Source organism: Solanum pennellii, chromosome 1 (assembly GCF_001406875.1).
Source record: "Solanum pennellii chromosome 1, SPENNV200".
NCBI classification, from domain to species: Eukaryota; Viridiplantae; Streptophyta; class Magnoliopsida; order Solanales; family Solanaceae; genus Solanum; species Solanum pennellii.
The window spans coordinates 4147697-4262614 of record NC_028637.1 but is presented as its reverse complement, the minus strand read 5'-3'; the positions used below and the strand labels follow the sequence as shown (position 1 = coordinate 4262614).

At 30.9% G+C, this 114918-nt stretch overlaps 11 protein-coding genes and 1 non-coding gene across 15 annotated transcripts; 8 read left to right on the top strand and 4 right to left on the bottom strand.

The window, feature by feature from the left end:
* Positions 1 to 1054: 1054 nt before the first annotated feature.
* On the top strand, positions 1055 to 7476 carry LOC107009087 (poly(A) polymerase I-like). The gene is made up of 13 exons (XM_015208361.2): positions 1055 to 1271; positions 1369 to 1479; positions 3160 to 3257; positions 3915 to 3998; positions 4138 to 4271; positions 4355 to 4427; positions 4516 to 4561; positions 4693 to 4802; positions 4883 to 4990; positions 5072 to 5131; positions 5379 to 5440; positions 6380 to 6692; positions 7184 to 7476. The coding sequence occupies exons 1-13, from the start codon at positions 1109 to 1111 to the stop codon at positions 7382 to 7384; spliced, it is 1563 nt and encodes a 520-aa protein (XP_015063847.1). The 5' UTR covers positions 1055 to 1108; the 3' UTR covers positions 7385 to 7476.
* Positions 7477 to 23424: 15948 nt separating this feature from the next.
* TRNAC-GCA lies at positions 23425 to 23496 on the top strand. Its single transcript has one exon. It is a non-coding gene; the product is annotated as a tRNA-Cys (tRNA).
* A 5089-nt stretch (positions 23497 to 28585) lies between these two features.
* LOC107030839 (low-temperature-induced 65 kDa protein-like) lies at positions 28586 to 30776 on the top strand. Its single transcript, XM_015232077.2, has 3 exons — positions 28586 to 28756; positions 29523 to 29681; positions 30392 to 30776. Exons 1-3 carry the CDS (start codon positions 28591 to 28593, stop codon positions 30646 to 30648), a joined length of 582 nt encoding a protein of 193 aa, XP_015087563.1. The 5' UTR covers positions 28586 to 28590; the 3' UTR covers positions 30649 to 30776.
* Positions 30777 to 36493: 5717 nt separating this feature from the next.
* LOC107016677 lies at positions 36494 to 39805 on the top strand. The gene is made up of 3 exons (XM_015217078.1): positions 36494 to 36497; positions 38574 to 38710; positions 38783 to 39805. The coding sequence occupies exons 1-3, from the start codon at positions 36494 to 36496 to the stop codon at positions 39803 to 39805; spliced, it is 1164 nt and encodes a 387-aa protein (XP_015072564.1).
* Positions 39806 to 40489: 684 nt separating this feature from the next.
* LOC107016670 (transcription factor LAF1-like) lies at positions 40490 to 43438 on the bottom strand. The gene is made up of 3 exons (XM_015217072.1): positions 43297 to 43438; positions 41881 to 42010; positions 40490 to 41105 (listed from the first exon to the last, which is right to left on the bottom strand). The coding sequence occupies exons 1-3, from the start codon at positions 43436 to 43438 to the stop codon at positions 40490 to 40492; spliced, it is 888 nt and encodes a 295-aa protein (XP_015072558.1).
* Positions 43439 to 49109: 5671 nt separating this feature from the next.
* On the top strand, positions 49110 to 53633 carry LOC107016662 (polygalacturonase-like). Its single transcript, XM_015217068.2, has 5 exons — positions 49110 to 49116; positions 49981 to 50084; positions 50783 to 51073; positions 51828 to 52340; positions 53394 to 53633. Exons 1-5 carry the CDS (start codon positions 49110 to 49112, stop codon positions 53631 to 53633), a joined length of 1155 nt encoding a protein of 384 aa, XP_015072554.2.
* A 4163-nt stretch (positions 53634 to 57796) lies between these two features.
* On the bottom strand, positions 57797 to 69144 carry LOC107022361 (pre-mRNA cleavage factor Im 25 kDa subunit 2-like). Its single transcript, XM_015223015.2, has 7 exons — positions 68808 to 69144; positions 68358 to 68403; positions 62368 to 62461; positions 62139 to 62212; positions 58852 to 58938; positions 58625 to 58735; positions 57797 to 58436 (listed from the first exon to the last, which is right to left on the bottom strand). Exons 1-7 carry the CDS (start codon positions 68924 to 68926, stop codon positions 58365 to 58367), a joined length of 603 nt encoding a protein of 200 aa, XP_015078501.1. The 5' UTR covers positions 68927 to 69144; the 3' UTR covers positions 57797 to 58364.
* Positions 69145 to 71707: 2563 nt separating this feature from the next.
* LOC107010291 (pre-mRNA cleavage factor Im 25 kDa subunit 2-like) lies at positions 71708 to 81630 on the bottom strand. The gene is made up of 7 exons (XM_015209545.2): positions 81359 to 81630; positions 80819 to 80864; positions 76654 to 76747; positions 76421 to 76494; positions 72588 to 72674; positions 72361 to 72471; positions 71708 to 72177 (listed from the first exon to the last, which is right to left on the bottom strand). Exons 1-7 carry the CDS (start codon positions 81475 to 81477, stop codon positions 72106 to 72108), a joined length of 603 nt encoding a protein of 200 aa, XP_015065031.1. The 5' UTR covers positions 81478 to 81630; the 3' UTR covers positions 71708 to 72105.
* A 7977-nt stretch (positions 81631 to 89607) lies between these two features.
* On the top strand, positions 89608 to 94041 carry LOC107008961 (protein phosphatase inhibitor 2-like). Of its 4 annotated transcripts, none has more exons than XM_015208199.2 (5): positions 89608 to 89721; positions 90137 to 90191; positions 91196 to 91314; positions 92896 to 93030; positions 93572 to 94041. In XM_015208199.2, coding segments are annotated over exons 2-5 (486 nt in total). In that variant the 5' UTR covers positions 89608 to 89721; positions 90137 to 90189; the 3' UTR covers positions 93802 to 94041. The 4 variants fall into 4 exon arrangements, with proteins under 4 accessions (XP_015063685.1, XP_015063693.1, XP_027769894.1 ...); XM_015208207.2 differs by having other exon boundaries at positions 89714 to 89783; XM_027914093.1 differs by lacking the exon at positions 89608 to 89721 and adding an exon at positions 89806 to 90048.
* Positions 94042 to 100448: 6407 nt separating this feature from the next.
* On the top strand, positions 100449 to 106067 carry LOC107029459 (probable methyltransferase PMT15). Its single transcript, XM_015230879.2, has 6 exons — positions 100449 to 101237; positions 101317 to 101527; positions 101630 to 101915; positions 101994 to 102386; positions 103330 to 103407; positions 105475 to 106067. Exons 1-6 carry the CDS (start codon positions 100548 to 100550, stop codon positions 105710 to 105712), a joined length of 1896 nt encoding a protein of 631 aa, XP_015086365.1. The 5' UTR covers positions 100449 to 100547; the 3' UTR covers positions 105713 to 106067.
* Positions 106068 to 106954: 887 nt separating this feature from the next.
* Positions 106955 to 108233, top strand: LOC107030672 (protein 108). Its single transcript, XM_015231945.2, has 2 exons — positions 106955 to 107317; positions 108041 to 108233. The coding sequence occupies exons 1-2, from the start codon at positions 107020 to 107022 to the stop codon at positions 108046 to 108048; spliced, it is 306 nt and encodes a 101-aa protein (XP_015087431.1). The 5' UTR covers positions 106955 to 107019; the 3' UTR covers positions 108049 to 108233.
* Positions 108234 to 108738: 505 nt separating this feature from the next.
* On the bottom strand, positions 108739 to 110616 carry LOC107029987 (CEN-like protein 1). The gene is made up of 4 exons (XM_015231410.2): positions 110378 to 110616; positions 109925 to 109986; positions 109252 to 109292; positions 108739 to 109145 (listed from the first exon to the last, which is right to left on the bottom strand). Exons 1-4 carry the CDS (start codon positions 110579 to 110581, stop codon positions 108925 to 108927), a joined length of 528 nt encoding a protein of 175 aa, XP_015086896.1. The 5' UTR covers positions 110582 to 110616; the 3' UTR covers positions 108739 to 108924.
* Positions 110617 to 114918: the final 4302 nt, after the last annotated feature.

Sequence of the window (114918 nt, the reverse complement as noted above, 5' to 3'; positions counted from 1 at the left end):
TATATATATATATATATATATATATATATATATCCAATATGTGTTGTGTATGTAAATATATATTTTCATCTCTCATGCGGATATAAATTACAGTATACATATAATAATATATAAGTGTACATGGAGGAAACTTTTTTGTCATCCAAGTTCTCAACTAAATTGTGTAGCAAAAGACGAGATAATGCGATATACTGTCATAATATAGAAGGAAAATGTGTTGTAGTTTGAATATGTTTTACAAAAATTATTAGACACATTTTAAAATATAACAATATTATTAATTACGATACACTGTAATAATTTGTTTTTATTTATTTATTTTTCAGATGATGTATTCGATAATCGACCGATTGAAAATCAACTAATTCTAGATTTTGTATTTGAGGAAAGCACTCAATGAATTATTCGTTTGTATTTATCTGGTTATTTAATATTCATATTAGAGTTCAATTAATTTATCTTTTTCCTCAAATCAACACATTCGAGGGAAGCACTCTATGAAGTATATTGATTGTTTGTTTGATTTGTTTAATATTTATATTGGAGTTCAATTAGTTTAGATTTTGTTACCGAGCTTCACAATCTAAAGAAACACTTTATAAAGTATTTTATTTAATTTTTCACCTGTTGTATTCAATATTTTTATTAGAGTCCAAATAATTTAAATTTTGCCACGGAACAAAGCATTCAAGGGCTGTTTGTATTTTATTTGTTTTTTTCATCTACTGTGTTTGATATTTTTATTAAAGCCTAATTAATTTAGATTGTATCGGCTAGCAACACATTGTAGGAAGGAATCTATGAGATACTTCGTCCGTCCTATTTAAATATTTTTGGATTATCAATTATTGTGATTTATAATACTTTTTACATAGTTTACGAATATATAAATTTAATTTCAAAAAAAATTAAAGATTTCATACACAAATTTCCGATCAAACTTAAATAGTTTGACTCTAGAAAAACGAAAAGTGTCACCTAAATTAGAATATACGGAATATTTGTTTTGGTATATACCTAAATGAAATTAAAAATCATATCCATATATATCCTTTCCCTCCCAAAGATATTAAAATGGCTTAAACCAGAACTCCGGAAGGGGATAACAATGGCAGTTCCTCAAGTTCTTATCTTTAAAACCCAACTCAATATTCGTAGCCCTTTTATCTTCTGGCTTCGCAATGTCCGAAAGATCAGCTCTGTTGCAGCAGTAGCTGTTGAACCAGTAAAAGTATTAAAGAATCGATCTTATAATGCTTCAGATGGAAAAGGTAAAATTTTGATGATAAAGTTTCAATTTTTATGGGTTTTATTTGAGCTATATATTGTGAATTGGAAGTTTGGGGTGGTGATTTTTCATTAAAATAGGTGATGGGGATGCACCAAAATGGAAGAAATTGAGTTCAGAAGAACTTGGAATAAGTACATCAATGATTGCGAAACCTACAAGATTGGTTTTGAATGGGCTAAAGAAAAAGGGTATGTGTTCAAGATGATTATTTGATTATTTACTTGTTTTCTTTTGGGTTTTTATTTTGTTGTTGTTGATGTATAAAGTTATTCAGTCTTACAAGGTAGAAAAGTTGAGTTTTTTTTCTTGAAGTTTTACTTTTTGTGGATGTGTAATGAACCACAATTCAGAAATTAGCATATATATGTAGGAATTTGTTGTAAATTGCACTTTAGGGTGTGTTTGGTATGAAGGAAAATGTGAATGATTTTCTGGAAAATCTTTTTTTTGGGATATAAATGAGTTTCTTGTTTATTTTTTTTTTATGTTTGGTAGATAAGTAGAAAATATTGTACCAAAAATATTTGTATATAACTTATTCAAAGTTTCAAACACTTTGGGGATGGGAGTGGAGGTAGGGGTGGTGGGAATGGGGGTTGTGGGTGTGAGTGGAGTGTGTTGGAGGATAGGGAGGAGACAATTGATGTGCAATATTACTTGTTTTCCGTATTTTCATCATTTTTAACGAACTTGTTTTCCTAGAGAATACTTGTATTGCAATTTGCAAGTTTGGTGATGTAAAGCATTAGGCTGATGTGGAACTAAGGCTGAATTTCTAGGTCATCCCCAAGAAAGAAAGTTTCAAGCATCTTAGAAGAAGTTTCAAATATCTTGGATCTATAATCTAATGAAATGGGGGGAATTGGTGATGATGTCACACACCATATTGGTGCGGGGTGGATGAAATGCAGGCTTGCATTCGAAGTCTTGTGTGATAAGAAGGTGACCCCAAAACTTAAAGGTAAGTTCTATAGAATGGTGGTTAGACCAACTATGTTGTAAGGAGCGAAGTGTTGACCAGTTAAGAACTCCTATGTTCAGAAGATGCAAGTTGTGGAAATGAGGATGTTGAGATGGTTCAAACACGTGAAGAGAAAATTTACAAAGGACCTAGTGAGGAGGTGAGAGAGGTTGGCAACGGTGGGTTTATGGAGAGGTAGAAGTAGGTTGAAGAAGTATTGTAAAGAGGTAATTAGACAGGACAATGACACATCTTCGGCTTGCTAAGGACATGACATTAGATTGAGGGATTTAGAGGTCGGAGACTAGGGTAGATGTCTAGTAGGTAGAGTTCCACAGTATCTCACTTTCCAGTGGGATATGCCTGTTGGTAGTTTGGAGCATGTATTTGCTTTCTCTGTCATACCAGTAATATTAACATTATTCACGGTTTTTGTTCTCCGGTTTTTTTACTATTTGTTGTTCCTAGTAATTCGGTTAACGAACTATTTAGTTGTTGTTAATGTTCCTTTACTTCTGAATGTTATGTAATGCCTGCCACACTATCTTCCATGGCTTCTTCACTTTCATATTTTTTTTTCCTTACTGGTTTGAATTGTTCTTCTTGAGAGGGTCAATCAGAAACAACCTCTCTACCTCGACTAGGTAGGGATAAGGTTTGTGTATACTCTATCGTCTCCATACTCCACTGTGGACTACATTGGATTTGTTGTTATTGTTGTTGTTTACCTAATGAAAACGTTTTCAAAAAATTTTGATCAACCAAACATCGGAAAATTGAAAAAGAAGTTCTGGAAATGTTTTCCTTTGTACTAAACACATCCTTAGTCTTGCTCTTTGGAACATGATGATTCCTATTTCTCCTCCTTGTGGCCTCACCTTTCCTTTTTTTTATTTGTTTTTGGCAGGGTTTGAGGTCTACCTTGTTGGGGGTTGTGTTAGAGATCTTATACTGGACAGAACTCCAAAAGATTTTGATGTATTAACATCAGCTGAACTTAAAGAGGTTAGCTGCACTGCACTTTTTTATTGTTAAATGTAAGTTATATGATAACTAGCAACAAGAAAGTGCTGTGAGGTAATTACAGAGAAAGTATTACTGCATGAAGTACATGAATCGCACTGTTTTTTTTTTAATGTTTTTGTCTTCTTAAGATTGTTTTAACTTTTATAGATAGGATATGAATTAGAAGGGAAAAAACTGTCAATTTGGGGTAGCTAAAGATTTCCTGTTGGTTAAACCTAGTGCTCAAATGGTACCCTATCTTCTTAAATCTATAACCTTCTATCTTAATTTTTAGTTCTTCTATTAATAATGATATTCTCTTGTGTAGTCTTGAAAATTGAACCTTAGTTTCATCCTTTACTAACTTTTGTGGCAAGATGGACTTTTGATGTCCTCACAGACTTATTAGGAATTTATGAATATGGGGTTGTTAGCGAGTTTGTTTTATGGGTAGAGAGTAGCTATGGTATTTTTGAAGAGTCCGAGCAACATAACTAATAGCTGAGTAGGAGTAGCGAGTTTGCTTTTCTATATTTTTGAAGAGTCCGAGCAACATAGCTGAGTAGGAGTTATTTTGCACTCAGAAGGTTCGAACACGTGGTTATTTAATGATGAAGCTGAAATTTGGCTATCTGTGATGCAATTAATCATGTGCAGGTACTAAAAATATTTCAGCGTTGTGAAATTGTTGGAAGGAGGTTCCCTATATGCCATGTGCATATTGATGATACCATTGTGGAGGTTTTTCTCAAGCAACATCTTTTTCTTGGTTTGAAATTTTTTCCTTTTTTAGTAATCAAGTAAACCTCATTAAGAGTGTTAAAAGTTTCTGAGGTATCTTTTTGAGTATTTACCTCTTTCGATTCTCTGTCCAAAGCAGGTTTCGAGCTTTACTGCGACTAGGAGGAAGTTTAAGAGGAATGGCTATAATATTGTTCGAAGACCTCCTGCATGCAGTGAAGCCGATTTCATTCGTTGGAAAAATTGCTTGTCGAGAGATTTTACTATCAATGGGTACATAAAGTAGATATGTTAACCATAATCAATTTTTTCAGTATTTCAATCTAGAAAACTAAAGAAGGATTTTTGTATTGTAGATTGATGTTTGATCCATTTACAAAGATAGTCTATGATTACTTGGGCGGACTGGAAGATATTAGAAGGGCTAAAGTGTGCATGTACCTTTTACAGCTTTTTGTTCTCGTTGTTTAACGTCCTTTAATAGTGTAAATTGTGCTTAGCCTAACTGCATTTGCAGGTGAGATGTGTGATTCCTGCAAATGCTTCTTTCATTGAGGACTGCGGTAATCTAGACTATCCTTTGTCTTGTTAATATTTGTGTCATTCTTCTGGGATCTTATTTTTTAGGATCTGCCAATTGTGGTTGGTAATATCCAATTAATCTTTGCATTAATCTCGGGCTGACGTCTTTTAGCTCGCATTCTGCGTGGAGTAAGGATAGCAGGCCGTTTAAGATTTCGTTTTGCTCGAGAAACAGCCCATTCTATAAAAGAATTAGCATCTTCCATATCTAGACTTGATAAGGTAAGTTAGTTATATACTTCAACTTTTTCTTGTTAACATAAAATATTTTTTGAGCCTATTCTTTTAATCACATAATATAGGGAAGAATCTTGTTGGAAATGAATTACATGCTGGCATATGGTTCTGCAGAAGCTTCATTGAGATTATTATGGAAATTCGGACTTCTAGAAATTCTTCTACCAATCCAAGTATGGAAATCCAACCTTTTTGCATTTATGCTACTTATACTAATTATTACCAAGAATCTAATGTATCACTCTATTTGGCAGGCTTCCTACTTCATTTCCCAGGGTTTTCGAAGGCGTGATAAGAGATCGAATATGCTTCTGGTAAACAGGATTCTATGTTGCTATAGTTACATGCATCTTCTACACGTTCAGGAAATACGTTCTCTCGTTTAGAATGACTAATTTAGATAAAGAAAGGGGCAAAAAAATTGTCTCCCAGAAAATATAGTTCTCTTTAAATTTCTGTAGGTGCTGGAATTAAAGGTGGATTAAAATTGAATTTTCCAGTTGTGTGACGTGTGTTGTTGTTTGTAGCATGCAATCACATCTTCATGTTGACGTTATGCAGACTTTGTTTTTAACTCTGGACAACCTTCTAGCACCGAACAAGCCTTGCAACTCTAGTTTATGGTGAGAAACTATTTCTTCCTCCGACTTGTTACTTGCGTTTTCCATTTTCAAATTCCATAGATCATCTATGGCGCATAGACTCTCCTGCTTTGATGACACTTCTTTTTAACCAAGGGTCTATCAGAAATATCCTCGCTACCCCACAAGGTAGGGGTAAGGTCTGTCTACATCGTACCCTTCGACCCGACTTGTGGGATTACACTGTGTTTGTCTTCTTGTTATTATCTATAGTTCAAAGAATCTGAAGCAGCAATCTAGAACATAATCATTATGAAAGAATTTTAATGATGCTGCAAAATTTTCATGTTTGTTTGCATCCCTAAGATAATTTTAAACTTTTTTACGTCTAGACAGTGCAAGTATGATACTGGAAAGAGAAGAGCGAACTATAGTAAAACTAAAATAATTTGTTTAATATAATCGAGAATATGAAGCTTTCATGAAAAGCTGAATTGGAAAAACCAAAAGATATAATATTTGGAGAATTACTGATTAAAGCATTGATTTGCGCTATAGTATTTGATCAGATTCTGATGGTGGAGCCCGAGGCAACATGAGATAATTCGTTTGACCACTCGTAATATGAATGAGTTTTGTGAAATGTTACAGCTTTTGTAATGATGCTATCCTTGTATATACCGTCCAGCATTCTCGTGTTGCTGGTCATCAGTAAAATAGCTGTTTAACAATTAGAAAAATGACATGTGACAACTTTTAAATGCTAGACCTTTTATCTTGAGAAATAGAAATTGAAGTTAAAGTAGAGAATGTGTGAACTTATTTTCGAACTGCAGATATGAAAAGTTATATGCCCGTGTTATCAGTATTTGGCTGCACATACATGTTTGATCTACGGCATCTCATGGAAGTTATCTGCATCTGCTTATAGATTATAATTTTTTGTTTCCGACTCATCAGCTTAAATAATAATTCTTTTAGGATTGCCATCTTAGCATTCCATAAAGCACTGGTGGACAAACCGAGGGATCCTTTGGTTGTTGCTGCCTTTAGCATTGCTGTTCATTGTGGTGGATCGTTATCAGATGTGTTGGGAATAGTGAGAAAGATCTCCCAACCACACGATACAAGGTTTCCTGAGCTTGTAGACCAAAATATTGAGTCGGATGAAGCATTATTGGATGAGATGATGGATCTTGCCACTTATGTCGAAGCTGCATTGCAAGAGATGACCGATGAGCATGTTGTTTCCCGAGCTCTGATAGATTATCCTCAAGCACCGAAGTCAGATCTGGTGAGTAAGAAGTTTCTGCACGAAACCTTTTCTAAACAGCACATATTAACTCATTCCGACTTCCAGCTTCATGTACATGATCTGGCAGGAAGTCATCCCGGCATAAGTTATCCCACCATTTATACCTACAGTGATGAGATAAGTTATCCCATATACATGGTGGAATAACTTATGCTGGGATAAGTTGTTCCCAACCAAACGATCCCTAAATGGTGTGTTCGGTATGATGGAAATTGTTTTCCAATTTTTCTATGTTCGATTGGTCAATCATTTTTGGAATTCTTTAGGAAAACAAGTAGATTAAAGTGAAAAAAAAAAGACTTTTCCAGTGGAAATAGGGAAAACAAGTTCCACGAGTGGCATTCCTCAGTTATTTGTCCTCCCCACCGTCCAACACACCTCATCTTCATCCCCACCCTCGTAGCCTCCATTTTATGTCTTCATGCAGCTGTTATTGATGTTTTTTCTCACCTTCCCATTTCAATCTGCAGGTGTTTATCTCATGGACACTTTCACAAAAGGTTTCTGCAATATTTGAGTGTGTTAGAAAGGGAAAGGAGAAGGATTTTCGAAGAAAACGAGGCCGTAAAATCGAGTATGAATCCCTAGCATTAGGAAAATTGCGTGAAGTTAGACATATTTTTGCAATGGTTGTTTTTGATACTGTGTTTCCTCCTCATCTCAAAGACTAAGAATTATTTTAGATAGTTGTGCTACATAGATTCTCATTAACTTATTATCATAACATAACTTGCTTGTTAAAATTCAAATTTATTTTTTTGTATATGGGGTAAAGGTTTTCTATTTGGATAAAAGGCTCAAAATAATCCTTTATTTTGATTTCAAAATCAAACTCACGATGCAATGAGTTGATTTCTTTGCTTCAAATAAAAAATATAATATATCTAGAATATATGCTAATTGTTATGCGGAATTCGAGATAATACGAGAAAATATAAACGCGAAAAACAAGACAACAGATTTACGTGGTTCACCAACAAATTGGCTACGTCCACGGGAAGAGGGAGAGCAGTTTTATTAAGGAGAGGCAAGAACAGAATTACAGAATAGGGTTTGCCATAGCGTCTATATATAGTGCTAAGCTACGCCCTAACAGGCTTGGGCCCAACATACAGAATTAACAGATAATTAAGGGCCCAATACAATAACATTGTATACCGTCGCGCCGGGGGCGTCTCCGCCCCCCAGACCCCCAGGCCAGGGGGCGCGTCGCCCCCCTGGACCCCCCGACTCGCTGACCGGGCAGCGAGACCCCCGTCCTTTCTGTTTGTAACGGGTCCGATTCAAGGCATTCAACAAATCTCCACCTTGACTTGAATTCTCCGAACAGATTCTTCAGACGCACTATGATAGTGCCAGGCCTCCCCCTCTTCCTCAGAGTTGCCCCGCAGGGCAATTAACAGCTTCTGATGTTGAGCAAGTCCAAACAGTGTTGAAACTTGCTCTGTGGAACCGGCTTTGTGAACATATCAGCAGGATTATCAGCAGTTCCTACTTTCTTCACCTTGATTCTCTTCTCACTTCTCAGAAAATGATACCTCACGTCAATATGCTTGGTTCTCTCATGATGGACTTGATCCTTGGCTAGACAAATTGCGCTCAAACTGTCACAATACACCGTAGCCTGATCATGATGCAGACCAAGATCACTAACCAGCCCTTTCAGCCAAATCCCTTCTTTTGCAGCCTCTGTCAAGGCCATGTACTCCGCTTCCGTAGTAGACAAAGTCACTGTAGGTTGCAAAGTTGCCTTCCAACTGACGACAGATCCTCCAAGGGTAAACACATAGCCAGTCATCGATCTTCTTGTGTCAACATCTCCAGCATAGTCAGAATCAGAATAGCCAGTAACCAAGCACTGAGTATCACCTCCATAAATGAGACCAACGTCAGATGTACCTCTAAGGTACCGGAAAATTCTCTTCACAGCCTGCCAATGTTCTCTCCCTGGTTGTCCCATGAATCTGCTCACTACACTGACTGCATGTGCTAAATCTGGCCTTGTACAGACCATAGCATACATCAAACTTCCTACGGCACTGGCATAAGGGACTCGTGACATATACTCCTTCTCTTCTTCTGACTGTGGAGCGAACATGGCAGTGAGATGGATATTGGCAGCACTGGGGGTATCAATAGGCTTAGATGAAGACATGCCAAACCTCGCCAAGACCTTCTGAATGTAGCTTCTCTGTGACAAGACCCCCGTCCTTTCTGTTTGTAACGGGTCCGATTCAAGGCATTCAACACTAATTATGATATAATTATATCTAGTTATAGCATTACTACATGGATGAATTTGCATAAACAAAATTTTATCAAAAATATCGTTCCATATCAATTATACGTGAATAATATGTTTCTCTCCTTTTTTGGGAGTTTATGTATTTATATAGCCATCTTTTGTAATTTATGACTGCTAATTTTGCCTTTACCTCTATCAATTTGTAATAGTACTCTAACTAAATTGCATTTCACAATTCAATAATTTTGAAATTTTCAAATTTAACATCAAATGCAGCTATAACATATTTGTTATTGCTTCTAGCAAACTAATAGATAAATCCACTCACATGTATTGATAGATATTAAGTTATAGTATATCGTCTCATTTACCTAAAAAAAAAAAACTATATGACGGTTTTTATTTTGTTAATAAAAAACTGACAATTAATCAATATAAAAATTATATTATTTGGAAAAAGGTCTGAAATATATCAGAATTTTGATTGAAAAATTATTGTAACGATATCAAACTTTGGAAATGATTTTTTACCCTCTTTCCCCCCGCACTATTTAATAGTGGATTTTAAAGGTACATATATGTCCACGTGGACATAAAAAATACTGCATACTTATAAGTAACAATGTGTCCACGTGGGTACATATATACCTTTAAAATTTAGATTGTACAAGGAGTAAAAGATCATCTATAAAATTTGGTATCGTAATAGAAATTTCGGCCAAAATTGATGTATTTTCCAGACCATTTTTCTTATATTATTACTGACTTATTTATATGCTGTTGTGATAGCTTTTGTACACTGCAAGTGTGTCTTTATTTTGCATTTGGAGTTTTCTCTCTCTTTGTGCAATCAAAGTTTTGCAAGAAATAACATCTCTTACACACAAAGAGTTTTTCCAAAAAGCCCAAATTCTTTGTAATTTGATCCAAAAGAGTTTGCTTGATAAATTGAGAATGGAAGGATAAAGATAGTGGGTAAATATTCATGTACATTGCTTTTTTACAATTTTATCTTTGATCTAAATTTGATAATTTTTTAATTTTTTATTCTGTATTTGATATTTATTTTGTGACCAAATTAAATTCGAATGAGCATCGAATGAGTGATTAATTAAGTGTTAAAATTGTGTTGCCTCGTATCATCCGACCCCTTTCAATTAATTGCTAGAATGACAAGTAATATTAAGGCTTGCTTTAAGTGCTTGAGCAATTTCACCATCAAATAAAAATTTCGGTCATTTTGTTTTCGTATTTTCGGATCAAAAAAATTCATGGGTTATAGCACATGAAAATTGATAAAATCTGTCTTTGCCTATTTTGGGCTCGTTTGAACTTAAAAATGCATCATTTTTTCCCGTTGGACAAACTGGTTCCTTTATAAGGTCTTACCGGACGTCCATGATAAATTTTGACCATTTTATTTTGGGATTTCCAGATTAAATTCATTGGTTATAGAACACGAAAATCAGTAAAATCTGTATTTGTCTGCTTTGAGTCTCGTTAGAACTTGAAAAACACCATTTTCCCCTGCAATACGAACTAGTTCCATTTCTAAGGTCTTAACGGATGTCCATGAAATACTTCGGTCATTTTGTTTTAGAATATTCAAATAAAAAAATTCATGGTCTATAGTACACGCAAATCGGTAAAATATGTCTGCCTACTTTGAGGCTCATTTGAACTTGAAAATCCACTATTTTTACCCGCAGGACGAAAAGGTTCAATTTTTGAGGTCTTAATGGACGTCAAAGAAACGTTTCTACCATTTTGTTTCGGAATTTTCAGATTCAAAAAAATAGCACACGAAAATCGGTAAATTTGTCTTTCCCTGCTTTGGGACTCGTTTGAACTTGAAAATTCACAATTTTCCCCGTGGAACTAATTAGTTCCATTTCTAAGGTTTAAATGAATATCCATGAAAATTTTCTGCCATTTTATTTCAAGATTCTCGGATACAAAAATTCATGGACTATAACACGCGAAAATCAGTAAAATCTGCTTTTGTTTGCTTTGGGGCTCGTTTGAACTTGAAAATGCACCATTTTTTCCCGCGGGACAAACTGGTCCCATTTCTAAGGTCTAAACGGACGTTCATGAAAATTTTTGGCCATTTTATTTTGGAATTTCCGGACCAAAAAATGCATGTGCTATAGCACACAAAAATCGATAAAATATGCCTTTGTCTGCTATGTGGTTCGTTCTAACTTTAAAATGCATCATTTTTCCCGGCGGGACGAACTAGTTCAATTTAAGGTTTTAACAGTAATCCATGAAAAATTTCAACCATTTTATTTTGGAATTTTTGGATTAAAAAAAAATCATGGGTTATAGCACACTAAAATCGGTAAAATCTGTCTTTGCCTACTTTGGGACTCATTTGAACTTGAAAATGAACCATTTTTTCCCACGAGATGAACTGCTTCCATTTATAAGGTCTTAACGGACGTCGATAAAATATTTTGGTCATTTTATTTTGGGATTTTCGGATCAAAAATATTCATGGGCTATAGGACACAAAAATTGGTAAAATCATTTTTGCCTGCTTTAGGGCTCGTTTGAACTTTAAAATGCTCCATTTTTATCCGTGGTATAAACTGGTTCCATTTCTAAGGTCTTAACGGACGTCCATGAAAAATTTCGGCCATTTTGTTTCTGAATTTCTGGATTAAAAAAAATTCATGGCTATAGCATACAAAAATTGGTAAAATCTGTCTTTGCCGACTTTGGGGTTCATTTGAATTTGAAAATGCACCATTTTCCCTGAGGAGCGAACTGGTTCCATTTCTAAGGTATTAACGGAAGTGTATGAAAATGTTTGGTCATTTTGTCTCGAGATTCTCAAATTAAAAAAATCCATATGTATCGCACACGAAAATCGATAAAATCTGTTTTTGCCTGCTTTTGGGTTCATTTGAACTTTAAAATGCATCATTTTCCCCGCGGGACGAACTGGTTCCATTTCTAAGGTCTTAACGTATGTCCATGAAAAATTTCAGTCATTTTGTTTTGATATTTCTGGATAAGAAAACTCCATGGGCTATAACACATGAATATAAAATATGTATTTGCCTGCTTTGGGCTCGTTTGAACTTGAAAATAGACCATTTTTTCCCGCGAGATGAACTGTTTCCATTTCTAAAGTCTTAACAGACGTCCATGAATAATTTTGGCCATTTTATTTAGGGATTTTCGGATAAAAAAATTCATGGTTTATAGTACAAGAAAATCGATAAAATATATTTTTGTCTGCTTTGTGGCTCGTTTGAACCGGAAAATGCCCATTTTTTCTGGAAAAATGAACTAGTTCTATTTCTATGGTCTTAACGCACGTCCATGAAAAATTTTGATCATTTGTTTTGAGATTTCCGGATAAAAAATTCCTTGGGCTATAAAACATTAAAATCGGTAAAATTTGTCTTTGCCTACTATTGGGCTCGTTTGAACTTGAAGATGAATCATTTTCCCCGCGGGATTAACTAGTTTCATTTCTAAGGTCTTAACAGACGACGATGAAAATTTTTTGAAAATTTTGTTTTGGAAATTTTCGGATAAAAGAATTCATGGGATATAGCATACAAAAATTGGTAAAATAATTTTTTACCTGCTTTGGGGCTCGTTTGAACTTAAAAATGTATAATTTTACCCCGTCGGAATGAACTGGTTCCATTTATAAAGTCTTAACAAACTTCCATTAAAAATTTTGGCCATTTAATTTTTTTAGGATTTTTAGAGAAAAAATCCATAGGCTATAGCAGACGAAAATTGATAAAATCTATCTTTGTCTGCTTAAGGGCTCGTTTGAACTTGAAATTGGACCATTTTTCCCCGATCGATGAAGTAGTTCCATTTACAAGGTCTTAGCGGACGTCCATGAAAAACTTTGGTCATTTTATTTTGGGATTTTCGGATTAAAAAAATTCATGGGCTATAGCACATGAAAATTGGTAAAATATATCTTTGTCTGCTCTAAAGCTCGTTTGAACTTTAAAATGCGCCATTTTTCTCCACGAGATGAACTGGTTCCGTATCTAAGGTCTTAACAGACATTTATGAAAAAATTTCGATCATTTATTTTTGAGATTTCTCGATAAAAAATCAATTGGTTATAACACACGAAAATTGGTAAAATGTGTATTTGTCTGTTTTGAGGCTCACTTGAACTTTGAAATGCACTATTTTCCCCGCGGGACGAACTAATTTCATTTCTAAGGTCTTAACGGACATCCATTTAAAATTCAACCATTTTGTTTTGGAATTTTCAGATTAAAAAAATCATGGTCTATAGCAACAAAAATTGATAAAATCTGTCTTTGCCTACTTTGGGGCTCGTGTGAACTTGAAATGAATCATTTTCCCCGTGGGATGAACTGGTTCCATTTCTAAGGTCTTAAAGGACGTCCATAAAAAATTTCGATCATTTTATTTCGAAATTTACGTAAAAAAAATATTCATGAGCTATAGCACACGAAAATCGGTAAAATCTTCCTTTGTCCACTTTGGGGCTCGTTTGAATTTGAAATTGCATCATTTTTCTCCACAGGACAAACTTTTTTTCATTTCTAAGGTCTTTAACAGATGTCCATGATAATTTTCAGCTATTTTATTTCGGGATTTTTGAATTAAAAAAATTAATGAGCTATAGCACTCAAAAATCGATAAAATTTGTCTTTGCTTGCTTTGGGCTCGTTTGAATTTGAAAATGCAACATTTTTCTCCGTGGGATGAATTGATTCCATTTCTAAGGTCTTAAGGGACGTCTATGAAAAATTTCGTCCATTTTTTTTATTTCTTAATTAAAAAGACATGAGCAGCACATGAAAATCGTTAAAATCTGCGTTTGCTTGCTTTAAGTTCGTTTGAACTTAAAAATAAACCATTTTCTCCCGCTGCATGAACTGGTTCCATTTCTAAGGTCTTAACAAAAGTCCATGAAAATTTCTGCCATTTTATTTCATGATTTACGGATTAAAAATCAATGGGCTATAGCAAACGAAATTCGGTAAATCTGCCTTTGCTTACTTTCGACTCATTTAAACTTGAAAATGCACAAAGTGAAGTTTTTAAGGTCTTAAGGGACGTCCTATAAAAATTTTGGTCACTTTGTACGGAATTTCTGAATAAAAATTCATGGGCTAAAATCTTCCTTTGCCTGCTTTGCGACTCGTTTAAACTTAAAAAACATCATTTTTCTCACGGGACGAACTAGTTTCATTTCTAAGGTCTAAATGGACGTCAATGAAATTTTGGTCATTTTGTTTTAGGATTTCAAGATCAATAAAATTTATGGTATATAGCACATGAAAATTGGTAAAATTTATTTTTGCCTGTTTTCGGGCTCGTTTGAACTTGAAAATGCAATATTTTTTCCGCGGGACAAACTAGTTCTATTTCTAAGTTCTTAACACACATTCATGAAAAATTTTGGCCATTTTATATGGAATTTTTGGATGAAAAAAATTCATGGGCTATAGCACATGAAAATCAATAAAATTTGTCTTTGCCTGCTTTGGGGCTCGGTTAAACTTGAAAAATGAGCCATTTTTCCCACAAGACAAGCTGGTTCCATTTCTAAGGTCTTAATACGTCTATGAAAAAATTCGGTCATTTTATTTTGAAATTTCAGGATTAAAAAATCAATTAGCTATAGTACACGATAATCGACAAAATCTGCATTTGCTTTCTTTAGGGCTCGTTTGAACTTGAACATGTGTCATATTTCCTCGCGAGATGAACTTGTTCAATTTCTAAGGTCTTAACGGACGTTCATGGAAAATTTTGGTCATTTTTTTGAGGCTTTTCGAATTAAAAAAATACATGGGCTATAGCACAAGAAATTCGATAAAACATGTCTTTGCCTGCTTCGGTGCTCGTTTGAACTTTAAAATAATCCATTTTTCCCTGCGGGATGAACTAGTTTCATTTCTAAGGTCTTAATAGAGATCCTTGAATAGATTCATGTTAGGATCGAATTCACGCACACACACTTTATGAATGAAGAACACAAGAACTTTCAAGAGAAAGAGATGACAGATCTAGAGAGAGAAAGAGAAAACCCAATATTTCGTGGTAACACCCCGTGAGTAAACTTCCACGGCGGTGAGGTATATTTATATTAATAAATCAGAGTATTTTTGGTTACAGAGAATAAATAGTAAAGCCTAAAATTTATTAATCAGGCTCCACAACCTAACAATTCAGTCATTTTGTTTTGAGATTTTCGGATAAAACAATTTATGGGCTACAGCACACGAAAATCGGTTAAATATTTCTTTGCCTTCTTTGAAACTCCTTTGAACTTGAAAATGCATCATTTTCCCCGCGAGATGAACTTGTCCATTTATAAATTCTTAAGAGATGTTCATGGAAAAATTCTGTCTTTTTATTTTGGGATTTCTGGATCAAATAAAATTCATGGGATATCACATGAAAATCGGTTAAATATGTCATTATCTTTATTGGATCACGTTTGAACTTGAAAATGCATCATTTTTCTCCACAGGACAAATTGGTTCAATTTCTAAGGTATTAACGGGCATCCAAGAAAAATTTCATCAATTTATTTTGGAGTTTCTAGATAAAAAAAATTCATGTGATATAACACAAGAAAATTGATAAAATTTGACTTTGCCTGCTTTGGGCTCGTTTGAACTTGAAAATGCACTATTTTTCATAATCTAGTTCCATTTCTATGGTCTTAATGGACGTCAATGAAAATTTTCGGATATTTCATTTCAAGATTTTCCCATTAAAAAAGTCATGGGGTATAGCCTACAAAAGACGGTAAAATATGTCTTTGCCTTCTTTGAGGATGTTTGAACTTGAAAATACATCATTTTTCCCCGAGGGATGAAGTGGTTCCATTTCTATGGTCTAAATAAATGTCCATGAAAAATTTTAGCCTTGTTTCAGGATTTCAGGATAAAAACAAAATCGATCATATATGGCACACAAAAATTGGTAAAATCTGTCTTTCCCTATTTTTGGGCTCATTTGAACTTAATAATGCAACAATTTACCTCGCGGGACAAACTGATTCTACTTCTAAGTTCTTAAAACACATCCATGAGAACTTTCAGTCATTTTGTTTGGGATTTTCAAATCAAAAAAATCAATGGGCTATAGCACACGATAATTAGTAAAATATGCTTTTGCCTGCTATGAAACTCGTTTGAACTCGAAAATGAATCATTTTTCCCCGCGGGACAAACTGATTATATTTCTAAGGTCTAACAGACGTCCATACAAATTTTTGGTTATTTTGTTATGGAATTTCTAATTTAAAAAATCCATGAACTATAGGACAGATAATCGATAAAATCAGTTTTTGGGCTTGTTTGAACTTAAAAATGCACCATTTTTTCCCGCAAGATTAACTGATTCAATTTCTAATGTTTTAATATATGTCCATGAAAATTTTTGACCCTTTTGTTTCTAGATTTCCAGATAAAAAAAATTCATCGGCTATAGTTTATGTAAATCGGTAAAATATGCCTTTGTGTGCTTTGGGATTCATTTGAACTTTAAAATGCACCATTTTTCCTAATGATACGAACAAGTTCTATTTCTAAGGTTTTAACGGACGTCCATGAAAAATTACGGTCATTTTATTTAGAGATTTCTTGATTAAAGAAAATTCATTGGTTATAGCACAAGAAAATAGGTAAAATTTGTCTTTATTTGATTTGGGGCTCGTTTGAACTTGAAAATACACTATTTTTTCTACGGGATGAACAAGTTTCATTTCTAAGATCTTAACGGATGTCCACGAAAAATTTTGGCCATTTTTATCGAGAAATCTGAATCAAAAGAAATTCATGGGCAATAGCATATGAAAATCGGTAAAATCTGTCTTTGTCTGCTTCGAGACTCGTTTGAACTTGAAAATGCACCATTTTTTCCACGGCACGAATTGGTTTCATTCTAAGGTTTTATCAGATGTTCATGAAAATTTTTGGCTATTTTATTTTGGTATTTCTGGACTAAAAAAATCATGGGCTATAACACACGAAAATTAGTAAAATTTGTTTTTGTCTCCTTGGGGCTCGTTTGAACTTGAAAATGCACCATTATTACCCACGGGATGAAGTAGTTCCATTTATAAGGTCTTAATGGAAGTTCGTAAAAAATTTCGTCCATTTTATATCAAGATTTCAAGAGTAAAAAAATTCATGGGCTATAGCATACAAGAAACTGTAAAATCTGTCTTTGCCTGCTTCGGAGCTCGTTTGAACTTGAAAATGCACCATTTTCCCGTGGGATGAACTGGTTCCATTTCTAAGATCTTAACGAACGTCCATGAAAACTTTTGGCCAGTTTGTTTTGTGATATTCGAATAAAAAAATTCATGGGCTATATTACATAAAACTCGACAAAAATTGTCTTTGCTTGCTTTGAGGCTCATTTGAACTTGAAAATGCACCATTTTTCTCGTGGTATAAACTGGTTTCATTTCTAAGGTCTTAACCGATGTCCATGAAAAATTTTGGCCAGATTTTTTCGAGATATTCGAATGAAAAATAATCCATGGACTATATTACACAAAAATCGATAAAAACTTATCTTTGCTTGCTTTAATGCTCGTTTGAACTTGAAGCTGCACCATTTTTTTCGCGGGACGAACTGATTTCATTTCTAAGGTCTTAACGGACGTTCATAAAAAAATTTGGTCATTTCGTTTCAAGAATTCAGGATCAAAAAAATTCATGGGGCACACGAAAATTGATAAAATTTGTCTTTGCATACTTTGGGGATCGTTTGAACTTGAAGATGCACCATTTTTTCTCGACGGGATGCACTGGTTCAATATCTAAGGTCTTAAGGGACCTCCATTAAAAATTTCATTCATTTTATTTCAAGATTTTTGGATTAAAAAATACATGGGTTATAACACATGAAAATCGATAAAATCTACTTTTGCCTTCTTTGGAGCTCGTTTGAACTTGAAAATGCACCATTTTTTCTCGCGGGACGAACTGGTTTGATTTCTAATGTCTTAAAGAACGTCCATGAAAAATTCGGCCTTTTTATTTCAGGATTTCCGAGTCAAAGCAATCCATGGGCATTGTACACGAAAATCGATAAAATTTGTCTTTGCTTATTTTGGGCCTCGTTTGAAGTTGAAGATTGATCCATTTTTTTCAGCAGGAAGAACTGGTTTAATTTTTAAGATCTTAATAAACATCTTTGAATAAATTTGATCATTTTATTAAGAGATTTTCAAATAAAAAAATACATTGTCTATAGCACAGAAAAATCGGTTAAATCTGTCTTCACCTTCTTTGGAGCTCATTTGAACTTGAAAATCCACCATTTTTCTCAGCATGAGGAACCGGTTTCATTTCTAAGGTCTTAAGACACGTCCATGAAAAAATTCGGCCATTTTGTTTCAGAATTTTCAGATCGAATAAAATTCATGGGCTATAGCACATGAAAAATGGTAAAATATGTCATTGACTTCTTTGGAACTCGTTTGAACTTAAAATGCACCATTTTTTCCCGAAGAACGATCTGGTTCCATTTCTAAGGTCTTAGTGGACGTCCATGAAAAAATTTGGTCATTTTGTTTTGAGATTTCTGGATTAAAAAAATTATGGGATATAGCTCACAAAAATTGATAAAATCTGTCTTTGCCTGATTTGAACTCGTTTAAACTTGAAATTACACCATTTTTCACGAACTGATTCCATTTCTATAGTCTTAACGGACGTCCCTGAAAAACTTCAGCCATTTCATTTAAGGATTTCCACATTGAAAAAAATCCATAAGATATAACACACGAAAATCAGTAAAATCTGTCTTTACTTTCTTTGGGGTTCATTTGAATTTAAAATGATCCATTTTTCCATGTGGGACGAAATGACCCCATTTCTCAGGTCCAAATGCATATTCTTGAAAAAAGTTGGCATTTTATTTCGCGATTGTGGATAAAAATAAATTTATGGGCTACATCACATGAAGATCGATAAAATATCTTTTTGCCTTCTTTGGGGCTCGATTGAACTTGAAAATATACCATTTTCCTTGCGGGACAAACTGGTTCAAAAGGTTTTAAGGTACGTCCATAAAGAAATTCATTCATTTTGTTTTGAGATTTCTGGATCAAACTAAATTCATGGGATATAACACAAGAAAATCGATAAAATATGTCATTTTCTACTTTGGGGCTCGTTTGAACTTGAAAATGCACTATTATTTCATGCAGGACGAACAGATATATTTTTAAGGTCTTAAAGGATGTCCATGATTATTTTCGGCCATTTTGTTTTGAGATTAAAAAAATTCATGGCTATAGCACACGAAAATCGATAAAATTTATCTTTGCCTGCTTTGAGATTTGTTTGAACTTTAAAATACATCATTTTCCCCGTGGGACGAACTGATTCCATTTATATGGTCTTAACTGATTCCGTTTTCCCCGCAGAACGAACTGGTTTCATTTCTAAGGTCTTAAATGATGCCCCTGAAAAATTTAGGTCATCTTATTTTGAGATTTTTGGATTAAAAAAATTCATGGGCTAAAACACAGGAAAATCGATAAAATATGTCTTTGCCTGTTTTGGGGCTCGTTTGAAGTTGAAAATGCATCAATTTTCTCTGCTGGATGAACTGGTTCCATTTCTAAGGTCTCAAAGTACGTCCATGAAAAATTGTAACCATTTTATTTCGTGATTTTAGGATAAAAAATTCATGGGCTATAGCACACAAAAATTAATAAATCTATCTTTTCCTGCTTTGGGCTCATTTTAACTTGAAAATGAATCATTTTTTCCTGCGGAAAGAACAGGTTCCATTTCTAAGGTCATTTACGGTCGTGAATGAAATTTTTGATCATTTAGTTTCGTGAATTTCGGACAAAAAAAATTCATAACCTATAGCACACAAAAATCGCTAAAATCTGGCTTTGCCTGCTTTGGGGCTTGTTTGAACTTGAAAATGCACCATGTGTCTCCGCAAGACAAACTTGATCCATTTCTAAGGTCTTAACGGACGTCAATGAAAATTTTGGTCATTTTATTTCGGTGACATACAAAAATCGATAAAATTATGTCTTTGTTTGCTTTGAGACACGTTTTAACTTTAAAATGTATCATTTTTTCCCGTGGGAGCAACTGTTTCCATTTATAAGGTCCTAATTGACGTATATGAAATATTTCAACCATTTTTGTAACGGTATTTCTAGATCAAAAAAAAATTATGGGCTATAGCACACAAAAATCGATAAAATATATTTTTGCCTGCTTTGTGGCTCGTTTAAACTTGAAAATGCACCATTTTTTCCCCACGAGACAAACTAGTTCTATTTCTAAGCTTTTGACAGACGTCTACGTAAAATTTCAGCTATATTATTTTCGGATTTCCGAATAAAAAAAGTTCATGGGATATAACATACAAAAATTAATAAAATATGCATTTGCCTGGTCTGGGGCTCAATTGAAGTTGAAAATTCACCATTTTTACCCGCGGGACAAACTGGTTCCAATTCTAAGGTCTTAACAGATGTCCATGAAAATTTGTAGTCATTTTATTTTGGAATTTCCGGATTTAAAAATATCCATGGGCTATCGAACACAAAAATTAGTAAAAATCTATCTCTGTCTACTTTGGGGATCGTTTGAACTTGAAATACACCATTTTTTAAAGTGGGACAAACTGGTTCCATTTCTAATGTTTTAACGGACGTCCATTAAAAATTTCGTCCATTTTGTTTCGGGATTTTTGGATCAAAAAAATCCATGGACTGCAACACATGAAAATTGGTAAATCGGTCTTTGCCTACTTTGGACTCATTTGAACTTGAAAATGTACCATTTTCCTCTTGAGATGAACCGGTTCCATTTCTAAGGTCTAAACGAACATCAATTAAAAATTTTGGTCATTTTTTTGCGAGATTCGTGGAACAAAAAAAATTCATAGGTTATAACACATGAAAATTGGTAAAATCTATTTTTGCATACTTTAGGGCTCATTTGAACTTGAAAATGTGCACCATTTTTCCTCGGGGGACAAACTCATTTTATTTCTAAGGTATTAATGAATGTCTTAGAAAAAATTCGGCCATTTCATTTTGGAATTTTGGGATCAAAAAATTTCATGGCTATAGCACATGAAAATCGAAAAAAATCTACATTTGCCTACTTTGAGCTTGTTTGAACATGATAATGCATCATTTTTTCCCGCGGGACGAACTGATTCAATTTCTAAGGTCTTGGGGACGTCTATGAAAAATTTCAGCCATTTCATTTTGGGATTTTGGATTCAAAAACGTAAATGGGCTATAGCACATGGAAATTGGTAAATTCGTCTTTGCCTACTTTGAGTTCGTTTTAACTTGAAAATGCACCATTTTCCCTGTTGAACGAACTGGTTCCATTTTTAAGGTATTACCGAACGTCTTTGAAAAATTTCGGCCATCTTGTTTCGAAATTTCTAGATTATAAAATTCATGGGCTAATTCACACGAAAATCGATAAAATCTTTCTTTACTTTCTTTGGGGCTTGTTTGAACTTGAAAATGCATCATTTTTTACGAACTGGTTCCGTTTCTATTGTATAAATGGACGTCCTTGAAAAATTTCTATCATATCATTTTGACATTTTCGCATTTAAAAAATTTATGGGATATAGCACATGAAAATCGGTATAATCTGTCTTTACCTTCTTTGGAGTTCGTTTGAACTTTAAAATGATCCATGGATGAAATGGTTCAATTTCTAAGGTCTTAATGGACATCCTTGAAAAAATTGTCATTTTATATTAGGATTTCCGGGTAAAAATAAATTCATGGCTTATAACACACAAAAATTGGTAAATTTTATCTTTGCCTTCTAAGGGACTCGCTTGAACTTTAAAATGCACTCCTTGCCGGACGAACTGGTTCGATTCCTAAAGTCTTGAGGGACGTCCATGAAAATATTCGGCCATTTTATTTCAGGATTTTCGAATCAAATAATATCCATTGGCTATAGCACACGAAAATCAGTAAATCTATCATTGCTTACTTTGTGGCTTGTTTGAACTTGAAAATGCATCATTTTTTCTCCGTGGGACGAACTGGTTCTATTTCTAAGGTCTTAACAAACGTCCATGAAAAATTTCGGCCATTTTGTTTTGGGATTTCTGAATTAAAAAATTCATGGGATATAGCACATGAAAATTGGTAAAATCTGTCTTTGCCTGCTTTAGAATTCGTTTGAACTTTAAAATGCACAATTTTTTCCGTGGGACGAACTTGTTCCTATTCTAATTGTCTTAATGGACGTTCATTAAAATTTTGGTCATTTTGTTTTGGAATTTTTGGATAAAAAAAAAATCCATGGCCTATAGTACATGAAAATCTGTAAAATTTGCCTTTGCTTGTTTTAAAGCTCGTTTGAACTTGAAAATTCATCGTTTCTTCCCGCGGAACGAACTGGTTCTATTTCTAAGGTCTTAACGGATATCCATGAAAAAATTTCGGTTATTTTGTTTTGAGATTTTTGGATAAAAAAATCCATTTGCTATAACACATGAAAATCGATAAAATCTGTCTTTGCCTGCTTTGAAGCTCGTTTGAAAATGAAAATGCATATTTTTTTCCCGCGGGGTGAACTTATTTCATTTCTAAGGTCTTAATGGACGTTTATTAAAACTTTTGGCCATTTTGTTTTGAGATTTTCGGATTAAAAAAAATCATGTGCTATAGCACACGAAATTAGGTAAAATTTATCTTTACCTGCTTTTGGGCTCGTTTAAACTTGAAAATGCATCAGTTTACCCGCGGAAAGAACAAGTTCCATTTCTAAGGTCATTAACGAACGTGCATGAAAATTTTTGGCCATTTAATTTTGGGATTTTTTTATTAAAAAAATTCATTGGCTGCACATGAAAATGGATAAAATTTGTCTTTGTCTGTTTTGGTGTTCGTTTGTACTTGAAAATGCACAATATTTTCCCGCGAGACAAAGTTGTTACATTTCTAAGATCGTAACAGACGTCCATGAAAAATTTCAGCCATATGATTTCGGTATTTTTTGGATATAAAAACCCATGGTCTATATAGCACTTGAAAATCGGTAAAACATGCATTTGCCTTCTTTGGGGATCGTTTGAACTTGAAAATGCGTCATTTTTCCCCGCGAGACGAACTGGTTCCATTCCTAAGGTTTTATCGGACATCTATAAAAAATTTTGATCATTATATTTCGAAATTTCCGAATAAAAAAGTCGTATCGAAAATTAAGTCAAAACACTATTATTTTTCTTCTAATAGAATGGGGTGGAAAAAAGAAGAAGTAATTCTAATAACCAACTATGATCTTTAACCCCTTTTTTGGATTGTTTTTAACTATTGTATTGTGTTGTTAGTTTAAATATAATATCAATTTTGATTGTTACTTATACTTTATGGTACTGTATCATTATTATTTTATTTAAACAATTATTATTTTATTTAAACTTATAGTATAATTGAACTTGTAATCACAACTAGGGTCCATAGCTCAGTGGTAGAGCATTTGACTGCAGATCAAGAGGTCGCCGGTTCGAACCCGGTTGGGCCCTAAACCTTTTTTACTGCAAAATCATTTCTTTCGATTTTTGATTCTTAATCTTTAATTTTTATGGCCAATCTAATATAATATTATTATTATTATTATTAATCAGAACAACAATATATTTATTATATTTAGTAACGATATGGTATTACAATAAAAAAACTATATGATAATCGAAATATAAGAAAAAACAAATATTAATAGAAGTCGAAGCATACTACAAATACTAGTATGAACGAATAATAATACTTTTCTATATTCTTCACAACTTCCTATCTAAGGTCGTGTATCATTGGTAAGTTGGAACTGCTTCATGTTTTGTCTAACTATCTATCCTCAATTTGTTGGGTTTGTGTCTCTCCTGAAACAATAATATATTTATTCTATTTAGTAAAGATACGGTATTACAATAAAAAAACTATATGATAATCGAAATATAAGAAAAAACAAATATTAATAGAAGTCGAAGCATACTACAAATACTAGTATGGAGAATATTTTTATATTCTCCATAACTTTCTATCTAAGGTCGTGTATCATTGGTAAGTTGGAACTGCATCATGTTTTGTCTAACTATCTATCCTCAATTTGTTGGGTTTGTGTCTCTACTATCCATAGCTAGTTTGTCACACTCCTTTTACATGTCTAAATTATCTCAGTTTTGCTTCCCTCATTTTGTCCTCTATAAAAAGTCGGAATCACTCTGATTTGACCTTAATATCCTCATTTCTAATTTTATCTCCCTTAATATATCACACATTAGTCATTCTCATTTCTATTACTGAGTTCTTAACTGACCGACATTCCGCCCATTAGAATATTTCTTTTGTACAAAACACACCCTTGAGTTAGTTCCAACTTTACTAGCAAACTTTGACTTCCATTTAGAATTTAACTAATAACTAGAGATTTGTGTTAAGACTTGGTTAGTTAACGTGGTGGAACTTGATACGACAAGGTAATAGAGGCAAGGTTAGTAATTTAAATGGTAGAAATATATTGTGTTTCTTTTTATTTTTTAAAAAATGACTCGAGTATGAAAAAGGGATGTAAATAATTTGGTTATAATTAAATTAAATCAAATACATCATAAACATTTTTTCTTGGAATTGATTAAGCAACTTATTTTTGCTTCATTCATCCACACAAAATTTGTCAAATAGAAGTACTACGTCTCATTTGTTCCCTCTATATCGATTTATTAATTCATTTGATGACTCTTTCAAAGTCAACCTAAATTAAAACAAGAACTTAAAATAAGTATCTAGAAATTAATAGCATCGTCTATAAATTATAAATATAAAAGAATTTACGAAGGAGACTTTAAATTAAATTAGTTTTATTTTGGAAAAAAGTCAAATATACCTTTGAACTTTTTCTATGAATTTGAGTATATACGTTAATTTTTTTTAAAGGAAGCATCTTTGACCTCTTAAAAATTTAATCAAAGAGACTACACATCATGATAAACAAAATTAATAATTTCAATTGTGAAAATAAAATAAATATTAGACGAAAATGAATCAGACACCATTATTATATATAAAAACAAGTCCACTAATTTCACCAAACAATAAAGTTTGAATTGACTATAGATTTTATTAGTACGTTACGTAATTTACGAATCTTGTTTAGATTAGCTTAAAAGTTTGTTAGACATGCTTTTAAATTATTTTTAAGATTTTGAATATGTCTGATAATATTAAAAATAACTTAAAATAAGTTAAAATGACTTAAAATATGTTAAAAGTTAAATATTCTTGAAAATATAAATAATTCAAAGTAAAATATAAATATGAACTCTCTTAAAATTATCACCTAGAAGATGTAAATGAGGGGCAAAAATGAAAAACCCAACAACTCTCATGAACTTACATTTCACTTAATTTAAAAGGCTCAACAATTCACTTATTTTGAAATGAAGGAAGTAATAATTCTAATTGAGTACATCAAAGCAGTTTTATTGGTTTGTCGAATACCTTAATTTTTCAAGAAAATATTATTTTTCTCAAAATAAGTAATTTTAGTTTCCCTACAACAATGTCAAACATGCTCTTAGTTTTTCAACCAAGTATTAGTTGATCATTCTTTTAATTATGCATAGTGCTTAAGAATTACTCCCTCTATCACTCATAATTTTTTCACTTCTTTTTTTTATTGTTCCTATTACTTTTCCATTTTGACAAATCAAGAAATGATATTTTTTTTACCTGTTATATCCTCAATTAATTACTTTGGAAAATATGTAGCTTTTCGAAAATCTTAAGTTCTTTATTCATCAATTTCATAATTAATAAGGGTAAAATACTAAATTTATTATATCAATTATTGTTTGTTAATAAGGTGTGTCGATTCAAAAATGGGTAAGTAATTAGGAATCGAGTGAGTAATAAATAAGAAAATATTTTTACTAATTTACTCGTAAAAAGCTTCTTGGAAATTTTACAAACAAATGTGAACACTTAAAATAATCAATTTTGCGAGTATAATAAAGTAAAAAACTAATTAATGTATTCTTAATTTTGTTAGGTGATTAACTACTATGGAACAACTATATATTTACTCTCTTTTCAATTACGTGTAAGAGGTGTACGGTTCGATCCTCACTTGCAGCGTTTTTATTTTTTTAAACACACTAGCTGCCCTTTATCTTCTTTATATTTCTAGCCTTAAATTAATTAACCTAATAATTAAAATTTTATTGTTTTTCTATATACTTTCGATCTGTATTAAATATATACAAATTTTCAAGAATTTTTTTAAAGATAAAATTAAATATTATTATCACTATTATAATTTTAATTATTTCTAAACTATCTTTTTAGAAAATGTAAAATAGTTAAGAATCTTACTAAAACAAAAGGTAACTATGGAAAAAAATTTCGATAATTCTTTCGAACTTTGAACTATTCAGTTATTTGAATCACAAAAAAAGTCTCAAGAATTCATTTAATATAAACTAGAGGGAGTACATTCAAAGCAAAAATTGTTTTTGTGACTTTTGTCCATTAGTTTTGATTTATTCCATTGATAGTTTTATAATTTTAAGTTTCCGTATGATTTAGTTACTAAGTGATATGTAATTTAATTTCTCACTCATGAGCAAAAAAAAAAAATTGTGCACCCACTTCACTAAAAAATAAAATTATCGACTCTTTTAAAGTTTGAACAACTTTGGTGAAATTTCTGGCTCCGCCACTGTTTTTGCCTAAAGCTAAACTTCTTGCCTAAACACCCAACTTTCAACGTAAGGCATCAAAAACCTTGCCAACCGCTCTACCAAGTCAAACTCAATGTTCCGGATGCGATGAAAACGATGAAATTTCCCTCAGACGCTCGAAACTCAAAATGTTTAATGACGTGAATCCTATCAAGAATTCCCAATTCAAGAGGGGCGAAATCACTAAATAACACACGAGATCGCATCGACGACTATACCAAATATTTCTAAAACACAAACTAAGCATGAAATGCTATGATGAAGAGCAAAATGGTCATTTGACAATTAAAAGTAAAATCACAAGAAATGAGACATTACACTATCCGCCACTTTAAGACACGTTCTCGAATGAAAATAAAAATAAGGTAGCTGAAGGGTTGTAAAGTTGAGGGTATCTACCTCCCACATTGCCTTCTCAACAGGTTGGTGTATTCACTGCACCTTCACTGAGTCAATATGCTTGAATCTCAACTGTCTGTCTATCCAAGATAGGAATTTCGGCTCCTCCTCAAAGGACATATTTTAATCTAAAGCAACAAAATTCCACTGAATCACATGAGAACCATCGTGACGATATCGCTTAAACATTGAAACATGGAACACGACGTGAACAACTGAAAGGATCGAACGTAAGACCAACTTATAGGCCACCTCTCCAAACTTCCCCAAAATCTCAAAATATCAAATGAATCGCAAAATGAGATTTTCTTTCTTTTCAAACCTCATCACGCCCTTCTTTCATACAAAACTTCAAATGGTGTCATCTGAATGCTAGAATAATAATTATTGTTATAGAAAAAACTCCGCAAGAGATAGTGTTTGATCCCATTAACCACCAAAGTCCATAACACAAGCCCAAAGCATCCTCAAGCACCTTATTAGCCCGCTCAATTCGACTTGGGCCAGTGATTTTTTACATAAGTTCATTAACTTCACAAGTAAATAATCCTTTTTAAAAAATGGAAAAATTACTAAAGTACACGTTTTATGTTTTTCTTATTTCCAATATTCCCTTCTATTTCTAAAAACCCCAAGTCCTTCACTTCTCTCCTAATGTAATTAATCTATTCGAGATATAGTAATATATCTGAGTCATCCGAGCTACATACTATGTATCCGATTTATGTTAATGTATCTGAAACTCTTTAATGTATTCGGAAGGTACAAATTTTAAGGAATTATTTTAATTAGAAAAAAGGTAGGAAAAAAATGTAATTTATTTTTTACACTATGGGATTTATGTAAATTAGACTTAAAAAATTGTCTACCTAAATAACAAGTTTTAATTGATATTATTTGATTATTAAATTATTAAAATCTAAAATTATACAAATAGATAATATTTTAGAAAAATTATTATGAAATATATCTCTATTATTTATTACCTCCGTTAAGACGTACTTATTAAATTATTAGTCATTATTATTTTCAATTATATATATAAATATTAGAATTTTTATTATTATTATTATTAATAAAACTATTAAAAAATTTATTCTACTCTTATATTATTTTTTTTTATAAAATATCATTGGCTTACACACCTAATAAGTATTTTTTACTTTTCCTTTTGTCCAAGAAATAAAACTTCTTTAACTCAATTTAAAAATTTTAAATAATTATTTTGTAATTTATTTCATGATCCTGGCCACGATCCATTTTCCAAATTTTCGATAGTTTTATAAAAAGGCCACGTATACAATATAGTGTCCCCTAAATACATAACGTGTTTAGCTCACAAAGTGCCACTTCTTATACAACGCCAAATGGCTTCAATACAAATCATACTTTTAAACTTTATATAGTAAAAATTGAAAAGATTTTTTTGCTAGTAATAATTAACTAAGAAGTTTTTTTTTAAAAAAAATCATTTTGGATTTTATGGAGGCTCAACAATACCGTGCTAATGAAAAAGATGAAGATGAATTAGTGATGGAGGGGGATAAAATTGGATTAAAAATAAAATTAGAAGATGATCCAAATGCACCAAAAGAGGATAAGTCTGCTTCTAATTATCAGACTAAAGTTACTGATCCAACAGGCGCTAGTAAGTTACTCAATTTTGTATTTAACTATTTAAGTGTAACACATAAATATGCTCTTTATTTATTTTTAATTTGGGTTTTATTTTATTTCATAAGTAGATATATAAATTTATTCGAGCTGAGCACGTCCCTCCCCTATGTAAGTATATCATTTAAGTCGATTTTAGTTAAATTCTCTAGAGATGAAAATTGCGCGAATTGAGTTAAATTTTAATGGATTGAAATGGGTTGAACTCATGAATGAGTAGTCAATAACCCGCTCAAATTTGAACAGATTAGGCGAGTTTAGTTTTATTTTGCCACCCTGATGTCCTTGTGAATTTTAGTTTCGGAGTACAAAGTACTTGGAACTTTTATAAAAGAAACATCGAATCATACTTTTAGCTGCAATAAATAGGTACATTAATAAAGAGTGTTAAGTCTTTATGGAGATTTGTTAAATATTATTAGACTTTAGGGACAGAAATAAAGAACGTTAATTGTCACTAAAAATACATAGTTAGCAGTAATTGCTAATTAATTGTAGCTAAAGTTCATTTTTGACATAGTGAATCAATCGAGTTTTAACAATGTTAAAAAATTATCACGACAAATTTTCGTGTATATCATTGATTCACTTTGTTATAAAAAGATCACAAACTACGACCGGTTCATCAATCCACTTCATTTTTTAAAAAAGGTTATAAACCGGACATGTAATTTTATTTTCTTACTGACGATGTATATAACTAATTGAATGAAATTAATATTAACGTGAAATCACAACAGATAGCGAGGAGGTGGGAGCTACTCCGCTTGTAGAGTCATTCGAGAAAATGAGCGTAAAGGAAGAAACTAAGCCGGAGAAAGGAGCGTCAATGAAGAACTACTTGGCAGAGAAATTCAAGCCTCGAGATGAAGATAAGGCACTCTCTGAGATGATTTCAGGTACGTGTTAAATGAATCGAGGTAAATTTGTACGGATAAAAATGAATTGAGTTAAATTTGTATCGATTAAAATTGACTGAGTTAACGAATGAAAGAGGTTATGGACTTGGCAAAAAGTTGCTTAGGCATTAAATAGATGGACCCTTAAGTTAGTTGTCCATCGCATCACCTTTAGAAAAATACTTCCTTCGTTCATTTTTATTTGTCATATTGTGTTTTTTAAAAGTCAATTTGACTAATCTTCAAAATTATATTAGATTACATCAATTTGATATTATAAAAATTTTAGATATTCAAAAATTGTATAAAAAGTATTATAAATTGCAATTTTTTGCATATCAATATAATGAAAAGATACTTTCTTAAAATGTTAAAATGTCAGTCAAAGTTCTTTGAGTGACTCTTAGAGTAGAAACTATGACAAATAATAGTGGATGAAAACAATAGCGGATAGATAGAGTAGTTTAGTATCGTTAGTTGGTGCTTGGGAGTTTGCGAAGCAATTCTTCGTACGCCCCTATGAGATGAGGAATTTCTCACTCCTTGTTTAGACTATGGGTCATCTTTCTGAATCGCGACCTGGCCCGACTCACGTCGTTCCAACAACCAGTGGGGAGCACCTCGGTATGCGGTCACACTCCCCAAATGGGAGTCCTATTAGTATTGACCAATGACTTTCTTCGGACTAATTTTATCACCTCTAATTTCAGGCAAACTTTCGGGACGGAAGGATAAAACCGAGGGTTCTGAACAGGTCGAACCAACAGAAGAAGTGGAAAAACCGGAGGGCGTGGCGACACAAAAAGGTTCAACCGACGAACAGAGGGACGCGGCTGGCGTTGCAGCGACAACGCATGTTGAAGGTGCAGGAAAGAGTATGATAAATAGGCTTAAAGGTGTTGCTAGTTCATGGCTTCACAAAGCACCACCAGCACAGACTCCTACTAGTACCACACATGGTTCTTAATTAGTTAGTTATATAAATGTTTCTTTATATGTTGGTTTGTCTTGTGTTTGTTTTGCTAGGTGTATGGTTTGACCTAAAATTATAATGAGTTGTGTAAATAGACTATGAAGGTTCAATTTTGTTTCGAACTAAATGGTGTTTATTATTTTGTGTTGTATAACTCTTTGATTTCTATGTTGTAAACTCAATTACTTCATATTATGTATGGCTCTTAGTATATGAACTAATGGGGTCATAGGTTTATTGCTCCCTAACAATTTAAGAAATTAGGACAAAAAATGTGTACTATTCTAGTTATTCTAAAATACAGGTATGTAAATATTAATTATTTTTTTTAATAATAAAACCTAAACCTTTATGAGAGACACTTAAATTAAAAAAAAGTTGAAAAGCAATGGCAATCCTGCTAAGTCAAAAATGAAATTGATTGAAATGGATGAGATATTATTAACTATATATTGTGATTATTTTAGAAATAAAGGTTAAAGATCAATGTGAGAAAGTGGGTGATGTACTTTGGTGCTACGATATACATTTATATAAATAAAATTGATTTTTTGTCATATGTTTAAGTCGAGAAAAAATAAGAAATTATTTATTTTAGTGATTCATGAATAGCTAAAATTCTTAGAGATGGAAAAATTCTTCTTGAACTAACGTTCGATAAAATTCTAATATGGAGTAAAGTATTATATGTTTCTGATATTTGATTTTGGCCTAGTTATTAAAACTCTCATGAATATCAAGCACACGAAATACTGTGTTGAACAATAAAGATCAAGACGTAATTGATAAATATCTGATTTATTATAAAAATTTATACTTCATAAAAATTATTTATTCCATCAATAATTTTATAAATTTAAGTTGTATCAATGTAAATTTGATTGATAGTCTAAAGACACTAATACTTATTTGCATTTATAATCCAACATGTTCAAATCCTTCATCTATAAATTCTTTTGAAACATAAAAGGTCGTAAGTAAATTATTTATTTCACAAGAATAAAAAAGTGTTTTTGAAGTCTTCAAAGATGTATTAAAAAGATGAGAACTACTCCATCCGTTTGAAATTGTTTGTCATGTTACGTTTATCGAAATTTAATTTGACTAGTTTTCAAAGGTAAATTAGATTACATTAATTCGATATTTTAAACAAAAAAATTAGATATTCTAAAACTACATGAAAAGTATAATAAATTACAATTTTTTGCATATTAATATGATGAAAAAATACATCTAAAAATGTTAGTCAGAATTTTTATAATTTAACTCTAAAAATAAAAATTATAAAAAATAATATCGAACGAAAAAAATATTTCGTTAAAAAAAATATTTGCTAGAATAATCTATAAATTTTAATTAATATCTACATTATTAATTTCCACATCACTAATTATTTTCTTGGAGAAGTGATAAAAAATAAAAGGATGTGCTGGCTCTTTTTTGAAATCTTTGCTTCATGTGGCAAGTTAATGTCAAGTGTCAATGACACTTGTGTTATGATGAGCTTCTCCTTGGCCTATAAAAGATATGAAACCTATCACATTAAGTTAAAATGGTATGTAAAATGATTTATTTCAAAAGAATTTATTTTTAAAGTTTGCTTAAAAAGTCTTTAAAATGTATTTTTATAAAGCTTTGATAAAATGTGTTTTTGTAATAAAGCTTTGATGACAGATGAAAAAATACGTATTCAGTGTATAAGTGTTTAAAGATGTACTAATATTTGTCATGATTTCACCCTTTGTCTTCTAATTTACTCTTTTGTCTGTGTTTCAGCAATAAAAACAAAAACAAAAAAAAAGAAAAAAATTTAAAAGTAGAAAATGTTCATCCTTTACCTACTTTTATTCTTTTTTGTTTCTCTATTCTTTGTTGTTTATTTTCATAATTTCTCCTTAATAACTTGTTGATATTAATTAATCCGTTAATATCACAACAATAATAAAATTATCTGTTCTGGAATAGTAGCACTAATAGGATGAATATTATTATTATTATTATGATATTTTAAAGTAGTATATAATTGATACTTGAATCGTGTTTGACATTATCTTAAGAAATTATTTTAATATTGTGAAATATTTCTCTATAGTTAAATAAGTCTTTTCTAATTAAATAGAGGATACAGAAATTAAAAACTTAATTAATATCAACAAGTTATTATATTAAAGGAGAATTATAAAAAAAAGAGATGAGGATGATGCTGCTTTTAGGGCTCATTAAATATTTGTGCACTTCGGACATATTTTTTCACTTGTTATTAAAGCTTTATAATAACACATATTGAGGACTTTTCATACACACTTCAAAAATAATTCTTTTGAATCAAATCATTATTTACAGGGTGAGTTTTCATGGAAAATTTTTTAGAAAATGCTTTCCTGAAAAATGAGTAGATTTATGAGTTATTTTCTCATGTGTGGTTGGTGAGTAGAAATATTTTAGGAAATGATTTTTAGTATTTGATATATGAATGAAAAAATATTTTTGAGAAATAATATTAAAATTTTGACATTAAAAATATTTTTTAAAAATAAATTTAAATTATTATTTTTTTGAATTGATATTGAAGTTTTGAAGTTGAAAATATTTTTAAAAATTATTTTTTTTTTGGGGGGGGGGGGTTTAAAATATTGAAATTGAATATTTTTTAAAAATATAAATTTAATTTTTTTTAGGGGTGGAGGGATGATCGGCGTTGAGAGCACGAAAGTGAAAATATAAAATTTTGAAAATATTTAAAATTGATGTTTATAAAAAAAAATGTAATCTTGAGTTGGATGAGAGTTTTGAAAAATATTTTCCTGAACATTGAAGAGAATTTTTTTTTTTAATTTTGAAGAAAATAAATTGATTTGAAAAATATTTTTCAAAATTTTTGTCCCAACTAAACATGAGAAATTTAAAATATACTTTTCAAAAAATATTTTTCTTTGTACCAACACCCATAATCTCACGTAGTTTTCAAATGAATTTACACGCAAACAATTAACTTGCTGAATTTTTACATGGATAAAATCTAATAGTTGGTCTCTTGAACAATGAATCTTTTACATGGATAAAATCTAATAGTTTGTCTCTTGAACAATGAATCAAACTTAGAGATAAGATTTAACTTACAGAATTACTAATGAAATATAATATTCTAGTGATTAGGTCAAAGTCACATAAGAAATGTCATACTCAACTTCTCATATAGGTCAATTTATGAAGTGTGTATTATTTTCAATAATAAACCATAATTAAAAACTATCAATTCAATAAGAGTTAATATTGCTTCTCTCATAATCAGTAGTAGTTTAAGCACTCTCAGTTAGTGCTCAGTGTCAATATTAAATTGCTATTACTATGTATGATTTTATGTGATTTTCAATCATATAGGTTGAGTTACTATCATTATTGACAATTATATTGGCCTTAAACTCATCTCTTTTGAGGTTAAATGAATTAATTTTCTTCATACGATTTTAGTCAATGAATTGACTGAATTCAATTTTGAATTCACATAATTAATTGCAATTACTTCATCTCTCAATAACAACTCCTAGGTTAATTAGGGAGTGTCACGGCTCAAAAATGGACGTGATGGCACTCGTCTTATCCCACTAAGACAAGTCAGCCTAAAACTCAGTCATTGCAATAAAGTGCGGAAATAAAATGTAAGTAACTTATTAAAAAACCCAAAACCTGATAGTCACGTGTACAAGCCTCAAAAGTATTACAATTGATTCAAAAGAAAAACTCAAGTCTCAAATGAACTTGTTTCTAGAATAGAACAAGATCATAATTAAGGAGAATGAAGTCTGCTGAAATGGAAACATCTATCTCACAAATCTCCAAGAAGCCTCGGAAAAGAAGAGAATGACAAGTACAATAAAAATCCAGGCTCATAACCTACAAAAAAAATTGTAGAAGCAAGGGGTGAGCATCAAACCACACGGTACTCAGCAAGTAAACCTCCCAAACACAAGCTAAGGGGATGAAATACGGGTACTCCTACCACCCCTAATCGAACCTCCACAACTACAACCTGCATTCAACCCAACCTAATAGCTCACAGTTTACATAGCAGGTAGCTCAACAACAACACTTAGAAAAATTACATATCCTCAACAACAACACTTCAACAAATTACACATCCTCAACAACAATACTTCAACAAATTACATATCCTCAACAACAATACTTCAACAAATTATATATCCGCAATAACAAGCTCAATATTGATCAATCACAAGTTCCGCAAAAAGGCAATCAGAAGATCAGCAAAACACGATATCAAGTTCACTAATGATAAGTATGTGCAATGCAATGGAATGCAATGTCAAGTATAATGATGCATGTCTGACCTAGTGATACACACCCGCTGTCTCTCAGTCCGGGACCCATGGGGGACATATCTGTCCATGCATCTGTCGCGGCGCACGACACGACCCTCGATAATAGTAACCATCGCGGCGCGCGATACGTCCCTCGAAATATAGTATCCATCGCGGCGCGCGATACGTCCCTCGAAATGGTACATCCTCTTAAGTACTCATTCTTTCTCAATGCACATAACACTTGTCACAACCAAGGCCTCAGAATAACGCAGATGACAAGTTCACACAAATAATGAGGAGATGACCATTTTCATAACATCGCACAGTTCACAACCACACAAACATGAAGCTACATCAACAATGATTCACAAAGCCTTCAACCATTTTTCAACACATCACACATAAACAATTAATCACATTGCCTTTGTTATCCCTTTTTTTTCATCATTAGAATTAATCAATGTGGACAAGTCAAGCCATCACCAATTCCGTTACTCCCAAACATATACCACAAGAAAATACACGCATTTCATACACTTAACACGAGTTTAGAAATTCACTTGCCTCAAATAGTCGAACAATGACTCCAAAACTTGAGCCTTCCTCTTTTGGTTGACTTCCAAACCAATAAAATCTATTCAAATAAATAACCACGATATGATTCGAAACTAACAACATTCATATTGCTATATCTCTAGCTTAGACCCAAAATTCATCCGAATTTATAATAAAATTTCTAAATCTTTATTCCAACAAATTGATCAAATCTCATATTTTCTGAATTTCAAGTTTAGGGTTAAATCTTAATTCTCCAAATAACATAATTCTAATGATATTATTATAATATACTATACCTAATATTTAATTACCTATCTCAATATGCCAAAACTTAAATTATGATAGAATATCTATAAGAATAATTCCAACCCAACATGAATTCAACTAGCAGTAACCCAGTAATGATTCAATATACACAAACATACCCAGATTGTCCAAAACTTATCAAAATCTTAAGTTTCAAATGATTAGCTCATTATTGGAACTTTAAATTCATTAAATAATAATCATAATTAAATACAATAGGCTGCTATTATTTCTTTTGGCCGATATTTTTCTAAACAACCACATACATGATTCTTTCTTAAATAAATAATATTATATTAATGTGTACTGCTACTCTTAGCAATTACTTTATATTATAAGAATGTGATCTGAAATTTACCTGAAGCACGAAGTGTTTTTCTTGTTGCGCTGATTGTGCCTCTCTCGTACAATCTTTTTTTTTTCCTCTTTTATATTGTGGACTAAAATGTTAAATCCTACTAATTTATTTCCTTATTTTAATGTATTTGAGACAAGTAATATATTAAATAAATTATGAATTAAGATCATTAGCTACCAAATAACATTAATTATCTAAAATCACCCCTCTACTAAACTATCGTAATTACAAATAGCTCAAAATTTTTGAATCAACTTCACAATTTGATAAAAACTGACTCAAGACAACTATCGAGATGGGTAAAGATCAAAATTTTGAATAAATTTTTGAAAAATGACCTTCGGGTCATTACAGGGAGAAAATGTCGAATTTTCATGAACAAAAATAGCTGCTTAATAACATAATACCTTAATTTCATCAATCTGCTTTTACCTATAAAATTGATTCTTTGTAATATCAATTGTAGCTTGACAATCAAATTGGTTAAATATAGATGACAATTTACCCTTTATTAAATATTTTCTTAGAAATTTTTTAGCCTCACTAAGTCTCAGTGACTTCAGAGCTATAAATTCCGACTTCACAGTCGATCTAACTCATATGTTTAGCTAATTTTTAGTCTATTGCACCATCACTTAAGATAAACACATATCAACTAGTGAATTTCTTTTTATCTGAATCAGAAATCTAAATTGTATTACAATAACCTTCTAATGTAGAAGGAGATTCGCTATACATGATATTATAATTCATGATTCCTTTTAGATATTTTGTCCGTCTGATTAATGCAGATCACTGTTCTTTATTGGAATTGTGAGTATATCTATCCCGTTTACATATATCATATGTTATACTAGACCTTGTAAAATTCATTAAATGTATTAGATTCACAATAATCTTAACATATTTAGATTTAGCATTGGATTACCTTGTTCTTTTTCAATTGAAAGTTAGCATCATAAGGAGTCGGCGAGTGGCTACATATATCATCTCATAACATTTAACTTTTTCAAAAACTTTTTGCACATAATGTTCTTGTGACAACATTATATCATTTTAACTACTTATAACTATAACTTTCAAAATCTTTCAAAATCATACTTAGTTCACCTAGATCATCAGTATCAAAATTAGTAGACAAAAATAATTTGGTACTTTTCATAATATTTAAACTTATACCGAATAATAAGCAAATCATCAACATATAATTTATGTTATCATATAATTATTATCAGCCATTTAGTATAATACATTCATCCATTTCAACTGAAGAAAAATTATCTCTCAATAAGACTTGATCTAATATTTTTTGTCAATGTTTAAAACAAAAAATTTATATACAACACTACAATCAGTATTTTCATTAAATATGCAATCAGTGTAGAACCTATTTTTTTCTTGTTAGATTTAGCAAAAGAACTTAAGCAACAAATGTTAGGTTGTGGAGGCTGATTAATATTTGATGTACTGTCATATATTAATGTTCACGCGGTTCAATCAAATTTTAGGCTGTACTATTTATTCTCCATTTATTATCTATAACTGTTTATACTCTGAATTATTAATATATACCCCACCGCCGTAGAAGTTTATCCACGGGGTGTTACCACGAACTATTGGTTTCTCTCTTTCTCTCTCTAGATCTCTCATCTCTCTCTCGAAAGTTCTTGTGTTCTTCATTCATCAAGTGTGTGTGTGTGGATTCGATCCTAACGACAAACTCCCCCCCCCTCCCCCCCGCGCACACACACATTTTTATCCCTATTTACATAGTGAATATTTCAACGAATTGAACCCCCTTAGGCATTATGTAAGATTACTAACTTTTTAATTACAACATCAAACACTGAGGACATTTCAAGTGAACACACACATACAAATATTTTTATTCCTATTTACATAGTGAATATTTCAACGAATTGAACCCCTTGGACATTATGTAAGATTACTAACTTTTTAATTACAACACCAAACATTTCGGATATTTTAAGTGAAATATCAATCAATTAACACTAACAAACATTCGGAGAAAGTCAAAGGGGGCGGAGCAAAAGTATTAGTTACACCTTCTAATGAACCAAGTAATTTTTGTTTAATGAAATTCTTTATTTATATTAGAAAAATTTATTGAATATAAGTAATAGTTTAACCCAATAATTATATGAAATATGATTCCTACGATAAGTTCAAAGCTCATAAATTTTAAATATTCACTCAATCTAAACCAGCAATACCAAAAAAATAATTTAAAATAATATGATATCTTGAATTCATAGAATTTGGTGAACCTATCAGCTTTTATGGAATTGAGAGAGTATTGCAGTGAATTAGAGAATTTTATGGGATTAAGTAAAGGTCCACAATTGTTTTGTTAGTTTTGCCTGCTACTATAGTCTCTGAGGTTCAGGATATCAAGTTTGATCTTCAAAGTGTTGATTATCCTATTTGGCTCCCTGACCAGTCAGGCTCATTCTCTAGCAAGTCTGCGTGGCAAAATATCAGGAAGTCCAGGGTTAGTTTTTTTAACAAGCAGAATGATGTGGCACAACAAAATTCCTTTCAAAGTCTCATTCTTCATGCTTAGGTACTCGAAGGTAAATTAGCAACCGATGAAGCACTTTGCATATTTAAGGTTCATGGACCCTCAAAATGCTATTGTTGTACAGAGGGAGCCAATGAAACTATAAATCATTTGTTTGGAGACGGAAACATTGCATGTATTCTTTGGAAATATTTCTCTAATGCTTGTGGAATCCTTCACAACTCTAATGAGAATGTCAGGGCGAAGATTATTAGATGGTGGTTGATCAAACCTGTCAACAAAGTTCATGAACTCCTTCTCCAGAGTCTGCCATCTCTTATTTGCTGGGAAACTTGGAAGTATAGGTGCAATTTCAAACATGAAGGTGTTAGAATTCCTATTCCTAGAATCATTGATCAAATCTCCAACCTCCTCTATTTGATTATTAATTCTCAATTTCCAGAACTTCCACTTTCACCTTCTATTATCAGTATCTCTCATCTCATAGATCATATCACACCAAAGCTTGAAATTAAATTGGTGAAATGGAAGAGACCAAACTACAATGAGCTAAAATTGAATGTGGATGGTTGTAGTAAAGGAAATCCTGGAAGTGCTGGAGGTGGAGGAGTACTTAGGGATCATGCTGGACAAATGATTATGGCTTTCAGTGCCTATTTTGGTTTTTGCTCAAATAATTCAGCTGAGGCACTAGCTCTAAAGACTGGCCTAAGATGGTGTCTAGATCATGATTTTCACAGGGTTACTGTTGAATCTGACTCCCTATTGATTATTCAGATGGTTAAAGGTATGATCGATTCCCCTTGGCATATGAAAGATGATATTAAGCAAATTCAATCCATGAGTTCACTTGGTGACTTCTCTTTCATTCACACCTTCAGAGAAGGTAATACTACAGCTGATTTGCTCGCTAATATGGCTGAACATTGCAAAACAACTACCTTCTTCACCGAGGCCATAAATCTTCCTTCTAAGGTTACTTCCACCTTGAATAATGATGTAGTTGGCAAGCCCAACATTAGAATTCGAGTGAAGAAGGGAAACTTCATATTCGACCCTGGTTAAATTTTGTTTGGTTGCTTCTAGTTTATGAATTCTAGATTTTTTTGTAAGCTTATGTAACAAGGAGCAACCCTCCTCCTTTTTTTCTTTCCTTTTATTTTGATAAGTTAGAGAGTAAGGATGTCCCTCACTCCTAGTGTTGTAATGCGGAGGTCAGGTTTCACCCCCCTCCATGCTCCTTTGACTTATCTATTGAAGCCCCTTGAGGGAACCTTTGAAAAAAAATGTGATTTTATTATTAATCTAAACAATTTTCACATTTGAAAAAAAAAACTAGTTTAGTATACGTGTATTGCACACGCATCTCATATCAATCAATAAAACAATATACAAGAATGAATAAAATTATCAAATCACGGATGGTAATTTAAAAAACAATATGCAAATTAAGTAAAAATTTCTACAAATATTTCAATGTGAACCCAATTATTACTATATCGTTTAACTTAAAATTATGATGAGAATCAATAAATTTTAAATGTTAGATTCACATTAGCGAGAAAACGCATTTTTTTAGCATATTGTAAAGGAAAAAATGACAACAAATATACTAGCTAGCTTTATTTATTTTTTTACTTCAAGCTTCTTTTAACTAAAAGAGCAAAACAGGACATGATAACATTACTAGTTTTTCTTGTCCTGCATTATTAGTTACGAAAAATCTACTAACATTATTTGGTAAAACACTTAGAAAATATAATTTATATGTACATCATCGACGTTTCTATTAAATTCCCCAAATATAAATTCCTCAAAATCGTTGACAAACATTTGATCCTCAAACTTGAGTGGTTGTTGAATCATATTGTTAAAATCGCGATTTATGTCATTGGTAATAACTTCATTCATCGCTAGTATTGGATCATATTGCGCGAAAGTATCTAATTGGAACATTGAATTGTTGCATCCAATGTTATTCGTAGAAAGATCTTGATTGCTTGTGTTCATGATCTTGAAATTCTGACGGTTAAACCAATCTAATGAGAGCCATTCAGAAAATAATACTTTGGGTAAATTTTTTTTGTATTTTTCTTTTGCAAATTCGTTATTAGCAGATACAGATTGATCTGTATCTGCTAATAATGAACCTTCTATTTGCTCAATTGAGTCCATATTACTTGAATTTTGGGAAGTCAATTTCATTGAGGAAGGTGAAGATTCTCCATTTTCAATTGTATATGTTCTAGCATGCCCTTCTTCATTTTCAACCAATTTGGGCATCCTCTTCTTTAGATGAGAGTGCCAATGATTCTTTATTTCATTATCGGTTCTTCCAGGTAAATGTTGTGCTATTTGAGACCACCTACACATATATTAACAAAATTAGCAAATGAAAATATTTAATGTCTCATCATTTGATGTTTAAGTGTGAAATGATTCGCTCATTTATTAAATTAACTTATCTTGATTTGTATAAATTCTGCTCACCCAAAAATTGAATTGATTTGGATAAAGTATATAACTACGATAAAAAGAATATTTTTTATTAACTTTTTTAATATATATAAAAACAAATAAATTAATTAAACTTGATAAAATTGGGTGGTTGAATTGGGACCAATTATTTAGTCTATTTTAACTTAATCTATCTCGACTCAACTAATTATAACTTAGTAATACAAGACAATTCACTCAATAATTATTGACTTTAAAAAATAAAGTCTGAAATCAATAACATATAACTGTTTTTTAAATAGTTATATAATAACTTATTTATTGATTCAATTCATTTTAGCATATAAAATTTAATCTAAGCCACCAATTGGCCATTGTCAAAAGAAAGGAATCTTGACATATTCTGATATCTTATGAATTCCAATAAAATGAAAGACATAATTAAGATAAATAAATCATTGTCCAATTATATTAATTAACTTGTCACAATAATTTAACAAGTCTCTCACTACTTGAAAAAAAGTCAACTTCTACGATATTTGTCGATTGAAGCCAAGTAAGGTGGACTATTATAAAGTCAACTTATAAAAATCATTAATAATTAATTCTACGGCTCAAATTTATAACCTATAGATTACGTAAAAATATTTATTAAACTAAAAGTGTACTTATAGGATTCTTACTTGTTGCCTAACATGCCATGAAAGGTCAGGATAGTCTCTTCCTCATCAGTGCTAAATGTCCCTCTCTTTAAGCCTGGTCTTAAATAATTAATCCACCTCAATCTACAACTTTTTCCTGTCCTTTGCAACCCTAATTAAATAAAAAATAGAAAAATATTACAAGAGAAATTAATGTAAAATATTGCATTCATAATTAGTTTTAATATAAATAAGATATAAATAAAAATTACTGAGTTCTCGTAAATCATATCGTACAGTCTAGGTTCACACCCGATAGAAATACCAAAGGTTCATGTCAACTATATAATTTAAAGAGTGTTTCAATTGATAAATTTTTTTTGTATATTTATATTGAGTTGAATTTCTCTGTCATAACAGAAAATTCTATTATTTGTTGACTTCTGTTGCAATCCTATTTGTTCCTATAGATGTACCTTTGTCATAAGCCAAAGTTCCTCTATTTTAAAATATATTTTTTTTCCTTTCAATAATTTTAATAAAATAAATACCTTCAAATAATTTTAATTTTATTTTTATAACATGTCAAGTTGGGAGTTGATATATGTTTAAAATTAAAACTAAAATTTTCTAAAGTCTTTCTTTAAATTTTTTTCCTTGAACTTTTATAGCTCAAACATCGTCACCCCTAAAATGAAATGGATATGTAGGGAGTATGTGATGTATTATATTAAATAAAATAGTTGCCTTACCTCTTGAATGAAATATTTGTGAAAATGAAGCATTAAAAATAGACAAAGGGCTACCATTGATGCTAATTCTACTGGTAATTACAAGGATGTCAAAAAAAAAAAAAATTGTATATCTTGGTATTGGTACTTAATAGAAGTAGAAAAGTGTTTAGGGTTAAAAAAAATAGTCAACCATTCAATAAGAGAAAAAAAGACAAATACAATTTTGGTACAATATAATTATGAGCAAAATTTAACAATTGTAAATATATGGCATTTTCATGATAAATACAGTGACAAAACAAAATAGGGCTTAGCCCTAATCAACCTCCAAAAATTAGCTTTAGAGGCGAGAGTTGTCTAAATCTATATAAAGAGTCTCAGTTTCTTTCCCACAATCGATGCAGGACTAAACATCCTACACATTCAGTACTAAACATCTGAAACGTAAAAAATATAAAGACAGGGTCGCATATCGAGTAAACAATGAATACATAGTACGTACTCCATTCATTCGTTTTTACTTATTAATAATCGACTTGACAGATCCCGCCAAGAAATAATTAATAAAATGATAATCTTATTGTATTCACCTTTGAAATAAATTTAATGGATAAATTAGAAACTTACTGATACATGATATTTCGTTTTTTTCGAAAACTGAACAAGTAATAATGAACATCTATTTTTAGTATAAGAGACGAAGGAAGGGTAGTAATTAACTAACCAGCATTGATTGGCACAGATGCCCAGCAGACATGACCATGTTTGAGGATATAATCTTTGAGCTTTTGGTCTTCATATGGAGACCATAATCCCTTCTTATGCTTTTGCTTTGGCTTTGATTTGTCAATTTGCTTGCATCCCATTATTTTAGAAAAAAAATTTCTAAAATAAGAATTAAAGAGAATATATATGTTTTAAAAAAAAAAATCAAATAAATAAGAATTAAAGAGAATATATATGTTTTAGAAAAAAATTTTCTGAATATGGCCTTGTGAGAGAGTTTGATTGTGAGGATTTAAAGGGAGGATTAGTTGAGACTAATTACTCATTTTTATAAACAAATCAAACAAAAAAAAATAGTTTAAAAAGGGACTATTTGTCCCTGAAGAATGAAAGGGATTATTTGGCCAGGATTTTTCAAAAAATGAAATTCAAAATAATGTTTGATTATAGTTAGTATATACTTGATCAACTTTTGAAATGGTTTTGAAGATGAGTTTTAAATTTGAAAAATTGATTAAAAAAATCAAGTGATTTGTTCTTTGATAACTAAAAGAATTATGTTTCTTTCGATTTTAATTTATGTGATGTAATTTCACTTTGACACAAGATTAAAGAAATATGAGAAACTTAAATAAATGTGTTATAAAAAATATTTATCATTTATAGCGATAATATTTTTTTTTTCACTTGAACACTTTTTAATTCATTTATAATACAAGTTAAATACATATTACAAAGAACAATTTATTATTCACATATAATACAAGTTTTAATGATGGATAATACATTTTAATACACTTATAATACAATGTGACTTTTTTTTTACCAAACAAACACAATATATTTCAAAAACAATTATAATTCAAATATATTGCATAATAATTCACTTTTAATACATACTACAAATTTATCACAATATTGCTATAAATGATAATAAACAAAAAGTGTCGCTAAAATTAATAATTATTTTTTAAAATGTATTAATTCATGTAATTTTTCTATTAAAGAAATATGAAAAGACTTTAAAATGTTACAACACAACCTTTCAAATAAATGAGTTTTTAAATAAAATATTACAAGTTTTTGTTAAGTTAGTGAGACCCAACAACAACAAATATATATCGTGAAATTTCACAATATAACATAGCGTACACTATATATTAATCTTTTATCCTAATATCTATTCTCTCAAAAAAAAAAATTCTAAAATCATATCCTAGCTATCTGAAGATGCATCATACCATTGTCTTATCACCTCTATCAATTTCTTCTTCACTTACCTCTGCCTATAAATTGAAACAAAAAAAATATTTATTTTTTAGGTTAGATACATATTCCAACACAAATTTATTTTCGAGTGACTTAATTATAAATATATTTTTATATCAAGAGTACGAGTACATATGTAGATCTTAGGGTGGATTTTTGTACGGAGGAATTGTCTTTTTTAGAAGAAAAAAAATCATGTTTTATTAATTAAAAAAAATTGGAATCATATTTTTTTTTGAAGCATACACGTTTTTTAAAAATAAAAAAATAATATTTTATATGAAAAAAAAAAATAAATTTCATAAACAATATTATTTTCTACTGATCCTCAGGTCAATGACTGAGCTAGAAAGTGCAACTAGGTTCACTTTATATATACGGAAAAGGGCCTAAAATACCCTTAAAGTATTGAAAATGGTACAAAATTACCCTTCATCCACCTATTGGCTCCAAAATGCCCTTTTCATCCATCTATTGGCTCCAAAATACCCTTGTCATCCACCTTTAGGTTCAAAATTGACAACTTCTTTAATTGTTTTAAAATCAAACTCTATAAATATTTTTTAAAATACTTGGCGTTCAACTATTGGTTATAATTTAATTTATTAATATAATTTATAAACCAACCTACTAACTATTCATTACTAACTAAACCCCACCCAATTAATAATCCAATTTTAATATCAAAATCGTCATAAACACTACTAAAACACGACGAAATTATAGATTCCTGAAAATGACGTCCAAATTATTCGAGTCCGAATCGAAGCCCCAATTAAATTTAGGTTGAGCCGCTTATTTAGGAGGACACTTTTAATAGGATTGTCTTTCAAGATTGAATTAGAAATTTATGATTAAAGGTAAAGAAGTAATACATCCCGAATTAATTCATGCACTTTTTTAAAATATAATTTTATAAATATTTATGATTTGTTTTAAAACCTTGAATATATTATTTTGAAAAGAAGTTATCTATGAAGTAACATCACATAATTGAGATGTAAGAATAATTAAGATGAACATAGTTAGACTTTTAAGTTTATCGGTAATTTTTATTTAGACACTTGAAGGTATGAAATTTACTTCTATAGATATTTTTCGCCTCAAATTTTTAAAAACACTCAATTGGCAGTAGCTTTCTGTTGTTTCATTAATAATGTAACGAGTTTATAATTTGGAGGGGTTTAATTAGTAATGGGTGGGTATTGGATTAATTTATAAATTATATTTATAAGTTTAATTATAACAAATAGTTGAGCGCCACGTATTTAAAATAATATTTAAATAGTTTAAATATAAAACCGTTAAATAAGTGGTCAATTTTGAACCAAAAGGTGGATGACAAGGGTATTTTGGACCCAATAGGTGGGTGGGAAGGGTATTTTGGAGCCAATAGGTGGATGGAGGGTAATTTTGTACCATTTTCAATACTTTGAGGGTATTTTAGGCCCTTTTCCGTTATATATAATATTAAAATTATTTTTATGCATATATAATAAATATAAAAAATTAAATTTTTATATGTACTTTTTGTTTTTTTAAGTATTTTAGCAAAAATTCTAATTCAATGGCTATCTACCCCAATCAATCACTGTAGTATTTAACTAAGATTACCAAAGAATATTTTATGATACATAAGCAGATCCCTAAACTTGTTGGATTTTTCCTTCAGGTACCTCAACTACGTCATTTTCCTATTGAATTATTGAACCCCCATAATTTGTTCCTTTTAAACAAACACCGTTGTCTGATGTGGAACCAGATTTGTGAGGAGTATTGATAGAGGATATATATGTTGTTCCATAACTCATTAGTCCAATTGAAAGTAAAAATGTTCGAGAATAATTGTGTTTTACTTATGTCATTTGAACACATTAGAAAACAAATGAGACTAACACGGTTTGTCTTCATTCATTTAATCAAAATTATTACAATTCGAACAAAATTGAAGGCATTTACAATAGAAAAATCGATCAAAATCAACCAACAGTGTTTTAAAGGAACAAATTATGTGTGGTTCAATGATCAATAGAAAAATGACATAGTTAAGGTACCTGAAAAAAAAAGCCCAATAAATTTAGGGATCTGTTTATATATTTGGCCTAAAAAAATTAACCATGTTGAATAAATCTTAACCTAACCATATCTTAAACATAGTTATAAACCCAAGTTGAATAAATAAAAGTAATTTCTCAATCATTATTTTCACCACCCTCTTCTCTTCTAGAAAACAATACAGAAAGTAAATATTTTTTTTTCTTTTTTTCTCCAGTATGATTAAGTCCTTTAATTGACTTATTCTAAATATAAAATTAAGCGCGTTTTTGGTAGGATGGAGGATTTTTTTTTTATTTTTCTTTTGTAAAATTTCTATTTGAAAAATGAGTAATTTTTAATTTACTTTTTGAAGGGGTGTCAAAAATGAACCCAAACATAGGTATCCATTCAGAATTTTAAGAGTTGGGTTTAAGATAATTTGGATCGAGTTCAATCTCAACACATTCAAGTTTAACATATTTTAAGAGAATTTACAATTGAGCACAATTGGATCTCTAATTTCGATCCGTTTTAAAACTTTGTATTAAAATATGTTTCGATATTGAAGGTATGAATTATTATCTATTTAACATATTTTAGGATTTATCTATTAATTTGTTACTTTTTCTTTAAAAAAATCTTGAGTTGAAATTCAAATTGTGATTATAAAAGTTAAATATCACTATGCTAAAATTATTGAGATTAAGCGGATCATGACCCAATCCGTTTTTAGCCCATTTGAGCTCAACTCATTTGAGCCCAAAGTAAACTTGAGCGGGTCAAGACTCAATCCGATTTGTATATGTATATTGGTTAGATAATTGTATATTATACATATGTATTTGTATATATGGCAAGTGATATTGGGGGAGAGGGGAGACAAGCGAGCGAGATTGGGAGAGGAGGAGAGAGACGAATGATATTAGGAGAGAGGCGAGCGAGAGAGGGCAGAGAGTGGGATAGAAGTGAATTGTATATGTATATTGGTTAGATAATTGTATATTATACATATGAATGTGTATAAAAAGCAAGCGAGATTGGGAGAGGGAGAAGAGAGGTGAGCGAAAGAGGGCAAAGAGTGGGAGAGAGGTGAATTGTAAATGTATATTGATTAGATAATTGTATATTATACATATGTATTTGTATATTCTGGTGAATTATACATATAAAAATGTGGTTATTTATACGAACTCGAAGTATACCCACATAATTAAAGTATAAAGTTAGTCATGAGTGGTAATTATAGCAAATTATAGTTATGATGAGTAATTAGTAGTATAAGTTTGCTTAATCGCGTAATTTTCCCTAGATAAGTTCATCCTTTGCCAACATAGAAACATTTTAGAGAAATGTTTATTTAATAAAGAAATATTGTATATAATAGCAAACTATTAGTTTAAATTAAATGCTATAAATATAGTTTGATTAATTGTAGCACATAGCAAACTGTTGTTATTTCTCCTCTCTCCAGGTGAATCTCGTTCGTCACTCTTGTTCTCTCCCTCGCCTCTCTCGCTTTTTTATACAAACGCAAATGTATAATGCGTTTGTGTTTGTAGAAAGCGAGAGAAAATTGTATATATCCCTCTCCCAGATCTCATTCGCCACTCTCCCAATTCTCGCTCGCTCGCCTCTCTCACTTTATTACCAAAATGCAAATGTATAAAAATGCATTTGTGTTTTTATAAAGAGAAAGAAAATCGTATACATACATATATTTTCATTCCACCCTCTCCCTTCTCCCAAATCTCGCTTGTCACTCTCCTAGATCTCGCTCGCTCATTTTCATCTCTCACTTTATACAAAAACGCAAATGTATACTAAAGATGATTATACAACTGTTTTATGATATATGTATAGCGAAATTATACAACTGCTTTCTTTTGTATATCTATAGCAAAATATACATATTTATGTTTGCTATGAAGCACAATTATGCAAACTAGCTATAACATACAAATATGATTTTTGTGTTTGCTATATGTGAAAGTTATTTTTTAATAAATTCTTAGCGAGGCCATATACCCATGTGAATATATTAATAAATAAATATCTGAAAATTGTTTTTTCCCATCGAATTTCAAGTCAATTCAAGTATTTGAAATTATTTTCCATAGAATTTCATGTCAATTTAAGTACTTAAAACCATTTTCCTTTGGGTTTGATGTCAATTTTTTAGTGGATGATCATGACTATATAAACCATTATGATATTAAGGGATTTAATATAGATGAAATTCGTAAAAGCACGTGGATCATCATTAATATTTTTGTTTGCGATAATTGTGACCTCTCGGGGGAATTGATGACTGCATCAAAAAAGTGATGTTAGTACATCTGAGACTTTTTAATTGGCTAATTTCGTAAATAGCCCAAGGGCTATGAAACAAAGGAATATAAGGACCAAGACGGACATAATCAATTTTATTATCGTATATCACAATCAGCTCATAATCGCAATTTTTTTCACTCAATATTTATTTTTATTCTTTTTGATTTTGCGTATATGCAGTGTAATGAGAGATCATCTAATTTGATTGATAAAAACATATATATCTATAGTCACAACTCACAAATGATGTTAACAAAATATAATTTTGAGCTACTTAGTGAATATTCCCTATTCACAATGACACTAATTTTCAAAAAATTAAGTCTACTAAATAACAGAACAATCTAGGGGTGAGCATGATACGGTTTTTGAAAAGTTTGATACCGTTATTTGATTTATGATTTTAAAAAAATATTATTTTACTATCACATCAAATTAATTTGGTATGTTTTAATATTTTGTAGATCGATTTTGGTATTTCATGGTACTGTAAATAGTTTAATATAGTTTGGTCAACTTCAAGTTTTAAACTTACATATGTTTGTATAATAAAGAATTATGACTTTGACTTTTTAAGAAGCAGCTCAATTATATTTTTATACATGTAAAAATACTCAAAATAAAGTACAAACAACTCTCTTTATTAATCAATCACCCAAAGCGAACATTAAAATCAAGATATAGTAATCAAAATCTTTGACATTTAAATAATTAGTCACTATTTTATATAAGTTGACTGGTATTTCAGTCAACTTACCATGATATTCATTCAACATACCATGATATAATTTCATTTTTCTTTCTTTGCAACTCACTAAATCCAAACAAATATTTTGGGTGTGATAATTTAATGTAAATTGCCAAAAATAATACTTGTCAACACTAGTAAGGAAATAATTTAATCTGAAATAAGTATAATTGAGTCAACTGGAAAGTCAAAGGAAAAAAGAAGGTCTATATAAACACCAATTGAAAAAAAGAAAAAATAAAGAACAAAGAACAAAACAAAAAACACAAATGGCTTCAAAATTTTGTTTGAAAATAGTTTTTATATTAAGCCTTGTTTTTGTATGCACTAATGCTGATGACAAAATATTTAGTGTCATTTCTTATGGTGCCAAAGCAGATGGAGTGACAGATGATAGTGAGGTGAGAACCAATTCATATTACCTTTTAATGCATTTTTAATTAATTGTCATATATATATATATATATATATATATATATATACACACAAACACTATAATAAAAATAGTTTTTAGCAACAATTAATATGCATATTAACAAAAGGTGTTAACATCTTTATCAATATTAGTTAATTATTATTGCATCAAATGTTGCTATAAGTGCTAGCGACATGTACTAATTTCCATGAAAAAAACATATTCGGCGGTAATTAAATTATTATTGTTGATTAATTGTCGCTAAAAATTAATTTTTGACATAGTAAAAGTCTCATTTTACTTTTTAATGTATCTTTAATTTTATTCAAGTCTATATAGTGATGTCTTCTTCTTTTATTTATCGATTTTCATCCGATGTTCAATATCCAAAATAGAGCCCGATTAAATATGAATTTACACCGAAGGTCTCAGAGGAGTCTGACTAAATTTGGATTTGCACCAGAAGTCCCACATTGGTGGGTGTAAAAGCACTCCCTAAGAAAGGGGATTCCCCACATCCAAAGGGACTCAAACCCGAAACCTCTTAATTAAGAATAAAGTAATACTTACCACTCTACCACGACATTTATTGATAGTAAATATAGTTGTCATTATTAATGTAGATATAATAAATTTTGGTGACTAATTAAATATTCTTTTACTAATTTTTTTTATAAATAAAAGGTATTTTTGAAAGCTTGGATGGATGCATGCAAATGGAATGGAGAAGCTACATTTTTGATACCTCTAGGAACATATATGATATATGGTGTAACTTTTTTTGGACCATGCAAAGGATCCTTGATTGTTAAGATTCAAGGAGTTATTAAAGCTTCAACAAATCCTAATATATTTTGCAAGGGTTCTTGGATTTCTTTTGAACATATAAATAACTTAGAGATTGAAGGGGGTGGAACTTTAGATGGTCAAGGAGCTTCTGCTTGGGGACAACCTCAATGTGCAACTCGTCCTTATGTAAGTTTTCATTAGTTTTATTTTTTTCACTCGGTGTTTAGTATTCAAATTGGAGTCCCGATTAAATCGGAATTTGTGTTGGGAGGTCTTAAGGGGTAAAACACTCCCTTACAAAGGCGATTATGTCCTTTAGAATTCTCGACCAGAGACCTCTTGGTTAAGGATGAAGGAGTACTTACCAATTTTCATTAGTTACAATATATTTTTTTTGTCTAAATTACTTTGATTAAGATTAGTTATACTGAATTTCACGTTATATATATCTGTTTTATTTTATTTTTTTAAATGCTTATTTGATAAAGCATTAGATGAAAGTTGAAGTGAAAATAAATCATTATTTGACACAATTAAATTTTAATTTTGGTCTCTAAATTAATTTGTGTTCTTATTTTGTTGTATTCGTTTTGTGCCTCCTCTTGTGAAAGGTAAAGTAAAAATTAAAAAAAAAGGATTTTGTACTATTATAAGGTCACAAATTGAGGTACACTAGTGCGAGTTTTTCAAATATCAAATTAAATTATTTTTGTTGAATTTTTAAATTTGTAAATCAAATCAAACTAATTAAATTTGGATTTTATAAACTTGGTGCTCCAAATATTTCTTTAAGTCCTATCAGAATAAGCGATTTAATTCGATTTTCTGTTTAATTTAATAAAGCTTGTGTTATTTCCTTGATCTTTTTATGGTTTACAATTAATTTCTTTTATGTGCATGTGAAGTTACTAACTAAATATTATTTTCAATGTTTTTTTAGACTATTGGATTGAGTTCTATCCAAAATGCAATTGTGCATGGTATACACTCTATCAATAGCAAGATGTTCCATTTCGATATCTATAATTCCAATAACGTGACATTAAGTCATGTACATATAATTGCACCAAGTGATAGTCCCAACACTGATGGAATTCACATTAGTTTATCGTCGAATATTCGAGTTTTCGATTCAAATATTGGTACTGGAGATGATTGTATATCTATATTTGCTGGAAGTCAAAATGTTAATATTTCTAGAGTCACTTGTGGTCCTGGCCATGGAATAAGCATTGGAAGCTTAGGGAATAAACCAAATGAAGTTGTTAAAGATGTGCATGTGAAAAATTGTACTCTTATTGCTACTCAAAATGGAATGAGGATTAAGACTTGGGCATCATCAAATGTTGGTGAAGCTACAAATATATATTTTGAGGATATTATAATGGACAAGGTGGATAATCCTATTATTATTGATCAATATTATTGTCCTTCACATACTTGCAATATTAAGGTACTAATTTCTTTTTTCCTTCATTTCATCTTCAAATTTTATATATTATGTTTACTTGGGGGGAGGGGGGGTATGGGTTCAAATGAATCCGAAATCAGTAGCTTTTTCGTAGACTTCTTTTATTTGTATTAGAAAATTAAAAAAAATATGCATGTATATTAACTTGCAATTAAACCTCCCACTAAAATTGAATGATGAATGATGACTCTGTGGTACGGAATTAGTGGTGGAAATGCTTTCCATGCTAGTGTTGTGGGTTTGAACCCTACTATCGATAAAAGTTTTTCTGTATTTTTTGTAAAAAAATAAATATGTCTTGCAATATTTTTCTCTTCTGTCCTAAATTTAAAAACCCCAAGCATAATTTGTAATATTTTTCCTCGTCCGTCCTAAAATTTAGAACCCCTAAGCATACTCTGTAACATTTTTCTCTTCTGTCCTAAATTTTAAAAACCCCAAGCAAGCTTTGTAATATTTTCTCTTCCGTCCTAAAATTTAAACATTCAAACTCCCAATCCTGACTCTGCCACCGAACTCATAAGACATGTTCAATAAAAAATAAACTTTTTGGATAATACTTTTTCTTTTTTTTGGTGAAATTCTTGAATATGAAAGATATTTGAAAAAGATTGTTACTCCTTCCGTTTCAAAAAGAGTGACCTAGTTTGACTAAGCACGGACTTTAAGAAAATAAAGAAGACTTTTGAAGCTTGTAGCTTTAAATTAAAGTTTTGTCAAATGTACAAAATTATCTTTTAATTTTGTGATCTTAAACATGTCATGTGGAAAACAAAAAGTAAAATGTTTTCAAAAAAAAAACGTCATTCTTTTTTAAACAAACTAAAAAGGAAATGAGATCATTCTTTTCTAAAAAGGACGGAGTAATAAACAAGAAAATGAGTTTATTTTTTTTGTTTTGTTTTGTGAATTGAACATATTTTAGTATCCCAAACACAAATATGTCTATGTGAAATATGAAAATTTGTATAAGCTTTATACTTTGTATTAATTTATTGATTTCACTCTCATTTTATTTATTTTTTTAATTTGTAGAAAAGCTTAGTGCAAATCAAGGATGTGACATTCAACAACATAAGAGGAACTTCAAATTCATTGGTGGCAGTGAATTTTAATTGCAGTTCTTCATTATCTTGTCAAATAATTAATCTTAATGATATTGATTTGATTAATTATAATACTAAACCTACAATTGCATCGTGTGCTAATGCCATTGGACACGCCACCGGCATCGAGTTACCTCCGAGTTGCTTAAAGTCTGTTCTTGAATCTTGAACTTAGGGGTATTTGAATTTCAATAAAGTTAGAAAAAGAGAACATTCGATAATTTCTTATAGATTGAGATGTTTTGTACTCGATTGATTTCTCTAAATAATAATTCTTAATCATTCTTGAGATATTATTGATCTTATATGAGATTTTGTTATTTTTAATTTTGAAAAACTTTTTTCCCTTAAGGCATTCATGATTGTTATGGAAATACTGAAAATATGAGCATTTGCCAAAAAATCGAATTTATTTATATAAATTGAGTATATATATCTTTTACTTGTATAATTTTTTTAATACTTTTAATTTAGAATTAAATTCTCATTATCTATTGATCTCAATTTTTTTCGCTAAATAGAAATTTAAAAATTCATACGCTTCACGCTGTTAAAAAAATTGAAGTGAAAAAATAACTTTATATACTATATATAAGATAAAATCAACACTAGAAAATTTCTTCAAGAGACATTGCGATTTATTTTATTTTTATTTCGATAAGTAGTGATTCGACCATTATGAAAGATACTATTCATACATTAATGTTTGTATTTCTTTAAGGGAATAATACCTATAGCTTTACAAGATCATGGGGAACAATTGTTGGGTTCGAAACAGATCATGGCGTCATGCGAAAGCTTATAATTTACAAATTGTATGATGATGATTTAGATAACAAATAAAACTATACTAAAAGAAATAATCTGATGATAAAAAGAAAAATATTTTAAATTGTTGAGAGAATAAATCTCCCCATAAACTAAACTCTTAAACGTCTACATTGTGGAAGTTATTGTATTATGTTATGAGAATAGGGATCTTCAATTAATTATTGATTTTCAGAATTTTCCTCTAAGAAAAGAATAAATTAATATTGAAGAAAACTATATTTTTCTTTCAAAAAAATTAAAGCATTAATGGTAATAATTTGATTTTTCTTTAAGAAAAAAATAAATTTTAAACAAAGAAAGAAAATCAGGGCAAAACTCTAACAAATCTCCCCTTTTGACTGAATTTTCTTGACAAAACTTGATTTGTCTCCTTCATATGCTTGATAATTTTGTTCTTCAAGAAATCTTCATATATCATTGCTGCTTACCATGATTTAAAAATTGATATGAGTTAAAAATTGAAGCCTTGTGTTAAAAGTTATTAGCAAGGTTGAAAGTGAAGCTTGTGCATTAATATTAATAGGGAAAAGGGTTGATATACCCCTCAACTTTGTCATTTGGAGCTGATATACCCCTCGATATAAAAGTGACTCATATATGCCCTTACCGTTATACAAACGGCTCACATATACCCCTGTCGTTACAAAATGGCTCACATATACCCTTCATTTAACGGAAGTTAAAAAATTAGTTTTAAATTTATATTTATTACTTCTAATTTTAAAATAAAATTATTTAGGGGTATATATGATTCTTCTATCAAAGTTCAAGGTATATTTTAATTTTTTTCATACATAAATTATTTTTTGACTTCTTTTATTATAATTATTTGAGTTTCTTATTCTTATTTTGTTTTTTTCTTTCATTCCTTAGTTTAAAGAAAAAAAAATTAAAACTATTTTTTTTGTATTGTAATTTAATTTCGTATTCGAAAAAAAAATTCGGCCATCTACAATAAGTTTTACAAGAATATTAGTGAAACATAAATAAATTTGATTATCAAAATAATAATTATAAATTAGTCATTGAAATAAAAAAAAAGTCAAAAAAATATGTTTGACGAGGATTAAATTTACTCATATGGGATTATATTTTTTAGAAAAAAAAAATTTAGATTGAAATTATTTTTTTTTCATTTCCGTTAGAGAAAAAGGGTATATGTGAGTCATTTGTTTACAAGTAGGGGTATATATGAGTCACTTTCATAACAAGGGGTATATCAGCTCTTAATGACAAAGTTGAGGGGTATATCAGACTTTTTTCCCATATTAATATCATAAGTTAAAAATGGAGCTCATGCATTAAAAGTAAGATGCATGAGTCAAAAATGGCGCTCATGCGTTAAAAGTAAATATACATGAGTTAAAAGTGAAGCCCGAACATTAGAATTTGCAGGGATTGAAAGTTGGAGCCCAAGCTCTAAAGTAAGCATGAGTTAAAAAGCAATTCTGTTTTATAATATGGAGCAACAGGATATTGTTGAAAATATATTTGAAAATTTTTTTCACATGTAGTAGCACAAAAATTTTCATTATCATCACGTTGATTGCAAATTAATTTGAAAATCATTTGAACATGTCTTCAATCTTGTTCAACCATTGGATGATTAATCTGATACCACTTGTTGGGTCACGAAGGTGAATAAGGTGTCATGCGGAAACTTACAACTGCAAATCATAAAGTTGATAAATCAAACGACAAAAACTTATACTAAAAACATATTATTATTATACGAAAACTGATATAGAGAAAAATATTAAAACTGTTGAGAGAATAAATCCTCCGTAAACCAAACCCTTAAATGTCTGCACTGTAAAAGTTATTCTGTTATGCTATGAGAATATGAATCTTCAAGTTATAGATCTCCAGACTTTTCCTCTAAGGAAAGAATAAACTAATATGAAAGAAAATTATATTTTTTCCTTCGAAAAAATTTCAAGCATTATTGGTAATTCTTTGACTTTTCTTTAAGGAAAAAAATAAACTTCAAATAAGAAAAGAAAATCAGGGCAAAATCCTAACAACAATACATATTGCTTCACAATGATCCACGTCATATTGTAGCATTTAGGGTCAGTCAACAAGAATTAAGTGATTTTTTAAATTATTTGTGTGTCGATACATGAAGTTTTAGTGATATGAATTTCAAACACTTTTTTACAAAAACTTTACAAGACCCTCCATAATGATTTGGGGGAACAATGCCTATAGCATAACTTTGATTCACACCACTTTTTAGCATTATGAGGTCACTCAATAGGAGTTAAGTGATTTTCTCAATTTTTTCGTGTCTTATAACATGAATTTTTAAGTGATGAATTTTGAGAAAAAAATTGCAAAAACTTTACAGCGCCCTATGTAATATGATCTGGGAAAACAATACATTTTTTCGGCATTTATGAACCACTCAACAGGAATTAGATGATTTTCTCAATTTTTCATGTGCGTTAGTACATGACGTTTTTGGTGATATAAATTTCAGACTCTTCTTTAGCAATTGGAGAACAATTTTACGCCACTTTATTAGCATTTACGGGTCACTCGACAAGAATTAGTTCTCAATTTTTCGTGTGCATTAGTACATGAATTTTTCAGTGATGAATTTTGTAAATGACATGGGGGAACAATGCATACAACGATTCACACCATTGTTTTTAGCATTTAAAAGCACTCAACAATAATTAGGCGATCTTTTCATGAATATGATTTTGCAGTCACGTACATGAAGTTTTTGGTGATATGAATTTCGGACACTTTTTGGCAAAAACTTCACTTGTCTTGGGAGAACACTATCTATAGTCTAACCATGATTCATGTACTTTGGAAGTACTTAGGCCGCTCAATAAGAATTAGATAATTTTCTCAATTTTTCATGTGTGTTAATATATGAATCTTTTGGTGATATGAATTTCAAAAAGTTACTTTGCAGAAACTTTACGGGGCGTCCTACCTAAGGAAACAATACATATTGTTTCGCCATGATTCATGTCGTTTTTTAGCAATTAGAATCACTCAACAAGAATTAGGCGATTTTCTCTTATTCTTTTTTTCCATGTGAGTTATTACCTAAAGCTCTTGATTATATGAATTTTGGGCACTTCCTTTTGCAAAACTTTTTAGGACCCTCGTCCTAATTGGGAGAACAATACTTATAATTTCACCATGGTTGATGCCACTCTTTTAGAGTTCAGTAACCACACAATAGAAATTAGGTAATTTTTTCAAATTTTTATGAACCACGCACATGAATTTTTTGGTGATACAAATTTCAAGAACTTCTTTGCAAAAACTTGACAAATACAGAACCCTCTATAATGACCTACGAAACAAATCAAACAATACATATAATCTCACTATGATTCACAACACTAATTTAGCAGATAGGAGCTACTAACAGGAAGTAGATGATTTTCTCAATTTTTCGTTTCTTATGTGTTAGTACACGAGTATGTTGGTGATATGAATTTCAATAACTTCTTTTACAAAAATTTAACAAAACCCTCCAAGGGAACAAATATCTATCATCATGATTCACACCATTTTTTTAACATTTAGGGTCATTCAACAGAAGGTACAGGCCAACATTTAGGATATTTCTAGACCACAATAAGCTAGTTAGATGGTTAGGAAAATCCTAGATGCTACAGGAACTGTGCAACAGATCAAGAACAAGATACTTACAACTGATAGGAGATCATCCCAAAACATAGCAGAAGTTGAAATCTTCAAAAGGAAGTTACATTGGTTTAGAAGAAAGATCACTTAGAATTGCTACTTCTAAAGTCTCCGAACGAAAGAAACTTAGCAGCACCACGTCAATATTCAACAAGCAAGTACGCAAAAATGTGTCAATACTGTAACTGCAAAGTTGCATATTAACAGGCTATCATACTGTACCCATCGCTGTGGCCGTCCAAAAGAAACCAATTTAAGACAAACGATCAGATGAGAGTCATCTATCTGCCTATTGTAGAAAAGTGAATCAAGTCACCTTCAAACTATGGGAACCAACCCAAATCATTTTGATGCCGTTTTTATCGCAGAGGAGAACTTGAATCTCCATCTACTATTATTGATTGATCATGTTGAACTGCAATCTGGAAAGCTGTTGAGGAATTGTAGATATTACAGGTCCATATCTCTGCCATGAATTAAGAGAGCATCAGTATGCTAAGAAAATATTATAAAGATGGTCGCATATATGATTACTACTCGCTGTTGAAAGATAACACAATCCTGAAAAGGACCCTTTCATCATAGTTCTTATATGCAAACTAACTTGAAAGAACAGAATAGGAGGCAACAGAGAAACCATAAATCATTCTATACCTGAACATTGTCATAAAGCTCAAACAATGGCACAGCAAGAAGTTTTAAATTTTTGGGGACAGCAAAGTACTCTCTTTCAGATAAGTGAACAAGGTAGAGCTTCTTACACTCCTGCACCACATTCAAAGAGCCAACTAAATCAGGCAAATATGAAACAAGGGATAGATTAGTGATTCATGAAACAACGGGATAGATCGGTCGATCAGAAAAACTTTATACTACTGTACCTTAGGTTTTGTTATATGTGGAGGGCAGTATGGATACATTATGGTTTCAAAGTTCGGCCTCCACCAGGTGGCTATGCACTCACCTATCTGCATTTACAAATGCCACATCATAGGAAGATGTATTTATTTATATTTCAAAAGAGAGAGAGAGAGAGTTATACCTTAAATAAGAACAAATAAAGCCAAGTAATAATTGGGCTGGTTGGCTTTTGACACGCTTTTTATCCCATTTCAGCCCAAGTAACTTTCGGCCATGTTATTTATCGGTATAAGAACAAATAAAGCCAAGTAATAATTGGGCTGGTTGACTTTTGACACGCTTTTTATCCCATTTCAGCCCAAGTAACTTCAGGCAATGTTATTTATCAACTTATAGCCCGTTTGGCCAAACTAAAAAAAGTAGCTTTTTAAAGTTGTTTTTAACAGTCATACCTTTAGTAACTTTTATATTAAAAAAATGAAAAGTAGCGGCGTACCTACTTTTCAACTTTTTATTAAATCAAACAAAAAACGAGTCTCAAGATGATGGGATAAACTGAATCGATAAAAAATTATGGTGGATTATGTTTGTGCATACAACGTTACACTTAACATTATGCAAGAAGATGGATCTTGAACCTTTGTCTGTCGAAGAATGTCTACGAAGATGTGAAAATGGCAAGAGGCAATTCAATCAGAATTGAATTCACTTGCTAAACATGAGGGTTTTGAACCAGTAGTCCAAATTTCTAATGATGCAATAACTTTTCGAAATGCCATCAATTTAGTTGTACATGGAAATCTTAATGGATGTGGTTACGGCTTATCTTTATGATTCACTTGATAATGAAATTTATTTACAAGACTAGGAAAACATATTGATACTAGTTCATAAAATACCGAATATTAAATATATCTAGATGACAACATATCCATAACCTATCAAGTGATCTATTTAAGTTAGGTGATCTATCTAAGTGTAAAATAAAGTAGTGATTATTTATAGCCAAAAAGTAATGTACAAACATATTTTAATAGGATTGTTTAAACCTATTCATATTCTAACACTCCCCCTCAAGCTAGTGCATACAAGTCATGTACCTAGCTTGTTACAAATGTAATTAACACGAGGACCGATGAGGGGCTGGGTGAGATATCTACAAGTTGATCACTCGACTTAACAAAATTGACAATTGATCTCAATGTGCTTAATCTTCTCATGAAATATTGATTTTGATGCATAATGTCGATAAAACAATGAGAGAGATAAAATTACAGTATTGAATTTCCCAAACCAAACTTGCAAAGACTGTTTCAGACCATAGAATGACTCACATAATCGACATACAAGGCTACTAAACTCCCCCTAAAAAACGAAGTGCTCAAAATCTTACTATAAAGTATATGGATCAGGTTGGAATCAATAGATGAGTGGATATTAAAGAAGAAAATTCACCGAAAAATTGGTCGGAACATGCTCATACACCAGAGTACTAGATCTGATGCCGGGAAGTAGTCACAATCTAAGAAATAAAATTATAGGGGAGGGTCGAAATGATGGCATGACCCAACTAGAAAATATAAATTATATCGGAAAGGTCAAATTGATGGCACAACCCTATTGAAAAAGAGAAATAATATGGGTAGGATCGGAATGATGGCAGGATCCTACTGAAAAAGAGAAATTATATGGGTAGGGTCGGAATGACGGCACAACCCTACGCAAATCGAATTTGAGTCGTCACTCGAATCAAGAATGGAACTATGCAAATCAAATTTGAGGACTCACCGAAAAGACACACAGTGCTATGCAACTCAGATATGAGAAAGTAGTCCGGATTAATCCACAATACTATGCAAATTAAATATAAAAAGTAGTTCGAAGAGAAGCACGGTGCTACGCAAATCAGATATGCAAAAAAGGTAGTCACCGAAAGGATAGTACGGTGCTACACAAATTAAATATAAAAAAGTGATCACCGGAAAGATCACACGAGTACACATATAGGGTATTAAAAAAGTAGTCACCAGAATGATGGCACGATGCCTACACAAATAAGATATGAGAAAGTGTTACCGAAATGACGACACGGTGCTACACAATTAATTATGAAAAAGTAGTCACCGGAATGATGGCACGGCGCAAAACAAATTAATTATGAAAAAATAATCACCGAAAAGATGACACGGTGCTACACAAATTAAATATGGAAAACCAGTCACTGGAAAGACGACATGGTGCTACAAGTTTTGCTAACATAATCATTGGCCAGACGAGCGACATATGAATAATAGTCACCCGCCGACAGCGGAAGCTCTTTGATTCTTTACCAAGATCGTAAAGGCTCTGATGTCATGTGAGAAATATAGGAAAAGAATACTATTGAATTGTTGTTGTCTACAATATTACATTGTACAATCCTTTACCAGGACTATTTACTAATTTTATCTCTATTTTGTATTCCTATTCCTATGCTAAATAGGATTGTATAAACATATTCCTATTCTAATAGGATTGTATAAACCTATTCATATTCTAACAGACCCCACATGGCATCCACCTTAGTTTCACAACACTCCCGTTTCTGATTTTTTTCTTCGATGAATCTTTTTTTTTTTTTTCAAAAACTGAATCGAGATACGAAAGAATCCATATTCCCTATCTCATATTCTCTACCCTTAAATGTCTATGTGAAAGAAAAGTTGAAGGAAAACATATATATAGATAGACATCCATAACATCATTTTAAACTTATTTTAGGTTAATTTTAACTATGACAAATACTCTCAAAAGCTAAAAATGACTTGAAACTATATTTGGCCAACTTTTAAGCCAATCCAAACAGGCTCTTAGTCCATTTTAACCAGCCTGCCCATTTAACGCCTATATATTCAACCACGCGAATTATACTTCAAAATTAACACCTTATACCATAGAAGATGTCCAATCCTTATTTCTTTTATCACTATTTCCATACAACATAAAGTGCGTTGAATACCTCCATACCCATATATCTCCTATACAGAAGAAAAAAACAATTATGATTCAATTTGTTTGCCTTAGTTTAAATTGGCACGGAATTTAAGAAAGTAAAAAGACTTAGACATTGTGGTCTCAAAATAAAGATGTGTTAATGTACCAAAATGTCTTTTAATCTTGTGGTCTTAAACATGCCACATGTGAAGTTGAAATTAAAGAGTTAACAAATAAGGAAAGAGACATTCTTTTTAAATAGACTAATAAGAAAAGTAAAACAAACAAATTAAATCAAAGGGACTACTAAACAGTGTAACAGGCACCAAATTACCTTCCAATTTGGCTGATTGGCAGGAGGATTAGCAGCAAGTTTGCTGGAAAGTTTCCTTTTCAAACCCTCGATTTCTGCAAATAACGAAAGAGAGAAGAAAAACATAAAAACTTAGCAAGAAAGACACGACTTAACAGAAAAACAAAAGGAGAGAATATGGTAAGAATTTAAATTAATTTTTAATAGTATGATAAGATCCAATGTGTCACAAATAAAGACAAGAACACACCATTTTCTCCTGGCTTTAGGCGTCCACCTGGGAGCTTGCAAAATGTGTTCCCAATTTGCAGAAGAAGAATATGAGGATGGTTATGTTCTTGTACCTGTGAATTTTACACACAATTAGTGATATCTGAATATTTGATAATCAGAGTGTCATCTGATAAAACAAACTTCTCCGATCTGGTTGATTTATGTGCCAAAATTAGTATTTTTACACATCTTCTATACTGTACCACTTTGCCACGTATCTCTACAGAATCTATATGAAATGTAAAGACTGCACAATTTCAAATTTTCAGTAGTATGAGCTAGGTTTTTTGAAATTTGGAGGAAAAGAAAGCAGCTGATAAGTCATCTTAAATTCTTAATTTGATGAGCGTGTATATTCATTCTTTTCCCATCACAAAATCGTAAGACCTGCTAATAGTAGCTCTATGAAGGAAAGAGCATCAATCGCCGGCAGTCTCAACAAGGAAAAAACTTTTCAAAAGGTGAGGCACTACCAAGAGAAGAAAAGGCTTGATATAAGAAAAGGTGTACTCAAGCCATCTGTCCTACATACTTCTTATTCAAACCAACTAACACGGTTCACCAGTTCTTCCAACTGTACAAAAATACTCAAGAAGTGTGGGAGTTAACTATCTAAACATCAAGTATCCTTCAATTCTGAAATAGTTAGGTAACATTACATAAATCCTATGTGTACCATTCTTCTCTACTACAGAGGTTCTTCAAAACTAAAAATAATTTAAAACTCACATTCATCCCTGCATTGACATGCAAATCTATAAATATCAAAAGATAACACATAACCAACTAAATGTAATTAAAACTTCCTTAATCCCAACTAAAATGAGCTTATATTATAGATCCTTCACTTCCTTTGTGCTTTTAACTTATCCACCTTGATTTCAGGAGATCCGTCTTTTGCAGCAATTGCTATTCACTAACTTAATAATTTCAATCATTATAGTATTGCATCCACAGGCACAGACCCAAAGTCTACTTAGGATATGTTGAAACTTTTCAGGTAATATTCTTTCACTAATCCTCTCTGTGTCACTTGCATCCTCTATTTGACTGAACATTTCTAACCTGGTCCAGTTTTGTATAACCACACATCTATCTTAGAAACAACAACCCCATACCCAGTGTAATCCCACAAGTGAGGTCTAGGGAGGGTGGGGTAGAGATGTTTCCCATAAACCCTCGCGTCAAGAAAATCGTTTTTCAGGACAGCTTTGGAAAAAAATGCACGAGTAAAAAGATATGATGAAAATATTGAAAAACAAAAAGTAATGACAGTAAAAATAATAAAGATAACCAAAGTAAAAAATACAACAATAATAATAATAAAATTGAAGAATAAGCTACTGCTAGCATAATAATGATAACACATATATCTTATCATCCATACGCATTGATAGTTCAAGCCCCTTCTTATTTTTAATAATCAGATTCCACTTTGTTTTGTCCAATTTTCTGACTCAAGCTCTCATCATAAAGCTGCAACAAAAATCTTCATGCCAGACTTGTGGCACTTTGAAATTTAGCATAACCAAATATGCTATCATATGCTTTCTCCCGGGTTAATTAACATCAGATGGAGATTCTTCCTCCTTCCTAGAAACTCCAAATAGATCTTCTAAACTAAAAGATAGCATGCATAAATAAGGTCCAATTCAACCATTTTGCAAAATTTGCCTCAGAGAAAGGAAAAACAAGCTAACCCTAATTATAGATGAGCTAACCAACACAATACTAGATGAAATCTCATAGTCTATGCTATTTGCTGATTATATTGTGCTAATTCACATAATTGATGAAACCCGGGAGGTGTCAACCAAAAGCCGCTTGAACTAGGGAGAAATGCTTTAGAGAGTAAACGGACGTCTGATTTGCAGTATAGGATAAAGTAGTTATAGTATAGAACTGTACAACATTTATTCCTCTGTTTGGTTACTACTTTCTTTCTTGGTATAATAATCGTTGTATAACTTATACAGGAATCATAGTTTTATTATATACCATCTCCTATGTGGGATAAGCATTACATTGATTAGTTACACATGAATAGTAATCGAATTGACAAAATTTCCTTCTCTCTAGAGATTTTTAATATCATTTCTCTTTCTTCAAGGACCAAGAGTAATATTGGAAACAAAAATTTATCCAACTTAAAACCAAACACATGATTTAAATTATACACTACATATCTCATTTTTAATGCAAAGAACCAAATACCTGATAAAAAAATAATCTTTGCATCACAATCCCTACATTTTTATTTTTATTTTGAGATTCACAATCCCTGCATTATTAATCCATGCATTACAATCATTGTGCAACTTATTTTTAAATCACACGACTCCTAAAGACTTTAGGGTAAATGGAAGTAGAACAGAATACATGCACACCAAGGTTAGTCATTAGTCAACATTGACAAGAGCAGAGATGAGGTCAAGACTAGACGAGATTGAGGTATCAAAATGCAAATAATTTAGATATATACACTCGTTATTTCAAGAGAATTTTAGGATAGATGAAGACATGAGCATGCCAATGAACCTTTTGGAAATCAAATGGCTATTAGACATGAAAGGGAAGCCACAAAATGATATCTGTCTGTTCCTTTTCTTTTCACCTCGTGACAGTTTTTCCTTCTGTCTAATAGCCAAAGAAATCTCTACAAATCAACATATACTTGTATATACTAATAAATGCATCACCCACTATCTTAGATTTTATAATAGGTGGCATTGATCATCAAAATAAGCATGTGATAATTCATCTGATCTGATTATTCTTTCCAAGATACTTTCTTAACTCTTCCCTAACAGGTTTCGGGCATGTTGTACAACTTCTAACATTACCTCGGCAAAGTATTACAACAACATACCTGTGATCCCATAAATAGGGTCCAAGGAGGGTGGGGTGCGCGCAACCCTTACTCCTACAAGACCCTCGGCTCGAGAAAAGCATTTTCAAAATAGGTATGAGGAATACAAAGAGTGAAAAGTTCTCCAAATAAAAAAAGAGTGAAAACTTATGTTGAAAAACACGGAAGACGAGTAAAGTGTTGCCGACAAAAAATAGTAGAGATAAGCAAAGTAAAAAAAGAACATACACAATAGTAGTGAGACAGATAGGGGAAAGGTACGCAATAAAAATGTTCTAAACTAGCGCCCACAGATAAGAGAGACAACGTTCAACTACCAACCTTCTACCCAAGTCCTCGACCTCCTCTTTCTCCTATCTATATGTAACGACCCTCTTAGTCGTTTTATGAATTTTAACCATTTTTTTTATATTAACCTTTCCAATAGCTTTTATAAATAATTTATGACTTAATAAAGTATTATTTTGTTGCTAATAATAATGGGAAAAAAAATAGAAAATAAATAAATAAATAAATAAAAGGAAATAAAGTCTAAAAGCCCTAATTGTTGAAACTTAAAATAGCGGTGGTAGATGAAAAAAAAAATAAGAAGAAAAGAATGAAGAGCGGAGGAAAAAGACCGAACTCAGGTAACAATCAAATAGTACAATTGATTTTAATTGTTTTAAGTTAATTAATTATTGAATGTATGGAATCTTGTGATATTATTTTTGTTTTGTTTTTGGGATTGGGTAACTAAGCATGTGATGTTTCCTTTGAATTCATTGGATATCAATACTATTGCTACGTATTGGGTGGCTAAGTGGAGAAAAGATGATCACTGACTAATGGTAGTAAATTGGTAAGTATTAGGAATTTTAATTCAAGAGTTACAGTTGATTCACGAAGCAGGCTAGTTTTAATATTTTTCAGATTTTAGTTTTCTATAATTATCACATTATAAAATAAATTTTGGGTATATTGAGAGGGTTAATTGAATATTTGGTTTATTATATTGTATGAAATTATTAGGATTATATTGTTGGAAAAAAAATTAAGACTTAACCCTAAGCTTAAAACTTAGGAATTTGATTATAAAATTGGGTAAATTTTTGGGTCAAGGCTAAACACATAGTAACATGAGTGTTGTTAGTGTCGACAACTTATTGTGACCATGTACTTGAATAGATTGCATTGGTTTGAAAGCTCAACGAAAGGGGAAAAGCTCAAATCCTGGAGTGATTGTTCGTTTATTCAAGGCAAGTGAATTTCTAAACTCTTGTTAAGTGTATGAAATGCGTGTATTTCCTTGTGGTATATGTTTGGGAGTAACAGGATTGGTGATGGGTTGACTTGTCCACATTGCTTAATTATAATGAAAAAAAAAAGTATAACAAAAGGCAATGTGATTGTTGTTTATGTGTGATGTGTTGAGAAAGGGTTGAAGGCTTGTTGAATCATTGTTGATGTGATTTCATGTTTGTGTGGTTGTGAACTGTGCGATGTTATGAAAATGGTCATCTCCTCATTATTTGTGTGAGCTTGTCATCTGCATTACTCTGAGGCATTGGTTGTTACAAGTGTTATGTGCATTGAGAAAGAATGAGTACTTAAGAGGATGTACTATTTCGAGGGACGTATCGCGCGCCGCGATGGTTACTATTATCGAGGGTCGTGTCGTGCGCCGCGACAGATGCATGGACAGATATGTCCCCCATGGGTCCCGGACTGAGAGACAGCGGGTGTGTATCACTAGGTCAGACATGCATCATTATACTTGACATTGCATTCCATTGCATTGCACATACTTATCATTAGTGAACTTGATATCGTATTTTGTTGATCTTCTGATTGCCTTTCTGCGGAACTTGTGATTGATTAATATTGAGCTTGTTATTGCGGATATGTAATTTGTTGAAGTATTCTTGTTGAGGATATGTAATTCGTTGAAGTGTTGTTGTTGAGGATATGTAATTTGTCTAAGTGTTGTTGTTGAGCTACGTGCTATGTAAACTGTGAGCTGTTAGGTTGGGTTGATTTTAATGCAGGTTGTAGTTGTGGAGGTTTGGTTGGGGGTGGTAGGAGTACCCGTATTTTATCCCCTTAACTTGTGTTTAGAGGTTTACTTGCTGAGTACCGTGTGGTTTGGTACTCACCCCTTGCTACTACAAATTTTTTTGTAGGTTATGAGCCTGGATTTTTGTTGTACTTGTCATTCTCTTCTTTTCCGAGGCTTCTTGGAGATTTGTCAGGTAGCTGTTTCCATCACAGCAGACTTTCTTCTCCTTAATTATGATCTTGTTCTATTCTAGAAACAAGTTCATTAGAGACTTGAGTTTTTCTTTTGAATCAATTGTAATACTTTGGAGGCTTGTACACGTGACAACCAGGTTTTGGGGTACTTTTAAGTAACTTATAAATTTTCCGCATTTTATTGTAAGTTTTAGGCTGACTTGTCTTGGTGGGATAAGACGAGTGCCATCACGCCCATTTTTGGGTCGTGACACTATAGCATGCCCTCGATGTGTCATTCATGTCTAATCACCTTTCCCCGATTCTTCTTCTAGCACTCCTCAGGCCTTTCACTGCCACTTTCACACCTCCTCAGTGAGGCATCTATGTTCTCCCTCTTACATGCCCTAACCATCTCAATCTCGCTCCCGACATCTTTTCCACCATGGAGGTCCACGGTGGTCACTCCCACCTTGTCCCAAATATAATCCTTCCTAATGTTATCCCTCCTAGTAATGTTTGTAACATCAATAGCCATAACTTGAAAATACGGCAGATTAGTTGAAAAACAGCCACTTGAGCTCAGGGAATTCAGTTCAAACTTCAGGAAATTTTCCTAAAATTATTCTCTCATGTTGCCTGTTGAGATTCGCATCTAGGTGTATTGTAAACAAAACTTGTCTGCTTTACAAGTGATAGTAAACTAGCAACAAGATGCAGCACACAGAACATAAGTCAGCATCTAGGAAAAAACCAGACATATACATATACATCCACCCCAGAGGTCGAGGCTTCGGAGAAAGTGACAGTAATATCAAAATGGGGTGACATTAAAGCTAATGCAAATAGAAGCCTTAAAAATTGAAATGAAGAATGGAGAACCATACCAATAGAATTCCTTCAACACTTGTCCTCACACCCTCCTTCATGTAGCTGCAAACAATACCTTATCTTAGATGTTTCTTAACAAAAAAAAGGTAGAACACGTTTAGGCATGAATTCTATACTTAAGTATTTCTGCAAATGCTTAAGTGTGATACTGAACTTCTCCGAATTTTTAAGTGCTATACTAAATTATTGAGTCTAAGGTCGATTTCTAAATGAAATTCATGTTCAAAAGCAACTTCAACTCCAATAATCTAAACGCCTATTAATTTGTTAATCCAAATAATCAAGTATTAGATATCTATGCGTCCAAAGAAAACAAAACAGTCTTAAGTCCCCGAAAGGGTTTAAGCTAGGGTTTTATGGAATCACTTAGTCCAAGAACGAAAGTGGGTATGTGTTCACTATAGCCGACGAGAAAATTTTCCAGAATGAAAGGAAAAGGTACGTACTTGACTTTCATACGAGCAAGGCGATCGGCAACGGATGTATCCTTCTCCATTTTATGCTCTTTTGTACCAAATGTATAGCTAGAGAGTGGGTATGTGTTCACTATAGCCGACGAGGCCATTTTGATCTGTTCAATCGCTTTTTTGGGGCGAACGGCGAGAATGATTTTCCGGCGACAGTTCGCCGGTGATATGGTTTCTTCTTTCTTGGTTTTCGATGCTTCTGGACTTGTGAAAAAGATTTTGAAATATAATTAGGATTTCGTTAAATACATATTCGCCGCCACCGTATCTTCATCTTGATTTTTGAGATAATTATGAAATATATAATCGATTAGGTATTCGTTAATTTGATGAATTGTTACTTTATTTTGAAGTGTTTTAAATATGATTATTAAAAGTTACGTAAATATATTTTGATTTTTTTAGATAATTTTTTACTGAAATAACAATAAAAATCTTTGAATGAATTTGAAATGTTTTATGTTTGTCTTTTTTAATAGAAAATAAGTATGATTTTTTTTGTTTGTATAAAAGATAAGTTTGTGATTTTAGTGTATGCAACATTTAGAGATTCAATAAAGAAAATACATAATGAGATTTGTGTAAGAGCGTATATATAGTTGAAAAAAGATAATAGGGATTTGAAAAAGCATGCCCTTTGTATGTCTGTATTTATGAAGGATATCACAGTTGATACACAAGTATTACTGCTTAGTGCGTCATTCGTGAACGAATAAATTTTGATATTATTTCAAACATGAATAAAAAAAATAATGACAGATGAAGTTTACAAGAACAAGGGAACTTTAAAAGTTGTGATAACATAGTGTGTCATTGATCATATGTTCCAGTAAAAAACAAACAAATAAAGTAAAACCATGTATGTATATTTGTATACTTAATTAAATTATTCTACTAACGATCGTCATGTATGTATTATGTGTATTTATATTTTTAATCGTTTCAACAGTTATATTTTTTTTTGTGTGTCTGAGAACTGTGGATGAATAATGAAGTCATCTAATATCAATTCATTGAGAATGTTTATAATAAGAAATTCATAAATGAGCATACATGTCCCTTGAAAGGCTAGGTGTATTGTCAATGACACGCAACAAGCAATTTTGTTGGACGGATAATCAAGTCCAAACTAGTAAATTTTTAAAGAAAGTTAACACCAGAGGATATACAAGATGATGTTAGACTAGACTTGGAGTAGATGTATCCTTACACAGTAGCACGATAAGGAAAGTCTATAAATTCATTAGAAGGGACACCATCTAATTCTTATAGTAAATTGTTGAATTACTTATACATATTGAATACTAACTATCCTGGATCACATATAAGAATGAAGAAACCGATGAAAATCAATTTTAATATTTTTTCATTTCTCTCTTTCCGTTCATAAAAGAGTTTTGAAAGTTGTAGCGCGATTATTGTAGTGAATGGCAGCCACATCATGAGACTTATAATGATATGGAGCAGATAATTCATTTATTATGGACAAAATTTATGTAGTTTTTATAATTATATTTTTTTAATGAAATATTAAATTTCTATTGTTTGTATTCAGGAAATAAATTGCCACTAGCGTATGATATTATATTGTTGATTTAGAGAATGATGCATCCTGAACTTGATTTGAATAATTTAGTGTAGTTCCTGATTTAAAAGAAAATATGTATATTGTATTCGATGAGAACGAGAGTTTTGTAAGACAATTTTGAGAGTATACAATGGAGTCTCACATTATGCTTGTACATAACATATGTGGAAAAATGTGAAGGGGTCATACAATAGGCTTCCGAAAGCGTTTTATGCCATGACAAAGGCATACAACAATTTGATTTTGATGTACTGGTGAAAAACTTGATTAAGTGATATGAATTATGTAAAAATTTGCAAGAAGTTTACAAGATCCTTCTTAATAACTTGCGGGAATTATATATGTAGTGTTACCATGATTCACGTCATTCTTTTTAGCATTTAAGACAACTCAACAAAAATTAGATGATTTTTTAAATTCTTGTTTGTAAAGTATATGAAGTTTTTTTATGATATGAATTATACTTTACAAGACCCTCTTTAATAACTTTGGGAAAACACTATCTATAGTCTAACCATGATTGATGACACTTTGTAAGCACCTAGGAGCCACTTAACAAGGATTAGATAATTTTCTCAATTTTTCTTGTGCATTAGTACATGAACTTTTTTGTGATACGATTTTCAGGAAATTATTTTGCAAAAACTTTACAAAACCTCCTTAATGACCTAAAAGAACAATTCACCATAATTCATGTCGTTTTTTTAGCTGTTAGGGTCACTCAACAAGAATTAGGTGAATTTCTTTTCTTCTTTTTTTTATCATGTGAGTTATTACCTAAAGCTCTTGAATATACGAATTTTAAGCTTTTCTTTTTTTGCAGAATTTATAAGACTTCGGAGAAAAATACTTATAACCTCACAATTGTTGATGGCATTCTTTTAGAGTTTAAGAACCACTCAGTAGAAATAAGCGATTTTCTCAATTTCTTGTGTATAACATACATGAATTTTTTGGTGATATAAATTTCTAAAAAACCCTCTGTAGTGACCAAGGATAACAATACATATAACCTCACTAGATTCATGAGACCTTTTTAACAGTTAGGGGCTACTAACATAAATTAGACGATTTTCTCAATTTTTCAAATGTGCTAGTACATGATTTCTTTTTTCGAAAACTTATTTTGCAAAAACTTTACAAGACCCTCCGAAAGAATTAGGGGGAACAATATTTAGGTTGGATAAGGTAATTAGCAGAATGGACAAAACTCTAGGCAATGGGAAGACTGGATGTATCTTTATGGACATGTAAAAATTCTCTTGTAAAGGGAAATGAGAATAGTTGGAAATGCTCAAACATCACCTTAGTCATCTCAATGATGAACATTTTAAAGGGATCACAGATAAGATTGACATGGTTGCACGACATGTTATAACAACAATTGAAGCAAAAACTAAAGTGACACACAGAAGAAACATCACTTCCAAAAGCCTCTCGGAACGGAAGAGACTAAGCAGCACGTACGCAAAAACAAGTCAATATTGTAACTGCAAAGTCGCATATTAACAGGCTATCATACTGTACCCATCGTTGTGGCCGTCCAAAAGAAGCCAGTCTAACACAAACAATCAGATGAGAGTAATCTATCTGCCTACTGAAGAAAAGTGAATCGAGTCGTCCTCAAACTATGGGAACCAAACCAAATCATTTTTATCGCGGAGGAGAACTTGAATCTCCATCTACTATCTATTGATTGATCATGTTGAACTGCAATCTGGAAAGTTGTTGAGGAATTGTAGATATTACAGGTCCATATCTCTGCCATGATTAGGAGAGCGTCAGTATGCTAAGAAAATATTATAAAGATGGTCACATATATAATTACTACTCGTTACATGATAAAACAATCCTGAAAAGGACCCTTCGATCACAGATCTTATATGCAAACTAACTTGAAAGAACAGAAAGGAGGCAACAGAGAAACCATAAATCATTCTATACCTGAACATTGTCATAAAGCTCAAACAATGGCACAGCAAGAAGTTTTAGATTTTTGGGCACAGCAAAGTACTCTCTTTCAGATAAGTGAACAAGGTAGAGCTTCTTACACTCCTGCACCACATTCAAAGAGCCAACTAAATCAGGCAAATATGAAACAAGGGATACATCAGTGATTCATGAAACAACGGGATAGATCAGTCGATCAAAAAATCGTTATACTACTGTACCTTAGGTTTTGCTATATGTGGAGGACAGTATGGATACATTATGGTTTCAAAGTTCGGCCTCCACCAGGTCGCCACGCACTCACCTATCTGCATTTCAAAATGCCACATCATAGGAAGATGTAATTATTTAGATTTCAAAAGAGAGAGAGACACACACACACAGAGAGAGAGAGAGAGAGAGAGAGAGAGTTCTGCCTTATATAAGAACAAACAAAGCCAAGTAATAATTGGGCTGGTTGGCTTTTGACACGCAATTTATCCCATTTCACCCAGTAACTTTCGGCCAGGTTATTTATCAACTTATAGCCCGTTTGGCTTAACTTCAGTAACTTTTAAGTTAAAAAATGAAAAGTAGTGGAGTACCTACTTTTAACTTTTTTTAAAGTCAAAAACAAAAAACGAGTCTCAAGTGAACGAAGAACTATCAGTAAGTCCTACTGGTAATGGGATAAAACTGAATCGAACAAAAATTATGGTGGATAATGTTTTTGCATACAACGTTGCACTTAACATTATGCGACGGTGACAATCTTGAACCTTTTTCTGTCAAAGAATGTCGACGAAGATGTGATTGGCCAAAATGGCAAGAGACAATTCAATTCACTTGCTAAACGGGAGGGTTTTGAACTGGTAGTCCAAACGCTTAATGATGCAATAACTTTTCGAAATGCCATCGATTTAGCTGTACATGGATGACTTGAAATACATTCGATGGATGTGGTTACGACTTATCTTTACGGTTCACTTGATAATGAAATTTATTTACAAGACTAGGAAAACATATTGATACTAGTTCATACAAATAACAAATATAAATTTTTTAGTCTACATATACTAAAAAAAATTTGAAATGATTTTTACATGGACAAAGTAGATACATTAAGTACTCCAATGGTTTTTTGATCACTTGAAATGAGTAAAGATCCATTACGATCTCAAGAAGAGAATGAGGAACCTCTTGATCTTGGAAGTACCATACCTTAGTGCAATTGGTGCGTTTAGGTATCTTGCTAATGCTACGAGATCTGACATAGCATTTTTTTATTAATTTGTTAGCAAGCTATAGTTCTTCCCTTACACGAAGTCATTGGAACGAAGTTAAACATATATTGCGATATCTAAATGGGACCAATGATATGGGTGTTTTATAATAACAAAGATAGTGCAGATCTTATTGGTCATGCAAATGCGGTTATTTATCCTACATAAAGCTCGATCTCCAACAAGCTATTCACATACAGCAATTTCATGGCAATCTACGAAGCAGTCCATTGTCACTACTTTTAATCATGTTGAGATAATAATTTTTCATGAAGCAAGTAAGAAAACATATTATTGAGATCAGTGATACATTTCATCAAAGAAAGATATGGTTATGAGTGTGATGTCAAGGTACCCAGAGTCCTTTTGATAATGTTGCATGCATAGCTCAATTATGAGGCTTCACAAAAGAAATAGAACGTAACACATTTCACCAAATTATTCTTCATGCATGATCTTCAAAAGAACGGTGATATTGATGTACAACAAATTCATTCAAGTGATAATCCAATAGATTTATTTCACCAAATCTTTACCCACATCAACTCTTGAAAAGATGGTACACAAAATTGGAATGCAAAAACTTAACCATATGAATTATGGTCTTTATCAAGGGGAGTTAAATACGCGTTGCACTTCTTTTTCCTTTGTCTAGGATTTATCCTATTAGGTTCTCCTAAAAAAGTTTTTAATGAGGCAGCAAGTATATTTTTTACTTCAACTTTACTATTACATGGACATCTAAGGGGAGTGTTGTAAAACTAAAGTGGATGCCATGTGGGGCCACCCATTTGAGGAGTATCATCACTTGTAATGTCGTAAATAAAGGTGAATGTCATATGGGCCCACCCATTTGATGACTATCATCACCTGACCAATTGAATGACTTCTTAATGGCCAAGTCAGATGTTTGGACATTACTTTTGACTATAAATAGCTACTACTTCATTTACGAAGGAATATATAATCAAATACAATACAATATTTTTTCTCTCTTTGCTTGTTTGTACAAAGCCCCAAGCATAGCCAACTAATTTTACAACATTGGTTCTTTGGCCACTGGTCCAAAACCTCTTTCTCTCTCTTATCACACATTCTCTCGAAACCCTACAACCATTTTTTCCTCTTTTCTCCTCTTCTAAATTCTATCTCTATGAAAATTTTCGAGATCTTCAAATCTAGTTCTCTGGAATCCGGATTTATAGTTAGATTTGATGATTCCTTTCATGTCCAAATCCTAGTTTTTTTGATCTTTTTTTAAAAAAATTGTTGGGCTGAAAAATTGAACCCATGGTGGGCTTTGTGTCTGTTGCTGATGATCTCGGAGCCCCTACCGAAGTCATGGGAGGTGGGTGACTTGGATGCTAGCATAAGACGACTTATACTTTCTTCTTCGAAGAATTCAAAGGACACTGATTATTCATCTTCTTCTATGAAGAATAATCAATATGAACTGCCTGATTCCTCGACTTTGGCTGTGCTGTTTTAGGGAGAGTGTCTGATGTTGTTAACACAGTGGATCAGTTTCTCCGTGAGGCTTTACAAAACCCTCAACAGTATCTTTCCATTCTGAGGATGGAGCAAGATGTTGAAAAGTTCATCAGGGATCCTGGTCGACAAAAAATGGAATTCCAACCGCTGCCTACCTCCTATTTGCGACTGGCCGCTCACTGCGTGGCACAGCATTATTCACTACAATCAATGGATTTGTTGGACAATAGTTTACTGGATGGCTCGGGTTCAAAAATATTTTGTGCGGACTTCTGAATGTCGGATGCCTTTGAATCGCTTGGCTGACATTCCGGTGAAATTGCCTCAAGGAGATACTAATGTGTTTTAAGGTTGCAATAAAGTGTTATAAAATAACTAACTTAGAAACTAAGTAAATTAAGAGGAAGAACAAGCAAAGAGAGAGAGTATTGTATTCTCTTGCTTCCTAAATAAAGTAGTGGCTACTTATAGCCAAAAAGTAATGTAAAAACATATCACTTGGCCATTAAGAAGTCATTCAATTGGCCAGGTGATATAGTCTTCAAAATGGGCAGGCCCCACTTGGCATCCACCTTTGTTTTACAACATTACAAGTGATAATACTCCTCAAATGGGTGGGCCCCACATGGCATCCACCTTAGTTTTACAACGCTCCCCCTGAATGTCCATGCAAAGAAAGTTGACAAAAAATATATATATACACATCCATAATATCATTTTTAACTTATAGGTTATTTTTAACTATGCCAAACACTCTCAAAATCTAAAATAACTCAAAGTAGATTTGACCAACGTTTAAGCCAATCAAAACAGGCTCTTAGTCCTCCATTTTAACCAACCCACCAATTTAACACCTATATATTCAACCACACAAATTGTACTTCAAAATTAACATCTTATACCATAAAAGATGTCCAATCCTTGTTTTTTTTATCACTATTTCCATACAACATAAAGTGTGTTGAAACCTCCATACCCCTATATCTCGTCTACAAAGGAAAAAAAAGCTACTATGTTTCAATTTGTTTGTCTTAGTTTGCCAATAATGAAAATTTGACTTGGTAGGGAATTTAAGAAAGTAAAGGAACTTTTAAATGATGTGGTGTTAAACTAAAGATGTGCATAATGTACCGAAATGTCTTTTACTCTTGTGGCCTTAAAACATGCCACATGGCATGTTGAAATTAAAGAGTTACCAAATTAGGAATGAAAAATCCTTTCTTAAATATAGTAAAAAGGAAAAGTAAACAACCAAATTAAAACAGAGGGACTACTAAACAGTGTAACAGGCACCAAATTACCTTCCAATTTGGCGGATTGGCAGGAGGATTAGCTGCAAGTTTGCTGGAGAGTTTCCTTTTCAAACCCTCGATTTCTGCAAATAACGTAAGACAGAAGAAGAACATAGAAAATTAGCAAGAAATTCACGACTTAACCTATAAACAAAGGGAGAGAGTATCATAAGAATTTAATTTAATTTAATTCTTAATAATATGATGAGAATCCATGTGTCACAATAAAGACAAAAACACACCATTTTCTCCTGGCTTTAGGCGTCCACCAGGGAGCTTGCAAAATGTGTTCCCAATTTGCAGAAGAAGAATATGAGGATGATTATGTTCTTGTACCTGTGAATTTTACACATAATTAGTGGTATCTAAATATTTGATAATCAGAGTGTCATCTGATAAACAAACTTCTCCGATCTGGTTGATTTATGTGCCAAAAATTAGTATTTTCACACATCTTCTATACTGTACCACTTAGCCATGCATCTCACAGAATCTAGATGAAATGTAAAAACTGCACAATTTCAAATTTTCAACAGTATGAGCTAATTTTTTTGAAATTTGGAGGAAAAGAAAGCAGCTGATAAGTCATCTTAAATTCTTAATCTGATGAGCGTGTATATTCATTCTTTTCCCATCACAAAATACTGAAACCTGCTAATAGTAGCTCTATGAAGGAAAGAGCACCAATCATCGGCAGTCTCAATAAGGAAAAAACTGCACAAAAGGTGAGGCACTGCCAAGAGAAGAAAAGGCTTGATATATGAAAAGGTGTACTCAAGCCATCTGTCCAACATACTTCTTATTCAAACCAACTCTTCACCAGTTCTCCAACTACACAAAAATACTCAAGAAGTGTGGGAGATAACTCTCTCAACATCAAGTATCCCTCAACTCTGAAATAGTTAGGTTACATTACATAAATCCTATGTATCATTCTTCTTTACTACAGAGGTTCTTCAAAACTAGAAATAATCAAAAACTCACATTCATCCCTGCATTGACATGCAAATCTATAACTAGACTAAGAATATCAAAAGATAACACTGAACCAACTTGAATGTAATAAAAACTTGTCCTTAATGGCTTAATCCCAACTAAAATGAGCGATTTTATAGATCCTTTACTTCCTTTGTGCTTTTAACTTATCCACCTAGATTTCAGGAGATCGTCTTTTGCAGCAATTGCTATTCACTACCTTAATAATTTCAATCATTATAATATTGCATCCACAGGCACAGACCCAATATCTACTTAGGATATGTTGAAACTATTTCAGGTAATAATTTTTCACTAATCCTCTCTGTGTCACTTGCATCCTCTATTTGACTGAACATTTCTAACCTGGTCCAGTTTTGTATAACCACACATCTATCTTGGAAAAAACAACCCTATATCCAGTGTAGTCCCACAAGTGAGGTCTAGGGAGGGCGGGGTAGAGATGTTTCCCATAAACCCTCGGCTCAAGAAAATCGTTTTTCAGGACAGGTTTGTTAAAAAAATGCACGAGTAAAAAGATATGATGAAAATATTGATAAACAAAAAGTAATGACAAAAAATAGTAAAGATAACCAAAGTAAAAAATACAACAATAATAAGAAAATTGAAGAATAAGCTACTGCTAGCATAATAACAATAACACATCTTGAAAAAAAGGGTTTGGAGAGGTGTCTCTGATGGTGGAAGACCACCGGAGAGAGGGACTGAGGCCCAAAGGGGGTCTTTCAGAAAGTTTCTTTGGGAGATATTCTTTTTATTTTGGCACTATAGTTTAGGAACTATAACAAATCTATCTTATCATCCACATTAATATGGCATTCACCTAGTGGATATTCTCGGCCTTAGATGCCCAAGCAGCCACCCAACAGTCAATACCATACAGATTGATAGTTCAAGCCCCTGCTTATTCTTAATAATCAAATTCCACTTTGTGTTGTCCAATTTTCTGACTCAAGCTCTCATCATAAAGCTGCAACAAGAATCTTCATACCAGACTTGTGGCACTTCAAAATTTAGCATAACCAAATATGCTATCATATGCTTTCTCCAGGTTAATTAAGCATCAGATGGAGATTCTTCCTCCTTCCTAGAAACTCCATATAGATCTTCTAAACTAGAAGATAGCATGCATAAATACAGGTCCAATTCAAGTATTTTTGCAAAATTTGGCAAGTCATAATATCAGAGGAAGGAAAAACAAGCTAACCCTAATTATAGATGAGCTAACCAACACAATACTAATTGAAATCTCTTAATCTATGCTATTTGCTGGTATATTGTGCTAATTCACTTAATTAATGAAACCAGGGAGGTATCAACCAAAAGCGTTGAACTAGGGAGAAATACTTTAAAGAGTAAGGGGTGTCTGATTTAATAGGATGAAGTAGTTACATTATATAACTGTACAACGTCTGTTCCTCTGTTTGGTTACTATTTTCTTTCTTGGTATAATAATCATTGTATAACTTACACAAGAATCATCGTTCTATTATATATCATCTCTCTGTGGGATAAACATTACATTGATTAGTTACACATGAATAATAATTGAATTGACAAAATTTCCTTCTCTCCAAAGTTTTTTAATACCTTGGTCATTTCTCTTTCTTCAAGGGCCAAAAGTATAATTGGAAACAAAAAATTATCTAACTTAAAACCAAACACATGATTTAAATTATACACTACATATCTCCTTTTCAATGCAATGAACCAAACCCCTGATAAAAAATAATCTTTATATTTATTTATTTTTTTAAGATTCACAATCCCTACATTATTAATCATGTATTACAATCATTGTGCAACTTGTTTTTAAATCAAACGACCCCCAAAGACTTCAGGGTAAATGGAAGTAAACTGAATACATGCACACGAAGGTTAGTCATTAGTCAACATTGAGAAGAGCGAAGATGAGGTCAAGACTAGACGAGATTGAGCTATCAAAATGCAAATAATTTAGATATATACGCTTGTTATTTCAATAGAGTGGAAGTATAGATGAAGACGTGAGCATGCCAATGAACCTTTTGGAAATCAAATGGCTATTAGACATGAAAGGGAAGCCACAAAATGAGAATCTGTCTGTTCCTTTCTCTTTTCACCTCGTGATTTTTTTTCCTTCTGTCTAATAGCCAAAGAAATCTCTACAAGTCAACATATACTTGTATATACTAATAAATTCATCACCCACTTTCTTAGATTTTAAAAAAGGTGTCATTGATCATCAAAATAAGCATGTGAAGATTCATCTGATCTCATTATTCTTCACAAGATACTTTCTTAACTCTTCCCCCTAACAGGTTTCGGGCATGTTGTACAATTTCTGACATTACCACGGTAAAGTATTACAACAACGACATACCTGTGATCCCATAAATCGGGTCCAGGAGGGTGGGGTGCACGCACATCTTACTCCTACCTTAGGTAAGGTAGAGGGGTTGTTTTTTATAAGACCCTTGGCTCAAGAAAAGCATTTTCAAAACAGGTTTGAGAAATACAAAAATGAAAAGTTCTCAAGAAAAAACAAAGAGTCAAAACCTATGTTGAAAAACACGGAAGACAACTAAAGTATTGACGACAAAACATAGTAGAGATGAGCAAAGTAAAAAAATAACACATAATAGTAGTGAGACAGACAAGGGAAAGCTAAGCAAACAAAATGTTCTAAACTAGCCCAAACTCACCCACATATAAGAGAGACAACACTCAATTACCTACTACGTTCAACCCAAATCATCGACCTCCCCTTTCTCCTATCTATATCATGCCTTCATCTGCCCCCGATGAGCTGAAGATGTGTCGTGTCATGTCATGACTAATCACCTCTTCCTAATTCTTCTTCTACCGCTCATCAACCCTTTCACTGCCACTCTCACACCTCCTCAATGAGGCATCTATGTTCCCCCTCTTCACATGCCCGAACCATCTCAATCTCACTCCCAGCATCTTTTCCACCAGGGAGGTCACTCCCACCTTGCCCGGAATATCCTCCTTCTCAATGTTATTTCCCCAAATAATGTTTGTAACAATCAATAGCCATAACTTGAAAATACGGCAGATTCGTTGAAAATAAGCCACTTGAGCTTAGGGAATTCAGTTCAAACTTCAGGAAATTTTTCTAAATATTCTCTCGTGTTGCCTGATGAGATTTGCATCTAGGTACATTGTAAACAAAACTTATCTGCATTATAAGTGATAATAAACAAGCAACAAGATGCAGCACACAGAACATAAGTCAGCATCTAGGACAAAACCAAACATATACATCCACCCCAGAGGTTTTTTCTTCTTTTTTTAATTGGGGGGAGGGGGGTGGCTCCTGAAAAAGTGACAGTAATATCAAAAAGGGGTGACATTAAAGCCAACACGAAAGAAGCCTTAAAAATTGAAATGAAGAATGGAGAACCATACCAAGAGAATTCCTTCAACACTTGTCCTCATACCCTCCCTCATGTAGCTGCAAACGATACCTTATCTTAGGTGTTTGTTGATGAAAAAAAAAAAGGGTAGAACACATTGAGTACTAGAGAACCTCAGTACCAGTTTAGGCATGAATTCTATACTTAGGTATTTTTGCAAATACTTAAGTGTAAAACTGAACTTCTCCGAATTTCAAGTTCAATACTAAAATATTGAGTCTAAGGTCCATCGAAAACAGTCTCTCTGCTCTCCCCAGACCCTACTTGTGAGATTACCATGTGTATGTTGTTATTGATGATAAATACTGGTCATTTCTAAATGAAATTCATGTTCAAAAACAACTTCAACTTCAATTAATTTGTAAATCCAAATAATTAAGTATTCGATTGAGATGCGTCCAAAGAAATCAGAACAGTACTAAGTCCCGAAAGAGTTTAATCTAGGGTTTTAGGGAATCAATTAGTCCAAGTACTATAACGACAAGATAATTTTCAAGAACGAAAGGAAAGTTAAAAAGGAAAAGGAATGTACTTGACTTTCATACGAGCAAGACGATCGGCAACGGATGAATCCTTCTCCATTTTATGCTCTTTTGTACCAAATGTATAGCTAGAGAGTGGGTATGTGTTCACTATAGCCGACGAGACCATTTTGATCTGTTCAATCGCTTCTTTTGGACAAACGGCGAGAATGATTTTCCGGCGACGGTTCGCCGGTGATACTGGTTTTCCTCTTTTTCCCTCCAACTGAAATTGATTTGCTAGTAAGGGAAAATTTTCAAAACAGTTGCACTTACATATTTTAACAGGATCTTTTAGTTATATATATTATTTTTAATATTTATTTAAAATAGTTATATTTTAGTTTTGTTGTAAGGTTGATATATATATATATATATATATATATATAAAATTTGGCAGAATACAATTAGGTAATAACATAATGGAGAAAATCAGGAAAGAAATATTTTAAATAAGGTAAATATAATTGAAATTTTTCATCAATTACGTTCCAAACAATAATTGACGATTCGTCTTCCTCAAAATTTAATATCGACTTTTATCACTCTATTAATAATACTCAATTTATGTCGAAGTAAAGTCAATTTATTTGAATTTTTGTTGACAGTGAAGAAGATTTTGAAATAATTGATTAGAATTTCAATGAAATACATATTTGACACGAATTTTTCATGTGGAACTTCGAAATAATCATGAAATACATAATTGATCAAGTATTCGTCAACTCAGTGAATAATTAATTTGTTTTGAAGTGTTTTAAATATGACTATTGAAAGTTTAAACATAAATACATTTTTATTTTCCTAAATAAATTTTTTAATACAACAGTCGAAATTTTTGAATGAATTTATAATTTTGCATGTTTGCCTTTTTTAATAGAAAATCAGTAGTATTACAATTTGTTTGTATAGAAAATAAGTTTGTGATTCTATTGTGATTGAATAATTGTAGATTTCGTTGAATGTTGTATAAAATATAGTAAAGTCTATTTGTTTTTATTTTTCAAAAAAAATATTATATCCATCCTTGATATAACTTTATAGTTCATAGTAATACTTTGTAGTTGATTGTTTGAAATACAAGATAATTTGTGGTTAAGATACATTCAGGTAATGATTGAAATAATTTGGGATACAATTTACTAAATGTTACACAAAATACACATAGACTATAATATATCTTTGAAATACAAAACATAAGAAAAATATATTTGACAAACATATAATACAATTTTTTGAAAATACAATGTGTGTTTGTTATACATGAATATTAACTTGGTTGTATTGATTACTAGGATACAATTATTAATTTTGACTGCAAAAAGTAAAATACATACATTTCTCAATCATTGTGTATACTTTTATGTTCTTTTACATGAATGTAAATATGCATGTATTGTGGAAGCAAAAATTGTTAAAATACAATATAGTTATGAAGAGTATTAGTATTTTGTTCAAACATTTTAAAAGATGGAACCAAAAAAATTCCTATAGTGATTACAACAATAAAGGCAAATATGATGTTAGAGTATCCAACATTTGGAAGCTTAAGCATGAGATAGAAGACATTAATGTACCTCTGAAAATATATAACGAGATTTGTGTAAGAGCGTATATGTCGTTGAAAGAGAATAAGGATTTGAAAAGGTATCCCCTTTGTATAACTGTATTTATGAAGGATTGTGAATTAACTGAGAGAAATCTTGATGAAGACGGGGTTGAAATATGTGGAATAGATGGAGGTGATACATTTGATACACAATTATTAGTGCTTAGTATGTCATTCGTGAGCGATATGAACATTGTGATATTATTTCAAACATTCATAAAAAAAAAAAGTAATGACAGATAAAGTTTACAAGGACAGGGGAACTTTAAAACTTTTGATAATGCAGTATGTCATTGATCATAGATTTCAGTGAAAAAAAAATAGATAAAGTAAAATTAGGTATGTATATTCGTATGCTTTTATATTTGTATACTTAATTAATTATTCTATGGACAATCATCTTGTATGTATTATGTGTATTTGTATTGTTAATCATTTCAACAATCATACACTTGTTTGTATGTCTGAAAATTGTGGATGAATAAAAAAGTCATCTAATATCAATTTATTGGAAATGTTTATAGTAAGAAATTCGTAAATGAATTTTTATCATATTGGATACTAACTATCATGGATCACATATAAGGATGAAGAAAATCGATGAAAATCAATTTTTATATCTTTTCATTTCTCTCTTTCGTTCATGAAAGAGTTTTGAAAGTTATAGCGCAATTGGTGTAGTGAATGGCGACCACTTCAAGAAACTTATAATGATATATTTATGTCTGCCAATACTCTAGATGGAGCAGGTAATTGATTCATAATAGGTAAAATTTAATGTAGTTTCAAAAATTGTATATTTTTTTATGAAATATTAAAATTTTATTGTTTGTATTCAAAAAATATATTGCCACTAGCATATGATATTGTTGATTCAGAGAATAATGCATCATGGACTTGATTCTTTAAACAATTTAGAGAAGCTCCTGATTTAAAACATAACATGGATGTTGCAACTGATGGAAACAAGAGTTTTGTAAAAGCAATTTCAAAGCTATGCAATGGAGTCTCACATTATGCTTGTACATAACATATGTGAAAAAATGTGAAGGAATCATACAATAGGCTTTCAAAAGTGTTTTGTGTCATGACAAAGGATACAAACAATCTGATTTTGATGACTAATGAAAAATCTTGAACAAGTTGATGTTCGGATAAAAGATTACTCTGAGTTGGCAGGGGCATGAACAATGGACTAGGGCATATGCAACACTTGATTGAGGATTTATTATGACATAAAAAATTACTGGTAAATAATTTTTCTGAGGAAGTTAGACAGATGTCTTGAAGATGGAATTTCACAAATCTTACATCTGCTTCCAATACATTCACCACACTTTGTGGTAAACCTCAAGAAATTCTTGCTGAAAATGAAGCACAATCAATAGGTACGACGATATGTTCTTGATTAGTCTTGATGCTCCCAGATGTTTTGATGATATCCTCACAAATGTAGGGATTCGGTCTTCTACAGAGTATGCTCATGCAGGACCATATGCTATAAGCTGACCACGTCAGAGTTTGGTGAAGTCGTCAGTGTAACACACCAATCAAAAGGGACGAGGTTGTTTGTACACCAATTAATTAATAACTCTTCATGATTGATAAATTCAACATTACAAACACCAAATCATTAATTCATGCAAAGTGATAAATTCAAGTTTCAAAACACAAAGGGACCTCATAGATTGCTTTATTGCTTCCTGAACTAGTTGTTTCTTTGAGTGCTTGTATTTGGTATTATATTGTAGGATTCATTTCGCTTATGATAGAAACGTTTCAACCTTGGGTGAATTATTGTAAGAACTTAGTTGAAGGCAACTTAGTGTCTTACGTCAAAGTATATATTAATAAGTTTGATTAGTATAGTGGGCAATGCATGTTTGTTTTTGGCTCATTGAGTGATACTGTATTACTCAGAATAGAGATTAGGAGGCTAATCTATGTGTGATTGTAAACTGATATTTACTTTGGCTTGTCAAGTTTAGTAAAAACAGTTTAAAAATCTTGTAAGACAGGTCGTTGAGTTACTCCCTTGAGCAAGGAGGTTTCCACGTAAAGTACATGTGTCATATTTACTTTCAATACATATCTTCTATTCATTATAGTTATGTTGAGGACCTGATCCTATCGTACTTAGTGGTCACAGACATTCCAATAGTTCTATTTTTTTTTCTTTCTTCTTTTGTATTTTATATATTTATCTAGTAACAACTTTTTATTAACAAACACATGAGAGAAACTATCAAAGTCTTTAGCCTTCAAAAATATTTCTCTTTTGCCTTGGTATTTGCTAAAAGGTTTGCTAGTATGTTTTTCTTATGCTAGAAATGCTTAATTTTTGAACTGGCTAGCTTCCTAATCAATAACAAGTATTCATTAATAATAACATTATAAACATTGTATCTTTTATTGATCATATCAATCTCCTATAGAGTTCGTGGAAACTTCTAGAGGTATGAGTCATTATTATTAGGGAAAAGGGTCTGATATACCCCTCAAATTTGTCATTTAGAGCTGATATACCCCTCGTTATAAAAGTGACTCATATATACCCCTACTTGTAAACAAATGGCTCACATATACCCTTTTCCTCTAACGGAAATAAAAAAAATAAATTTAATCTAAATTTTTATTATTTTTTTCTGAAAAATATAATCCCATATGAGTAAATTTAATCCTCGTCAAACATATTTTTTTTTTAACTTTTTTTTAATTTCAATGACTAATTTATAATTATTATTTTGATAATCAAATTTATTTATGTTTCACTAATATTCTTGTAAAACTTATTGTAGATGACCAAATTTTTTCTTCGAATACGAAATTAAATTACAATACACACAAAAAAAATAGTTTAATTTTTTTTCTTTAAACAAAGGAATGAAAGAAAAAAACAAAATAAGAATAAGAAACTCAAATAATTATAATAAAAGAAGTCAAAAAATAATTTATGTATGAAAAAAATTAAAATATACCTTGAACTTTGATAGAAGAATCATATATACTCCTAAATAATTTTTTAACTTCCGTTAAATGAAGGGTATATGTGAGTCATTTTGTAATGGCAGGGGTATATGTGAGCCGTTTGTATAACGGTAAGGGCATATATGAGCCACTCTTATAACGAGGGGTATATTTGCTCCAAATGACAAAGTTGAGGGGTATATCAGACCCTTTTCCCTTATTATTATCGCAAGCAATATTCAATCTCGATGATCACTTAACTTTTAATATTTCATACAAAAATTCATTCTAATTCATTTACAATTCTAAAGTCACTCAATTAGCTATAAATATTGTGTGTTTTCTCATTGCTCTATTTATTTTTATAGTTATTTATCAGTGTAATATCGAATTTCAATTATTTATTTAATGCCCATTCACACAATTTTGGAATGAAATGTTGACAAAAACTGCAGCAAGCAACTTGAATATAGAAACCTTATTCTGAATTTATTTATTTTTATTATCAAGTTATGAACTCCCATTATTTGTTGGAATTTTGTTTTCCTTCTATCAAGTTTTTTATGTTTTTTATTTTATTTCAGCGGTATATATCATAATTTGTTATTATTGATTACTTAGTTTAAATAAGTCAATTACAAGATGAAATTTATTTTATATTTAAATAAAGAATTTTGTATTTTAAAAAGCTAAAAAATAAACTTCAAACAAAAATATATATTTTTTACTAAAGAATAAATTTAAAGCCACTTATTAATGTTTGACTTTAGCCATTAATTTTATATAGCCGCTCTTGTATGACTTATCCTGAAATGAAAGTTATACTTACGAGAGATGTTAAAAAAGATTTCACAACTTTTGCTATGGTGTTAGGAACAAAGATGGAGACACCTTTTTGTTCTCAAAGACACTAATGCTTCTTTGTTTATCTGATATATTCAGGGCGAAGTTAGAAGTCTGAATATAAATTCACTTGAATTTATAACTTTTTTAAGAAAATATATTTATTTTAAGAAATTTATCAAACATGTACTAAAACAACAAATCCTTTTATCTTTGATAATTTTGCACATATTTGACCATTCATGGTTAATATAGTGCTTAGCTCATTAATTTTGCTGAATAAGTCAAGTTTTTTTTTTTAAAAAAAAAACATAAAATAAAAACGTAAACTATCACTTTGTATTGCTACTTGAGAAAAATACATTTGAATAAGTCAAGTTCAATTCTAAGCTTGGTTAACAAACAAACAAATAAATTATTAGTCAAAATTGTTGAAAAAATCATATTGTAGACAATAAAATTCGCGTCGAGAAAACAATAATCAAGAACGGAAAATTATAGCAATAATTGATTTTATTATTTCAAATGCGAGTGTTACAATCTCTATAATTCCTCTGAATTCGCCTTTTCAAATATAAATTCAAGGGCTTTAAAGCTTGTTCTTGAATCTACGATTAACTTGAACTTGAACTTTATCTTGATCTTGACTTTTATTTGAACTCAAGGGCTTCGAGCTTGTTCTTGAATTCGGTGGTCTTGATCTTGATCGTTCTTGAACTTGAATGCTTGAATTCTTAAACTTGTAGCTTTGTAGAGAATTAAATGGCGTTTGTACCACAGAGTTTCTCTAGCTTATTGTTTAGAATTTTCTGTCCCATTTCTGAATTATGAGGACCCCTATTTATAGTTTTAGAATAGAGGAGTTGCGATTGGAATAGGATTCCCTTCAGCCAATCAGATTAAAGTGACATGACATTTGGGCTTTATGGAGCGGGCTTGTCATCTTTGACACATGTCATGATTCTATTGGTTTTCTTATTTGACTTGGCATGCCACATCATCTGCACACGTGGCGCCAAGATGGGCTCTAGAATGAGATGAGATTGGGTTTAACAAATTGGGTTCATCCAATGTAGCCCAAATCTATTAATTTAGACTTTAATTAAATCCATATTTATTGGACTTAAATATTTAACTCAATTATATCAATCCACAATATTTATTTGGATTAATATATTTATGAATTCAATATAATCCGAATCATTTTATAAATTTATATTTAATAAATTTTAAATGATTACACATATGTTTTAGAATAATTGAGTTGATTTTTTTTATTTATAAGGATTTGATCAATTCTTAATTTGATATTCTTTTTCAAACCAAAATTTATATGAAATATATTACTTCACCAAACATGACTTTTTGGAATTAAAATAATAGTAGAAAATACTTTTATTAAAATAAGAATAAGACATGGTGTACGTGAATTAAGATAGAGAGAATTGTTGTTATTATATTATATTATAATATACAAAAATAATAGGTAGTTGTGATCTATGAGGATTAGCATCTTTCTTGATGAAGAATAATAAAACATGGTTTACATCATTACATGTATTTATTTATTTCCCTATATTATACTATATAGTATATATATGATGTGAACATCTTTCGTGGCGATGTAAAATTTACTAGCATCGAATGTATATATTAATTCAATATATATATGTCATGATTTAAATTTATAGTTTATTTTATTTAATTTCAATTAATTAACATGTATTTTATTTATCAAATCATATAATAAAGGAAATTATATTAATTAATTATAAACACCTCATTGTGTAGATTTTTTTTTCCTAATTAGATATTGTTGTTCAAATTTCAATATAGAGATAAGATAATTCCATTTTAATATTTTATTTGCAAAATTTTAATGAATTAAGTTGATATGTATTTTTAAAAAATAGTTGAAGTGTGCATAAGATAGTTCAAATATTATTATATTTTTTTCTAAAAAAGATTATTTTCCATGTAAGTAATAAATCTGGACATAATATTTAAATAATAGCAAAATAATATTTGTAAATCACCATCTACCATTTGTTCTTAGGAAATTACATTAAATAGATTTGTGTTTGAATTTTTGACCTCCACTTCTCGCATAGTAAACCTTCAACTTCAAAATAAAATTCATTGACCTTGAAGTTTTTTTAAATGGAGAGTTCGATCTTTATATTAATTGAATTAAATTTTAATTTGCAATAAAAGTTTTATATTTAAAATAAAATACTTTCTAACAAATGTTACTATGTACTCAAAGAACTCAAACGGAAGATATTTGATTAAAAAAGTATTACTTAATACAACGACACAATTATTGATTCTAAAAGTTTTACCAATGAGATAGGGAAAAGACTCAAATACGTCCTTGAATTTTCAAAAAAAACTCATTTATGTCATCAGTTGTCATTGTCGTTAAAGAAAAAACATATTCATACCATTTAACAATATTTTTTCAAAATTATTTTTAACACGTGACTAATTATAATTTGACCACATAATTAATCTTTTTAATAAAAAAATAAATAAAATTAATTCAATATTTATTCCGAAACATAGCCAATGAGATAAGTAAAGATAAAAGTTCAACATCACCCCATCTATAGAAAGAAAAAAACAATTTATTCATTGGTCTATAGATAATAGAATTCGTAAAAACCAAATGTTTTTTCAATCACTGTTTATTTATCCATTTTTAAATTAATATACTTATTGATATAATAAATTTATCATTTTATTCTTATTAATTATAAAATAATTAAATCAAAAATTTTAAAATTATTAAATAAAAATATATAAATTTTAAAAAAATAGACAAATAATTAGAAACGAAGACGGTAAGGTTTCAAAAATTGAAGACCCATTCAATTTGTCGGCGGAGTGCATTGGACAAGGACGAGTCTACTTTTTCCTCTCCTTCCAACTCATTGTCATCTGAAAAAAACTCAGGTTCATTTCTTGTATATCTTTTCTTTTTTTTTGTGTAATTTTATGGCTTATTATGCTTCCCAGTAAGTAGAGAAATCAGAATAATTCAATATTTGTTTTACTGAATATTAATGTGCTTGAGTTGAACCCTATGAGCTGTACTTAGATCTAATAACTGCAAACTTTCTGGTGGATAAATCTACATTTTGGGCAAAATTATGTATATCACCGGAATTTTAGTAGCTCAGTTGGTTGATTATTCAAACTTTTACTTTGTTGGTGGGATTTCCTATGTCTTCCTGCAATTAAGAAAAAAAAAGTGTAGCCATATTGATTTAGGTGCTTTTGGTATGAAAAAAAATGTTTTTTTTTTTTTTTTTGTATTTTGGTTTGTTTATTTTATCTGATGAGTGAAAATTGATGTTTTTTTTTTCAGGATAATTGGTTAAGACTGCATCAACTAAACAAAATTTGATCATATTGGGGAAAATGTAATGGATTCATTCTCTATAAATTGTATTATTTAGCTAGATCTTTGCTATTTACTTAAAGTCGATTTCTGCTGCTAATGTGTGTTTGATAGACAAGGGATAAAGAAAAGAAATTATGTTGGAATATGATCTGTTGCATCCAAGGGTGTATTTAGTGGTCGATGAAGTGTGTCGAGAACCATAAGGTTTTAGGTTCGAATACTAGCAAAGACAAAGTAACTAGGTGTTTTCTTTTCATCTGTCTTGGTCTTGATGGATAGAGTTAGCAGGCACCTGTTGCAAGTGGGAGATGACAGGTATCCTTGAAATTAGTCGAGGTGTGCGGAACCTGATCCGGACACTGTTTTTATCAAACAATTAAAAAAACAAATAGAAGTAGCCGATTGTTGACTTAATGTTCTGCGTGCCACCCAAAAACTGAAGTATTTTACTAGGAGGGTTGGTTATACTTTCTTGTGAAGTTTCATATGAAAATATTGCTTTCCTTGAAAGGACAACTTGGTTGGGCGATTTACAGTTTCTTTGCTTGAAGCAATGTTGTCGCACCCGTGTCGGATCCTCCAAAAATGCACTACTTTTGAAGGATCCTACACACATGCGATGACATTTTTTTGAGTCCGAGCAATATAGTTGAAAACCATAAGGGTGGAGGTTCAAATCCTAGCAAAGACAAAGTAACTAGGTGATTTCTTTTCATCTCATGGCCTTGGTGGATAGAGTTAGTAGGTACCTGGTGCTAGTGGGAGATGGAAGGTGTCCCTTGGAATTAGTCGAGGTGCGCATAACCTGACTCGGAAATTCTCTCTTAATCGAAGAACTAATTATATTATCCCTATTAAAAATGTGAGTCCTTGTCGAAACTAGTTAAGGAAAATGGCGTCAAGTTGTTTGAGCTACTCTTTTTGGAAGAAGCTGAACCTTTTTGAGATTATCATATGCGATTAGTTTAGTATTGTTATTGATGTTGTTTAAATTTGCTTCCAACATATTTCATTGATGTGCAGGGGGGCACATGTAAAATGGGATGAGGCAAATCTGGAAGAAATTGAGGCAAATAAGCCAGTGAGGCAGAAAATAACTGAACCAAAGACACCATTTCACCGTTCGATCGACGATGATGAGGGTATGTTCATGCAATTTCTATTTGTTACCTCATAATAGAAGTTCTCTTGCACCAAGGGTGTTGTCTAGTAGTCAATGAAATGGCTTACTATGAGTTTTCAAGTTCTTATTGTAGCAAAGACAAAAACACAACGTGACTTCTTTCCATCTTCCTAGCGTTTGTCGAGAGAGGTATTTGCTGGTGGGAGGTGACAGGTATCCCCTAGAATTAGTCGAGGTGTGCAAAAGTCGGTTTGGACACAATTTTAAAAGAAAAGATAAAATAAAAGAACAGAAGCTCTCTTTTTATGCACCAATAGATCAAATTTGATGGTGCTGCGCTGCAAATTCTAATTTTTTTTTACATGACTATAAATATAAATAGATGAAGTGTACTAATGTACAGTTACTAACCTGGTTCAGGACACTAAAATGGTCATCTTTTTTGCCGTCAATGGTGTGCTTCTACCGAGGGATGGTTGGGAATCATATGATAGACAACTTAAGAGCTTCTTTGTTTGTTGTGTTATCCCTTTTGAATGAGTCTTAAGTCATTTTGATGATCTATAGTTTGCCTTGAGGTTGGATTTGATTTTTGTTGATAGTTTGATTAGATGTCTTTTATAAGTATTTCGTTAACTCTAAATACTAAAGTTGATTTATGTTCTTCTTCTCAATATTTCTATTGCCTTGGGAGCTTCTCATTTGATACTTAACCTTCTAGATTTCTTTTTAAAAAATTGTGGGATGTTGGAGCTTAATGACTTATGAACCTCTTGGATTTTCTTTATTGTATGTGGCAACAAACGTTGGATAATATATTAGGTTATTTGCTTACAGTAGTCCAAGAATTATACTATGTAAATCGAAATCTTCAAAGTTTCAAAAACAAAATTTGAACGGGTGAAAAACAAGCTGTGCTCGACTTAATTATTATCTTCTGGGAAGTGTATTTTTTCCCTTCGAATTCTCAAATTGCGTTGATGAGACTTTATTGAAGGAAATTTGATAACCTGGCAACCTTATACATATACAATATATATGAATAAGTGGTCTTGACCACCATGTAAATGTTCAAATGAGTGCCTCTTCATAAGCTTCATAATCGTCCCTCTAGACGTGATCCTCATAAGCCTAATCGACATAATGCCTTACTTTTCTCTTCATGTCATTAACTGAATTTGGCATTATAGGTGGAAAAAAGGTCTCGGGATGGATCTAGGATGTATACTATGTGGCATTTTCCCCTCTGTACTCATATAGATTTTCTTTTTAAAGTATCCCATAACGGCAACAATGCAAGCATGACGTTTTTACTCTATTTAATGTATTTCATCTACAAATAAATTATTTTAAGTATTGGGTATTTTCTCAATTTTTCTCTCATTTTTTGCTATTGAAACTTGGTATTTTAATGTTTTTTTTGGATATGGTAATATGGTATTGGATTTGCAAATGGATGGTGACAGAATTGAATAGGGTTTTATTATAATGTGTTAAGGATAAAGTTAAATGTGACATCATGTTAGTATACAAGGACTAAAACTATAATTTGCTCTTATTGCTTTTCCCCTTTTTTGCTGACTATAACGATACTATATAGGATCTCCATCTCCGTGGGATACTATTGAGGAGGCCAGTGCATTGGATGAAGCTTCTTCCAGTGAAAATAAATCCCGACAGTCTGGCTGGCCATCTTCTGACGATGAGGCTGATATCATGGACCAAGATGACGAAGGTATAACTTTATCTGTATTTTATGTCGCAATATTGTGCTTCAGATTTCTAATTCTTGTTATACAGAAGATACTACACGTCTACACCACAACAATAGTATGTCATATAGAAAAATTCGTCAAAGTATCTTGCTTTTTGTGTGCTTTCTCATTGGCGGTTGCATCAAGTGGTGAAAGGTTATGCTATAGATCACTTGCTTTCTTGCATTGTTGTTTTTTGTTATCAACTGCCTGCACTTAGCGTAACAGGTGAAGTTGCGGCCATGTGACCAAGAAATCATAAGTTCGAGCCATGAAAACAACCTCTTGCAGAAATGCAGGGCGAGGCTGCGTACAATAGATCTTTGTGATCCCGTCCCTCCCCGGACCCCTTGCATACCGGGAGCTTAGTGCACCGGGTTGTTCTTTAGTGTATATGGATTTAACGAGGGGTTGGGTTAGGTTGGGGTTGCATAAGTGAATTCGATTATGCTGTATGTTTTATATAGTATGCACGACCAACTATGTCCTGGTCTTTGATTTGTTATTCTACAACATCAATAGATTCTGGTTCAGAAAGGAGCAGGAGCTTTAGGGAGCACAGACGAGCACACTATGACGAATATAGGAAAATCAAAGAACTGCGTAGAGAGGGCTCTTCTCTTGAAGGAGCATCCGACGATGAGATTGAGGATCTTGAGAAAAGGGATGGTAGGTCTAATACATCATCGTCATTGACATCTGCTGTTGAGGGCATTGACATTTCGGAAGGAAGCACAGACGATTCTAAATAGTCCTCCACGCCAGCCAATCGAACAAGGATCGTCCTGAGTAAGTACATGTTTTTTCTAAGAAGGTTGTTATAACAACCTATTGTTCTGTTCTTCATATGTTCACTTTTTCTTGTACTTTTATAAACTATAGAATTGTTGTAACACAATACTTTGGAGCCCACAAGTAGAGTTTCTTGAATGTATTCAAGTTTGTGTACTTTTGAAACTATAGAGTTTCTAAAGTACAATAGTTTACAGTCATTTTTCATTCTTGACTAGCTTCCAAACTAATGCTCTTCGCTGTTACATTAATGGTACTAGGGGTGTACATGACCGGATTGGTTCGAATTTTTCAAATATCAAACTAAATCACTTGTGTTAGATTTTTAAATCTTTTAACCAAACCAATTTAATAAAAATCGGGTTCTTCAATCTCGGGTTTTTTGAGTTTTCGGGTTTTTACGTTAAAGTATTCATACAAACATATAATTTACTCATAATTCAAATATTTCTTCAATTCTACTAAAATACAAATATCTAAGGTGTTTCTTAAGAATATAAAACAAACAATGATATGATTAATGACACTAAAATTTTTAACAATATATATATATATATATAATACTAATGAAATTGCATATAACAAATATTAACCAAACTTTAAACAGAGGGTATATCTAGATCTTTTCGAATAGTTTAGGGGCATATTTGACCCTTTTTCCTAATTTAAAAGTACTAAATCATGCCAAAATAAGTTTAATAAGTATTAGTTACATGACTAAATATTAAAGGAAATTAAAATTAAATTATGTATTTCAATTGTCTAAAAAAAAAAATCACATTTTGCAAAATCGCTGCAAATGCTTTTTCCGATGGGGTAAGTCGCTGTTGGTGCAGCGATTTTACCGTTTTGGTTAATATAAAATTCTATATACCGTTTTGAAATTTTTGTTAATATTTGTACCCTTTAGGCTCCGGACTCGAATTAACAGATCATACATTTACGTGCCTTGTACACATGGGCATAGCTACATACCTTTAGGGTGTTTGGACATGCTTCGTCACAAAATTATATCGTATATACAAGTAAAATATTTTATAGAATGGTCAAATAATGTATTTTGAATACTCTTAGCATAACAAACTGTTGTAGCCTAGTGATTTAAGGTTTTATGAGTTTGTGAGTTCAAATCTCGCTAACAGCAACTTTAAACCCATTTTTTCATGTATATTACGTTTTTTTCCCATAAACTTTCATGTATACCCTTAAAGTAGTTTTTTTCCTCTTTTTTCCATATATTAACATACTTTTTTTCAAAAAAAAATCTTGCATATTACGTAGTTTAAATTTTAAAATTTCTAGTTCAATTTTTTTAATGTATATTACATATTTTTTTTCAAAAATTTCATGCATATTATGTAGTTAATTTTTAAAAATTTCTAGAGCGCCTTTCATCTTTTTCCTCTTTTTTTTTTCAAAAATATTCTTGTATTTTACGTAGTTTAATTTTTAAAATTTCTAGTGCACTCATTCAGTCAAAAAGAAAAAATGTATTCGTGTATAATTTCTGAATACCCTTTGTGAAATTTTGGCTACGCCACTGCTTGTACAACGGTTTTTTGCCTATAAATTTGCTACTAACTCTGAATGACAAAGAACTTTTTGAAAATTTCATGTTTTTAATTTATCTATTTCGTAATCAATAGGGTAAAATTATAAACTCACTCTGTTAATTAATGTTTTCTTAATAAGTGTGTCAATTAAAAATTGGACAAATAATTAGAGATAGAGGGAGAAAGTAATAGTTACTTTACTCTTATTGTGATTTTCACTTTTATTGTTTGTACACCACATAATATCCGGTATGTACACGCATTTGCATGTACTCATTTTAGTTTTGAATTATAATTATTTTGAACTTCCTTTTGTTGTGTTTGAGCGAAAATTATTTTTTTAAAGCTAAAATTAACTAATAAAAGCTAAATATTCTAGCACAATATCAAAAATAGATTAATTTTTTAAATTCTATTAGTGCCACATAAATTAAAGGATTAATTACTTGAGTGAGTCCTTTTTAAAAAATAATTACTTATTTTAGATATACTTTTTAAATATTACCATTTATATCAATATAAAAATAATAGTATAATATATTTTATTGTCAGATTTTTCTCTCTCTCTTCTTTCTCTTTTTTTACTCCCAATTTTTTTATTTTTTTCTTTTTCTCGCTCTTTTCTTTTTGTTGCTCTATCTCTTTTTTTTTTCTTTTTGCTGCGCTTTCTCTCTCTNCACTCTCTCTCTCTTTCTGTTACTTTTTTTTCCTTTTGTTTCTTTTCTTATTTTCTTTCGTAGAGTAGCCAATGATTCGTAAAATGAATAAAATTTATATCAAAAATTAATTAATTAAATAAATAATTTAACCATAACAAATGAAGAGACATAATAAATTGCAGAATGAATTGAACTTGAATTAAAAATGTATTACCCACATATTAAAGTTGAATTAAAAATGTATTACACGCAATGATCTATAGAGTAAATTAAATTTGTATTAATAATGAATTAAACAAGTAATCTAATAATGATAAATAAATCAAAAAATTGCAAAATAAATTAAATTGCTTTAAAACTGTGAAGTTGAATTAGAAGATAATTTAGAATGAATGAAAAGTGTGACTAACAAAAGATAAGAGAACGATCTATAAACTGAATTAAACTCATATTATCCATGAATAAAACTTATATCATATGTATCTTATAGATTATCTTTGCTTTTATCACTAAGATAATCAATTAATTAGGCAAATAATCTAATTGTAACAAATGAAGAAACATAATAAGTTGTCAAATGAATTAAACTTGAATAAAAAATATATTACACACATATTAAAGTTAAATTAGAAGCGAATTAACTATGAAAGCAAAATTTAGCAAACGAAAGAGCATTATGTAATTTGTAAATTGAATAAAACTTGTATCATTAATGAATTAAACATGTAATTCAATCATAACAAATCAACCAATAAACTGCAAATTGAATTAACTTGTATTAAAACTGCATACACAAATATTAAAGTTGAATTAAGCATAGATAAAAAAATTTAACTAATGAAACACCATACAATGATTTATAGAGTGAATTAAACTTATACTAATAATGAATTAAACAAGTAATCTAACAATAACAAATAATAAACTACAAAATGAATTAAACTTGCATTAAAAGTGTATTACACAATATTAAAGTTGAATTAGAAGAGAAAAATACTATTAATTGAAAAATTAACTAATGAAAGACAAGAAAATAATCTATAAATTGAACTAAACTTGTATTATTCATGAATAATACATGTATTATATTGTCTTATAAATTATTTTAGTTTATTTGCAATATGTATTATATGAGAACATGAGTGATATTTGCAATATGTATTACAAGTGTGTTAATTTATTTTAGTTGATATAACTAAAAAAAGAGAGAAGTTTGTAGTATGTATTAGAAATGTATTATTCGTGATTTTAATATAATTTTAATACAATTATGAAACATATCTAACACAACTTTAATACAATCACGATACCTTTCCATAAACTTCACCTTTTTCGAGTTTCAAAATTTTAAAAATTTTAATACAATCATGATATCTTGTTTCTAAAATTTTAAAAATTTGAAATTTCTATTTGAGAACATTATATTTTACAATTTTCTGTTTTTTCTATTCTTTTTTTGTCATATTTTTGAATAAAAATTGTGAAATATGGAAAAAAATTGAGTTAAAAATAATTATTTTTTAAAAAAAAGGATGAAGAGTGATTGACACAGAAATAGATGGATGAAGAAGTTATAAAAATATAAAAAGAAGAAGAGGAAGAAAAAAATGACAGAGAAAGAGGCGAAGAAAAATCAATTGTACACTTTTTTAATTCTTAAAAATTGTTATATTTAGTTAGAAAAATTATATTGATATAAATGGTAAATATTCTTTTAATATGGTACATTTATGTGATTTATAATAGGAAAAATTACATAAAATAATACATTTTAAAAAATAATTACTGATTTTAGCGATATTTTTTGTTTATTACCATTTATAGCAATACTGTGATAAATCTGTAATATGTATTAAAAGTGAATTATTTATGCAATATATTTGAATTATAATTGTTTTTGAAATATATTGTGTTTGTTTGGTAAAAAATGGTCACATTGTATTATAAGTGTATTAAAATGTGTGATAAATGTATTATCCATCATTAAAACTTGTATTATATGTGAATAATAAATTATTCTTTATAATATGTATTAAAATTGTATTATAAATGAATTAAAAGCGATAAAGTGAAAAAAAAATATTGCTGCTATAAATGGTAAATATTTTATTATTATAGCACATTTATGTAAGTTTCCCATAAAATATAAGAAGCAATATATATTATTTGAAAGTCACCTAAAAATAATATATGTTATTTAAAAATAACGTAAAAAGTAATGTTATAAGTTACAATAATTGATAACTATTTAATACATACAGAAAAATTAATTTCCAATCCAAATTTTATTTATGACATATTAGTTGAAAAAGAAAAAAAATTACATATATTGGATTTCTAGTATCTAGATGAGCACTCAAGGATATCCTTATGGTCAATAAAATTGAAGGGTATCTTTAAATTTAGATAATTTTTATACTGTAATCACTTCTAATAATGCAGTCCCCTACCAAAAGAATGAAGAATTGATTTACAATATTATAATCGCTCAAAAGGAGATTGAGATATGCATTTAGACACTACCATGTATGATTCATAGCCCTTATCAATGATTTCATTGCATAAGTTCCGGCAGGCAAACCTAATGGGTTTTGTGCTAGGAATTTACAAGTCACAAACATATCAAGTAAGTCAACATACAATCTCCACTATTTTTAATATGATATATATAGTGTAGACCTAAATGAAATAAAATAGTTGTTACATTGATTATTTAACTTTGCTATAAACCTGACCACCTAATTGAATACAGTTGAAAATTTTGATTTATTCCCTAACATTGTTCATGCTGTTATTTTTATTAAACTAAAAACACTACTTCCCTCTTAATAAGACTGAGATTGAATATATCCCCAACTTAAGGCTGAGTTGACAATATAACAATTTATATAATCAAACATAACACATTAGCATGCATTTATAAAAATTATTATACGTCACACAATACCACAAAGTGTTTAAATATTAGGTAACTTTTTATTGATTATAGTTTTGAAAACTTTTTTTAATTGTGTCAATTATTACATTAACTATTAAAATTATTCTAGAAATATTAAATATTTTAAAAATAAAATTAAAGACTCCACTTAATTGACTATGATTAGAGTTTTATTTTGTGACATCCTAACTTGGGGAAAATGTTCCACATTGACGAAAATACATTAGAGATATTAGATATACGATCCATATATGTCTAGCAAAATTATTTAACTTTGTTTTGTATCTATTAAATTACTCAACTTAAACATTTGAATCAATAAAATCACCCAACGAAACTTATCATGAATCAAATACATCACATTATTTTATCAATACACATGCAATTAGACTCATTCACAATCCTACCCATTAACAAAAAAACTCCAAAACCAATTAAATGATTATTTCTCCCTTAACTAAAGGTCTCAGGTTCGATCCATGAATAAATAATTTTTTAACAGAAAGCAATTCCCTCCAAATAAAAAAAGCAGATATCGAACACTAAATAATAATTAAAAAACCCTAAAATTTTTAGAGTCTACATACTCCTAAATTCATTCCTTCCAATTCTCATTCTCCCTTTCTATCCCTCCCTTATTTTTCACTTCTAAAAAATTGTTCTTTGACTACTTCTTCCTAATTCTAGTTATTTCATTATTTTAGTTTCTTTCATATTATAACAGGTCAAAGCAAAAAAAATATGAAGTAAAATACTGAAAATCCACTAGCTTTGAAACATAAAACAATCCAATTAAGAAAAAAAATAAAATAAAAAAGAAAAATAATCCATTTTGATTTTCCAAAAAAATAATTTTCTTTAAAGTTTTGAGTTGAGTGATTTAAGTGGTACGTCTAAATTTTGACTTTCCTACATAAATTCTCAAAGTTGACTGATCTTTTCAGTATTAACTCAAACCTTTTCATATTTCTTAAAAGACATTATACATATATTGGATCATAAATTTGGCTTCAAATTTTAACTTTGACCTCCAATTTTCTTAATGCACAAACAGACACTTTAGCTATCCAACTTTTAAATAAATAAACACATGAGCCCTACATGACCACAATACACGTGGGACAAAAAATGACATGTAGGATATGTGTGTCTATTTGTTCAACTTTATATAAGTTTAAGTGTCTATTTGTGCACATCCAAAGTTGAAGGACATAAATGTGATTTAAAACCAAGTTAAAGGGCACATTTATGCATTATGCCTTCTTAAAACTCCGCGCTCAGTCAAACTATGTCACGGTACAGAAAGTATTATCATTTATTATATCCCTCTTAACCTAACTAACATTTGTAACCAACATTTCTCCCTCCATTCCATTTTCCTTGGCAACTACCAATGCAGTTATACATAATCCAATTTGTTAACTCAAATTTTCCCTATTTTTTAGAACTTCATAACAAACACTCAATTCTCTTTGTGTGGATAAGCTATATTCTCATTGATTTCGTATAACTCATACTTCATTCAGTAACTAAGATTTTAATCTTTTATTTTCGTCATGGCTGGTCCTAAAACGCCTCCGTACTATAGCCCAACGTACAAGAAGAATGGAGCAAACTACCCGTCTTCACCTCATTCGATACGAATCAATGTATATACATTGGCTATCGCGTTTACTATCCTCTGTTCTATGTCGTATTTGATAGGCAGAGGATCCATTTCTACCTCCCCTGTTTCTAATGTTTCTTCTTCCGTCCCCTGCATTCCGTTAAAAATCACTTCTGGAGTATACAAAAATTCTTCCTCTGGTGACGAGGAAGGTGAAGGCGCGGTGTCTGATGATGTTAAACTTTATCCACCATGTGACTTTAAATATAGCGAGTACACGCCTTGTGAAGATCCTCAACGATCGTTGAAATTCAAGAGGGATCGATTGATATATAGAGAGAGGCATTGTCCTGACAAGACTCAGTTGTTAAAGTGTCGTGTACCAGCGCCTTATGGTTATAAGAAGCCGTTTAAATGGCCTAAGAGTAGGGATTTGGCGTGGTACGCCAATGTACCTCACAAGGAGTTAACGGTGGAGAAGGCCGTTCAAAATTGGATTCGTAAAGAAGGAGATAAGTTTAGGTTCCCTGGTGGAGGGACTATGTTTCCTAATGGTGCCGATGCATACGTTGATGACATTGATAAGTTGATAAATCTTAAAGATGGTTCCATTAGGACCGCCATTGACACGGGTTGTGGGGTAATTTTACTATCTTTATCTGTTATAGGATCGCGTTTTTTACATGTTTGGTATAAAGTAATCACGATGAACTATGCAGGTGGCGAGTTGGGGAGCTTATCTTCTATCGCGAGATATTCTAGCAATGTCATTTGCACCTAGAGATACACATGAAGCACAAGTTCAATTTGCTCTTGAGCGAGGCGTTCCTGCATTGATTGGTGTGCTCGCGTCTAAGAGACTTCCCTATCCATCTAGAGCTTTCGATATGGCTCATTGCTCTCGTTGCCTTATCCCTTGGGACCTATATGGTGCGTATAATCAAGTAAATGAAAATGTGTTATCTCTTAGATACAAATTTTGTTTTCTTATATGTTATGTTTGGATATTGGTGTGTGGTGGATATATATCAGATGGCGCCTACTTAATGGAAGTCGATAGAGTTTTGAGGCCCGGTGGATATTGGATACTCTCCGGTCCACCAATTCGTTGGAGGAAATATTTCAAAGGATGGGAAAGAACTAAAGATGATCTTAACGGTGAGCAAACCCGAATCGAAGAGGTAGCTAAGAAACTCTGCTGGAAAAAATTCGTCGAAAAGGATGACATTGCAATATGGCAAAAGCCCTACAATCATTTCCAATGCAAAGAACAAAAGAAGCAACTAATGTGTTCTGTCCAAGATTATGATAAAGCATGGTTTGTCCCTCCGTTTCATTTTACTTGACGATGTTTGAATCATATGATCTTATTGCATGTTGTATACGTTATTTTTAGGTACACGGAGCTTGAAACGTGTATAACTCCCTTGCCCGAAGTGACAAGTGAAGAAGATGTGGCTGGTGGACAATTGGAGAAATGGCCTAAAAGATTAAACGCGATACCACCAAGGATAAGCAGTGGAAGTGTGAAAGGGGTTACGGCTGGATCATTCGAAAAAGACTCACAGCTATGGCGAAAAAGAGTTAGTTATTACAAGAGCATAGACAACAAACTTAATCAACCAGGGAGATTTAGAAATCTATTAGATATGAATGCTAACCTTGGTGGTTTTGCTGCTAGTTGGGTTGATGATCCTGTTTGGGTAATGAATATTGTGCCTGCTGAAGCAGAGGTCAATACACTTGGTGTCATATATGAAAGAGGGTTGATTGGAACATATCAAAGCTGGTAAGAAATTCACTCCCCACCCCCGGCACACCCTCCGTTCAAATTTTTAAGTAAATAAAAGTGTGCTCTGTGTCACGTGTCTTCAAACCTTTATGATTTCGTGGCGAACATGTATACATCTTTGGACTTCTCATTTGGTGAGATCCTAGGGTTTGTTGTTTTCATTTTCTAGGTCATATATTAACCTTGTTAGGAAGTGGAGTTTGCTAGGTGATGGTATATCTTTTATGTCACCGACCACATAGTCCACAATGTCTTACACTACATTGGATTTGTCAGGGTTGAATCCCCTTTCTTGAGCGATCGCTTTTGCTTGTTGGTTGAATGCCTTGTTGTGTCGTGTCTAATTTGTTAGGGTGTCACTTTGCTTCTTTTATACTCCACTTCATACTCCTTGGAGGCGAGAAACTTTTGTTCCCTTCTCCTTTATACTGTCCTAAGGATGTTTTAGAGGAGCCAGTTCACCTTCGGTGGAGAAGGGAAATTGCAATTGATAAACGATTTTCCACGAGCTAGGACGTGAAAGTGAAATAATACCCTATGTTTCAATTGACTAGCCTATCAAACCTTAAAATAAGATGGTCACGTATTTCAAGAGTTAGAAGTTTGGATTGTCACTCAACTTTGGGGAATTGACCGTCATAGTCACTCAACTTAATTTATCTTTCAAAACTCACTCAACTTTGACAAGTTAGCTTCCATAATCATATCATTATTTTCAAAAAAAAAAACAACATAATTTTCGATACCTAATCGATGGTGTGACAACTATAAATTTTTAGATAAAAATATTTCATGGTCATATCACTACATGAAAAATGATCTTTAACGTCAATTAACACTTTTTATATAATAAAAACTTAATTCTTTATTAATGTGTCTATTTATAATCACTAAAAGTTGTTTTTATCGTAATGTGTATTTACCATGAATTTTGTTGCAGGTGTGAAGCTATGTCAACTTACCCAAGAACATATGATCTTCTTCATGCTGATTCAATATTTACTATGTACAAAGAGAGGTAAATTCTATCGATATTTTAAATTCTATACTCTCTTCGTTCTTATTTATGTGAAGATGTGCTATTTTAAATGACTTATAATACTATTTAAATATAAAATAACTCATAAAGTTTTCTTATAAGATATTTGAAAAATTTATACAAAAATTCATAATCAAAATTGAGTCTTTTAACCATCGTACTCTATACCCCTTCACAAAAGTTAGAATAGACATTGTTCTTTTACTTTTATTTCCCTTCACATATTTTTTCGAAATTTTTGTAAAAAATATATATATCGTCCAACATAAAATATTATATGTCAGATAACACAATACACCCTATAATATTAACATTATACCTAGAGGAAAACACTATACATAATGTGTCAACTCTACAAAAAAATGTCTAATAATATATAAAAGACGCTTACAAACAAACATAGGCTAAACTATCCGTTTTATATGTTATCCGTTTCTATAAGTAGTTGGTCAATAATACTTGTCATTTTATAAAATCAATGCATAAATTATCATATTGTTCCTTTTTTACCCTTGTGAGTTACTCCCCCATTCCATTTTATATGTCACCTTTTTACTTTGCACNATATATATATATCATTATTATTTTCCCTAACATCACTATTATGTTTTTATTTAAATTACTTCTATTTAAACAAAAACATATTTTGCATAAACTATTCAAATATTATCAAACTCATCACGTATTAATAGAAATTTTGTAATTAAATAACACTTAAAAAAAAATAATAACACGAAAATAAGGAATTTTTCTTTTCATAACAATGCAAAATAATACATAATTACATAAAAATATGGGTTGCATACCAATCCATTTTGGACAACCACACCGTAACTCCAAAATGAAAAAGAAAAACATAAAATCATAATCTAACATAAGAAAGATCTAAAGAAATATATAAGTCATATCGTATACTGTTAATTAACAGTTGAACTATATTCTATGAAAGCTTCTCTTCTAATTTCAGAATGAAGCTATTTGTTCTTCTCCTCAGTTAGCTTCTTAACAACTTGTATTCATATCATAAATCTAAGAAGAAGAAAAGAGAATAGTAGATGATAGAAAAGAAAAGAATGTGATGACCTAGGAAGCAATTAACAGGTATTTATAGTGATATTTGATTGTCTTTTCACCTACCAAAAATTTTTAATGGTGCATATTGAATCATGATAGATAAATTTATTTTAGTTTCAAAAATTCAAAGAATCACAGAATTTGAAGAGTTTCATACATTATTGTTTCATGATAGATAAATTTATGTTAATTTCAAAATTCCAAGAATCACAAAATTCGAAGAGTTACATACATTATTGTTTCCTACTCTAATTTAATTCAACCTAATTAATTATAATTTTAATGTCATAACTAAAACACTAAAGTGTAGTTGTTGGACTTCGTATTCTATCATTATGTAATTAAATATTAGTATTTAAAAAACAAATTAATTTATTTTAATTTGGTGGAGGGGCAAAATGGTAATTCAACTTTTAAGGTTAGAGCTTCCCACTTATAATAATATATGATGATGTAACTTTACTCTTCTACCCTTATTTAATGTTTTCTTAAGTTAATTTTATTAATAAATGACAAGATTAATTAACTATTCTATCAAGGGTATAATAGGAAAAATATGATAATTTATGCATAAATTTTATAAAATGACAAGTATTGTGGTCCAACTAGTTATAGAAAAGATTGACATATAAAATAGAGGGAGTATTAGCCTTAAAATATACATTTCACCAACTTAGAAAAACTAAGTAAATGATTTATGTTTATTGGTTAAATTAATTAATCAAAATAAACTAATTCATATTAATTGTTTGAAAACTTGAGTTTCAAAAAAATTAAATAAGGGTAGAATAGTAAAATTCTAAAATAGTGACATAAAAATAGAAACGGATGGAGTATTTTTTTTAAGACTACGTCAACGCATATACTTTTGCGTAATATTTTCTAATATGTATTAAATTCCCTTACTGAAAATCTTGATTCCGCTACATAATTGACCTTTTTCATGATATACTTGTCAATTTTGATATGTAGATGTGACATGGATGACATATTACTAGAAATGGATAGAATATTAAGGCCAGAAGGAAGTATAATAATACGTGAGGATGTAGATATATTAGTTGAAGTAAAGAGGATTGTAGATGGGCTAAATTGGGAGAGTTTAATTGTGGATCATGAAGATGGCCCAATGGAAAGAGAAAAACTTCTATTTGCTGTGAAGACATATTGGACTGCACCAGCAAATACCACCACAAGCCCAAGGATCTAATTTTGTAACGACGTGAACAACAACAACAACGTATTCAGTATAATTCCACGACTGAGGTTCGAGAAGGATCTAATTTTGTAGCCGGTCAATAACAATAACATATTCAGTATAATCCTACGACTGAGGTTTGAGAAGGATCTAGTTTTGTGAAATTTAACAATTTTGCTAAACTAATGGTCTTGTTCATCTTTTTTTTCCCCTATCTTATTTTTTTCTGGAGTGAAGTGTGAAATTGAAGGAATTTTTATGTAGGCATTTTACTCTTGTGACTAAATTTTGTATAGTAGTTTGTCAAAACTTTTGTGAACAAATTCTGTTTGTCTTGATATGACTAATGGATTTTTGTTTTTTATGTCTTGAAAGTGCCTTTTGAATTCATTATCATATTTTTTCTTTTTGTATGCTGTTTTTTTTCTTATTAATAATAATAATAATAATATAATAATAATAATAATAATAATAATAATATATCAAGCAATATGAACAATTTATGTCATGTGAGCCACAAAATGAATTAAAGAAAGAAAATTAATTTACATTACAACAAAAATGATCATTAGCAGTAATTAAAAACTAATTGTCACTAAATTTATATTTTTAGCGGCAATTGTCACTCTTTGTATATGTCCCTAAAGCCTTTAGCGATATTGGTTTTAATGACACTTAACTAATGCCGGTAAAGACTTTAGTACTTTTTGTTAATGTCAATTTTTGATGCCGCTAAAAGTTGTTTTTATTATAGTTGTAACTCCCCATATGATGGTATAATAATAGGAAAAATTATATGGTTAATCAAACATATACTAGTTAATTAGTCATTATCGCTAGTTTTTGTTAATTACCACTCGCAACCAACATTCAGTGAGTATTACGTGGGTTGGGGTTTCGAGTTAGTATAATTCACACGTTTCTGTATACTTTAAGAATTTGTATAACTGTTTAGAGTTCAAATGTTTGTGTTTGTATAAATTCATTATTTCAAGTTTATACAAAAATAACTCAATTATACAAACGACACAGCTTAAACTCTAGCTACAACATGTAAATATGCAAACTATAGCTATGAAGCATAATTAAATTTATTATATCGGCTATTTCCGGATATTCCATATAATATATTAGGGTTTCAATTACAAAGTGTGGGGGAAAAAAATGCAAGAAAGCTGATTGTCAATATCTTCAATTAGGTCATTCACACAAAGGGTACTCTCATCTTATAAACACCTCTATATATACACTTCCATTTTCTTTCAACAATTATTCATAAGTTATACAAACAAACTTATATATAAATTCAAATAACAATCATGGCATCTGTGAAGTCGTCGTCGTCATCATCATCATCAGTTGTTTCCTTGTTGTTGTTGATTTTGCTTGTGATTGTACTGCAAAGCGGAGTTATCGAGTGTCAACCTCAACAGTCATGCACCGCGTCACTTACTGGCCTGAACGTCTGCGCGCCATTCCTGGTCCCAGGGTCACCTACTGCAAGTACGGAGTGTTGCAATGCAGTACAGTCGATTAATCATGACTGTATGTGCAACACTATGCGTATTGCAGCTCAAATTCCAGCTCAGTGCAACCTCCCTCCACTCTCTTGTTCTGGTTAGGCCTCTTATTAAAATATAGTTTCAAAGATACTAAATTTGCTTGAAAGAGCAAATCTGTATCAAATTTAGGATAAATTTTAGTAACCACATAGCTTTTAATATCAAATTACAATCTATTCCCGTTTAGTTTGTAGTTATAATAATCCCTTAAAAAGTAACGCAAAATCGGATACATTAATATGTAGCTCGGATACATTACAGAGTATCTTGTACATATTATAACATAAATCCTTTACATTGATATGTAGCTCAGATACATTAAAGAGTATCTTGGATATATTATAACATAAACCAGATAGATAATATGTCTCTCGTACACATTAAAAAACTAGCTCAAATACATAATATGTAGCTCCGATACATTAAAAACTAGCTCAAATACATATATGTAGCTCGGATACATTAAAAACTAGCTCGAGTACATATTATGTAACTCGAATATATTAAAAACTGGCTCGGATACATAATATGTAGCTCCAATACATTAAAAACTGGCACAGATACATTATAAAATAAACCGGATACATAATATGTAGCTCGTATACATTGAATACTGGCTCGAATACATTAAAGAAATAAAAGATTATAGAGATTTTTAAAAATAGCAGGAGATATATATTAGAAATAAGAGAAACATAAAACATGTATTTCAGTAATTTTTTCGTCAAATTTATTATATTAGGATGATTTACTCACTGGTTTTTATTTTTTGTTGCAGCAAATTGAGTTTGAGATCAGTGGCCAGCAAGTTTACATCTGCTACATGAGCAAATTAAATAATATCGTAACAATAAATTAAAGTTGTCTTTTTTCTTTTTTTTTTTGGTTATGCAACAGACCAAGGGGGTCATGAGAAAAAAGTTTGTACTATCATATGATTATCAATAAAAAAAATTATGAGACTTTGTTAATTTTCTATTAATTAGTTCAAGCTCAAATATTGGAAGATTGAGACACTACCGTTATAAAGTAGCTTAATCTATGCTAACGATGAATATAACTTAAACTCATTCGTTAAAAGAGGCAATTCGAATGCATCAATAAAACTCTCCGATGTTAAGATATGACATCTGAGTCTAACTAAACCTCAAAAGCTAGCTCACGAGGAGAGATTTATCCAAATCCATATAAGAAAACCAAATTCGCATCCTCTACCAAAATTAAAAAAGGAATTTTTTTTTGTCATATGTTGGTTTCAATTAATGTGGTCCATTTGGAATTTTGAGAGTTGATCAAATTCTTTTGACGGAAATTTCTTTCTACGTCTTTTAACCATTTTAAATTGTTAATTATAGTAATTTTTTCACGTAGTTTTCAAATATATATAAATTTTATTTTAAAAAATTTAAAGATTTTATATTAAAATTTAAAAAATTTGAACTTCAAAATTTTAACTATATGAGATAAATTGGGGACATGAAAAATAATATTTTACAACCAGTAATAGATGAGAAAAGTTACTTATACACACATATACTGCTTGACATTGCTTACGAGAAATTCTGCGTTACACTATAATTAGGTGTCACTTTGCATAGTGCACATACACCTTATTCAATTTACATAATTTTATTTTTATTTATTGATGTTCATGAAGTACATTCATCTTCTTCTAGCAGCAGTTTCTCTTTGTGCATTAAAGTAAACAGCAACAACAGGGGAACCCAATCCATTTTCTACTGCAAATTTTCGAGTGTTGAAATGATCTCTTGTTAGTGGTGGTTTTACCGTCTGTCTTCCTCTATTTTGCTTATATAATATGAACACGTATCGATGAATTCCAATCACTGGTTTTGGACTCTCGTAGCTCACTATCTCTTTTCCTGTATAAATTTGACGTATTACTACGTGTCAGATCATTTTTAAATGATATAATTAAGTAAATAAAATGTCATCGAAAAAGTCAAAGTTAATTTGCTTATTTTTTACCAAAAGAAGCATCAGTTGAACCAGGAATATCTGTCACAATCCTGAAAAAACAAAACCAATTTTAATTTCCATGCAAATATGACTACCCTTTGAGCGAAGTAGTGGAAACACTATTCAATTTGGCGTAAAGGGTTCGATTTCATTTTCGAACTATTAATAGTTTTAAAAATATTTATTTATGTGATTAACTAAATTTAAAAATACATTTTTATTATTAAAGGTAGTGTCAGGATTTTCAATAAAGGGGTTCAAAATATGTAGAAATAGACACATGCGGTAGCCGAAGGAGGTTCGACATTTACTATATATACATATAAAATTATTTTAACCATGTATAAACAATATAATTTTCCGCCGAAAGGAGTTCGGATGAATTCCCTTTGTACGAGGTGACTCCGCCCCTGCCCATTATTGTAACATGAGTGAAGTACGTCCCTAAATTCTTATCAGAATGTTTTTAACAGTTCTCTCAGTTTTTTGTGAAAAGATTCATGTTCCTACAAAAATTTGAGACCACTTGATATATCAGGTGACATATCGAAAGTGTATCAAGACTGTATTTAAGTTTAATTAGTCAAGTAAAAATATATTTTTAAGACTTTCAATAATTTAGAGATTAAACTAATAATTCACGTTAAATTCAATTTTTTTTATCAACAATTAATATACTTACCAGTGGAGGTGTTCCCTTAAGTAAGGATCACTAGGACCTGGAACATCTGGATCAGTCATGATCTTTTCCAAACAAAAGAAATAAAACAACATAGTTAGAAGGGAAAAAAAGAAGAAGAAGATAATTTAAAAATGAGACCAGAGTAAGTTGCAATTCTTCTACTATCAGTATATATGATAAAAAAAAAAAAAATTAAAATGTTTGATCAAAATTTATATATTTCTTATTTTCCAATTTAAACATCATACTTTTCTTTTTAATCCGTCTTAAAAAAGACGGTCTCTTTTCTATACTTAATAAGTTCTTTAAATTTCAACATCATACATGAAAAGTTTAATTAACACCACATAATGTGTTCAGTCAAACTAAGACGCTTAAATTATTGAAACGACAGATAGTTTAATTTGAATATCAAAAAATGAAAAAATATCACATAAATTAAATATAACGTACGAGTGTGTAAGCAGATCTCATGTCTTCACCACCAATATCCACACGAGGCTTAGAAGCAATGACAAGAGGCATGAGTTCATGACCATTAAACACTTGTTTGGTTCCATTATATATCACATTCATTTTCACACTTGGATTGAAACTATCAACAACTTCTCCTATAACTCTTGCAACAATAAGTGGTTCAATATCTCTACAAGACATATTGTGTGTTTTTTAGTGTAAGCTATAGAGGCAATGGAGAGATATATGTGAGATGGTTTTGAACAATTTCACTTGCAAAGAGGACTTTATATACACAACACTTGAGTGAGGGCGGAGGTAGCTTTTGATGGCCTATTCATCTGAACTCAGTAAATTTTATATAGACATATAAAAATTTATTTGTAAAAATCTCATTAAATTGCAATTTTTTCATATATTTCAATTTATATGACATATTTTATGCCGTCAGTTCAAAAGAGAATTGAAATTTTTCTATATTCAACATTTTAATATAGAAAAATATGACACCTTAGTGGGGAATGGAGGTAGCTTTTGATAGCGTATTTATCTGAACATAATATTTTTTATGTAGACTTATAAAATTGTAATAAATAGTTCTTTTTCAATGACAATTTATATGATATTTTTCTCTTTTTCATGTGTTAATTCAAAAGCGAATTGATATTTTTCTTTATTTAACATTTTAATATATATAAATATTTTTAAAATTCTGAATTCGCCACTCGAACGAAACGAATGGGTGGGGGAGATTAAGTTTAGAGATTCGTTGGGGAACAATTAAAAGTGTGACAAATTGAAAGGTTGTCTATAAATGGAAAATCGAATGTTTTTAATAACAAAAAATTTACCAATATTAGCAATTCATGACGGAAAGAGAAATCACTAGAGACGGTAGAGAGTTAATACAAATATATATATAACATTTAATTATTGGTATGGATTGTGTTTAAATTTGAAGAAAAAATAATTCAGATTATTTATTTTCTCATCATATGAATATGTATAGTATGTTTATATTTACATAAAAATTGAAGAATATCTAACTTTAAAAATCATGCAAAAAAAAAAAAAAGTAAATAAATTAGAAGAATCTTGGTGTTATCAAATTAATACTTTGTTGGATGAAGCACACGAAAAAAAAACTAGTTATAGCGAAAATTGAGTGATTTAAAATAAAATAATATAAATATACTAACAAAAAAATGAATTAAAGAGTTAATATCTATAATGTATATATAAAATATAATTTTGTTTTAAATATATAATATAATTTTTCGATGAATAGAATTCGAATAAATCTCTTATAGTATCCTGGTTACGCGTCAAGTCAAGGCAGTGGTCATCGGCTGTGAGATTGAGAATTGCAGAGATTGGTATGAGTTATTATTATTACTCGGTAACCTTACCTAAGAAGATAAATATGTATTTAGTTTTTGGTATACACAAATATAATTTTAAAAAATTTCGATATGTAGCTATAATTAAGATTTTATAGAAAATTTGTCTCTTTATCTTTTCTCTCTCCCTCCCTCGCCTCTCTATGTTTTCGCTTGTCTCTCTTCTCTCTTTGCCCCCTCTCTGTGTAATACAAATACAAATGGTAACAATCAATTATACATATAAAATAGAAATAGTCAATGATACAAATATAAATGATAATACACACATCGTAACACATAAGTACAATAAATACAATCGTAATTTGTTAGGATTTACAACAACGATACAATCGTAGTAGTCGATACAAATAGTATTCGTTAATATACTTGATACAATTGATTTGCATCAACGAATTGAATGTAATAGTCTTTGATACAATTGTATCTATTGATACGATCAATTGTATTCGTGATACAATAATTATCAATCGGATATACAAATCAATAATTGTATCTCTCTCCCAAATCTCGTTTGTATCTCTCCATCCTCTCTCAATCTCGCTTGACTCTCTCCTCCTTATAATAGTAGGTTTTGATACAAACCAATTAAATAAATTATAATTGTGATACAATTATCGATCAGATATACAAAACAACTATACCACTCTCCCAAATCTCACTTGCCTCCCCCCTCCCCCTTCCCCCCTTCTCCCAATCGTGCTCACCTCTCTCCTCCTTCTAACATATATCTACACTCGTAATTAAGCAAATTATAACTAAGGAGCCTGATTATATTTCTAGTCTTAGCTGTTTTTTATATTTCCTCTTTATCTTTTTCTGTTTTATCAAACATATTGCTTGACATATTCAATTCGGATTTTTGAAGCCCAAATTTTGTCATATCTTACATTGTATTTTCTCCATTTTTTTTTATTTGTCACATTTTCTTTTAGAGTCAAACTACTTGAACTTCAATCAAAATATTAAGATATACTTTTTCATTAAATTAGTATGAAAAGGATTTCAATTTATATTATTTTTCATATAATTTTGGTATATCTAAATTTTAAATATCAAATTATGCTAATTCAATTTTAACTCCAAAATTTAAACAAATTAATTCTCATAAAGTGAATTGTGATAAGGGTGTATTATTTATAACCTTAAAAACTCAATGCATGCACAATATTTCTGATGCCTTTAGTCCATTGAGTTATTAGAATTAGGAATACTACTTTTTGAATTTGAAAACAATATTCTAGACAAATGGGAATTCAACTTTTTGAGTTTTGAGGTTCTTAAATTGTGTTGTGTAGAAATGAGAAATGGAGAATTAATTTTATCATGGAAGCAAAAAAAGTACAAGTTTTATGTTACCTTTGTTAAATTTGGTAATGACAAGACATCTTATACAAATTCTTGGCCACCTTTGCTAGCTATTATTCTTTGCCTACTCTAATGAAACATGAAACTTATTTTTGGTACTGTTTAATTTTAATGCTTGATTTGACATCACTTTTTTGTTTTATTATATTTTTAGCCATTTTGAAATTTTCTAGATTGATTTAGCCTATTTGATCGAACTTCTGAAATTAACTTATTTTGAAAAATATTTTTGAAGTAATGCTTTTTGGTGAAGAACACTTTATGTGTGATTTCAGAGTGTACATTCTCTAGTGTTTTTCAAAAGAGTGTTTTTGAGAAAAATTACGGTAAACTTCACTAAATTACTATTCGATAATTAAATCTCTCTAAGAAAATACTTTCCTTTGATCTCGATCAATGAAAAAAATTATCTATTTCGATAAGATAATATATTTTAAGAAGAACCCTATATAAATACATGATCTTACTAATATTATAAATTAATATTTTTTTAAAGGTACAAATATATCAAGACAATTAAGTGAAATGTGATTTCTATTGTGTTTTGATTTTTGTTAAATTTTAAATCTAGTTGAAGTTCATCTCTAACTTTTCTTTTTGGATCCAAAAGTTTTGTTATTGTCTTTTCGAACTGCACCATAAAAATGTGAAGATTTTTAGATGCGATAAGCGTTCCCTTACGTGTAACTGGCTCCAAAGGTATTGTATAATCTTCAACTTCATCATCAACATTATTTTTTTATGGGATCCACAGTTTCTTCTAAGTTCTGAACCTCTGAACGTGTATCATTTTCTCCTGGGTAATCCAATAGGTTATTGACGTCCATTTTAATGCGGTAATCGAGATCATTAATCATGACCTCAAGTTCTTGAATGATTAATCATGACCATTTTAATGCACGTTTGAGTTTTGACCTTTCAAAAGCTTGACCAAATAGGCTATTATAATTATCGCGTCAAAGCCCAAAACCGAGATATGATTAAATGTTAAGACAATGAAACTGGAATCGAGAATTGATATACTTCAAATCAAATCGAACCAATCAATAAACATACATGCTTAGTCTCAACCGATAATAAACACTCCAGCTCATCTCCACCGTATTTCGTGCACACCAAAAGTTGATGTAATACATAAACTTCAAAGGTGTCTAGATGATGATTTTATATGTTAAAATGTTCAACTGATATAATAAAATAAGTAGAAATATCTAGATATATACCGTCAAAATTGAGTGTTTACTTACCAGATGAGAAGTTCTAAATGTTCCCATGTTGAGATAATAGGGAATCTAACGAAAGGAGAAATCAGTGGCAGCAAACAGCATCGTTTTCATTCTTAGTTTTTGGAGAAACCACATCTATAAAAGTGGTAATATATTCACATGAAAGTAAGCCTTTTCAATTTTTATCGATTTAACATTTAAGATTATGAATATTGTATTTTTAAAATTATAAATTAATACCTATATCATTTATAATAGGGAAAAAAACTTCTACAGAATATCGAAAAGCTACATATGACTAATCTCAACTTGGCTAAATTAATCATTATTCTCATATAAATTTAGTCATACATGATTCTTAATTTCATACCAAAAAAGGAAAAATAGATGTATTATACAATGTAATTTGAAAGAGTATTTTGACTAATTTAGATAACAAATGGTTGGTGCCATGCTACTACTTGTTAGTGCAAAAATATCTGTCATTTTACCTTTTGAAATTTTAATGATATTTAAGTGTTTCATCTCTTTATATATATATATA

Coding starts and splice junctions, on each gene's coding strand:
- LOC107009087 (XM_015208361.2), top strand. CDS start 1,109: ATGGCAGTTCCTCAAGTTCTTATCTTTAAAACCCAACTCAATATTCGT. Junction 4,562..4,692: donor TTCTTTCATTGAGGACTGCG/GTAATCTAGACT, acceptor GACGTCTTTTAG/CTCGCATTCTGCGTGGAGTA. Junction 5,132..5,378: donor AGAGATCGAATATGCTTCTG/GTAAACAGGATT, acceptor GACGTTATGCAG/ACTTTGTTTTTAACTCTGGA.
- LOC107030839 (XM_015232077.2), top strand. CDS start 28,591: ATGGAGGCTCAACAATACCGTGCTAATGAAAAAGATGAAGATGAATTA. Junction 28,757..29,522: donor TACTGATCCAACAGGCGCTA/GTAAGTTACTCA, acceptor AAATCACAACAG/ATAGCGAGGAGGTGGGAGCT. Junction 29,682..30,391: donor ACTCTCTGAGATGATTTCAG/GTACGTGTTAAA, acceptor CTCTAATTTCAG/GCAAACTTTCGGGACGGAAG.
- LOC107016677 (XM_015217078.1), top strand. Junction 38,711..38,782: donor AAAATATCAGGAAGTCCAGG/GTTAGTTTTTTT, acceptor CTTCATGCTTAG/GTACTCGAAGGTAAATTAGC.
- LOC107016670 (XM_015217072.1), bottom strand. CDS start 43,438: ATGGGATGCAAGCAAATTGACAAATCAAAGCCAAAGCAAAAGCATAAG. Junction 42,011..43,296: donor ATCTGTGCCAATCAATGCTG/GTTAGTTAATTA, acceptor TTATTTAATTAG/GGTTGCAAAGGACAGGAAAA. Junction 41,106..41,880: donor CATGGCATGTTAGGCAACAA/GTAAGAATCCTA, acceptor ATATATGTGTAG/GTGGTCTCAAATAGCACAAC.
- LOC107016662 (XM_015217068.2), top strand. Junction 51,074..51,827: donor AATGTGCAACTCGTCCTTAT/GTAAGTTTTCAT, acceptor ATGTTTTTTTAG/ACTATTGGATTGAGTTCTAT. Junction 52,341..53,393: donor CACATACTTGCAATATTAAG/GTACTAATTTCT, acceptor TTTAATTTGTAG/AAAAGCTTAGTGCAAATCAA.
- LOC107022361 (XM_015223015.2), bottom strand. CDS start 68,926: ATGGCCTCGTCGGCTATAGTGAACACATACCCACTCTCTAGCTATACA. Junction 68,404..68,807: donor CTTGCTCGTATGAAAGTCAA/GTACGTACCTTT, acceptor TATTGTTTGCAG/CTACATGAAGGAGGGTGTGA. Junction 58,939..62,138: donor CCAATCAGCCAAATTGGAAG/GTAATTTGGTGC, acceptor TTGTAAATGCAG/ATAGGTGAGTGCATAGCCAC.
- LOC107010291 (XM_015209545.2), bottom strand. CDS start 81,477: ATGGTCTCGTCGGCTATAGTGAACACATACCCACTCTCTAGCTATACA. Junction 76,748..80,818: donor GTGTTGAAGGAATTCTCTTG/GTATGGTTCTCC, acceptor TAAAATTCACAG/GTACAAGAACATAATCATCC. Junction 72,675..76,420: donor CCAATCCGCCAAATTGGAAG/GTAATTTGGTGC, acceptor TTTGAAATGCAG/ATAGGTGAGTGCGTGGCGAC.
- LOC107008961 (XM_015208191.2), top strand. CDS start 91,188: ATGTGCAGGGGGGCACATGTAAAATGGGATGAGGCAAATCTGGAAGAA. Junction 91,315..92,895: donor TTCGATCGACGATGATGAGG/GTATGTTCATGC, acceptor GATACTATATAG/GATCTCCATCTCCGTGGGAT. Junction 93,031..93,571: donor CATGGACCAAGATGACGAAG/GTATAACTTTAT, acceptor CAACATCAATAG/ATTCTGGTTCAGAAAGGAGC.
- LOC107029459 (XM_015230879.2), top strand. CDS start 100,548: ATGGCTGGTCCTAAAACGCCTCCGTACTATAGCCCAACGTACAAGAAG. Junction 101,528..101,629: donor TATCCCTTGGGACCTATATG/GTGCGTATAATC, acceptor GATATATATCAG/ATGGCGCCTACTTAATGGAA. Junction 103,408..105,474: donor TTTACTATGTACAAAGAGAG/GTAAATTCTATC, acceptor TTTGATATGTAG/ATGTGACATGGATGACATAT.
- LOC107030672 (XM_015231945.2), top strand. CDS start 107,020: ATGGCATCTGTGAAGTCGTCGTCGTCATCATCATCATCAGTTGTTTCC.
- LOC107029987 (XM_015231410.2), bottom strand. CDS start 110,581: ATGTCTTGTAGAGATATTGAACCACTTATTGTTGCAAGAGTTATAGGA. Junction 109,987..110,377: donor TGAGATCTGCTTACACACTC/GTACGTTATATT, acceptor TGTTTGGAAAAG/ATCATGACTGATCCAGATGT. Junction 109,293..109,924: donor TTAAGGGAACACCTCCACTG/GTAAGTATATTA, acceptor TTGTTTTTTCAG/GATTGTGACAGATATTCCTG.